This window comes from Phocoena phocoena, chromosome 19, assembly GCF_963924675.1.
Source record: "Phocoena phocoena chromosome 19, mPhoPho1.1, whole genome shotgun sequence".
NCBI classification, from domain to species: domain Eukaryota; kingdom Metazoa; phylum Chordata; class Mammalia; order Artiodactyla; family Phocoenidae; genus Phocoena; species Phocoena phocoena.
This window is the reverse complement of record NC_089237.1, coordinates 57,186,827-57,328,689: the sequence shown is the minus strand read 5'-3', so window position 1 is coordinate 57,328,689 and position 141,863 is coordinate 57,186,827. Positions and strand designations below refer to the sequence as shown.

Sequence of the window (141,863 nt, the reverse complement as noted above, 5' to 3'; positions counted from 1 at the left end):
TTGAGCCGCTGCTGCAGATTGACCGGGACTCGGGCAATCCTCGGCCTCTGGTCAACGCCCAGTGCACAGATGAGTACTACCGAGGCCACAGTGCCCTGCACATCGCCATCGAGAAGAGGAGCCTGCCATGTGTGAAGCTCCTGGTGGAGAATGGGGCTGACGTGCATGCCCGGGCCTGTGGCCAGTTCTTCCAGAAGAAAAGCCAAGAGACCTGCTTCTACTTCGGTGAGGAGCCTTCTTGGATAAATTGAGCTGCAGAGGGGGTAAGGCCTTGCCCAAGGTCACAGGGTTAATGTGACCCTTAAACCCAGATCTGTCTGACCCTGAGGCTCATGCTTCTAATAGCTAGGCCACCTGCAAAAGCAGTTTGTCTTAAGAGGTGTTTTATCCTTGTCTGGCCAAGGAAGCTCACCACACATGAGCTCAGACCAGGGCAGGGGAACGGGGGCGTAGAACTGGTGTGTGAGGAGACTAGACCAGCTGGGGTCTGAAGAAAGGGGTGCCTGGGCCCCGGCAGAGCAAAGAGAAAGAGGCGGGGGGCGGGAACACTGGTTGGCAGGCTCCCGTTCTGCTCCCTTAGATGGTGAAGAGCTTTGGGCCCCTCTCCCTTGGGTCAGAGCTGGACAGAGCCACCTTGACTGGGGCTCCTAGGAGGATGCGGGGCCCGGGGACTTCTCCGCTCACTGCACTGGCCTGGGTGGGCCCGGGACCCCAACGCTGTGCGCATCCTCTCCTGTGGGCGCCTGACCCACCTCAAGGAGGTCCAGGGAGGGTGAGAAGCAGGCGGGTGGATGCTGGGAGGCCCGAGGCCCAAGCTGTCCCCTCGGCCCCCAGGCGAGATGCCCCTCTCCCTGGCCGCGTGCACCAAGCAGTGGGACGTGGTGACCTACCTCCTGGAGAACCCGCACCAGCCCGCCAGCCTGCAGGCCGCCGACTCGCTGGGCAACACGGCCCTGCACGCCTTGGTGATGATCGCAGACGACTCGGCCGAGAACACGGAGATGGTGACCCGCATGTACGATGGGCTGCTCCAGGCGGGGGCCCGCCTCTGCCCCACGGTGCAGCTGGAGGACATCCCCAACCTGCAGGGCCTCACGCCCCTGAAGCTGGCCGCCAAGGAGGGCAAGATTGAGGTGAGTGGCCAGCCCCCCTTTCCAGGAAGCAGCAGGACTCAACCCGGGATTTCTGCAGAAAGAGCCTGGGGTGGTGTCTAGCTCAGAACAGTTTCAGCATGCACCTCTCCTGTGTGTGTGTTCACTGATAAATTATATATGAGCTACAGAATGAACGTATTACATTTTAAAACAGGGATTTTATTTTATTTATTTATTTTCTTTTGGTTGCACAGCTTACAGGATCTTAGCTCCCTGATCAGGGATTCAACCCAGGCCATGGCAGTGAAAGCACCAAGTCCTAAACACTGGACCATCAGGGAACTCCCAGGGATTTTTTAAGTCACTTGGGTTTCTTGATTAGGAGACAGTCTTGTCATGTTCTTAGCTCTCAGGTTTTCTTCGTATTGATGGCTAAGTGTTCTTGATAACGAACGTATCATCATTTTGTTTACTATAACAGTTGCAAATTTTTCTCCCAGTTCAACATTAAAAAAATTTTTGTGGCATTTTTTGCGACACAGAATTTTTACATTTTTATGTATCCAAGTGTTATCTTTTCTTTGGTTTTGCTATTGCTTAATTCCTTCTACAAGGTTTTAAAACTTTGTGTTTGTGCATGTATATGTGTGCATGTGTGTATATTCCATATCCATATTTGCTTCCAGACTTTTCTTTTGCAGTTTGATTTTTAATGCCGAAAACTTTGATTTAGCTGAAAGTTATAGGTTACTCTTATGAAGAGTAAGCACGAGGGACTTCCCTAGCGTTCCGATGGTTAGGACTCTTTGCTTTCATTGCCGAGGGCCCGGGTTCGATCCCTGGTTGGGGAACTAAGAGCCGCTCGGCAAAAAAGAGAAAAAAAGCATGATCCAGCTTCACTTTTTTCCCAAACGACTTTCCTGTTGTCTGATCCTTATTATTAGGGGAGCTTACAACCCACACAGCCGACACAGGGCCCAATGCTTAGAACACAGGTATTTTTAAAGGTTAAGATAAAAATAAACATAAGCGGAAGTTTTATGTTTTTTTCCTGCCCTCCGAGGTCCCTGGGGTGTGGGTACCTCTCTTTGCCGTCTAGAGGCATGGCTGTGTGGCCTATGGAAGCCGCTCCCCCATCTGGGAAGCCTCCCCACCATTCCTCATTTGTAAGACCAAATTGCTTCTGGAGCTGTCCGGGTTAGGGGTGGCTTCTAGTCTGTTGAAAGCTCTAGACTCTGGCCACAAACGTGCGCACACGTGTGTAACTGGTAGCCTCTGATCTCATGGGGCCTTAAGGACCCTTGGATTGGGGGTCCCTCGGCCATATGAGTGTCCAGGAAAGAGGCATTGGGGCAGGAGTGCGGAAGGAAGAGGCGGGCTGGCAAAGGCGGGTGGGTGGGAGTGTCTACATGGTGGCTGAGTGTGCGTGGACCTGTGTAAGAGTTCATATGCGCAAGGACCCGTGGGTGCAGGGCATGTTCGCGTGTCTGGGTGGTGGGCAGCTCTGTGCACGCCAAGCTCACGTGCCTGCCCTGTAGATTCTCAGACACATCCTGCAGCGGGAGTTCCTGGGGCCGTGCCAGTCCCTTTCCCGCAAGTTCACGGAGTGGTCCTACGGGCCTGTGCGGGTGTCGCTGTATGACCTGGCCTCTGTGGACAGCTGGGAGGAGAACTCAGTGCTGGAGATCATCGCCTTTCATTGCCAAAGCCCGGTGAGCCTGCTTCATCCCGGGGGCGTGGGTGTGCGTAGGGGGCCTGGCAGAGCTCCCTGCAAGGTCCACAGTTCGGGGCTGCCTGCAGGGCCGCCCCTGCCCTTTAACCGAGCAGTTGGGGTGTGGCTGCACGTGCGAACCCGGCCGCTGGGCACACGCTTGCTCCACACGGGCCGGTCCCACCCGACACAGGGGTCACACCGGGGTCCCGGTGGCTACCACTGGGGGCCTCTCTGTGGACCAGCACCTGCTCTGGACTTGTCACTCCACAGCCACGAGGGTGGGGTGGCGGCCGGCGGGGAGGGGTCGCTCGGGGCTCCGCACCCTCTCCGCTCTCCCCTGGTGCCTCCACACGTACTTGCTGAATGCACCTCTGGCTCTCGCCTTCCCGTCCCAGCACCGGCACCGAATGGTGGTTTTGGAGCCACTGAACAAACTGCTGCAGGCGAAGTGGAATCTGCTCATCCCCAGGTTCCTCTTCAACTTCCTGTGTTACTTGACCTACGTGTCCATCTTCACCGCTGTCACCTACCACCAGCCTGCCCTGGACAAGGCAAGGCAGGGAGGGGCACATCCTGGGGAGGCCTCCTGGAAACAATCCTGGCAGAAGGTAGCGCAGGGATTACAACCCCGTCCTGCAAATGCTGACCGGGGGCCAGACCGCTTGGCGGCCTGCCCACGGCGCTTACGCAGCCGGTCATGATATGGAAGTAACAACACAGTAGTAACAACGATAGTACTACTTACCGAGCGTGCAACACATGTGAGAAAGTATTCAGGTGACTGACGACGTGTGTTAACGTATTTAATTAATTTCACAACAACCCTCTGAGAGGCTGAACTCTTATCATCGCCAGTTTACAGTTGAGGGCAGGAAGGCACAGAGAGTTTAAGGAACTTACCCAGGGTCACACAGGCTGTGAGTGGTGGAGTTGGGATCTGAACCCAGGGAGTCTGGCTCCAGAGCCCATGTTTGCTCTGCTGCTCGGGGGGCCTCCCCACAGCTCTCACGAGGAATGGGCCCCCAGCCTCGCTCTCAGCGGGGAGCTGCTGGGGGGGACCCCAGGCCCGACCCGAGTGTGTCTTCGTGCAGGACTTCCTCCCGCTGGAAGGAACTGCTGGGAACTCCGTGCTGCTGCTGGGCCACATCCTGATGCTGCTCGTGGGGGCCAACATCCTCATGGGCCAGGTGAGGGTTCCTCCCATCCCCCACCCCGAAGCAGCCTGAGAGTGAGTTCACGACAGTCCCTCCATGTACGGGAAGCTGAATCCCACACCTGGTCCCATCCTGGCCAGCCTCAGGGCAGCTGAGGGCCGAGGGTTCTGGCCTTGCCTTTTGGGCTGGGTACCCTCCCTGCTGTGCTTTCTGGGGTGCCCACGGGGCAGCAGATATCTCCTATGACTCCTTGGCAGTGCCGGCTCTGCTCCCCCGGGAATGGAGCTGGAAGCCCCTGACCCCAGGTCCCTGGCTCATTCCTCACTTGGGGAGCAGAGAAGGGTGGCGGCAGGGGGAACTCAGCCCGGTGCCTCCAGCACGGCCTCTTCAGGGCAAGATGCTGCCAGCTTGCAGGAGACAGGCTGGGCCGTGGCACTGAGACTCTTTGAGTGAGTCTTTGAGGGTGGGCAGGACTTAGGCACCGAGGCCAGGTTGGCTGGAGCAGCCAGTGGTCCCTGTGAGGCCGGGGCGGGGGAGGGAAAGGAGCCTCTTTCACCACGCGGAGTGTGAGCCCTCCACCTGGACCCACAGGGAGACAGCAGGCCCCTGGCATTGTCTGGGTGTCTGCACTTTTTGGAAACAGGGTCCAAACTTTCTCAGCTACCAGCAGGACTCATGAGCACCCCCAAAATTCAAAGCTGCTGCCCGAGCCCCTGAGGTGGTCCTGGCGAGACTTTTACAAGCAGGCCGGCCGGCGGCCCTGAGGGCAGCGGGGCTGCTTGTGGCCTGGAGAGCAGGTGTCACGGCCTGTCCTCCTCCTTCCCCTGCAGCTGTGGTACTTCTGGAGGCGCCGTCTGTTCATCTGGATCTCGTTCATGGACAGCTACTTTGAAATCCTCTTGTACGTGTGGCCTCACACCTCCCCTGTCTCCTGCCTGGGAGAGGGCACCAGGTGGGCTTTGGGGGTGAGGAACCTGGGCCAGGGAGCTCCAGGAGGCTGGGAGCAGCTCACAGGCCAGACCCCGGAGTCGGGCGGCTGTCCGGTCCGGGCCCTGAGCATGGTAGTCACATCGACCGAGCCCTCGCTCTGCACCAGTGGAGCCTGAAGTCTTTACACGCGTGCCTCTCTGAATCCTCGCCGACACTCTCCAAGCCGGGCGTTATTACTGTTACCCCCGTTGTACGGGGGAGGGAACTGAGGCCCACGGGGGTTGAATGCCTTGCCCGAGGTGGAGGTCAGGATGCTTGGATCCAGTCCCAGACAGAGGCGGAACTTCTCATCTCTGAGACCGCGGAGGCAGCGGCAGCGGGGGTCAGTGCTGGCCACAGGAGGCCCGCGAGCTGACCCCGCCCTGCCTCCACGCAGCCTGGTCCAGGCGCTGCTCACCGTGCTGTCCCAGGTGCTGTGCTTCCTGGCCATCGAGTGGTACCTGCCCCTGCTCGTGTGCTCCCTGGCGCTGGGCTGGGTGAACTTGCTGTACTACACGCGCGGCCTGCAGCACACGGGCATCTACAGTGTCATGATCCAGAAGGTGAGAGGCAGGGGTGGCCCCGTGCAGCCAGACCGGGCAGGCACCCGGGGGGGCTCCTCGTGGGCCCGGCAGGCAGGTGCCTCCCCCAAGCTGAACTCCCCACCGTCTCGTGCCTTCTAGGTCATCCTGCGGGACCTGCTCCGCTTCCTCCTGGTCTACTTGGTTTTCCTTTTCGGCTTCGCTGTAGGTAAAGGCCCCCCGTCCCCCACCCACTCCTTGCGCCCCCTCGAGGCTGCCTGCTGGTCTCCCCAGGCTGAGGACCCCCTGCCTCTCTCCTCAGCACTGGTGAGCCTTAGCCGGGAGGCCCGGGACCCCGGGGCCCCTGCGGGCTCCAACACCACAGAGGTGGCGGGAAAGGGGGACGCGGAGGGCAGCACGGCCCCGTACGAGGGCGTCCTGGACGCCTCCTTGGAGCTGTTCAAGTTCACCATCGGCATGGGCGAGCTGGCCGTCCAGGCCCAGCTGCGCTTCCGTGGGGTGGCGCTGCTGCTGCTTCTGACCCACGTGCTGCTCACCTACGTCCTGCTGCTCAACATGCTCGTCGCCCTCATGAGCGAGACCGTCAGCAGCGTCGCCAGCGACAGCTGGAGCATCTGGAAGCTGCAGGTGCCCGGCGAGGTGCCCCGTCCCCTCCAGCGTTCCGGGCCCGGCAGGAGTGCGCAGAACCCACTGAGCTGGGCCCCCAAGTGGGTCCGGCCCTCACAGGGCCTCCCTCGGCCACTCCTTCCTGCTCAGGGCTGACGTGAGGCTGCAGTAAGGCCTGAGGGCGGTGCCTGGCACCCAGTAGGTGCTCAGCGTGTTAGCCACTGTCATCATTAAGTGCTTTCTGAGAGACTAGTGCAGGGCTAGGCACAGTTCTAGGCTCTAAAGACCCGGCGGAGAACGAGACGGAGACCCCGCCCTCATATAGCCCCCTTCGTCGCTTGTTCCGTGGGACAGGCTTGGTGGACGAGGCAGGCGGGATGTGCGATCCTGGGGCTGGCCCAGGCTGCAGGAGCTTTGGGAGCAGGGGCTCGGGTAGCTGGGAGCTCATGTGGCACCTGCCTGCCGTGGAAGCAAGAGCTGCTTCTTGACTGGGGAGGGTCGGGGGTGGGCCTAGGCAGTTGGTGCAGGGAGAACCTCGCCCGGGGGGCTGGACTGTGTGACCAATTCACCATTGACCTTGGGCAAGCCCCTCACCTGCAAAGTTCTGTGCCCGCCCCCCGCCCCCAGCTCGCTTGTGTGATAGCAGCAGGCACATGTGACGTTCCATACCTGGTGGAATTCTAGAACCTGTAACGTTGCAATTGCAAGGAACTGTAGGGCGCTCGTCACATGCCGACTTCCCAGCAACCACCCAAGGCATATTGGCCTCAGTCTGTAAGTGGGAAAGAGACTCAGAGGGATGCAGGGCCTGACACCACATAGGTAATCAAACCTCGGGGCTGGATTCAAATCTATGCACTTAGCAGATGCAGAGTTCTACTGTAAAGTGCTGGCCACTCTGTCTGATGTATCCTTTGTCCCCAGAAAGCCATCTCTGTCCTGGAGATGGAGAACGGCTACTGGTGGTGCAGGAGGAAGAAGCAGCGGGCAGGGGTGAAACTGACAGTTGGCACCAGGCCGGACGGTCGCCCCGACGAGCGCTGGTGCTTCAGGTGAGTGGAGAGCCTGGGGGGCGGCCTGGGGACCTTGCTGAAAACCAGGCGACAGCAGCTAGGAGTCAGGTCTGGTGGGAAAGGCAGGGCCTCGGAGCGCCAGGGGACTCTGCCCTGGACAGGCGAGGTCAGCGATGCTGGATCTCATAGGCCCGGCCTCCACTGCCTGCTCTTCCTGTCTGGTCACCTTCCTGTCCCACTGACTGAAACTGGAGGTCCCTCCCAGTGGTCCCTGACCGACTCCTTCTGGCCTGAAATGGGGCACAGTTAGGAGGCCAAGAAGCCAGAGGCATGCTCGGGTTAGAGCATGCTAAACTTGCCCTGGCTGGTCTGCTCTGCTCTCCCAATGCCCCCGTCCTGACCACGGAGGCTACAGACCCTTCCACGGAGAGCAGAAGCTCCCATGGGGGCGGGAACCTGGTGACAAGTGCTCGGCCAGCAACACACTTTCCTGAGGTAGCAGCCAAGCAAGGGTGGAGGGTCTTAGCCACGTAGAGTAGCCGTGAAAGGGCCCCAGAACCTGGGAACACACAGATCCAGCTGATCTAAACTCCTCCCTGGATGCTGGGGGCAACCCAGGTCGCCTTGAACAGCCAGAGGGGACAGATGCCTGTTCCCCTCCCAAATCCCGCCGTGGGCGCCTGGCCGGGGCGGCAGTCGGAGCGCCGAGAGGACGGGGGTCTCGGGGGCTGCTGGGTGGCCCAGTGTCCTGCGGAGAGAAGCCCCGTCGTCCTCACAGCCCTGGTGTGCACCCCTCGGGGGCCCCTCTCCTGGGGCAGAGCACGCTGCCGCCTCGGCCTCCTGAAGCCTCACAGCTGCCCTGTGGCCCGCAGGGTAGAGGAGGTGAACTGGGCTGCGTGGGAGCAGACGCTACCCACGTTGCGTGAGGAGCCCTCAGGGCCAGGCGGCCCTGGTGAGTAGCTGTGGAGTGTGTGTGCGCGCGTGTGTGTGCGTGTGTGTGTAAAGGTTTGCCCCTTAAAGCGGCGCTTCCCCCTCCTCCCCCCCCCCCCCCCCCCCCCCGTCGCCTGGGAAACCGGCTCTTGGGCACCCTCCCCTCCCTCCTCCGCCGGGCCTGGGCAGAGCGGCCAGCAGGGGGACAAGTTAGGGAGGCCCCCCAATCCCGTGGCTCCGCCCCGACAGGCCAGCCTCGCTGCCGCCACACCGCTGAGAGGCCACTTCATCCGCCTTTGTCCTCGTCAGGCCCGCGTCCCCTCCATTCTAGGGTGGCGCTGGCCCCCGCCCCCCCCGACTCCTTCGTACCCCTCCACGGCCGGCAGGCGCCCACCTCAAGGCTTCGTCCCCCCTCCTGTCCTTTCTCGTGCTCTTTCCCATCCCTCCACTTGCCGTGGCCACCCGAGACCCTGTACGTGGAGTCTCCTCCGGCCGCCCGGGCTCCTGGGTCCCTGACCGCGGCCCTCGCGAAGCGACAGCTTTCCTGCGCACCTGTCTCTGTGTCGCCCTTCCTCCGAGTCCTGCCGTCCCATCCCTGCAAGACTCGGAAAGCCCCGTTGTCCCTCATCTTGCCCCAAGCCGCCCCAACTCCTTGCACCACCCGCCCGCCCGCGCCGCCTCCAGCTTCACACCCCCAACAGGAACAGCCTTGGGCTGCCCTGCCGGTGCCTTGTAGTCGGCCCCACCCTCCTGGCCCAGGCGGGGGGCCTTGCGGGTCTCTCCCCCTCCCTCTCCCCCTCCCCTTGGTGCTGAGTGTCCTGGGGCCTCCGGTGGCTGCGGTCCCGCCGCCGGCCCCTCTGCCCTGCGCCTCACCTCTCCCACGTCTGCACCACGCGGGGGCTGCTCAGCTGGCACCCAGACCCCAGACAAGGCTTTAGGTCCAGGCTCGTCCTACTCCAATCCCTCGTACGTAGACGAAAACTACACACAGCCGCACCACACACCGCCTCCCACTCCCTGGCAGGCCGCACCCCTCCCCCCGGGGTCAAGGTCCAGAGCCGTTGTCCAGCCCCGCTCCCCGCACCTCCCTCCGTGTGCCGGCCGGTCCCTCCACAGTGCTCACGTCCCTTCCTTTCCTGGGCTCTTGTCTCTGTAAGTGCTCTTCCATCCTCCGGGCGTCCCTTCTCCACCTTCCCCACCGGTGGCGGTGGTGGTGGTGGGGTCTCCTCTCTCCTCCTGACGCTCGCCTCCCTCTGGCTCCTCAGCACATCATCGGCTGTTCTGGTTTCTAACACAAAGGCCTGTCACCTGCAGGGACTTTCAGCTCCTGGGAGGAGGTCCCTAACTGGCACCTGGCAGGGGTTCAAGAGATGCTTGCAGAAGCAGGGAGGCAGGAGAGGGACTGCTGGGGACCCCGAGGCTGCTGTCCCCTGGCATGATGTGGTTTCATGGCTGTGGCTCCCTCCTGTTGCCCTGGTGCCTGCGTCCTGGGGACACTCCCTTCATCCCATTCACAGGCGCCCTGAAGAACCCAGCCCTGGCCTCCCATTCCAGCCAGGACAGTGCCGTGGAGGAAGACCATGTGCCCCTCCAGCTCCTTGAGTCCCACTGATGCAGCAGGGGGCCGGGAGGACAGAGCACGGAATGTTTCCAGCCCCACCTACTGGCTCTGGGACCTCAAGGGACTTTGGTGGCAAAAATAAATAAGTAATTTCTTGTGGCTAACTCTCCTGGAAACATTAGTTGAGTAAAGGTACTGGGCCCCAGGACTTCCCTGCTGGCGCAGTGGTTAATAATCCGCCTGCCAATGCAGGGGACACGGGTTCGAGCCCTGGTCCGGGAAGACCCCACATGCCGTGGAGCAACTAAGACCGTGCGCCACAACAGTCTCTAGAGCCCACGTGCCGCAACTATTGAAGCCCGCGTGCCTAGAGCCCGTGCTCTGCAACAAGAGAAGCTCACCGCAGTGAGAAGTCCACGCACCGCAACGAAGAGTAGCCCCCGCTCAATGCAACTAGAGAAAAGCCCGCGCACTGTAACAAAGACCAACGCAGCCAAAAATAAAATTAAAAAGAATAAAAAAAATAAAAAGGTACTGGGCCCCTGAGTTGGTCGCCGTCTGCATGTCTCTGTGAGCTCACGTCTGTGTCTGGGGCCGGACTGCTCCCGCCCTCTCCTGGGCAGAAGGACTCTCACCTACCGCCCCCCACCTGCCCTCTTCGGGGTGCAGGCAGCTAGCCGAGGGGCTGTGCCTGCTGTCACCGCAGACGCGAGGTGGTGGACACCAGCAAGCACAGCCGCCTGTCCTTCCTCTCCCACAGCCTCCAGACGCCCCTTAAAGCCACCCCAGGACGTCTCTCAAAGCCTTTGCGCTCCTGGGCTTACTTAGTTCAGGCCGTGGATTATTGCCTCCTCTCCCCGCTGGCTTCCTGCGCAGTTCCCACCCTTCCAAGCCAGAGGGACCTTCCTGAGACACAAGGGCAACAAGTTACCCCCCAACCCCCGTCTCTGAAGGCTTGAGAGACTCCCGGCGCCCACGGGGGCCCTAGCTGGCACCAACTAGGTTTTGCAGACGCCTCCTGCTTTCCTTGGCACCTGCAGTATATCCTTCGCGCAGGATGGTGGACCTCGTGTGTGTCTGACTCCTAGGCTTGGCTCTCCCTAGAAGCCTCCCCTCCTTCCATTAAAATGCTACGCTTATTTGTAAAACCAGCTCAAAAACCCATGTCTCACTACCGCTTTTCCAGTTTTCACCCTTAGGGTAATGTGTGTTCGTAAGACGCGCGTGCACGGGTTGAATGTTTTTTAAGTGGCAAGAGCCGAGCCTGTTCCCACGCTGGGACGGAGGGAGGTTTCGCCGCTGGTGAGACGAGGCACAGCTGGAGGAGTCCCGAGGGAGAGGGGACGGAGGAAGGAGACTGAGGAGAGGGATCGGAGTGTAGGGGGCTGTAGAGGTTCGTGCAGGGAGAGCAGACGGCACCGCCCCCCAGGGCCAGAAGCAGCTACGGTGTGTGCACACTTGCTGCGCGCCCAGGATCTGCAGGGTTTCAAGGGCGTGATCGCACGTGATGCGCAGAACCACCGTCTGTGGCCTCCGTCGCTCCACCTTCCAGAGGAGCAACCGGAAGCTCGCGACGGCGGACTCTTCGCTCGGGACGACCCGGCGGAGGGGCGGAGGGGCGGAGGGGCGGAGGGGCGGAGGGGCGGAGGGGCGGAGGGGCGGAGGGGCGGAGGGGCGGAGGGGCGGAGGGGCGGCGGAGCGGCGGGAAAGTCTCCAAACGGCTGGCGCGCACTGGGCCTGCGCACGCGCGCTGGGGCTCGCTGCGCCCCTGTGACCCAGAATTCCACGGCCTCGGAAGAGACCATGGGCTCTGCAGAAGGGGGGAGTCCGGGGGCGGCGCCTGCACCATTAAACGGGCTGGAAGTTCCGTTGTCTTTTGCCATAATCCTCCTCCCTTCTGTGAAGGGTGGAATGTTCCGACTGCTTAAGAGGCTGGGACGGCTGTTGTGGGGCCTTTCCACCGTAGGTGTCGGGCGGTTGCTGGGGGGTTCGTCTGGGCCAGTCCGCGGGCAGTAAGGGCGAGGGAGCCAGAGCTTTTCTTTTTCTTTTTCTTTTTTTTTTTTTTCTTTCGGTACGCGGGCCTCTCACCGCTGTGGCCTCCCGTTGCGGAGCACAGGCTTCGGACGCACAGGCTCAGCGGCCATGGCTCACGGGCCCAGCCGCTCCGCGGCATGTGGGATCCTCCCGGGCCGGGGCACGAACCCGCGTCCCCTGCATCGGCAGGCGGACTGTCAACCACTGCGCCACCAGGGAAGCCCCAGAGCTTTTCTAATTTTTCGAACGATGTCCTCGGGCAGCCTAACTGGAGGGCGGCTGGCGGCTGCGTCCACGCGGGCCTCAGGGCGGGCGCTGTGGCCTTGTGTCCGAGTTTGGGGGCCGAGGCCCGAGGACCGCGTGTGTCTTCGTCCGGCTGGGCAGCCGCCGTCTCGGGACCGCTGACCCCGGGCTCGCCGCTGGGAGTGAGCACTTCCCGAGAGAACTAGGTAAGCGGGGCTGCCTGCACCGTAGGGCGCGGAACGACGTTCGTAGTGGGGCCGCAAGGGAGGTTTGCTCGGCTATCCTGATGATTCCGTAGCAAGTGCCGTCAGACGGGAGGACTGACGATTTCTACGCCCATCCGACCGCAGTCGCTGACACCTGATCCTTTACGTTACTGTAGCTGCCCGAGTCTGCCCTAAATGCACGCCCTAATGTTTGTTTCAGAGGGTAGACACCCGCTTTTGGAGACGGGAGCGGCGTCCCTACCCGAGGTTAAGAGCCAGTCTGGGTAAGGATTAATACGTATTGTAACTTAGCCGTGTCGGTCTTGCAACTTTAAATGCACTGAGAACTGCCTGGTGTTTTATCCCTGTTGTCGCTTTCATGCATTTGACGTAATTATGCGCTGCCTCGTTGCATAACTGCAACGGTTAGGAGGTTGCAGCCCCTAGTTATGTCTAAATCGCATCCGTATTCAGAAACGGATGCCAGAAGGCGGTTTTAGCCGAAGCCCAGGTCTCTGGGGCGGTACTGTGGTGAGGTGCTTGGCTGCTCTGATGAAATCACTAATAGGAAGTGCCGTCAGAAGCGATAACTGACGAAACCAGTTCCTGGCTGACTGCAGTCACGCGTCCTCACCAGTAGCTGGTGCTCAGGAGTAAGCTGGTCTGGACTGTGACCCATAATCTGTCTTCACCCAGGTTGCAAGTGAGTGAAGGGTGGCCAGCGCGTGATCACCGTATGGGAGCCCGAGCATTGGCCTGCTCCGAGGTAAGCTAGCTTTGGGCTCTGGAGAAGTTCGTGGTTGAGGAGGCCTAGCTGTTGATTCATGTGAAGTTGCTACTGGACCAGATATTGGCAGTGTCGTCCGGCTGACCTAATACTTTGTGTCGGTGCAGCCCTTGAGCATTATTGAGAAAACATCTGAGAACGATTTTGGTTGTGATGTCTGGACCGGACTGCAGAGTGAGCCCAGGAGTTCCTTTTGATGTCATGGCCGTATAGTCCTGAGCAAACTGCTTATCTGCTCTGAGATGCTCTGAAAATGGAGGCCTTAGGTCGTGTTGCAGTAACGTGACTGAACGAACGGAGGTTAAGACAATGGGAACTGCCTCCAGTTGCTTTTGGGATCTGCTCTCTGTCCGTGGCTGCCTCATTCACCCCGCCAGGTTTGGAGCACTGAAGAGCGGGGTCGGCGCAGCAGAGCTCTAAAGCGGGCTGCGGCGGCAGCAGTACCCCAGCCCAAGGAGAGGTAAGATCTGGTCTACACGAGGACCACCCCCACGGTAGAATGGATAAGCAGCTAGTTTTGTTGAAATGGATTTGCAGAAAAGGATATCAAGTGATGAAATCCCCTAAAAAAGCTGGAATTACCGGCAGATTGCGTGGTGGTGAACCTACGGTTTTCTGAAGATATCTTTTAGGCTGTGAATGACTGTTCTTGGAGTATAAAGTAAGATTAACTGATACTTAATTTCCTCGCAGGCTGTGCTGCGGCAGGGGCAGAATTTGAAGAGTCCAAAGGACCAGGGGCGGCCATCAGCTTGGGCCCTGAAAACCTGGGCCTCCCATGTTTGGTGTGGAAACACCTTGTGCTCAGTATCAGAGGGACATTCTTACCAATGAGCCAAGAAATGGATTTTCTGGGACCCCATCGACTGGCACTTCTGGTGTCACTAAATTCTTGAGTTTTCTTGTATCCCTTAACCAAAAGGAGCTTTTGTACTTTTAAATATTGTATAAGTGTGTTCTTGGGTAAGAGCCTGAGGTTTTTGAACTGGAAACCTCCTGAAATTTGTATCTCCATGCAGTTAACCATAAACAATGTAATAAAAGTACGGTCTTTGCTATTGGTTCTTACAAATGTGTATTTGAAGAAAAAGTCCGGTTTGATCACTGCTGACAAATATTTTAGCGGTCCAGGTACTAGTACTTGTCACCTTCCCTTAAGGTAGGTCTAAGCTGTTCTCCCCTCTTGAGACTTGGGGCAAAAATCCCAAAGCAGTTTAAGGCATCTGTAACACGTGAGTCCAGTCCCTGCCCCTCTGGGCTCTGTCTGCCCTTTTGCATAGCCTCCCTGTAGCTCCTGAAGCCCTACCCCACACCTGCCCAGACAGCAGCAGGCAAGGTCCCACTGTCTGGCTCTTCACCCACCCCCAACTTGCCACCTTCCAGTGTGAAGGTCTTGGCTACCCCTCCTGGCTTGAGGCTGGAGGCATGTCAGGCTGTGCTTCCCTAGCCCTCTGCTGTTTGCCTGAGGGGCTCTTGTCTGGTTCACCAACACTGGGCACCAGAATGATTTTCTCTAGCTCAAGAATGATTGGTTCCCAGTCTCCCTGGACTTGCTAATTGTGCCTGAAAGGGATGACTTTTTAACCCGTAGGCCTTGGGTAAGGGGAAGGTAGGGTGAAAACCTTGGCTTTCTCCCCTTGGGAACCTCCGGTTTATTTTTTTCCCCTTCTCCCAGTTGTCTTGCTTGGAGGCACCTCATCTTTGTAGTCCTGGGTTTTCGGGAATGTGCTCAAAGTAGCAAGGATTACTTTGGGGACTCCATGGGGAGGGATTTTATGGGAAAAGGGTCCTTTTGAAAGGAAGCAAGGCTCACTCTGGCCTGTACCCTAGGAACACCGACGCATGTGGAGTTCCACTAGGTGGAGATGCTGTGCGGTTTCTGAGTGGCATGCACTGTCTGCCCCAGACTTCTAGGATGTCCTAAATATTGGAGGGTATGGGGGGTGGCTGGTCCCGTGGCTAGGCCTCTGGGGTCACAGGCTGAAGGGTGAGCCTTGTAAATGGAGGCTGAGGCCGGGAAGTTGGTCCCAAGGAGCCTGGGCGCCACAAGGAAGAGGCAGACACCCCTCAGTCCAGATGGGGATGAGGCTCCTGGGGTCTCCAGCAGCCAGTCCCCTACCCCAACCATCAGCCAGGAGCTAGAGATTTCGACCTACCTTGATCAGGGGCACATCCAGCATCTGGATATCTGTAATTCAGGACTGGAAAATCCAGGCTTAGATGCAGAGCCCCCACTACACCTCCTTTTCTGGGGGAGAAAGCTCTGACCGCTCACATTAACTCAAGCCTCCAGCATCCCCAGCCCCTACACGGCACCCACAAGTTGGGAAGCTGAGGGTTGGTTCCTCTTGAGCCAGGGATGACTGCTCAGGAGCCAAAAGGCAGATGTGGATTGACGAGGGGGTGATGGAGAGGACCAGAGAGGAATTACAGTCCTTTCCTAGATGCTACCATCTGGCTTCCTGGGTCGGGGGGAGGTGCTGCCAGGCCCATTCCGGATGGTGGCCCGCTACCCCGCTGGGAACGCCCGCCCTGCCTCAGCCATCCTACCCCAGCAGGACTCCCTGGAGAGGCCCCCACCTCCCTGTCACGTCTGAGATGCACCTGTAGTCTCCCTGGCCTCCTGGTCCCCTCCAGGGTCCTCCTGGCCCACAGTCTCGTCCCGGGCCTCGTCCCCACTGCCCGGGCCCTCGCCCAGCTCCAGGATGGTGGGCAGGTGGCCCTGCTTGGGGGAGCGCTTGCGCAGGCTGAGCAGGAAGGGCTGGGGCAGTGAGAAGATGTCCACGTTGTTGCCCAGGTCGATCCACGTGACGCTGGGGAACTTACTGGGGTCCTTCAGGGCGTCAGTGAGGTCGCGCAGCAGGGCCCGCGTCAGCCGGTTGCCGTTGAGGGCCAGCGTGGTCAGCCGGGGCAGCGTGCTGAGTGCTGGCAGTAGCTGCAGGACCATGTCGTCCGTGAGGCCCGTGAAGCCCAGCTCCACGCTATCCACCTGCTCCCCGCAGCGCTGCAGGTAGCCGGTCACCCGCTCCAGGTCACGGGGGGTCAGCGGGATGCCAGACAGGTCCACTGTGTTGTCCGGAGGGCTCCCGGCCAGGACTGCCTTGAGGCTGAAGGGGAGACGAGACAGCAGGGTTCAAGCGGGTGGGGCAGGCTTTTCTCCGGAGGCAGCCTCCGCTCAGCCCTCTGCCCGCGGGGCAGAGACCAGGGGCCCCGGTCCCCTTGCACTGCCCACATCTCAGCCTGGCTGCCCGGCGGGCAGAGCCTGGGGGATCACAGGGCAAGGCCCAAATGTTTTCTGCAGTGACTAAGGGGACATTCTGGGGCCAACGCCGGGGTCTGCACTGGACTCCTTCCTTCCTGCTTTTTTTTTTTTTTTTTAATTTATTTTTTATTTTGGCTGCACCGGGTCTTAGTTGCGGCACGCAGGATCTTTAGTTGCGGCAGGCGGGCTTCGTCCCTCACGCGACCTTTAGTTAGTTCCTTAACCTCTGCGCCTCTGTTCTTTGCCTGAGAAATGAAGCCAACTGGGTACCACAGGGTTGTCATGTGAAACAATAAACGCAGTCAGAACAGCGCCCTGTGCAGGAGGGCGGCGAACGGCCGAGCTCCCTGCTCCCCCACGAGTGCCACAGATCTCGGAAGCCCCTCCTTCAAGACCATCTTCCCCACCAGACAGAGGGTCCTTGGGGGGGCCCTCGGGACGGCAGGCGGGGGAGGGCCAGGGGCCCCGAGCCTGGTGTGGGCTGCTGTCCACCCCTTTCCACTCCCTACCGCCCGCCACCCCTTGCTCTTCTTTCTCACCCGCTCCCTTGCTCGGGGGCCCAGATCTCCCAGCTTCCAGACACCCCAGGCGAGCCCCGAGGCTCCAACCCTGGGAAGGACAGGGAGTTGGAGGGGGCGCAGCACCTGTTACCATCAGCAGCCCTGGGATCACAGCTTGGGCTTCCCTGTCGGCCTCTTAGGAGAAAAAACAGGCCAAGGGAAGAGATCGGTAAGAGTCCCAGCGGAGGGAACACAAGTGCAAAGGCCCTGAGGCTGGTAGAGCTCAGCGTGTCTGAAACAGCAGGAAGGCCAGTGTGTGGGCGGGGGCGGGCAGGGGACCATCACTTGGGCCTGAGTGGGTTTCAGTCAGCGGGACGGGGGGGCGTCCGAGCAGAGTAAGGCTCCTGAACGAAGAATGGACTGAGCGCCCTGTGTGCCAGGGAGACAGGAGGCCCCTGGGTCCCAGCAGAGCGTACCCTCCTGCATTTCCCTCCTCCAGAACTAGCGCACAAACAGAACTGCCCTGTCCCCGCATTTGGTCCCTGCCCTCAGCCCACCCGGCGCCCCCTTTGGTGACTTCCTCCACAGGGGCCCAGAGCTCTTCTGCTCAGCGAGGGGGCTGGCCTTCCCCTGCTGTCTGTGGGGCCTGGAGGAGCCTGCGCGCCAGCAGGGCCCTGCCAGAGCCTCGGGACCCCGGCCGCTCCACTCCGTGATTTGCAAGCGGTTCCCCTCTGCTGCTTTCTGCGGTGCTGTTCTGGCGCCCAGGTCCTGTGTCCCAGTGTCCCCTCTGCCCCCAGGGTGCAGGGGGCCACACGAGCCCTGAGGGTCCTCACTGCTGTACGCCAGGGACAAGGCCGGGGTCTGGGTCCCCCTGGGAGACATCAGGAGGGCTGGGGGGAGGGAGGTGGTGGGGCGAGTGCCCGCATTCAGCGCACCAGGATCAGAAACCCCTCTTGTCCCCCTCCCCCAGCGTCAGAACGGGCGCGCACCCCCAGATCCCACCACACACAGCGGGGCCCGGCCGCCAGCATCTCCCAGGGCTCCTGCCCACCTGGAATGCCCACCCTGCCTGCCACTTTCCCCCGGCCCCCAGCCCTTCACTTCACCTTCTCCAAGCAGCTCTTGCCCTCCCCCCACGGCCCTGGGACGGAGTGCTGTTCCTCCAGCGCCCGGCCCAGCACAGCTGGCTTTGAGCTGCCCTTGTAGGAGGCGGCTGGGCGGCGGCGGCGGAGACCCGCCTCGGGTGACCGCGACTCACCAGGCCTGTGGCTTCCTCTTCACCAGCCCGCGATGGCGCCTCCACTGGGAATGGGGGCTGAGGTGGTAGGTCAGCTGCCGGCACAGCTTCTCCATGGCGCCCAGCGCGTCGCCCTCCTGCAGAGGAAGCCACAGGTCCCTGAGTCGATGGAGCAGGCAGGGAGCCCAGGCCCCCACCTCCAGCTTCCTGCCTCTGCGGGACTAGCATGGACCCCAGGCCGAGCTGGGGAGGCCTGCTGTGCGGGCCCAAGGTGGCCGCCCTGAGCAGGGAGCAGGGGTTGCAAACTCATCTGCACGATGGTTTTAGTTTTGTGAATTCGTTGCTATCATTGAAACACCTGAGATTTCTAGAGACGTCTGGATTCCAGGTGATCTGACAGTTGACCCCTCAGCCAGGGTCGCCACGGTCCCTGCTGCTCCCCGATGCCCAGGGTCACCTTATCATGCCCACTCGCTCGCCTGACAGATACCCGCTGGGTCCCTGCTAGGTGCCGGGCACTTGCTCTAGAAGCTGGGGACTCAACCACAAGCAAACGTCCTTGCTCGCGTATTCCACACAGCAAAGGGGACGGTGAACTACTTTACCACGTCTCTTCTGCCCACGTCAACGGTGGGGAAATAAAAGAAGGAGGCGCCAGTTCATTCATCTCCGTTACCTGTCTGGCCCATCAGCATTTGACCTTGAGACCCTGGGTGTTACGGCCTGAATTGTGTCCCTCCGCCAAGTTCTTAAATTGAAGTCCTAATCCCCAGTACCTCAGAATGTGGCTGTATTCGGAAATTGGGCCTCTAAAGAGTAATTAAGGTAAAATGAGATCACTGCGGTGGGCCCTAATCCTATACGACTGGTGTCCTCATGAGACGAGATCAGGACACAGACATGTACAGAGGGGAGACCATGTGAGCACACAGGGAGAAGACGGCCATCTACACGCCAAGGAGAGACGCCTCGGAAGAAACCAACCCTGCTGACGCCTTGATCTCGGACTTCCAGCCTCCGGAACTGTGAGGAAATACATTTCTGTTGTTTAAGTGGTATTTTTGTCATGGCAGCCCCAGCAAACAAATACGCTGGGTTAAAGGATGCAGCAGAGAGATTTCAGAGGCTCCAACTCTGTCTCAAGGGGAGTCGATTCAACGAAGAGTCCCCGAGGCCTGGGAGACTGAGTGGCCCAGAGCGTGTGCTCCCACCAGATGGTCCAGTGCCAAGGGCCAAGGCCAGGAAGTACCAGGCACGGATGCAAACCCACTTGCAGACAGCAACGCGACGTGGTGAGGTCAACCGTGAGCCTGGGGCCAGTGCCCAGCAGGGTGCCTGGTACAGAGTGGCTGCTCAGTAAAGGCTGGCTTGATTATTACCGTTATCATCATCACGCTGTTAGTGCTGTCCGCCCCCCCACCATCTGCTGTTTGGCCCTCCAAGGTTTCAGGTTACCTGTGGTCAACCTCGGTCTGAAAATATTACGCGGAAACTTCCAGAAATAAACTCAGAAGTTTACAATTGTGCGTCATTCTGGGCAGCGCGAGGAAGGTGCCTGCCGTCCCACTCCTTCCCGCCTGGGACATAAATCATCCCTTTGTATAGTGCATCATCGCTGCGTATGTTGCCTGCCCTTTAGTGCAGGAAAAACAGTGTTTTTAGGGTTTGGTGCTCTCTGCGGTTTCAGGCATCCCATGAAGGTCTTGGAACGTATCCCAAGGATCACGGTGCTGGCCGGGGTGAAGGCCAACTTTGGAGGCCAAAGGGGGAAGGGGAGGGGTTGGCACATCTCGAGCTGAGGGTCTGCACCCAGGACCCCTGCATGCTGGAATCACCCAGAGCTTTAGACAACACTGCTGCCTGGGCCACCCCGCAGCGATGGGTGGGCAGCTCGGGCACGGGGACTTTTAAAAGCTCCACCGGTGATTCCCCTGTGCTGCCAGGTGGCCACACTTGAAAGACAAGAAGGACCAGCGGGTGGGGTGTGGTGGTCTGCCCGGCATCACCCCTGCGACCACGCGGGACAGAACGTGGTCAGTCTCCCACAGCACCCGTGCCAAAGCCGAAGAATGAGCTCCTGGCCCTAAACCTAACCTTCCGCAGGGCTTCCAAAATCGGGGGCCACGTACTCTCCCTCCGCCCTCCAGGCCCGGAAGGAAGAAACAGGAAAAGAGGCGGCAAAAGCAGCCGCCGCAGTGCGCCGACACTGCCACCAGGGGGCAGCCGCGCGCAGGGCGAGGCCCCCAACCTGAGCCTGTTTCCTCATCTACTAAACAGGGACAGAAGATGTGGTCACTTAACAGCGGATCTGAGACCGAACGTGAGCTAATGTCCTCGGAAGTGAGAGCCCCTCCGCTTGTCTGGACTAAAGAAACACAGCTAACCTTTACCGAGTTATATTACCTACTATACGCTGGGCACTAACTCACAGCCATCCCATGAAACAGGGGCCCCTACAATCCCGCTTGACAAATGCGGGAACCGAGGCACCAAGAAGTGGAGGGGCCACTCGACGTGTAGGATGGCGTCAGGATCCAAACCCCGCAGCCGCTCTGAGGCTGGGCTCTGCTCTGCCCTTGAGGGATGAATCCTTTGCGAAGGTTGGTTCAAGTAGCTTCTATCGTTTGCAAACCAGAAAAGCCTCAAGCAAGCCCACCTACGTTTTCCCAACCCCATCACTTTCGGAAGCCCCCTCCAGGCCTCCTCCTGCAGGAAGAGGACTAAGCAGGATTCGCCCAGCGTGGAGGACGAGGAAGGAAGGGGAGGAAGGAGGCGAAGAAGGAGGATGCTGGCCCCTCTCCTCTTATTCGGAAAGCTGCGGGGCCCAGCAGCGCTTTTGTGGAACCACAACCCACTCCCAAGCCACAGCTGACTGGTCCAGAGGCAGACCCTGGGGGAGTCCCGACTTGGGACAAGACTCCTCGGGGGTTGAACACTGACAAGTCAACTCAGGAGCCCTGGGCAGCCATGAGGTGTGGGTACGGGGGGGTGGGGAGTGAGGCTGGGTGGAGCAGAGGGAGGGGGGCAGGTGTCTGTGCTGTTTGGGGTTCTAGTGCCTCTTTCAAGCTTGGCTGCCACCGGGAAGGATAAGTCCTCTTCCTGGCTCGAGGCAGGCCGCGGAGGCTTCTGTTTCTTGCAACAGAGGAGGCTGCAAGGCAGGCTGCGGAATCTGCGGCTTTCCCTCCCACCGGTGGAGAAGGAAGGAGGGGGAGGGGCTGTGGCGCAAGTCGGGTACACTGGGCACTGGCCCAGCGCCGCTGACCGCGGGCCTCGGAGAAGACCCTGCCTGAGGGACTCACTGACCCATTGGGAGAGAGGCCCACGGCAGACCTGCAGGCCCCTCCGGGCCGGGTCGCCGTGTCCCTCCGACTCCCCTGCCGTCTTCAACCCCCCACCCCAAGAAGTGTAGCAAGCACAGCCCCGACCGCTCTGCACCCAAGGCTTCCTCACTCAGTCATCAGACATGACTGCCCTGTCTACTGCACCCTGGACGCTGCTCCAGATCCGGAGACTGTGCTGGGTTGTTTGTTCACTCCCCACCCCGCTCTCTGTGCTGGGAAGGCTGAGCTCTTACAGACGGCACCACCCGGCCCTCCTGCTCCTGGCTGTCAGTACGACTCAGCTAACGGGAGGGAGGTCAGAGGGCAGGAGAGAAAGGCCCAGGATTAACTCTTCTCACTCTCGCCCTGCTTTAGCCAGCCTCCAAGTCGGCCCCCACGGATGCTGGCCTCCTGGCAGGGTACAGCCTCCTTCCACACTGCGTTAGGGCTGATTGGGTGATCAAGACGCTACGGCAGCAGGGACAGTATGCGATGTCTGAGGCTGGCTCATAGAAGACACTGTGCTTCTCCCTTGCTCTCGGGGATCACCCCCTCTGGGGCGAGCCAGCTGCCCTGATGTGAGGAAGCTCAAGCAGTCCTGTGGACCGGTCACGGGGCTCGGAGCTAAGGCTTCCCACCAGCAGCCATGCTACCCTGCCAGTCCCCGTCCAGCCACCAGGACTCGCAGCCTGGGCCAATGTCCTGAGCCCCTAACTAGAACCCCCCGCCTGTGCTGCTCCTGAATTCCTGACCTGCAGAGATGGATCAATGGTGAATGTCTGTTGTTTTAAGCCACCATGCTTTGGGGTGACTTGCTATGCAGCAATAGAAAATACAATAAAATATAAAAGAAGAAAAAAAACACAAGGTGGCTCTGGGAGAGCTCCTCAACAAATCACTGAGCATACACCCTCATTTTAGTGTCTGCTGGTGGGAAGCCTGACAGTGGGCATGATGGAACAGACGTGCTGGGTGGGAAGGAAGGAGTCCCTAAAACTTCCCGCGACATGATCCGCGCTGATAGGGGGATTTGTTCTGGGTGATTTAGGGACACCCAGGCGGAAATGTCCAGGACCGGGGAGCCTTTTGAGTCTAAAGCCAGGCTGCAGATACAGACTTGGGATTCATCAATACGCAGTCAGGGGCGGGATGGGGTTTTGCTTCTTCCCCCTTCTGCGGGCAGGCACAGACCCAGCCCTTTCTAGGGTCTCGGCCCACACCCTGCTGGGGTACAGGAGGGGGTTTCTGGTAGGCTGAGAAAATAGACAGGATTCATTTGAGGTGGTCATCTTAGCAGTGGGAAGGATTATGAGTCTTGTGGATGCTTCACCAGGAGTTGGACCAGAAAGGGCTACTTTCTTCGTCCCCTCTCACAGCTAAGGGAGACCCCGCCCCCCCCTTTTGTCTACAACCTCCCGGCACACACTTGGGCTGATCTGAAATTCTCAGATGAAAGAGGTCCGAGCAGCAAGGCCTGGCTAGCCCGGAGCCAGCTCACATGGGTGTGTGTGTGTGTGTGTGTGTGTGTGTGTGTGCAGAGGCCGCCCCCATCATCAGCTTGGGGACCTCAGAGCCAGGATCTCCCTCCCATGCCTCAACCCCAGCTGGGAGAGTCCTTCCAGAGGGCCTCACCTGCCACGTGGCCTTGGGTACGGGGAGGGGACTGGCCAGGCCCTAGGCCTCCAGCGGGGTGGACCCCACTCTGGCTGCCTCTGGAAATCTGGCGATCAGCCTGTTGATTTCCAAGACTCTGAGTCCACAGGGGCTGGGCCTGAGGCCGTGACATTCTTGCTTCTGTGTCCCACAACTGACCTGCTAAGTCTGAGCACCCTGCCTGGCACGTGGTCAGTGCCCACAGACTGGTTACACCTCGGCTCCTGGGCATGAGGCTCTCGGCCGTGCCGGGCACACGCCCACGCTTCCTGTAAATCATCTCACTGAGCTCTCGAAACAGCTTTATAGGGGAGGGCATGGCTATGTCCACGTTCGGGTTGAGGAAAACGAAGTTCAGCTAATTAAGTGACCTAGAAGGTTACACCTGTGCGATGGACGGCATGTTTGTCCCCCCTCCGCCCCCAGTTCATATGCTGAACCCCAATCCCAACGTGATGGTGTCTGGAGGGAGGGCCTTTGGGAGGTGATCAGGATTGGATGAGGCCACGAGGGTTATCGGAAGAGACCAGAGAGCTAGCTCACCTCCTTTCTGCCACGTAAGGCCACAAGGAGAAGGTGGCCGCCTGCAAACCACAGAGAGCGTCCTCACCAGAACCCGACCAGGCCGGCACCCTGATCTCAGCCCTCCCGCCTCCAGAACTGTGAGAGATAAGTGTCTGTTGTTTATTAGCCACCCAGTCAATGGTAATTTGATGTAGGAGCCTGAGCAAAACCACCTATGAATGGCCCTCCAGCCCTCCCCAGTGGAGGGGACAGATGGCAGTGCAGGACCCCTTGGCCTCAGCCCGCAGCCCCTTAGCCCTGTCCTGTTTCCTGGGGTCAACATGGGCAGTTGGCCACCTGCAGACCTGCCTGCGTGGAGGGAGGGGAGCACTGGAACTGCCCCCAAACAGGACCCTCCTCCCCAGCCCAGCCCAGGTCTTGTGAGCCCCACGGAGCACTGACGGCCCAGAGATCCAGTACCTGACCGCTGGCCTGCCCTGCCCAGCAGTGGGGCCCAAACGCTGGGGTTCTCACCTGGGCCGTAACCTTTCTCAGATCGCTTCATCACCTGTATTTCGTCTTCCTCAACTCTAAGATGGGCATAAAAAACAGTCCTCTCCTATTGAGCTGCTCTGAGTGCCCTGTCATCTGTCACTCCTCTCACCTGTGGGCAACTAAATCCATGCTCTGGAAAGGGCAGGGGTCTGGCACCCACAAGGCCTCCTATGGCCTGGTCTCAGCTCCCCAGGAGAGCCAGGAATACCCTGAATGAGAAGCAGGCAGTTCCAGCTGCAGCCGGTCCCCTGTGGCTCCTGCACCAGCTCCTCGACCCCAGGCCTTGGGGCTCCCAGTCTGCCGACACTAATTACCTGTCACACGTCTGAGCCCAGCACCCCTGCCTCTTGCTGTATCCCTCCACCAACCCACCCCACACCTGCCCCGACGGGCTCCCAGCCCTCCATGGCCAGCCCCCCACCTTGAAGTCTTGACACCAGGCAGTCCAGAGAGAAGCCAGAGAGAAGGCCCTAGACAAAGCACCAGATGGAGGTGCCACCCCAGAGCAAGGTTCCAGCCCCTGGGCGCCCGGGCCAGGTGCGGCGTGGGCTTGGGAACCGCCTGTCGCCCTGATCCTAGGTCCTGCTGTGAAGTGGAGGCCGCCCCAGGCACTCCTCCATCCTGCTCTGGCTTCCTGCCCCTTCCTTCCTGCTGCAAGGAAGTGCATCTCTTGGAAGCTGCTGGAAATTGAGGGATGGGAGGGAAGAAACCAAAACAGAGAGAAAAGCCCAAGTGTGGAGCTGCCCTGCCCTGGCCCTCCTGTCCCTGCCTGGGTCCCAGCCTGGACTGTGGAGCCAGCAGGAAGAGGGGCAGATCCCCCAGACCCAGAGGGGCTGGGCAGCGCCCACAGAGCCTGGAGAGCCTCAGAGCCAGGCAGGAAGGGGACAGGAGTGAAGTGGGTGGGTGTAAAATGACACTTGGCCTCAGAGAGGAGGACAAGTGGGCGTGGTGGGGACTGCAGCAAACAGAGCGGCATGTAGGGCCACAGCTACATTTGCTTACACAGCGCCTTTGTGCAAAGAAGACAAAGCCCCTCTCCAGGTGGACACAGTCTTGCACCCGTGCCCCCGGCTGGTGGGCAGAGAGAGGGCTGGACCAAGCTGTCACCTGTCTCCCCGACCCCTGCCACCTCTGTGTACACATCTTTGTGCAGGGTACAGCCTACACGACCATACCTGTTGGCTCTGGCCCCAGGTAACAGGGGTGGCTACTCAGCTCCAGGCCTGTAGAAATGAAGAGCTTCCCATTTTTCAAGGGCAGCTAATATGGGGATTGTGTGAAATACTCTGAGGTTTACAATGAATCCAGATTTACTGCAGCCCGTGGGCCAAACGAGGCCAGCGCTGATGGTCCCATCTGAGGACCACCCCACCCTAGGTCCCCTGGGCCCCCTCCGCCGTGGATGCTGGGCCTCAGGGCAGGGTGACCAGCCCCCCTCGGGCACCGGGCTGCTCCGCCCAGGAAGCTCCCCCCTTACACCCTGGAGCTTGCTGGCTCAGACCACGGCCACCCTACCGGCTTGGGACAGTGGATGTAGCGTGCCAGGCTGATGATGAGGTCGTGTGTGATGGGGTCCACCAGGTTCCTGAAGCTGGCGTAGCGGTACAGGACGTCGTCCAGCGAGGTTGACTCCATGCCTAGGTCCTGCAAGAGGGAAGGATGCCCAGAGGTCAGCGAGGCCCACCTTACCCTGGAGCCCCGCCCAACATGCCCAGAGTACCCCCTGGCCAGGGAGGAGACCCCTCCAAAGAGGTTTCCCATCCCACATGGAAGCATTTACAGAAATTCCCCCGGAGGCCAGACAAGTCCCTGCAGAGACGGCCCTCCCCAGATAGCCCCCCAGCCTTTGCCTCTCCAGTTCCCCCGAGGATGAAGCCAAGGGCTGTGGGCCACAGCGCTGGTGGCAGCTTCTGCACGAAATTTGGAAACGGCGTGATAGTAAAACTCCCGTGCTTTGTGACAGGACCACGTATTGATATTTATTTGCTTTCTTTTTGCTTCTGGGGTCATTTTTACTGCTCCTTCTGTGAAGGACCCCGCCTTGGTGTTCCTTTGCCTTGGGAGGCTGGGTCTCTGAGTTGTGGGGTTAAAAGGAGAAGCTGCCAGGCACCCAGAAGAAGACCCCACCAGCCCTCCCCCTAAGAAAGGGTGTCAAGTGCAGTCCTCGTAACAGGAGGGGCGGGAGCACAGAGGCAAGGGGTACGGGGTGGGCGGGGGCCATGGCAGAAACCTCTGGGGCAGAGGTTCCCCAAGCCTGGGGAGGGGCAAGGGCTGGGAGCATCTGCAGAGACCCCTGTCCACCAGCAAGAGACCCCACGGGCTTGGCCAAGAGCAGTGACCGGTCTGGGTCCTAATCCCCGGGGCCTCACTCCAAATGTTCTGGACTGTACAAGACCCGAAGATCCTTGTCCAACCCCAGGAAAGGGGCAGGCCCCCCAGACACGGCTAAGCTTGAATTTCCCACCAGCCAAGCTGGCGGGGGCTTGAAACAGAGTTAATTGCTTTAGAGAGGTAAAGAAAGATGGTTTTCTACCCCAGGGTGTTGTACTACACTTTGTGCCCTCTGTCTGTGGAAGAGCTTGGGTATGGCTTCTGACTCTTCTCAAACCCCCTCTCCAGTTTCTGTTGTCCTTGGCGGGAGCTGTGGTTCCCTCCTAGCTTGGGGCCTTGCACAGAGCAGAAAGGAACGAGGACATTCCCATCTGAGGACCACCCCACCCTAGGTCCCCTGGGCCCCCAAGCCATATGTGGAGCTGCCCCATCACCGCCTAGAGAAGGAAGGCTCCCAGCCTGGGTTGCCATGGTCCAGCAACCTGCGGACAGGAATGTGTGGGTGACAGGTGAGTCCCAGCTGGGGTTTGCTCCCTTGTCATTTCTGTGAGTTATCCTGAACTTTTCTAAATACCTTCCCCATGTGATTCTTAGAAATTCCCTGAAAGCAAGTAGGCTGGGTTTCATTATTCCCAATTTACAGATGAAGAAGCTAAGGCTCAGAGCAGCTGACTTTGTTTTTAACTAACCGTCAGAATTTCAGGAATGGAATGTACGACTGGTGACTATAGTTAGCACAGCTGTGTGGTATATTTGAGAGTTGTGAGGAGAGTAGATTCTAAAAATTCTCATCACAAGGAAGAAAACATGTTTTCAAACTATATGAGGTGATGAATGTTAACTAAACTTATTGTGGTAATTATTTTGCAATATTTGTAAGTAATTATGCTGTACACCTTAAGCCTAGTGCCAAGTCAATTATATCAGTAACACAGAAAGAAAAAGAAATTGCATGTAATAAAGATGTTAAAAAAAAAAAAGAATTTCAGGAATGGTAGGGGTGGGCTTCCACGTGGGCCTAGGGCCTGTCTTGGGAGGATCTGCCTTGTCTACCCGTGGGGTGAGCTGGGCAGCAAGCAGGCTGGAGGGCGGGGATGCTGCCCTGTGGTTTGGCCGCTGACATTTCTAAGAGCAAAGAGAGAAAGGGCTTTGCTGGGGTATCTGGAGGGGCCGTGCTCTCTGTCCCATGGGGAACCTCGTGAGTCCAGGTCCTAGCGGGGTCCCCCCCCCCCCCCCCCGCCTCAATGGTTCCGGGACCTCTGCCTCCACCTCCCTGTTGGAAGAAATGGGTCTCGAGTGCCATCGAGGACACAAGGGGCCAGCCTTGGGCTGTTTCTGTTCCGCAGGAATGAGCCTCAGAGGCAGCGGCCGTGCCCGGCGCCAGGTTCTCTGGCTGCGGAGATAATTGACACGGTCTGGCGTGGACGCGGTGAGGGAGGCGCCGGATCAGGGTGCGGACAGGTCCAATCCTGCCGTGAACCTGTCCCCACCCTGCTTGTCCGGCCCCTCAGCCTCTCGGGAGGCATCCGGGGCACGCTACCTGTGTCACTGCGTCTCAGCCTCCTCGTATGTAAAATGGGGACGGTGACCCCGCGTCACAGGTGGGCGAGGGACATAAACCTAGTAACACAGGGTAACGCCTCCGCAGGGAAGAGAATCACCAGCTGAGCGCCCATCCCCCTTCGGTGCCCCCCCCCCCCCGCCCGCCACGTACAGAGGTTCTTAGCCTCTTTTTGGATACCAGGCCCATTTGAGAACGTGACAAAAGCCACGACCTCTCTCTCTCTAGAAAAGCCCGGGAGTCGGGGCAGGACAGGGAGCCTGGCGCACAGACCACCCCGGCCTCACGGTCAGCAGGGCGTGCCGGGGCCGCGGGGACGCCAATTGTCACCAAACAAAGTGCAGACTCCGGCGCCGCCCTCTGTGTGGTAGGAGAGGCTGGGAATACAGGAAGCGGAATTCAGGCTGTCAATACGTGGACGAGAGACCTCCTCCCCCTTGGGGTCCGTTTCCCCATCTGTGAAATGGGCAAACGGACCACACTCGTAGTTACTGAGCTGTGTCCCAAGACCTTGGGGCTGATGATGACAGGAGAGAGGCCCAAGGCTTTGGGCCCAGCTCTCCACAGAACAGCTCTCTGGCTGCCCTTCAGGGTTTTTGTTTGTTTGTTTCTGTTTTTTAAAGTAGTTCTGTTGTCAGAGAAGTTTGAAACCCTGGGACTGGATGGCTGCTTGGGTTTCTTGGGTTCCTACCAGCCCTGCCCCGTCTTCCCACTCCCCTCCTTCCCAGGCCAGTAGAGGCCATCCCATCCTGGAAGGACCAAGAAAACCCTAGCTGCTAACCCAGGACGCTGGGGCAGGTGTGGGAAGATGTAAACTGTCCTTCCCCAGCCCCCCAACCCCCTGCCACATGCCGCCCTGCATGTCCCCACCCTCCCTGTCAGTCTGGGCGCCCAGCCTGCTGACAGTGGGTCCCTCTCTCCATGCTGCTGCTGTTGTCTGGGGTCATGGAATTGTGGCTGGGGAGGGGGCAGAGGGTAGGAGGGGGCAGAGGGTGGGAGGAAGGGAGGGGGTCGGGAGGGGGTCTCTCCTGGAAGGCAGATGTGGCTCTGCTCCCGTGCTCTGGGTAAGTTACGTGTGAGTCATGGCCACCGCCCGCCCTGTGAATTCCAGCTGGGGTGGGGCTCCTGGAGGTCCCAGGGCTCCGGGTTACAAGAAGCTGCAACAGGGAGACCCAGATGGGGGGCCTGACAGACGCTGCTGCACTTTTATCTACCCTTTATTCCTTTACTTCGACCCCACCTAGGCCCCCGGAATGCTTGTGCGGCTTTCAGACACCTCACATGTCCTGAGTGCCTCGGGCCACGTCTGGCGTCCTTGGTGTCCTCTCCGTGTCACCCACCAAGCCACCCACATTGTCACCCACACTGGGGACAAATGTGTCATGAATGCACTGACAGTGCTGCCGACCCTGCCCACCAGGGACCTCAGTGTTCCGCTCGGCCCAGTGTTCTGGCTGCCTGTCAGGGTGGGGGAGTGAGGGGGGTGGAAGAACCAAATCCAAGTGCGGCTCCTCCAGGCTGCCCCGGGCAACTGCTTTGGCCTTGGAGGGGCTGGCCTGCCTTGCAAATACCAGGCACTGAGGAGACTCCTAGATTCCTCATCGCGAATCTAAATGGTACTATCTCTGGGACCTGTGCGTGTGGTCCGTCCCCGGTCAGAAAACCTGGGAACACCAGCCCGAGTCACTGCTTTGGGCAGCTTGGCACGGACAGTGTCGCTGGCCTGCGACCAAGAGGGTGAACGGCAAGCACGTGTCACCTCGAAGAAGTGGGGCTCCCGTGTTACTGAAGCCTGAAGAACCAGGTTTGGGGACTCACTCCAGTGGGAAGAGTGAGGGGTACGGCTTTCCAAAAAGCGAGCAGAGATTCACAGTATTTCTCAAAAGTGTGAAGGGGGTCCTCAAGACCCTTCCAGGCCTCTGTGAGGGCCTCTTTTCCAGTGACACAGCAGCACAATGCTACATTTTCTTTGTAGACTTCAACCAGAACAACCTACTGCAAGACACCGAATGCAGAAGCAGTGCGTGTGAGAATCCAGCTGTCTTCTACTAAGCCAGCCACACACAAAAGGGAGTCACACAACTATGAGACAATGTCGCTCTTCTCACTATAGTTTTTCTTTTGGAAAATATAGTTATTTTCACAAACATTTCTTTCACGTTGCAAGCTTATTAACTTTAAATGAATGGATAAATAAATCTTTAAAGTATTTTTGTTTTGATTTCTTATACAGCAGATAGCATTTATAAGATATGACCCACAGAGAGAAAACCTCTTTGAGGTCCTCCATAATTTAGAGTATAAAGGTTCCTCAAAAAATTAAAAACAGAACTACCATACAATCCAGCAATCCCACTTCTGGGTAGATATCCAAAGGAAATGAAAACGTACTATTAAAGAGATATCTCCACTCCCATGTTCACTGCAGCGTTATTCACAACAGCCAAGACACGGCGACAACCTAAGTGCCCCTCAACCTAAGACTGGATATAGCAGTTGTGGTCTATATACACAATGGAATACTATTCAGCTGTGAGAAAGAAAGAAACCCTGCCATTTGCGACAATGTGGACAGACCTTGAGGACATTATGCTCAGTGAGGTAAGTCAGAGAAAGACAAATACTGCATGGTTTCACTTACATGTGGAACCTAAGAACTGAACTCTGAAAAACAGAGTGGATTGGGGCTGGGGGGTAGGGGAATGGGAGACGGTGTTTAAGGTACATACTTGCAACTAGAAGAAAAATAAGTCCTGGAGACTAATACACAGTACAACTATGAAAGACAACAAAATTACTGTTACCAACGCTAGAAGAAGTGATATTTATGGGACAAGACAGGGGTGTTGGCTAACACAACAATGACAACCACATTGCAATATAAATGTATCAAGTCAATACACGGTAGGCCTTAAACAATGTTATAGGTCAATTATATCTCAATTTAAAAGAGTTAAAAAAGTATAAAGAGGGCTCTTGGACTTCCCTGGTGGTCCAGTGGTTAAGACTCTGCGCTTCCACTCTAGGGAGCGTGGGTTTGATCCCTGGTTGGGGAAGTTCCGCAGGCCCGCGCAGCATGGCCAGAAACAAACACAAAAACAATTAAATTAGAAAAAATAAAGGGGGCTCTTGATACCCTGCACTGGAGAACCGCAGCGCTAGAAGCATGGGGTGCCCTGGGAGAAAGGGGCTAAGCTGAACCAGGCTAGGAGCCAGGGAGCCCCTGGGGAGGGTGCAGCTTCCCTGCTATGCTCTCTCCCGTCACTCCGACCCTCAGCGAGGCTCCCTGTTGATGCGGGTGTGGTTTTGGTGGTGGAGCGGGATGGGGGCGTCTGGGAGAGGAAGCTCAGCCCATGCCCACAGCTCGTGTCTGGTGTCTGGGAGCAGAAGCGATATCAATCTCAGGGGCTGGCCCCGAACTAGTGAGCTGGCACCGTGGGGACCCCGGGCAGCTTCAGAGGGGGCACCCAGGACCTCGGCAGCGCTTGGGGTGGAGGGTCAGCGGGGAATTTTGACACTTGCCTGACCGCCAGCCTCTCCTCTTCTTGGCCTTTATGGATATAATCAGAGATTTTAGATCCAGGTCACTGCTCTTATTGTTTTAATTTGTGGGTTTTTTTTTTTTTTATTGTTAAAGGCACTCTATCGATGATAAAATTTGGCCATTTGCATTCAGTTTGAACACAGATTTGCACGTCTTTGGGACTGTGATAGCGTTCAGGGCCACCGCTCAGCCCTTCCCTGGAGCTGCTCCCATACCTGCACCTCATGCCGTCGCTGCCGGAGAACGTCATCCAGAATGAATACACGGGTGGTTATTTTCAGGTAGGCTCTAGCCTACCTGAAAAATCCTTTATGTTAACGTCGCACCTGAAGGCAACCTGGCTAGAGAGAAACTAACCTTCAAAATGCGGTAGCCCCCTGGTACTCAGCATGGCAGGCGACTCTGAGGCAGCCTGGGTTTTGTGTCTTGAGCTGCTTTTTCTGCCCATACGTCCATGGGATTGTCTTTGCCAATAACCTCTAGCTGCCTCTCCTGGATGGTCTCAGCACACGGTCCCCTTCCCAGGAACATCAGTTCAACATACAGCATAGCCCGAAAAGCAGCTGATGTCTTTACAACAATCTCACCACGTCACCAAAAGGGCACCCTCATGACAGCCCACCAAAACTCCTAACATCCCTTCCTTGTGTCTCCCCCAAGACCCCACCTGTCCCTCAGCGGCTCATCTCAACCCTGCAAACCCTCTGAGCACCCAGCCCTTCCCTTCCTAATACAAATCAAATCAACTTCTCTGGCTCATCCAGTTCTTAGCTCAAGCCACCGCCAGCCCCACTCTAACCAGAAGATGCCAGTGTTGATGAGGATGGACACACAGCTGGAGCTCCTGTGCATTGCTGGTAGGAATGTGAAGTGGTGCAGCCACCGTGGAGAACACCACGGCGATCCCTCAAAAAATTACAAACAGAGTTACCGTACGACCCAGCGACTCCACTTCTGGGTACGTATGCCAAAGAACTGAAAGCAGATCCTTCTACACCTATGTTCATAGCAGCATTATTCACAATGGTCAAAAGGTGGAAACGACCCAAGTGTCCATCAGCTTCTACAGACACATGGATAAACAAAGTGTGGTATGTGTCTACAATGGAATAAGAAGGAATGAGATCTGACATATGCTACACTGTGGACGATCCTTGAGGACATTACGCTGAGAGAAATCAGTCACAAAAGGATGATTCCACGCATATGAGGTACCCAGAGAAGTCAACTTCATAGACACAGAGTAGAACGGCGGGTGCCAGGGGCTTTCGGGGAGAGAGGCTGGGGAGTTGTTTCTGGGGGACAGAGTTTCAGTTTTGCAAGATGAAAAGAGTTCTGAGGATGACGGTGGTGACGGTTGCAAAACAATGTGAATGTGCTTAACGATACTCAAGTGTAGAAATGGTTAATTTAAGATGGTAAATTGTATGTGATGTGCATTTTGCAACAATTTAAATTTTAAAAAAAGGTCCTGCCACTTAGGCAGGCAAAAACAGACACCTTCCTGAGATACGAGGGAGCACATGTTTCTGGCCATTGCTTTTCTGCCTGCCACACCTGGTTATTACAATTTTTTACCACCGTGTGTCTAGTTGTGGGTGTTTTCTTTGAATTTACCTTCAGCGTTGGGGTCATTCCATCTACAAACATGGACCTTTTTATAGCCTGTCTCATCAGGAGGGCGGATGTCGGCTCTGAGCGCCTTCTGAGCTGACCTCTTCTCGTGTTCATCCCGTAACACATGCCCGCGGACTGGCCGGGTTTGCCTTCTGCCACTGACCTCACGTCTGGCACCGTCAACCCCACTCCCACTGCTTCCAGTCAGGACTGTGTGTTGGCCAGCATTTCGAGTCCTTGCAATTCTTATTTCGCTCATCGATCTCCCTTTTCATCTCACCCTCTGTCTTTTTTCTCTTTTTTGCCTCTTTTCGTGGCATTTTGTTCCTTTCCCACGATGTTCATTTCCCCCGGATCCTGCCGTAGATCATTCCAGAGTCAGGGTCCAGCCTCCACAGTATTTCTCCGACGCACAGGGTTATTTTCCCCACTTGCTCACCCCTGAAGGAGGGGTGATCTAGTGAGACCCCCATCCACCATCTGTCTAGTGTGATGCTGTGATTTATAATAAGAAATATATATTTGGTCTTTGTTCTCTTTCTGGCACAGAGCTCCTAAAACCTGCGGAATTTCCTAACTGATGAGAGAGACAAAGGTGTCTTTTGTTATGAGATGACTTTTTTTTTTTTTTTTTTTGCGGTACGCGGGCCTCTCACTGTTGCGGCCTCTCCTGTTGCGGAGCACAGGCTCCGGACGCGCAGGCTCAGCGGCCATGGCTCACAGGCCCAGCCGCTCCGCGGCATGTGGGATCTTCCCAGACCGGGGCACGAACCCATGTACCCTGCATCGGCAGGCAGACTCTCAACCACTGCGCCACCAGGGAAACCCAGAGATGACTTTTTTAATGACTTTATTTTTGTTAATGAAGTGACTTTTGGAAGGCCCCTTGGTCACCTGAGGATGGGGCCAGGGGAACCAACCATGTCATTAGAGGTTGGAACTTTCAGTCCCGTCCCTATCTCAGGGAGGGGAGAGGGGATGAAGAGAATCAGTCACCAATGGCGAACGAGGTAATCAGTCGAGCCTATGTGATGAAATCTCCAGAAACTCTCCAAAGTGCGGGGTTCGGAGAGCTTCTGGGTCAGTGAGCACGGGGAGGTGTGGAGAGTGGACACCTGGAGGGCTGGAAGCTCCGTGTCCTTCTCCACACCTGGCCCTGTGCCTCTCTCCCATCTGGCTGTTCCTGAGTTACATCTTTTTTTTTTTTTTTAATTTATTAATTGTTGGCTGTGTTGGGTCTTGGTTGCTGTGCGCGGGCTTTTCTCTAGTTGCGGCGAGCGGGGGCTACTCTTCGTTGTGGTGCACGGGCTTCTCATTGTGGTGGCTTCTCTTGTTGCAGAGCACAGGCTCTAGGCTCACACGGGCTTCAGTAGTTGCAGCACACAGGCTTCAGTAGTTGCGGCACGTGGGCTCAGTAGTTGTGGCGCACGGGCTTAGCTGCTCCGCGGCCTGTGGGATCTTCCTGGGGCCCAAACCCGTGTCCCCTGCATTGGCAGGTGGATTCTTAACCACTGCGCCACGAGGGAAGTCCCGAGTTACATCGTTTTATAATAAACTAGTGAGTAAAATGTTTTCCTGAGTTCTGTGAGCCACTCAAATTAATCCAACCCAAGGAGAGGGTCGTGAGAACCTCCAACCTATAGTTGATTGGTCAGAAGCACGGGTAACAACCTGGACTTGTGATTAGAGTCTGAAGTAGGGGGCTGCCTTGTGGGATCCCCTTTACCTGCGGGATCGGACACCACCTCTGGGTAGAGAGCATCAGAATCGAGTTGAACTGTAGGACACCCAGCTCGTGTCGAGTAACTGCCTGTTGGTGTGAAAACCACACCCGTACGTTGGAATTTTAACCAGAATCTTGACCTTGTCCCACGGCTGCCTCCCTGGATAAGAGCTGAGTCCACCTCTCAGGTTCTGGTTTGTAAGGAGCCCAGCCTGGGGACCACACCCCGGACACTGAGCTAATGTGACTCTGACCTTGGGAAGGGACATCTTTGCCCACCTCCACAGCCTGGGCCGCCAAAACTCCAAAGATGGGGTCTGTGGAAACCCACAGTGGTGTCCACATCCCAGGACTTCCCCATCCCTGGCTGAGCCCACGGGCCACGCTGGACTGCCAGCGGCCACCGCTCCCGGGTTTCCCTCTCTCCCGCCTGCCTGGTGGAGGTAGCGTCTGAGGGTGGCTTTCTCCAAATACACGCAGAGATGCCTGGGGGGGTGCGGCGAGGGCAGCGCTCAACAGTGCTGCTTCTGCCCCCGAATCACTGCTCGCGTGGGAAAGGGGCAGCTGCCTGACGACTCCCTCCGACTGGGGAGAAGGGGGCTTCCCCTTCCTCTGGGCGGTCTCAGCTTCCGGGGGGAGCCGGGGCAGCTCCATCTGTCTCAGAGCTGGAAGGGGTTCCTCCCAGGCCGCCCACCTTTCTTGGCTTTCAGGAATTTTCAACTGCTTTTGGTGTGTCTCCGCAGGTATTTTAGGCGGAAGCCACTCAGCAGGCTGCCACGCACTCGCTATTTTAAACCACGAGCACCCTCTTGCCTTTTAAGTTCCAGGTTTTGGGCCTGTTCCCAGGAGGAAGGCCCTGCGGGAGATGCGCTTGTGTCTGTCTCTCTCCTCCAGGCATGAAGCTACGGCTCCTGCGGCCGAGCCCGGGGAAGGAGCAGGCGGCTGGCTCCGCATATTAACCAGAAAAGGTAGACAGCTGCATTGAAGCCACCGGAGCCCGCGTGCGCGGGGCGATAACGAGGCAGTGATCGCACGCGGTCCTCCTCTGGAACATCAGAGGCCACTCTTCCGGGGGAGGGACACAGTCTGCAGTACTGGGCCTGCCTGGGCCACCGGCCTCCGTGTCCCCTCCCCCCCGACATTCTGGCTGCCTCGGGGATTCCCAGGGGAGGGACGGGAACTGTCAGGTGCTGTCAGGGAGATGCAGCCCCAGGAAGCCGCCAAGGGGAGAAGCCAGAGGAGCTCCGTGTGAATGAAGACCACGGCCTCTAAGGAAGGTGGGCAGAGTCCCGCCGGGGATGGGCGGGGTGGACGGGACACCTGGGGCAAGGTACACACCACGTCTGAGAAACGGAAACGGATGTGCCGGGCTAAATGGCAGCGCCCCAAAGACAACTCCACATCCCTAGTCCCCAGAACGTGTGAATTTATCTCATTTGGAAAAAGGGTCTTTGCAGAAGGATCTCAAGATGAGATCATCCTGGGTTACCCAGTTGGGCACTAAATCCAACGCCAGGTGTCCTTACAAGAGACAGACACAGAGAAGAAGGGGATGGGAAATGGATGCAGCCAGGGCCACCAGCCGCTGAAGCGAAGAAGAGTGAACTCTCCCGACAGCCTCTCAAGGGACGGTGGCCTGCCCACACCTTGATTTGAGCCTTCTGGTCTCCAGAGCCGTGAGAGAAGAAGTTTCTGTCGTTCGAAGCCACCGTCTGTGACGGCAGCCCTAGGAAACTAATACAGCGGATGGAAACAGCGGTGGCATTTTCCCCAGGGGACGCACCAAGGCGAAAAGGTTAGGGCAAGTGGCCGGGGACCCCTTTCCTCCACTGGCCTGTGCTGACCTCAACCAGGAGCACAGCTGTGGGCAACTGGGACCGTTATCGGCAGAAACCTCCTTGCTGCTTCCACCAGCCCTGGGTCCTCTCTGGATGCATGTACCCCCGACACACTCTCCTTTGCTGTCTGCTCCCAGAGGTGGGACTGGGCTAGTCAGAGATGCTCCCTGTAGGGAATTTCCTGGCGCTCCAGTGGCTAGGACTCCGTGCTTTCACTCCCAAGGGCCCGGGGTTCAATCCCGGGACAGGGTTAACTAAGATCCCGCAAGCCGGGTGGCACAGCCAAAAAAAAAGAAATGCTCCCTATAGAACCACATCCCCTAAGACGGCTTCCAGCCCAATGTAAGAAAGAACATTTAAAAACAAGTGGTAAAGGGAATCCTGACACGCACTCCAACAGGATGAACCGGGAGGACATGATTTTAAATGAAATAAGGCAGTCACAGAAGGACACATACTGTACGATTCCACTCGTATGAGGTCCCTAGAGGAGTCCAATCCATAGAGACAGAAGGTAGGATGGAGGTTGCCAGGGGCTGGGGAGAAGGGGATGGGGAATTAGTGTTTAATGGGGACAGAGTTTCAGTTTGGGAAAATGAAGAGCTCTGTAGATGGATGGTTGCACAACACTGTAGATGTGCTTAATGCCACTGAACTGTGCACGTAAAAGTGGTTAAAATGGGGCTTCCCTGGTGGCGCAGTGGTTGGGAGTCCGCCTGCCGATGCAGGGGACGCGGGTTCGTGCCCCGGTCCGGGAGGGTCCCGCGTGCCGCGGGGCGGCTGGGCCCGTGGGCCGTGGCCGCTGGGCCTGTGCGTCCGGAGCCTGTGCTCCGCGGCGGGAGAGGCCGCGGCAGTGAGAGGCCCGCGTTACCACGCGTACCACAAAAAAAAAAAAAAAAAAAAAAAAAGTGGTTAAAATGATAAGTTTTATGTTATCTACCCTTTACCACAATTAAAAGAAAATCAAGTAGTGAGTTCACAGACACTGGAACTATGTAAGCAGTGGGGAGAGATCCCTTAGTGCTGCTGTAGCAGGAGTTCTGTACCAGGAGGGACGGTGGCTGCTAAGGACTCTTTCTTCGGGCCCCCTGGGATGCGTCATTAGCGTGGCCTTGGATGCACGATCCCGGAGCCAAGGGCGTGGGGTGTTCACCATCCAAGAGGACACCGCTAAACAGCTGAAGAGGTGGGGCCCTGAGGGCAGGAGGAACAGGGGAGGACGGATGAAAGGAACAGCAGCAGACAGAATCCAGCCCAGCGGTGAAGCCGCCCGGACAGGGGAGTTGGAGGGGGCGCAGTTCGGGGTATTGAGGACAGAAGGTCGCCCTTGGGCTCACCCGCTTGCCTCTTAACCCCGAAGGTGTTGAATTACACCGGCAGACACTGGAGTAATGCAGCTCAGATGCACCCAGAAATTCATAAATCTGGCGCTTCACACACTTGTAACACTTTAGAGAATCACCTAACAGATGAGGCCTGCAATTCCGATTTGAAAGGGGTAAGTGAGTAACTGACTTTAGGCTTATGATTTTAAGCAGGACGCTGAAGGAGGATCTGGCCGAGTTTGTGACAGTTTCGAAATGTTTAACAGAATTTAATATTCACCGTATTTATAAGCTTATTGCATTTTAAGAACTGTTCAGGAGCTTGGGAAAGTCCCGCTTTTTAGGACGGCTATTTATAAACTTAAGAAAACTGGATATATTAAATTTGCAAAATCACTAAGATATTGAAAGAAACGTAACAAAGTTATAAGCCCTCTACCCTTAAATGTGATTATTTAAATCTACTAGATTCATAAACAGAATGGCATTTGTAGCTTAGACTTAAAATCTTAGGGAAACAGTAGGCTTTAACATTTTTTAGTTCAGTATGTTGAATCGTAATTGAGAAAATCTAGCACCCATGAGTACTGCGTGTGTCTGTATATATGTGCGTGTATGTGCGTGTGTGGTGTGTGTGCATAAACACGCCCCAAGGACACCATAAACCTCCCAGGGACACGACAATGAGGCCGAGGTCCGGGTGGGCAGCTGTCCTTGTGTGTGTGTGTCCAGTGTAGCCCATCCCCGGGGACGGAGGCCAGAGGTGCGCGCGTGTGCGCGCCACACACACACACACATTCTCTCTCTCTCTCTCTCTGTCTCTCTCTCTCTCAGACTTTAGAAACACCAAACAGCAAAGCAAACTTGAAGAAGTCATAAAAGCTACCGCCACGTTGGCTTCTCCCTGAAAGAAACCCGCTGGCATTGGCCTGCCTGCTGGCAAGGCTGCTCCCGCCGGCTCCAGGGTGGGCGCTGCCCCTCGGGCCGCCGGCCGCCGCTGCCCTGCCCACTTGCCTGTCCGGCTGAGGGGCGAGGCCGGTTCTCTCGTCCCACCGCAGGGCCGCCGTCCCCCAGGGGCGGCTGGGGGCCCTCCACGACCACGGGCCCTGCAGGGTTTGAAGGCGGGCACCCTGGCAGGCGACCCTCCTTAACTGTGACAAGTGCCTGGTGGGTCTGCTCTCCCCGCCAGCACGCAGCGTGCCGGCTTCACGGCTGCACGTTATTTGTGTTTTAACTTTGAGGTCTTTAAAAACGACACTCTCTGCACAAAGCAGGCCTCTGGAAACAGATGTTTGACCATTGCCAAGTGTAATGCAATTAAAATCCAAGAAACAGCAGTAGCAACAAATAAATAAAAGGCTGCCTTCTCTTCAGAAAAACATAAAATCAGCCGGGAGGCACAGCAGGCCTGAAGAGGGTTTGCTCCGCCCCCTGTGGTCACAGGTCCACCCAGGCTCTGCTCAGGGCGGGGCAGGAGCCTCCCAGGCTCCAGGCCTGAGGTAGCCCCTAGGTCACTGTGTGGCCCCAGGCACGTGCCCCCCACCCCTGCGCCCTGCTCCCGTCCGATATTTCAGCCACCGCTTTAAGACTGAAATGCTGGGAGCATTCGCGCTACTTCCCAAACTTATGTTCCAGCCTCCCGCTCCCCAGAGCACCTTGTGGGCTTCTGATTCTGCAGAAAGGCTGGGGCCAGCAGGTCCCTGAGGTCCACCCGCTCCTACATTCCACAGATTCTCAGCACTCTGTCATCCACCCCGCACCCTCCTGATCTGTGCTTGGGAGACAATCCTTTGTTGATGGCTTCCGGTGAATGCATTTAAGCCCATTTGTCTTTCCATGTGGTTACTGTTGTCCATTTTAAATAAAAGGTTTGGTTCATTGTGGAAGGAAATGCAGAAGAAGAAGGGGTGGAGGAATGACTTCAAGGCTCCTCTGGCTCCCTGACAACCTGCTTTCCAAGCAGGAGAGGCTGCATGAGACAGCCCACTTCTCAGAGTGAGAAGTCGAGGACCGGAGGGTTGCGATCCAGTGGCAGTGCAGGGGGGCCGCGGGGGCCTCCGGAAGTTCCTTACCCGCCTCCCCCAGACATCAGCCCTTGGAAGACAAGTGTTAACAGTCAGCGTTCTCCAGAGGAACAGAACTGATAAGAGGGGTGAGAGAGAGAGAGAGAGAGAGAGAGAGAGAGAGAGAGAGAGAGAGAGGTGTGAGGAATAGTGACTGTGGGAGCTGGCAGGTCTGAAGGCAGGCAGCCTGGGGCAGAATTCCTCCACCTTTTCTCTCAAGGGACTTCAACTGATCGCCTGAGGCCAACCCACACTACACAAGGTCACCCGCTTTACACAAGGTTGACTGATTTCACGTTAATCTCTTCTGAAAAATATCTTTGCGGCAATATCTAGACTCACATTTGACCAAAAGCTGGGTACCATGGCCTCGCCGAGATGGCACATAAAATCAACCCCCCCCCCCGCCCCCACAAACTAGGGGTCTTTACCACTTTAAATCTCTAGGTCAGAGGCAAGGCCCGGGCACAGCCTCCGAGAATAGATGAGTCACACAGGACAGGGAGTCCAGCTCGAATGCAGCTCACACCCAAGTGCAGGGGTAAGAGGTCCCCCAGGCCCACGGCCGCGGCGAGGCCCTGCCTGCCTGCGCTCCAGCTCAGCTGATTTCCCCAAGACCTTTTCTCTGGGCAGCGGGGGGTGGGGCAGGAGTGGACCCAGGGAAGGAGCCCTGGCCAGGTGGACTCTTCCCCACCTTAAGGCCCTGCTCCTCCTCGGGGCCTCACTGCCCCACAAGTGGAAGAACCATGGGCCACAACCAGCAGCAACAAGAAAGAATCAGTGAGCCTCAAAGGCTGCAAAGGGCAGTGTCCTTGGGGAGGGAGGGCCTTTGCCTGGTCTCTGGGAGGTCACCGAGTTTGTCCACAGCTTCTGGGGACCCTGGGAGGGCCGGGGTGGAGGTGGAAGTGGGTGAAGTGAAAGGGCCAAAGTGACAGGCCCGTGGAGGCCCAGAGCCTCCTGCCCGGGTCCCAGGTCTCCCTCCCGGTCCCAGGGCCCCTGGGTTCTGCCCACAGGATTTCCTTGGTGGCATCTCCCCACCAAAGCCTGGCCCAGGAGCAACACACCGGCTCTCACGTCCCCAGCCAGCTGCCTCTGCTCCTTTGGGTTTCCTGGCCAGCTCCTGCCAGCTTTCCAAAACTGCTTCTCCAGTTCCATCCTGCTGCCCCCTCTCCTATTCCAGGCCTGCTCCCCCAACTTCCTGAGCCTCTGGCCCCCTCACAGTGCCCACTTCTGGGCCCTCGCGTGTGGACCAGCCTCCCACTGAGATGTGTCACACCGAAAACATCTCTATTATTCTCCCCCTGCTTGACTGGGCCGATTCTCAACCAGCAGGTGATTTCTGGAGAGATGGGAATTCTCAGAACAGGTAACTTGGAAACTTGTGTCTGAGCTTCCATCTCCGAGAACCTCCCCCCTCCCGATGGTCCCTGGGCTGGTAGCTGTTTGGAAACCCCGAAACTCCGCAACTGCAGAAGAAAATAGAAAACGTAGATCGGCCGATGAGAATGATAAGAAGTTCAGAAGACTGGCTCGTACTAGGAAAAACTAAACTGAGGGGAGTTATTTCATCTGGAGACGTGGAGGTTATTTACAGGGGGTGCAAGCATCCAGACCTAATTTCCCCCAGAATCAGCGGAGGCGGGGACGCAAACAGTCTGGGAAGCTGGAGAGGGATTCCTGGTCCCCAGGACATGGGCGAGGGGCTGGAGTCCTTGGGAGCCCAGCAAGGAAGGACTCTCTGATCTACCTGTGTCCCCCCTGATGCTTCCCCCTGAGCCTGACTCCAGACTCACTGATGTTTTTTGCATCTGTCCAACGCCCTTGGAGAGGCAGGAGTGTTGATCTGGAACCTTCTAGAAGAAGATGCCGGATGGTTTCAGCTCCCTGATTCAGGAGGGAGAGGGCAAACGTTCAGCTCAGAGGCAGAAATCACGTGCTGGCTGACACTGCACTGTTCCCTGCCGCAGGCGACGTGGGGAGGCCATGCCCGAGGAGGCAAGTGGGAGAAGGGGTGAGCCTCCCGACTGGCTTCAGCTGATAAAGACTGAACTTCTGCGCACCTTCACCAAGGATGCTAAGTACAGCTGTGCAGGATGCACACTGCACAAGGGTGTCTGGGTGGGGCTGAACTCACCAAGCCTTGACTTCGTCTCTGCCAACCAGAGAGGTGTCTTCTTCTACTTCTCACAAAGGCACTGTATGGGCCAGGAGCTGCCTTACATCTCACTGAAGGACTGAGGTGATGAGGCACCACTGGGCCACCTGGACTCACTCACTGAATGGCCTTCACGCCCCCAGAGTCCTTGGTTGCTGGGAGCAGGGGCGTGGCCACGCTCCACTGTGCGGGGACCACCCTCTCCTCGGGCTGTGCTCCACTCTCCACCTCCTCCAACTTCATCTGGGCCTCCACTGCCACATCATCCCACTTTAACAAACCAACCACTGTAAAAGTACCACTCGGAGAACGTGCTGGGGGACAGGGGGCCAAGGGGCCAAGGGCCTGGGAAGGGGGTGTGGACAGGAGAGGCACAGGCCTGAGCACCAGGACCGCTGGGAGGGGCCAGGCAGGGCAGGTGAGACAAAGCCCCAACTAGGAAGTGGGGGGCTGGCGCCCTGCAGCTCCCAGCCCAGCTCCTGGTCCATTTGGGAGCCCCGAGGGAGGAAGGGTTTGTGCCGGTGTGCAGAGGTCAGCCCCAGGGGTCTGCTCCCCTCCAGAAGACCCTCCCCGTGTCCCAACTCTTGTACAAGGTGGGGACAAGGGAGTGACATCAGTGCACGACTGTGAATCCGGCTCACGTGGGAATGAACGGGTCCATCCCTGAATCCACGGGAGCCTGGTGGAACCTGCGTGGTGGCAGGGAACTCAGTGGTCATCTCAGCCACACAGCCCTTCACTTTGTTGGTGGGGAAACTGAGGCCAGAGAAGGGAAGGGGCTGGCAAGTTAGAGCCTGAGCCGGGACCAGAGCCGAGGTCCCCCCAGTTCCCAGTGAAGGCGCCCACCAGAGCGGAGCCCTTTCTCGGAGCCCCGCTAAGCACCTGCACCAGCACCGGCCTGCTGGATCCTCACAACCCCTCCATGAGGCGGGGACAACTACTACTGTCTCTCCTGCCTCCCGGGGCCTAGACCACCGCCTGGGAGAGCGGGCACTGGACGGCGGGACACGTGAAACGCCCTCAGGTCTTACTTTTGCTCACCTGCATTTTCTTGTTTCCGTGCAATGACGATGCGCTGCTTTCATAATATTAAAAAAGAAAACCCACCATTTTTTGCTTTAAGCAATATTCTGCTGACCTCACGAGACTATTTAAGGAGCAAAATAAACAGGAGAAAATGCTTTATGGGCTGGGAAGCAGCACGCAGGCGGGAGGGGTGTCTCCAGCACCTGACCTCCCGCCCAAGGCACCGGCACCGACCAGACCAGACAACCAACCCCCCCGCCCCCCGCCGCTGACTCCCTCCAGTTCTCACGGTCCCCATGGCTGCCTTCCTGCCATGGAGGCTGGGGCGTGGCGGCTGCAGAGGGAAGCTGAACAAGATCGGGCCAAATAACAGAGACGAAAAGTCTGCTTCTCGCCCAGGGAGAGGGAGAGACACAGAGAAGGCCCAGGAGGCGGGCAGGAGAGAGGCAGACAGAGGCCGGGAGGCGGAGGCCAGAGCAGGCAGGGGCAGCCCTGGAGATGGGCACAGACCTCAGGTCCAACGTGAGGCCACCCTGCAGGCAAACACTGACATCCTCCACTCTCGCCCGACTCTGCGTCTATCCTGGTTAAGATGAAGTTAGAAACATCAAAATGCCACATCCCTTGAGCAGCAGCCTTCGGCAGAACTCCATATGGCTGCAGCAGCCAGGAGTTTGAGCTAATAAAAGTTAAAAAAAAAAAAACGGCTGGGAAATGTTCCCAGAGAGCCACGTGGGCTCTGCTCGGGCCAGTGGGTGGGGTGGGGAGGAAAGCAGGCACCGTGAGGCCCGGCCCCGCCCTGCTCGGCCCGTCAAGGTCACTGCTGTCATCAGAACAGCGGACTCTCCCAGTGACAGTGACGGGGCCCGCCGGGCTTACACCACGGCTCCCACCCCCAGTTCCTCCTGAGGAGAGTGGATGCGACACAGCCGGAGGGCCAGGGCATGCAGCACAGGGTGGGGGGGTCACCCTTGTCACAGGCCGCCCACGGTGCCGCTCCTGGCGGGAAAGTGACGGGGGCAGATGGCTGGCCGAGACCCCCACTTGGGGTGGGGATCTCCCCGGATGTTGACCCCACCCCTTGGGCACCCCGATGGGGAGACACCCTCATCACCTGGATAACCCTTTTGCAGGTGGCTCCCGCCTGCAGGCGTGTGTGGGCTGTGTGGGCGGACTGGCGCAGCCGCTGGAACCCTGAGGACGGGGGAGGCTGACAGTACCAACAATGCCTCCGGTTACTGGCAGGATGACTCGAGAGGTCTGAGCCAGACCCTGCTGGCTCCTGAGCGAGGACACTGTGGGGGGGTGGGGCGGCGGGGGGGTGGGGGGAAGCGTCCCTGAGGAGAAGCTTAAAATCCTCTCAAGGATTTCCTGTGCCCGGTATACGATCTGTGGCCTCTGCCAGCAAAGTGCACTTGGAAATGAAATGACTCTGGCGAAGGGGAGGGTGCACCGATGCACCAAGGCGGCGTTAGGCAAGGTGGGCGGGTGGGGGTCCGCGGTGGAGCCCAGGCTGTTTGTGGGCATCTCTGAGGGGACGGGCATTAGCTCTAGCAGAGGGCCCCCTCCGCACCAGACATGAAGCCAGGATAGCTGGCCCAGCCCCGGCCCTGCCGTCTCCCCCCCACACCCCCACCCCCGGCCATACTGAGGTGGCCGTGTCCTGGCCTTGGAAACCAGTAGAGCAGGCCCTGGCCTGGGATTCCTCCTGCTTCTGCAGCCCTGGAAATGCCCAGCCCGGGCAGAGAGCAGCAGCGTTTAAAAAGGCAGGTTTCTCTTTGCGGATGGAACAGACGTGATTCAGCACAAGCAGTGAGTGAGGAACGTGGAGGCCGGGCTCCAGTCAGGCGCCACTCTCTCCCGCCACCTCAGCGGAGGCCCTGCACTGCACCTGCCGAGCGGGATCCCCACGGAGCCCTCGGAGGCCGGGCACCATGCCACTCCCCGCCCCAAGAACACCACTGCCTGGCGGGCTGCCAGGCCACAGCCAATCCCTGTGGACACGGCTCCCAGGAATCCAACCAAATGACAGCAAACTCGCCAGATCTCACGACCATACCAGCCGGCCGGGCCAATAAGCCCCTGGACGCACAGCCCAGATCCAAGGACATGCCGTGACAGTGCATCCCCAGCACACGACTCACTGGAGATTGCAGCCGCTGGCGTTCAACACAAAGGCGGCGGCGGGGTCTCCACCCTCAGGAAGCATGTGACATAGCTTGACAAACAAAATGGACAGTGGAGAAAACTACGTCTGTATGGACGATTAAATCCACACAGCCTAACCGGCAACCGGATCTCAGAGTCGTGGGCTGACGTGGCTCAGAAGGGTGGCCTTGGAAAGGTAAGGAGCATTCCACGGAAATGAGGAAGTGCATCCCAGGTGGAGAAGAACGAGATCGAGGCTGAGGGCGGGGAACTCCCTGCTCGTTGTCTGGTGGCCTTCCAAGCTGCTCGCCTAAGCAATCCTCTTGGGGGGTTGTCGGAGGAAAAAGCACCCAACCTCCAGGTTCCCAAGGGCCCTCCGCGCGCTCGTCCCTTAGCCAGCCTCCTGGGGCAGCCAGACATCCTCGGTTGCTGAGGGCTCCTTTCTGCACTGCTGGTGAGGCTCATGTTTCCAGGGGCCACAGCGCCGGGCGAAGCCTGGCACAGCTCTGCTCGGTGGGGCTGCGCCACACGGAGTGGCCATAAGCCAACCCCACCAGACCCTCTTTATGGGAAAGCAGGGAGGAGGCAGCCACCTCAGCCTGGGGTGTCCCGGGGAAACTGAGCCCTTCCTCTGGTGCTCCAGGAAGCTGGCTGATGGCCCAGTCTGGGATGTGGGGACTCAGAGAAACCACTGCTCTGAAGAGATGACACCCCACCTCCCTTGTAGCCCGGCACTTGCCCTCTCTCCATGACTAAAGGTTACTTCTTCCCCAGGGCTCCTTGAAGATGGCAAGTGTGAGCCTAAGACTTAGGAAGCGACATCTGCGGAAGGGTGAGGCCTGCAGGAACGGGGCCGGGGGAGGGGAGAGGAGCGGCCTCTTCTATCCACAGCTGACTTCTTTCATCCCCACGCCGCCCCACACTGCTTCTGAACTTGCAGTGAGCTTTTGACCCGGACTGAGCCCTGGTCAGGTAGACAGAATCTGAAACATCCTGGGCCCGGCCGGAGAAAGGGTACGAGACCCTGCCCGCAGCCCACCCAGACCCCAAGCAGATTCTCCTTCTTCTTATCATCGTGGCCGGGAGAACGAGTCTCGATTTGCAGAACCAAGGCAATTTCACACGCTTTGTAGCTTCTGCTCTGCTCAGTACCTCAGACACCCTCTGGGAAACAAGGAAACACCACACAGAGGTTATCAGCTGGGTCCAAGGTCAAAGCAGACTGAGGACCGGAAGGAAGGCAAGCTGCCGGAGCTGACCCTTGGCCCCAGGCTCTTACTGAGACGACACGGCTCCTAAAGGGAAGGGGGCGGCTCTCTGCTCCTTGCAGGCAGCAGGCAGCTTCCTGGCATCCTGCCTGCACCCCCAGCGCAGCTCCGTAACATTAAGGAGGCCTCCTGATTCCTCTCTGGCAAGGGGCAGGCACGGACAGGCTGGAGAGTCTCCCATCAGGGAAACCACCCCCCAAATCTCAGGTTGGAAAGAATCCTAGATTCAGAAACGGCAGCGGCAGCCAACCATCCTTCAGCCCACCGTGAATTGCCACACGTGGTCCCGGGGTCTCTAGTCCCACATCCTGAGCCTGTAGCAAGTCACGTGGTCGGGGGAGGGGAGGTCCCAGATGGGGGCATATCCTGAACTTGGGGTCTGCGAACCCTCCGAAATACTTGCAAGATTGTGAATGTTGCTGCACTCGTCTGGGAAGAGCGTCTAGAACTCTTTCAGGGCCACAAAAAGCTCACGGACTCAAGGGGGTGAAGAACCACAGGGACTGAGGACCTCCAGCCTCCTCCCCGCCTCGGACTCTGGGCAGCCACACACGTTGTCAAACACAGGAGCAAGTGCGGACGCCGTGGCTGTCGGGCTGCCACCATCTCTGCCTGTTTCTCTTCATCAACGCCACCCTGCGCCTTGTGGGGCTGGGATAGCATCCCAGCAGGACCAGCCCCTGAGCTCTGCACACCCAGCCTCTGCCCACCGTTACTGACGAGGCCTTGCTGGTCCCCCCCCCCCGCTGAGGCCCCGGTGTTTGCACCTCTCTCAGTGACTTCTCATTCCCTTTCTGAACATCACCACCTCCAGCCTAGAGGAGGAAACTGGAAAGGAAAATACGATTTAGGAGAAAGCCACTTCAGCGCACAGCACAGATGCAGCTCTACGTTCCTCCAAACAGCCTCAGGGTCCTAAGAAACCACCTCTTGGTTTCTCACAGACATTTGGACACCCGGGGCTCCCCTCTCACACCGCCCAGGGCCCACCGCCACTTCCTGGAGGGGCCCTGATCTGCAAGTTCTAGGCAACACAGCTCTCCACGCGCCTTGGGCAAGCCCGTCACTGGCTCCAGAGAGGCCCACAGACCTTACCCAGAGGTCAGGAAAGCCCAGCACATGGCTGGAACTGGAGGGCAAGTTATGCTGCTGCTTTCACAGAAAAGGGTGAGGCTGGCTAACCTCTGCCCTCCATCAGCCCTCGCAGTCCTGCCACTGAGAAGGGTGTCAGGACACCAACAAGACACTATCTCTCCGGAAATGCTCTCTGTCTCAGGGACCCTGTGGGGGTCACAGGGATGCATCTACTCTCTGAAACGAGCTTCCCCAGGATGTGGAATCACACTCAGCCTCGAGGGTCTGCCTCACCCCGCAGGCCCCAGCGGACTGACTGGCGGCACTGTGCTCTTCTACCCTCCCGGAAGGGCTTGTCTGGACCTCCACCGTCAGCCCCTCCACGGTCCTGAATCCTCCGAAGCACCCACCCCGGTGCGAGGGAACAGCACATGATCAGAAAAACCTTCTCACTGTCTGGTGTGCAAATGGATATGATGGTCTGGAAAATCCATTATGCCGTTTGAAAGCAAAACAGTTTCCACAGGGGCCATACACTGGTTTCCAGTTTTTGAAAGACAAAGAAACACACACCAAGAAAGTTATGTGGTGTGGAATGTCATCTTTCTTTGATGACTGGGCTCAGAGAAGGCACCTGGGGATCCAGTGGCATCTCAGGCAGCCTTCCGGACGCTGTTTGGGAAAGTGGAGGCCAGAGCAGAAGCCGCTGCTTCCCTCTCCCTGTACAGCACACACCTTGGGAACATACACTCCAGGGTAACCCACACCACATATAAAGGGGATTGGGGGTCTGCTGCAGACTCCAGAAGGGATGTGGGTCTGATTCGATTTTGGAAGCTCCTCCCGGGAAGGTTCTCCTACAGCCTCTCTCATCAGTGATGGAAGAACTTCAGAAAGGCCACCCGAGAGGCCCCCTCCCCCATACCCTCCGGACTCCACCACTAACGGGGTCAATCTAGCAAGAATACGGGCTTGGACTCAGCTACCCTCACAAAGCCCCGCCAAGACAACCTCCGGGGATGCAGGAGGTGCACCCTCCTGCCCCTCTGCGACTCCACAAAATCCACGGAGCAGGCCGCCCCCTCCCTCAAAAGAAAGTGAGGAAGGAAAAAAGCCAAAGAGAGGTGGGGGACAGCGTCAGCCCCAAGGCAGCCCCAAAGCAGAAGAGACCAGCCAGATGTGCAAGGACGGTCCCTAACCAGCGGGGCAGGGACGGGAACAGGCTGAGGGCAGAGTGCAGGCAGCCTCCTGAAGTCCCTGCAGATAAACAGTCACGTAGGAACCCAATCCAGCCCCCCCCCCGCCCCCCTCCACTGCTCCGCGGGGGCCCCCGGCTGAGCGCCTGCCAAAGTTAGTCACAGGAGAGAAAACCTTGTCGCCCACCCGAACCGCCATCCGGGACGCCTCTTCTCCAGGAGGCCTCCCGGGTGGGCAAAGCCCCTGGGGACTGGCATCTATCTCACCAGCCCCAGGGCTGCGCCCTTGGACGCCCCCTGGGGAAGCTGACGACTGCGCATTCCTTGAGGACCCTTGACGGGGGTGACTGCCGGCGGGTAGAGGGGAAGAAAAGCGCCTCGGCCCAGGCAGGCATCCCCTCCCACGAACCGTCCCCGGGACCAGCCTCCTCCTTCAGTCCTTGCCTGCGGAGGACTGAAGCGGGGACATTATTCCAACAGGTCCCCCTCAGCCGGGCCTCACCGGGCCAGCCTTCCTCCGCCCTGTCCTGAGGCCTCGAATTCAGGGGCAGCGTCGAGGCACCTGCGGCCAGACCGGGCTCCATCCCCGCGAGCAGGGGCCCGGGCGGTGCCCCTCGGCGCTCCGGGGCCTCTGCGGGAAGGGGCGGGGCGCCCCCGCGCCCCCTCCCGGCGCTCACCTGGCGCAGGTGCTGCAGCAGCGTCCCCGCCTCCTCCCGCCGGCCCTGGCGCACCATCCGCAGCAGCTCCTGGACCATGCCGACGCGCCGGTGGTAGGGGGGCAGCCCCGAGCCGGCGCCCGCGCGCCCCGCCTTGTCCCCGGCGCGCAGCAGCAGCGACGCCCAGAAGTCGGGCCGCTCGCGGCGGGGGCCGGGCGCCGCGCCGGGGCTGGCTCTCTCCGCCAGGCTGCCCTTGGTCTGCCGGGTGCCCATGCCGCCGCCGCCGCCGCCCGCGCTCTCCGCGGCGGGCCGCGACGCCGCGTCCCCGCCGCCGCCACCGCCCGCCCCTCTGCCGCCCGGCGCGCGCGCCTCCCCGGCGGCAACTTTCGGGGAACTGTTGCGCGCGGGCGGGCGGGGGCGGCGGCGGCGTCCGCGCTCCTCCTCCGCGCTCCCCGGGCGCGCTCCCCCGGCGTTCGCCGCCCGCCCGCCGGCCCCGCCCCGGCCTGGCCGCCCCGCCCCCGGCTCCGCCGCCGCGCGCCTCCCAGGCCTCGCGTGCCCCCCTCCTCCCCTCCCCGCTCCTCCGCTCCTGCTGGGCCGCCCGGCGCCCCCTCCGCGTGGTCCCCGTGCCGCGCCCCCTGCCGACTGCCGCGCTGCGCCTCCCGGGCGGTGGCGCGGGGCGAAGGGGGCGGCCGGGGGCTTCCCTCCCGGCCGGCACCACTCTTCCCAGATGCTTCCACGACCGCGCGCGGATGAGGCCCATGGGAGGGGAGGGGAGGGGAGGGGAGGGGAGGGGAGGGGGTCCGTGCGCTCGGCGACGTGGGGAAGGTTTGGAGCATGGAAGCTGTGGGGTGGGGGGGCGGGTCTGAGCCCCGGAGTCGGGTTTCTCAAAGCGGGCGCCGCTGAGCATCAGAGCCCATGTCGTCCGAGGGCTGGTTGAGAACGCAGACTCCCGGGCCTCGCCCCAGACCCGCCCGATGAGAGTTTCCGCGGCGGGGCCTGGCGAGCTGCATTTTTAGCCAGCCTCTTGGCTGATTCTGACGGACACTCCTTTGAGACTCGGCCAGTGGCGGCGGGCGGTGGTGCATGAACCAGAAACCAGGTGCAAGGCTGCGTGTTGTGTGCGTGTTCTTTTAGGGAGAGCCCATTCCTGGCATCAGTCAGTGTCAAAGGGTTTGGACCATCCAGGTGCAAAGAACAGCTGTCTTCTATTGCTCTCGCTCTCACACCTCTGGAGAAGGGGCCTGGGGGTAACCCCCGTGCGAAAAAGCAGAAGCATGCCTGCAAGCAGCCCCACGGCACGTTCCTACCGTCCCCTCCCTTCCTGGCTCCACGCCAGACCAGCCCTCTCCCCCTTGGTGCGGCAGATCCCCCGGGGTCAGACGGTGCTAGGAAAGCTGACCACAGCCCTGCCAGAGAGAAGGCTCAGGCACCTGGGGATCTCCTCTTTCGCGACCCGGACCACCCTGGTCTCAGGGTCAAGGCTGCGGGAGGAGCAGCAGTTGTGTCCTTGCCTCTGACCCAGGCCCCGGGTGCTGCTCTGGGGGAAAGGACAGCGTGGGATGTAGGGCAGGAGAGTCGGATCCCGAATCAGAGAGAGCTGAAGTCCACTGTGTCCTGAGCCCGGAGCGTCAGGCAAGTCCTCAGCTCCCTCCTGTGCCGCGTGGGAGGAGAACCCTGTGCCCTGAGCTGGAAGGGTAAGAGGAGGGGTACAGAGACTCCAAGCAGGGTGCACGTGCCCCACAGAGGACTCGCCTCCTCCCACTCTGTGAGTGAACGCTGGGTCAGCCCCCAGTACCTGGAGGGCGGCCTGTGTGTCCCCCAGCTGGCTTCCTCTGCCCTCTGGACGCCCCACTCGCAAGGGCCCACCTCTGCCTGCAGAGAACGCTCAGTCTTCCTGAAGGCTGGCTTCGCAGGGCTGGGCGACACCTTCCAAATTCACCTGCACCCTTTGTGTGTAGAACACACCTGTTGGCATCTCCAGAGAACCCCGGCCAGGAAGCACTTCAGTGCTCTCATCTCTAACCTGCAGGACCACGAGACAAAGTGGCCTCCAGGAAACGTGCTGACCAGGCCCCTCCCTAGGGATGCTGGGCTCCACTCCCCTGGCAGGTTGGCCGGCGGGAGGGCGTGTGGCTGGAGCAATGCCATCTCAGTGGAAGAGGGCCCAGGCCATCCCCGCTGGGATCTGAGTGCCACCCCCTTCCTCTCCTCCAGAGACCTGGTTCCGTCCTTCTCCTTGCTCTTAATTTCACCCCCAATTTTCCCTCTTTTCTGGCTTGTTCTCCTCAGTATGTAATCTGCTCAAATCTCTTCCATCTATTTAGAAAGGAAACTTGTATTTGCTCCCACCCCTCCAGTTGCCAAGGCCCCATCTCTCTCTTCTCAGCCAAGTTCCTTAGAGATACCTTGTATGTACGTCCATTCATTCCTCACCCACTCCACTTTGGCTTCTGGCCGCACCACATCACTGAAATGTCTCTTGCCAGTGACCTAGTTGCTAAACTCAGTGACTACTTTCAGTCTTCATCTTCCTTGACTTTTATGCATCATCTGATCCTGTTGCCTACTCTGTTTTGATGGAAACTGCACTCCCTTGGCCTGTAAGGAACTGCTCTCCTCCAGGCTTCTTTCTTGACGTCCTCTGGGAGCTCCCTTTCTTAGCCGTATCCTTCACTCATTGCTGCTACCCCGGGTGCGGCCCCAGACCTCTTCCTAGGCAATATTTTTTTCTTTAATTAATTAATTTTGGGTTGCATTGGGCCTTCGTTGCTGCACGCAGGCTTCTCTCTAGTTGCAGCGAGCGGGGGCTACTCTTCATTGCAGTGCACGGGCTTCTCATTGTGGTGGCTTCTCTTGTTGCGGAGCACGGGCTCTAGGTGCGTGGGCTTCAGTAGTTGTGGCACGTGGGCTTCAGTAGTTGTGGCTCGCGGGCTTAGTTGCTCTGCGGCATGTGGCATCTTCCCAGACCAGGGCTCAAACCTGTGTCCCCTGCATTAGCAGGCGGATTCTTAACCACTGCGCCACCAGGGAAGCCCCAGGCAATGTTATTTATACTCATGGCTTCATCTGACATGCACACACTGATGACTCTAAGTCTCTCTCTCCAAGTCACAAGCTGCTAAGTTAACCTGTCACTGAATCTTGGCTGCTGGCAGAAGACATGACGCTGGGTCAGAGACGCAGGACTTTCTATTCAGGCACCCACAGCACCTAGCGTGAGCATCAGCATATGTGCATCAGTTCCCCTGGCCTCTGAGTCCTGCAGGAGCAGTGTGCTGGGCCCAGAGGGATTCTGTGCACGCAGCGGGTTTGCACCACCGAGGGTGGAGGACACCCAGCTTGGGAATCTACTGCTTATACAGGAAGCCGGTAAGCAAGCCAGGAGGAAACAAACACAGCGCTGAGAAGTGGTCCAGATGCAAAGTGGCCAGGTCCTGCCTTCTTGGCACACGTGGCGAGATGTGAAGGAGTGAGAGAGGCCCGTGGAGGATCCTCTCTTCCACCAGTGGGTACTTCAGACTCCACAAACGAGCACATCTCCTTCCCAACCTGACTGCCCTGCAACCTGCCCACCCTGGGCTCTGTTTCCTGTGAGTAGCGGCAGCCAGAAACCCTGGAGCCACTGTGCACTCAGGTCTCTGAGCACCTGTGTCTGGTCCCCGAGTCCAGGTGATGGCGCCCAGGGTGGCAGCTCTCGTCTGTGTGTGTTCACCCCGTGCTCCGTCCAGTACAGCGCTCTCTCATCCTTTCAACAGCTGTGAGCTCGGTCTCACTATTGTCCTGACTTCACAGCTGAGGAAATGGACTCTGAGAGGTTAGTAATGGGCGGGGTGGGGATTCACACTCAGGTCTGCCTACCCTGAAAGCCTAGCTGTGAATACGACTTGATATCATGGATCCTACTGGATACACATTACACGGTACAGCCTCGGCCTTGTGGACGACCTGTCGTTTTCCCCCCAACCATTGCGTCACAGTAGCCTTCTTTCTAACTTGTCTCCCCACCACCAGTCTTGCCCCTTCTAGTGCGTCTTCCATGGAGCAGCAGGCGCCATCATTCTAAAAGGGGAAACACGGTCACAGTCACACAGGCACACAGACACACACAACCTCTCCCCCTTCAGTGACTTCTATGCCTTTCGGTCCAAACTACTCAGCATGCATTGCTGTTCTCCAGGTGCTACACTGTCATCACCCTGTGTTACTTACACCCGTCCCAAGATGCTGTTCCTTTTTTTTTTTTTTTTGGCCATGCCGCACGGCTTGCAGGATCTCAGTTCCCTGACCAGGGATTGAACCCAGGCCACGGCAGTGACAGCTCGGAATCCTAACCACTAGGCCATCCGGGAACTCCCAAGATGCCATCTCCTGTGCCTTTGCACACACTGCATATGTTCCTGGGATGTCGTCCTTCACCTCCTTAACAGATGCCTCGTCCTTCCTCAGGTCTCGGTTTAGGTATCACCTCCCTCAGGAAGCCTTCCCTGAATGCCTCCCAGGCCTGCCTCCGTGTGACTACAGTACCCGTGAACACGACTGCGTATCTTGTTTCTACCGTTCGTTGGCACGTGCTGCTAATCTTCGGCCTGGAGCATCCTTCTTCATCCCTTCATTGGCCAATCCCTCTTCTTCCCTTGCCTCCCACCAGTCGGATAGGTGTCCATCTCGTGTTTCTCCAAGTCTGACTGCCTGTGCCGATACTGCCGTCGTGGCTGGTGACCTCATCAGGGAGGAGCTCAGCAAACGTTTGCTGAACGAAAATCCCGTGGGGCCCCCCCGACTCCCCATGCACAGCAGGCGCTCAGGAACCAGAGCACTGATATGCCGGTGGGGTGTGTTGACATAGACGACCTTCAGGAAATCCATTTGCAGGCAACTGAGAAGCAAACGGGACAAGAAAGTTGAGAGCGCTAATGTAGCTTGTTCTTTCAAGAAACTTGCTTGTGCATATGGGCTGGTGACCAGAGGGACACGGGGCAGAGAGGCTGCTGCTGTTCCTTGTTGGCGGCTTGTTACAAGGGAGATGGATCATTTACTTAGAGGGAATTTATCCTTTCGGTCATTCTCTTCTAAGCAGGTAATTTTTGTAACATGAGAAGCACTGGCCTTTTCTCACCATCAAACCTGCAATTACGGAATTCTCGTCATGGTCTTTCTTTGAACACTCACTGCAGTTTCTTCTCCTGTGGTAAGAATTTGAAGTATAAGATGCCTAGTGAAAATTAAAGCTCTTTCAGATTATATAAATGCTTAAGTAGAAACATCTAATGTATGGATCAAACACTAAATATTTTTATCCACGATTCAAGCTCTTATTGCTGCAATACATTTTATTACTTTTTTAATTTTACTTTTTAACATCTTTATTGGAGTATAATTGCTTTACCATGTGGTGTTAGTTTCTGCTGTACAACAAAGTGAATAAGCTATACGTATAAATATATCCCCATATCCCCTCCCTCTTGCGTCTCCCTCCCACCCTCCCTATCCCATCCTTCTAGCTGGTCACAAAGCACCGAGCTGATCTCCCTGTGCTACGCGGCTGCTTCCCACTAGCTATCTGTTTTACATCTGGTAGTGTATATATGTCCGTGCCACTCTCTCACTTCATCCCAGCTTACCCTTCCCCCTCCCTGTGTCCTCAAGTCCATTCTCTACGTCTGTGTCTTTATTCATATCCTGCCCCTGGGTTCTTCAGAATCATTTTCTTTTTTTTTTAGATTCCATATATATGTGTTAGTATATGGTATTTGTTTTTCTTTCTGACATACTTCACTCTGTATGACAGACTCTAGATCCATCCACCTCACTACAAATAACTCAATTTCGTTTCTTTTTATGGCTGAGTAATATTCCATTGTATATATGTGCCACATCTTCTTTATCCATTCATCTGTTGATGGACACTCAGGTTGCTTCCATGTCCTGGCTATTGTAAATAGAACTGCAATGAACATTGTGGTACATGACTCTTTTTGAATTATGGTTTTCTCAGGGTATATGCCCAGTAGTGGGACTGCTGGATCATATGGTAATTCTATTTTTAGTTTTTTTTTTTTTGCGGTACGCGGGCCTCTCACTGTTGTGGCCTCTCCCGTTGCAGAGCACAGGCTCCGGACGCGCAGGCTCAGCGGCCATGGCTCACGGGCCCAGCCGCTCCGCGGCATGTGGGATCTTCCCGGACCGGGGCACGAACCCGTGTCCCCTGCCTCGGCAGGTGGACTCTCAACCACTGCACCACCAGGGAAGCCCTCCATTTTAGTTTTTTAAGGAACCTCCATACTGTTCTCCATAGTGGCTGTATCAATTTACATTCCCACCAACAGTGCAAGAGGGTTCCCTTTTCTCCACACCCTCTCCAGCATTTATTGTTTGTAGATTTTTTGATGATGACCATTCTGACCGGTGTGAGGTGATACCTCATTGTAGTTTTGATTTGCTGCAATACATTTTACACTGATAATATTGAACCCTTTTCTTAATAATCATGCAAAAATGTTTTGATAGCCCTTTTTTTTTTTTTTTTTTAAACATTTATTTATTTATTTTTGGCTGTGTTGGGTCTTCATTGCTGTGCACGGGCTTTCTCTAGTTGTGGAGAGTGGGAGCTACTCTTCATTGCAGTGCACGGGCTTCTCATTGCGGTAGCTTCTCTTGTTGCGGAGCACAGGCTCTAGGCGCACAGGCTTCAGTAGTTGTGGCTCAAGGGCTCTAGAGCACAGGCTCAGTAGTTGTGGCACACAGGCATGTGGGATCTTCCCAGACCAGGGATCGAACCCATGTCCCCTGCATTGGCAGGCAGATTCTTAACCACTGCCCTACCAGGGAAGTCCCTGATAGCCCTTTTTACAGCAGAAGAAACCAATGTTTAGAAAAAAGTAAAGAGTTTGGCCAATGCTTCCTGGAGAGCTGGAATTCAAAACCAGGTCTGCGCTGCTTGAGAGAATATAAATGCTCAATGTAATTAAAAATGTTTTGTTTGAAAATGTTATGTTGGTGCCGCTCATCTCTGAACGTGGCGAGAGGACTTAGCGGGAGGAGCTCAGGAGAGGAAGGCTCCTGCCCAGGTGCTGGGAGTGGTAGGTGCTGGGAGGTGGTCCAGAACATCACTGGAGCGATGAGCTTCAGACAAGCCTCAGAGAGACTCCAGCACAGATTCGGGAAAGGAGGAAGAAAGACACAAATAAGTTTGCTGATGGAAGAGAAACTAGGGGAGGCCAGGAAGGCAGGGCAGGGGCTTGGGAAGGGAGGTGCAATGGGACCTCCACTGAGGGGAGAGGCAGCTGCCAGGCAGCTGGAGGGGAGGGCAGGCAGGACGGGCACGTGCAGAACCTTCTGTAGGCGGGAGACAGGAAACAGTGTTAGCGTTAGGGGACCACACTTCGAGAAGAGCCGGAAGAGCTGGGTGTGGGCAAGAAGTGACAAGAGCTTTTGCTCATTAAGGTCGCCAAGGGGCCAGTTCTGGGCTCAGAGGAATTCCAGGCGTCCCTGAAGAACTGGCCCTGAGCGAACACTAAAGACACACGCGCACACACGCACAGGCACGCGCGATGCAGAGGCCCCGTCTCTTAGTCCATTTTCTTCTCGAAGGAAGACCCCTTCGCCCTTGCAGGGTGCTCCCCCCTCCCCCCCCCGCCTACTTCTCTCCCAGCAGCTACTCCCACACGTGGTCCCTTCTTCAGGGCGCCTGAATGCTGCCCTGTGCTGGGGATGAATGTGAGCCCCTGAGTTTGTCCCAAAGTGCAAGCAGATCACCTGTGACGCCCCAAACATGGGACCAGCTCTCATCAGGAAGCTCGAAGCCCCAGGACAGCTGGCCCAGGCCTTTGCCGGAGAGGATTTAGAGAAGTGGCCTGGGCGGGGAGAAGGGCTGGCAAGGGCAGGAGAACGAGCGAGCAGCCAGGGCTGCACAAGTTCCAAGGCTCCCCTTGCAGATGGAGCTCCAGAAGGACCGTCCTGGGATCGACCCACCCAGTGCCACTGAGAAGTACACACAAGGCTGACGGCACGATTTCCGTCTAACTTCCCAAATTGTTTCTTCGTTGCTCCATGCGTGACTTGCTTTAATTTGGTTATTTAGTTAGTTATGTAACAAGTGCCCATGAACTCACCATCCAAAACAAAACAAGCCAAGCCAGACCTATGACAACAACCGACATTTCATCGTAGGGTTCCCTGTATCCCATCACCCTGACCCCCTGCCTTTCTCTTTATATTATTTAACATTTCTCTCTATAATGGAAACATCAAACACATCCAAAGCTAGGGAGACTAGTGAATCCACATGTCCTTGTCCAGATTTTAACTTTTCAGATCATGCCCAGCTCTTGTTTTACCCATTTTCTCTGTTCCCACATTCTTTAGGTCATTGTATTGTATTTATGCGATCCTAAAGCGTATCTATTTTTAGTTTGGTTGTTTTGTATCAAATAAATATATATATGTAATTTATATATATATCAATATATATATAATGATATATCAAAGTATATCTTGCTCTGTGTCATTTTTTTCAGAGCTACTATTTTCACTTAGTGTTGTGTTGGGAAGAATCATGCCAGCTGCCACCTGTCACTGCAGTTTGTCCGTTTGGTTGGTGTATCATGGTACACTGTATGAACGTACCTTGGTTTATTTCTCCACCCCCCGCTGATGGCCATTCAAGTTGTCTCCAGCCTTTTGCTACTGGGAAGAGCGCTCTTATGATTATTCTTTGGCGTTCTTGCCGTACCCCTGGAAGAGCTCTAGAAGTGGAAAGGTTTGCCTTTAGGATTAACAGGGGGTTGTTTCCCACCAAAGTACCGCCCCACCCCCAAGACTGTACGAGACCCCTCCCCCATCCACGGCCTCTTCTCCTCCCTAATGTTGGTTATTGACAGGCTTATTTATTTTTTCCGATTACTCTGCCAATTAAAGTATTCGGCTGGCCAAAAAGTTCGTTCGGGGTTTTCCGTAACATCTTATGGAAACACCTGGACGAACTTTTTGGCTAACCCAGTGGAGCGTCATTGGGGCCTTAATTTGCATTTCCTCGATAACTGGTGTCTTAGCTTAGGCTGCCAAACAAAACACCACAGACTAGGGTTTGGCCTTGCTAGGGACTTGTCGCCCCCTCCTTCCTTCCTGTTTCCCGCTTTGGAAATGGGACTGTCCGTTCTAAGCCCCCCGGTCCGCCGGGGATGCTGGCTAGCCCTTCACCTGCTTACTGGCTCATGCGTCTCCTTTCCTGTTAAATGCCTGTTCACCTCTTTTGTCCATTTTCAACTGGGCTGTCGAATTTGTTTTCTACTGCCGCTATAACACATCCCCACAAACTTGGTGGCTCAAAAGAATATAACTTTATTAAGTTACAGTTCTGGAGCCAGAAGTGTGACATGGGTGTTGCTGGGTAAAATCAAGGCGCTGGCAGAGCGCACTCCTCCTGCAGGCTCTAGGGGAGAATCTGCTCCTGCCCCTTCCCAGTGCCTAGCAGCACCCGCGTGGCTTCCTCACGCTCCCCGTCAGCAATCACATCACTCTGACCTCTGATTCTGTTGTCACAACTCTGCTCTCTCTGACCCTCCTGCCTCCCTTGTACAAGGACCTGGAGATGACAATGCCCCCCGCCCAGAAGTGCCAGCACCATCTCCCATCTCAAGATCCCTGACCCTCCTGCCTCCCTTGTACAAGGACCTGGAGATGATGACACTGCCCCCCGCCCAGAAGTGCCAGCACCATCTCCCATCTCAAGATCCCTGACCCTCCTGCCTCCCTTGTACAAGGACCTGGAGATGACACTGCCCCCCGCCCAGAAGTTCCAGCACCATCTCCCATCTCAAGATCCCTCGCTTAATCATATCAGCAAAGTCCCCTTTGCCACGGAAGCCAACATATTCAGTGGTTCTGGGGATTAGGGCGTGGACATCGCTGAGGACCACTGTTCTGCCCGTCACACTTGCGCTCTCACCTTCTTCATGGTCGCTGTGAGCAGAGCCCCGAACAGGATGGAGCAGCAGAGGCCAGTCCCACATGGAGGCACCTGCTCCCACCCTCTCCACCGGGCCCCTGCAGGTGTTTGGGGAGAGTGCAAAGCCCCGCCACCGCAGACCCTCTGAGCCATGGGACGGTCCATGTTCCCAGGTGCCAGGAGACATACCTGCCTCATGTGTCCTGACAGTGTTTCACTTCTTCCCGACATGTTATATTACTCAAAGCGCTTTCCCATCCACACTCTCCCTTGGCTCTGACGCTGTCACAGGCTGAGTGCAATGGGGGGACTGTGCTGGAAGCTTCCCATCTCAGCGCTGAGACTAGCATATCCCATGCTCCTAACCCCCAACCTGGGGGTCTTCCTAGGATGCTGGGCTTCAGGGGAGAGACCCAGGTGACTTGTGAGGGGGCCTGGTTCTAGCCTCCCCTATCAACTGCCACATGGTGAGAGCTGTAGGGTCATGGGGCAGGGCTTAGAATCACATAGGATTGGTCTAAGTCCCTGCTCAACCACTTACAGCTGTGTGACCTTGTGCAGGTGGTTTAACCTCTCTGGGCCTTGGTGCCTCTTCTATAAAAGGTGAATATTGACTGTACCTGCATTTCAAGGTTATTATGAGGATAAAATGAGATCGTGTGTGTTACTGGCTTACATAATCCATGACATATACTACACTTCATGAATGGCAGATAGCAAGTTTAATAGATGACTACAAAAACAAACAACCTGATTTAAAAATGGGCAAAGGACTTGAATAGACATGTCTCCAAAGAAGATGCATGAATGGGCAATGAAAAGATGCTCGACATCACCAGTCATTAGGGAAATGCAGATCAAAGCCACAATGAGACACCACCTTATGCCCATTAGGATAGCTACTATCAAAAACAAAAACAAAAACCAGGAAGTTTCAGGGAGGATGTGGAGAAACTGGAACCTCTGTGCACTATTGGTGGGAATGTAAAATGGCACAGCCAACACGATGGGAAAAAGTATGGTGGTTCCTCAAAAAATTGAACATAGAACTACCATATGATCCAGGATTCCACATCCAGGTATATACCCAAAAGAATTAAAAGCAGGGACTTGAACAGATATTTATACACCCATGTCCATAGCAGCATTATTCATAATAGTTGAAAGGTGGAAGCAACCCAGGTGTCCACTGATGGATGAATGGCTAAACAAACTGTGGTCTATACATACAATGCAATACTATTCAGCCTTAAACAAGAAGGAGATTTTAACAAAACAGAAGCAGAGTCATAGAAACAGAGAACAAACAAGTGGTTGCCAGAGGGGAGGGGGAGGAGGGAGGAGAGGTATAGGTGAGGGAGATTAAGAGGTACAAAGTTTCAGTTGCAAAATAAATGAGTCAAGGGTATGAAATGTACAGTGTGGGGAAAAGAGTCAATAATTACACAATGTCTGTATCGTGACAGATGGTAAGCAGACTTATGTGGTGATCATTTTTAAATGTATAGAAATATCTGATCACTATGTTGTGAAACAGGAACTAACACAGTGTTGCAGGTCAATTAGACCTCACAAACAAACAAACTCATAGAAAAAGAGATCAGAGTCGTGGTTACCAGAGGCAGGGGGAGGGGGGGAAGGGGAATTGGATGAAAGCTGTCACAGGTACAAACTTCCCGTTGTAAGATAAAGAAACGCTAGGGATGTCAGGCACAGCATGATCAAGGTAACTAACCCTGCTGTTAGACGGGAAAGTTGTTCAGAGTAAACCCTAAGAGCGCTCATCACAGGAAAACTTGTTTCTGTGTCTTTAATTTTGTATCTCTATGAGATGACGGATGTTCACTAAACTTACTGTGACAATCATTTCATGATGTGTGCGAGTCAAATCATTATGCTGTCCACCTTAAACTTACACGGCGCTGTATGTCGATTATATCTCAATAAAGCTGGAAGAAAACAAAGAAGGAAACTCTGATCCATGCTAAAACATGGATGGACCTTGAGGACATTGGGCTGAGTGAAATAAGCCAGACACGAAAAGACTACATGATTCCACACACCTCAGGTCCCTAGAGTCGGCCACTTCATAGAGACAGAAAGCAGAAGGGTAGTTTCCAGGGGCCGGGAAGGAGAGGGATGGGAGAATTAGCGAGTAATGGATACAGAGTTTTCAGTTCTGCAAGAAGAAAAAGTTTTACAGATGGATGCACCATAACCTACTTAAAATGCCACTGAACTTTATACTTAAAACTGGCCAAGATGGTAAATTTTAAGTTCTGTGAATTTTATCACAATTTAAACAAAACTAGACAGACACAGGAGTTTTGTCACATTCAGGACAGTGCGTGCCTTAAGACTGTTCTGGAACCCAGGGGTTTACACAGTCCAGAACATGGTGTAAGCACCACAGCCCCTCAGCAGCTGGTGTGGCCTGCATGGCCCCTCTGGATATGGGAGGGCACCGAGGAGTCTTCACCTCTCACCCTCGGTCAAGCTTGCACGCTGGGGCTGCGTCCAGGGCCCCCGGTGTAGAGCGCTCCATGTAAGGGCACCGATGGGACTCCACCTCTTGCAGAACTTCCTTCCAAAACAGAGCCGTCAGGGCTCCCCTGGTGGCGCAGCGGTTGAGAATCCACCCGCGAATTCAGGGGACACGGGTTCGAGCCCTGGTCCGGGAAGATCCCACGTGCCGCGGAGCAACTAAGCTCGTGCGCCACAACTACTGAGCCTGCGCTCTAGAGCCCGTGAGCCACAAATGCTAAGCCCACGAGCCACAAGCACTGAGCCCACGAGCCACAACCACTGAAGCCCCTGCACCTACAGCCTGGGCTCCGCAACAAGAGAAGCCACTGCAATGAGAAGCCCACGCACCGCAACCAAGAGCAGCCCCTGCTCGCCGCAACTACAGAAAGCCCGAGCGCAGCAACGAAGACCCAATGCAGCCAAAATAAATAAATAAATTTCTAAAAACAAAGCAAAACAAAAAAGAGCTGTCCCTTCCAAGGACTTGAATAGACATTTCTCCAAAGAAGACACATAAATGACCAGAGGTGTGTGTAAAGATGCTCAACATCACTAATCCTCAGAGAAATACAAATCAAAGCCATGGGATATCACCTCAACCTGTTAGAATGGTTGGAATGGCCAAAAAGCCCAGAAAATGGCAAGTGCTGTCAAGGGTGTGGAGACTTTGGAGCCCTCGTGCACTGTTGGTGGGGATGTGAAATGGTGCAGCCACTATGGAGAACAAACAGTATGGAGGTCCCTCAAAAAACTAAAAATAGGGGCTTCCCTTGTGGCGCAGTGGTTGAGAGTCCGCCTGTCGATGCAGGGGACGAGGGTTCGTGCCCCGGTCCGGGAAGATCCCACATGCCGCGGAGCGGCTGGGCCCGTGAGCCATGGCCGCTGAGTCTGCGGGAAAAAAAAAAAAACCAACAACTGAAAATAGAGCTACCATATGACCCAGCAATTGCCCTTCCGGGTATTTACCCAAAAGAATCGAAAACAGGCTCTCAAAGAGAGATTTGCGCTCTCATGTTCAGACCATCATTATTCACAACAGCCAGGAGGCGGAAACAACCTAAACGTCTGTTAATGGCTGGATGGATAAAGTGAATGAAACCTATACATGCAGGAGAAGATTATGCAGCCTTAAAAAAGGAAGAAATCCTGTCATGTGCTTCAGCATGAATGAATCCTGAGGACATTCTGCTGAGTGAAATAAGCCAGCTACACAAAGCCAAATCCTCTATGATTCTATGTATATGAGGTGCCTAGAGGGGTCACACGCATAGAGACGCGAGGTAGAGCAGTGGCTGCCGGGGGAGGGGAGAGGGGGAAGTGAGCAGTTGCTGTTTAATGAATACTAGTTTCAGCCCTGCAAGATAGAATGTGCAAGGGATTTGCTGTACAACGTGTGTGTAATAACAGCACTGTCCCATACACTTACACATTTGTTAAGCGGGCACATTTCATGGTGTTTTTTTTTTTAACCACAAATATTAATAATAAAATAAAGCACTGTCCCTTCCCAGTCTTAGCGCAGCCATGCCCTCCCATGGGTCCCACCACTCCACTCACCCCATCTAGAACCACCTTCCCTCCCCGCCCCCATCTGTGGAAACTGAAGCTTAACTCATTATCTGCTTCTCCTTGGGAACCAAGTCCTGCGTGGAAGCTTCCATCAGGTGCCCCCGACATTCAAAGAAACTGTAAACTGCTCTCCCTGCCCCCCTCCCCCAAGGAGAGCCTAGACTGGCCCTTCTCACAGGAGAAGGAAATTGCCTTTTCCTTCTTCCGAGTTGCCTCTAGTTTGTGGTTTACTTATGCGATCAATGTTTGAGTGTGTGCCGTGTGCTAAGCGCTGTGGTGGGCTGTGGAGACATGACAGTAAACAAGAAGGACAGCACCTTGCCTCAGGGAGTTTACTTCTCAGCAAACACACAAGGTAAACTTCAGAAGGTGTCAAATGATGCCATGAAAATAAACAGAGGGATACGACAGAGTCATGGAGGTGCCCTGAGGAGGTCCTTCTGAGGAGAGCACGTTTGCCTTGAGACTCAATGTGAGAAGAATGGAGCCGGGAGGGATAGCATTCCAGGCAGAGGAAACAGTTTGTGCGAAGGCCCTGGGGCAGAAAAGACCTTGGCACATCCGAGGAACACAGGAGGCTGGTGGGGGCCGGGGGAGAGTGGACTGGAGGGAGGCAGAGACGTAGCTGGAACGGGTGTGTGCAGGGCTGCCTGGAGCAAGTAGGCTCGGGAAACCATTAGCTAGTAACGTGCAATTAGCTCCACAAAGGACAGCGCCTAAGGACATCCTTGGGTTCTCCCGGGTCTGTAAACTACCACCTGCATGACTCTAGGTCCCGGCTTCCCGACCTTGGGCATGCATTTGAGCCACCTGGAGGGGGCTTGTGACGACGCACAGGTGGGCCTCATGCCAGAGCGTCTGATTCAGGAGAGCTGAGTGGGGCCCAGACTTGCGTGTTTACGAAGTTCCCGGTGATGCCGATGCTGCCAGTCCTTGGACCGCTTTAAGAATCACGCTCTAAGCAAGTTACTGATTCTGAGTCTTTTCTTCACCTGTGAAATTGCCCTTCTTTCCTGGTTGATGTTACCATCAAATGAGATAAAGCCCTTCGTAAAGAATAAAAAAGACACACAGGGGGAACGATCAACTTGACGTTTAATAATCACTGCACCCGTGTGTGTTTCTCACAACCTACAAGGAATGTGCGCACGTTAACGCTGCAGCGGGTGCCTTAGGAGCGGCGGCTGTTTTACTGCATCGACCGCAAGTCTGGCTGACTCCCGCAGTACATGCGTGCTTGAGCCCAGCGGTGCCGCAGGGGACGGACGCCTGCCTGGCCCCGCCCCGGGGGAGCCTGGGATTCGCGCTCCTGCTGTTCACTCCACAGACACAGGCTGGATGACCCCCAGCGTCTGTGGTTTTTGTTACCCCTCATCTCCCCCCACGCCTCCCCAAGAAAAAGTCGTCCCGTGAGTCACCTGGAGGCCCGGGAGGAGGCCACGGCTGCTCGGCCGGCAGCTGGCCACTGAGGGGCAGGAGGGGTGGTGATGCCTCCTTGGGCTTTGAAGAGAAACTCCGTAGCTTCACAGACTCCCGGAACCTCGGCCTCTGGAACGTGTGCATATGATGTACATTTGGGGTGTACAGTTTTTATTTGTATTCACTCACAGGGTCAGCAAATATTTGTTGAACATCGGCTAGGAAGCAGGCTCTGAGGATACAGCCGTGACAAAATAAAGTGCCCCTTTCGTGGAGTTTATGTGTGTGTGACATTCACCCAGGGACCATACTGAAAGCCTACGATGTGTGGCGAAGTTTATAGTCTGGCAGGGAAGACAGACTTGTAATCACATAAATGAAGTAAAGTGTAATAGGGCTTGTGATGGAGATAAAACACAGGGCTGGGGACAGTGAGTGATGGAGGAGGGAGAGGGCCCTTAGGAGGCGTCCCGATAAACTGGTTATTAAAGGCAGTGGCATTTCCGAGGTTGTCTAAGGGGAGGCCTTCTGCAAAGAGGAAGCAGCGTGCTGTAGCTAGGCACACGGGGCGCCTGCAAGAGGCTCCACAGAGTTGGAGTATCGGGTGCCAGGGCTGGAGGGGAGGCTGGAAAGGGCGGCAGGGGTCTGGGGCTTAATCCTGCCTTCAGGGTATCAAAGTGCTGAAGAGCTGGGGTCAGAGAGTGAACTGTGACAGGGCTGTGCTGTGTTTATTCTGGAGGACACGTGTGGAGAGAGCCAGTAGGAGGGCAGGACTGGAGGTGAGCAGAGGAGGCTGCACTAGCAGATGGGAACAGGATGCCGGCTGGACCAGAGGCAGGAGACGCGGGCTCAGAGAGAGACGCTGAGCACGCAGGATGGACAGGCTTTGCGTACAAGTTGGATGAGGGACAGGCAAATGCCGAGGGAAAGAGAAGCATCTAGAGGAGTGAGAGTGTGGGCAGAAAATGACTTCTGTCCCACACACGTGGAGTCTGAGATGCATGTTGGGAGAGCGCAGGACCTAACGAGACGTGTGAGGTCGAGAAGCACCACACCCAGAAGTAACTGAACCCAAGTGAGTATCAAGGTCAGGCTGAGGACGCGGACGGGCAGACCGGCGGGCGCTGCGTCATCTAACATGCTGGAGGGGACGGGGCTGAGCCCCTGAAAAGAACTTGGAGGTGAGGTCAGAGGAAGACAGCAAAGGAGGAAGAAACAGGGTTTTGGACCACTGCTTAGAAGCCAAGGGTGAAGAAAGTCCCAGAAAGAGCCATCAGTGGTGGCAAATGCTGCAGACAGGTCCCCACAAGGACTTGGCAATTTGGGTTCAAGAGAGTGAACGGAGCCCCTGCCAAGAAATAAATATTTATGGAACGAATGGGAAAGACTTGGGAGGTGAGACTCTGAACACCATCTCCAAAGGGCGATCACTGTCTCATGGGTTCACGCCCTTCTCATTTTGACTCTTCTGTTTGTACCAGAAATCCCCTTCTTCCCAGTGATCAGTGAAAGAAATAAAAGGGGGTTACAAAGGAGTGGGAAGTTACACTCGAAATTAGGAGAAAACACACGTTCAGTTCTCAGAGACTGGAAGGAACTTCTACAAGGGGTGATGCAAACAAGAGCAGATTCCAAGAAGCGCCTGCAGACATTTAGGTCATCACACACAGAGGACAAGTGCAATGGCCCTCAGCAAAGCCCCACATGCCCGAGCTTCGGCAGAAGCAATGCTCTCTTGCACACATCACGCCAGGGCCATGCTAGGCACCAGGCTCGGTGAGGACACTGCAGGGACCAAGACAGACAAGATCCCAGCCCTCAGGGGTCTTGCATTCTAGTACGAGGGATGGACAATAAACAAGTAAACAGATAAACCAAGTAATCACAGAGTGCTATAAATGCTATGGATGAAATAAACTAGGATGAGCCAGTAGGAACAGGAGAGCGTTACTTGAAACAGATGGTACTCAGTTTACCTTGCTGAAAATTTTCCAACTTTTAGTCACATAGCAGACTTCACGTGCCATCGTATTTTATGACTGATCACACCTTGCACAGTTAGAATTTCCTCCTGTCCCATTTCAGACAGCACTCACCGGCAGTGGTAGGAGCTGGGGTGGAGGCCGTGGGGAAAACAATCCTGTGATGTGCTCCCCGAGGCTACAGCCCGATCCCCTGGCTCAGAGCAACAGGACCAGGGAGAAGATGGGTCGCTGGGCAGGTGGGCGCATCTCCACTGGGTACAGTGTGCGCACGCTCACTGCCGATGTGGGGACAGGCTGCTCCTCCCAGAGCACACCCCTCTCCAGCCGCAGCAGGAACGTTCAACCCAAGTCCTTCCTGGAGCTTTTCAAAATGAGGATATGAGCTCAAGGATGAAGGTGACTTTTCCCTCCTGTGTGAAGCAGCTAGAGCGCAGAAATCCAGAACAGGGCCAACACCCCCAGAACAGTGGAGGCGAGAGGTGGAGGAGGGGAGCCCCGCTGCTCCAGCCGTCTCTGCGGCAGGTCCACCCTGCTGCTTTCACTGTGGTTTGGTTTCCTCAGCCTCCTCCTTTTGTTGCCTAAGTTGGTCCCCGTTGAAATTCTGTCATCGGCAACTCAAGTGCCCTAATCCTTATGATGCAGTCGAGGTCACACAGAGCTGGGATCGTATCACAATGTATTCTGGAGTCGAGGTTATGCTGAGCAAAGCAGGGCCCCTGGCAGTGGGCTTTGACAGATAGGGGAGGGGGCCCCATGCTAACCCCAGGGCAAAGATTCCCGCCATGGTTGCCTTACTCACAGGTCTCAGCTTCCTAAGGCTCCGAGGGCCAAAATGGGCTTTTGGGGGAATGTCCGTTTTTGGCTGGGATGAGCTAAGCTGCTGTGACAAACAGACCCGAAGATGCTTATTGGCTCAAACACAACAGAAGTTTATCTCTCATTCACATGCCAGTCTGCAGCCTGTGCTTTTAGCTGATGGTGGCTGTGTCCCATGGGATGACTCAGGGATCCAGGATCCAACATGTGGTGCTACCACAGCCTAGCTGTCATCTACATATTGCCAGCAGTAGGGGGACAGACATCACTTCAGGTCACATTCTATTGGTGAGAACCGGTCACACGACCACACTGAACTGCAAAGGAGGCTGGGAAATGTAGTCAGCCTCGCACCTTGCTATAACCCCCATTGCTACAAAGGGAGAAGATTTTGTTGGGCAGAAAAGTTTGAGAGGACTAAATGGAGGCACTCAGGTGTTCTGAATCTTCACACTCTTGATGTTTGAACTGGACAGTTCTTTGAGGGTGGGAGGGAGGCTGCCCTGTGCATTGTAGGATGTTTAGCAGCATCCCTGGCCTCTACTCACCTGATGCTTGTAGCATCCCTCCCCCAACTTCCCCGCAGTCCCAGTCCTGACATCAAAAATGCCTCCAGGCATTGCCAAAGCCCCAGGAGCACAGTCACCACTGATTGAGAATCACTGCTCTAGACACTGAGAGCAATGTCAGAATCTTTGTCAACCAGGGAGGAAAGGCAGTGAAATTACCTCCTCTCACTTTGTCACCCGGGAGTCTCACGGCGTGGCTGCTGGTCTGTGCTCACGAGGCTGACAGACAGAGTAGCTGAGGTGCCGACTTGAAGTTTCACAGAGGAGTGAACGATATGAACCCCAGCTCCCGAGTGCGTGAAGAGAACGATGTTAGGAGATTCTGCAGATGCCCGTCACAGCCAGGGCAGCGTGCAAAGAAATGCTCTAAGTCCTTTCACTCAATACAAAACCCAAAATGGCACTGGCTTGTTTGCACAAAACAGGCTTTCTGAATTATTTGGTGCTGATTCCCTGAAATTTCTGTAAGAAATAAGATTTTTTGGATACCTTCTCTAACAGGAGGCCAATATTTGTAAGCCCCTGGTGAGTTCTTGCTCTGGATGGACATGGCGAACTAGGGCGGACCCCTAAGAACATATTTGTTTGCAGAAAATGGGCTGTCCCGGAATATCAGTGAGAATTCCTTGCAGCCTGGTGGAAACCGGAAGTACGGCCACCCAGCAAGGCATGAGGATGTCAATAGTACGCTTTATCTCCTAGAAACCCAACAGTGCTGTTCTGACTTCACAGGAAACAGTTTTCAGGCTACAGCTGATGGGGATTCCTTCACATTCCATGGAGAACTTTGGGACACGCTTCAGGCTTCGGGCTGTAGTCCCCAACAACAGCCTAGGTTTGTGTGTAGCTGCCAGTACAAACGTATTAGTTTCCTGATTCACTGGGAATATGCAAGGCTCTTGACTGTTAAATAAAACTGGTTACATAGTCTTTTTTTTTTTTTTTTTTTTTTTTTGCGGTACGCGGGCCTCTCACTGTTGTGGCCTCTCCCGTTGCGGAGCATAGGCTCCGGACGCGCAGGCTCAGCGGCCATGGCTCATGGGCCCAGCCGCTCCGCGGCATGTGGGATCTTCCCGGACCGGGGCACGAACCCGGTCCCCTGCATCGGCAGGCGGACTCTCAACCACTGCGCCACCAGGGAAGCCCCCACTGCGCCACCAGGGAAGCCCTACATAGTCTTTTATTTGAAATGAATACAAGGTCATAATCAATAAAGCTCACTCTGAAACACTGCTGAGAAAAACGAACAGAGACGTTTTCTCTGCCGCTGGAGTTGCACAGAGGAGCCGGTTCACGTCAGGCTGGGGTTTGTGTGCAGTAGCCAAGCACTCCTTCAGATGATGAGCAGTGTGGGTCTGAAGCCTCACAGACCCACGCGGATCACTCTCTCTGAGTAGGCTTGAAAACACTGGGCTCTTCTGGCTTTTTACCAGATGCTGTTTAGTCTGCAAATAACGATGAAAAACAGGCTAACCAATCTGGTGCTGCTGAGGGATGGTTCTCACGAGCCCAGCGCCCCCTGGGCTCTGGCCCTTGCCTCCTTCTCGAGCCTCCTCATGGCTACCAATGCAGCAGGACATGCCAGGCCCTGCACCGCCCAGATTTCTCTTCCCGGCAAACTCCAGAGCTCGATGACCACTTTGCCGGGTTTCGGGATTCAGGTCACGTGTTACACTTTCCAGAAAGGCTTCCTGACTTCCGTTGGTCTCTCAAGAAGAGCTGGCCAGTCACTGCCCAGTGCCCCTCGTGCCGTCGGCAGGCCTTTATCACCCAGGGCACTTTATAGCACTTTACTCCCCACACTGTGTGGATGCCTCACCCCTGTTCGACCACGATCTCTGAGGGCAGAGCCTGTGTCTTACCCCTCTTGGGAGCAGCAGTCCTAACACAGGATCTGGAGAAGGTTTGTTCAGTAAGAATGATCGAACAAAGCACTGAACAGTAATTACGCAGCAAGTGCAGAGGCTGTCACGTGGCTCTTCTTGTTTTAAAAATTGTGGTAAGAGCCGCATGTGCAGAGGCCCGAGGCCTGGTGTCTTTCCGGCACAGTGAGAGACGAGGGAGGGGCAGGAAACGAGCCCATCTCAATAATTAGTGCGACAAGGAAAACCTGATGCCACCTCTCCAGATTGTCCCAAGCCAATTACTTGCCCAGCTGTATTGTGGATCGACCTCTCCAGCCTTGCACAAACCAAGATTTGCCTAACAATGGCTCGTCCAAGTTCAAATACAGCCGGGCTTCTGGAAGCTTTTTGCAAAAGCCAAGCACACAGTCATCATTTCAGGGGCTGGCGTCAGTGCTGAGAGTGGGGTTCCGACTTTCAGAGGAGCGGAAGGTTATTGGAGCTCAGGACCTGGCCATGCCTCAGGCCTTTGCCTGAAGCCCGTCCCAGGTGTGGGAGTCCTACCAGTACTGGCGGGAAGCGGTGCAGAGCAAGGGGCCCGACGCCAGGCACCTGGCCATCGCCAAGCGTGAGGCGCGGCTGGACCGGCGGGCCGATGGGCTGTGGTCATCACCCGGAACACCGATGAGCTGCACCACAAAGCTGGCACCAAGAACCTTCTGGAAATCCACGGTAGCTTATTTAAAACTCGATGTACCTCTTGTGGAGTTGTGGCCGAGAATTACAAGAGTCCAATTTGTCCAGTTTTATCAGGAAAAGGGGCTCCAGAACCTAAAGCCCAAGACGCCAGAATCCCAGTGTTGAAACTTCGCTGGTGTGAAGAGGCAGGCTGTGTGGGCCTGCTGCGACCTCACGTGGGTGGTTTGGACAAAACCTGGACCCTGCCATCCCGAAGGAGGCTGACAGGGAGCTGGCCCTCTGTGACTTGTGTCTGGCGGTGGGAACGTCCTCTGTGGTCTACCCTGCCGCCATGTTTGCCCCCCACGTGTCTGCCCGGGGAGTAGAAGTGGCCGAATTTAACATGGGAACCACCCCCGTCATGAACAGGTTCACGTTTCACTTCCAGGGGCCTTGTGGGACGACTTTCCTGAAGCCCTCGCTCCTCGTGAAACTGAAACTGTTTCTTTTTTTTTTTTTTTGCGGTACGCAGGCCTCTCACTGTTGTGGCCTCTCCCGTTGCGGAGCACAGGCTCCGGACGCGCAGGCTCAGCGGCCGTGGCTCACGGGCCCAGCTGCTCCGCGGCATGTGGGATCTTCCCGGACCGGGGCACGAACCCGTGTCCCCTGCATCGGCAGGCGGACTCCCAACCACTGCGCCACCAGGGAAGCCCCTGAAACGGTTTCTTAATTGCCCTGAGGAAGGAAGAAATCACAGCACATCTAAACACCAGGCCACCAACAGGAGAAACAGTCTTGTGGATGGTGAGCTGAATACTGAAAGGTCTGAAAATATCATCTGGAATCCAAACTGCTGATAAGTGATGGGGACTTAGTAGCAACAGTAGTAAACATGTTTAGAAGGAGAAGTCACAGAATTTCTCAAGTCAATTCATGTTATTTGGTTTGAACCTAAACATAAGATTCCTCTGATGTGTTTGGTTGGTTACTGGGAGGGAAACAACTTTGTAATTAGATTGTCTAAGAAAAAGTAATTATCCTGATTGTATTTTTTGCTCTTTGGGCAAAGATGGAAGTAGAGGGGTAAAACCCTGGTATCTGTGATTTCTGCGCAAGGGTTGGTGGAAAATAAAATCCCTTTCTACAGCAAAAAAAAAAAAAATTGTGGTAAGATACACATAACATAAAATTTACCATCTGCACCATTTTAAAGTGTACAGTCCACAAGTGTTAAGTACATTCACGGTGTTGTGCAACCAACTATCACGCACGCCCAGAACTTTCTATCTTCCCAAACTGAAAGTCCCCCAGCCCCTGGCACCCACCCTTCTACTTTCTGTCTCTATGAATTTGACAGATCCACATTTGAGGGACCTCATATAAGTGGAATCATACACTATTTGTCCTTTCGTGTCTGGCTTATTTCACATTATGTGTCCTCAAGATTCATCCGTGTTGCAGCATATGTCAAAATTTCCTTCCTTTGTAAGACTGGATAATATTGCATTTTGTGGACAGACCAGATGTTGTTTATTTACTCGTCTATCGATGGACACCTGGGTTGGTTCCACCTCTTGGCTACTGTGAATATTGCTGCTATAAACGTGGAAGTCCGAGTCCCTGCTTTTAGTTCTTTAGAGTATATACCCAGATTGCTGGATTATATGGTGATTCTGTGTTTACTAATTTTTGGAGGAACATACATGCGATCCCAGGTTAGCACTTTACACTCATTATTTCATTTAGCGCTCATGGTAGCTCTGGGAGGGAAGACAACTATTACTCCTTTCTCAACAACGAGGGAATGAAGGCAGAGAGCGTTAACTTGCCAATTTCATAGTCAACCAGTGGCAGAGCTGGGACTGAGGCTCACAAATTCCAAAACCCATGCTTTCGAGCCCTGTGTCATATTTGCTTTCTTCCAGAAGTGTGGGGGGCTCCCTCACTCTGATGGGCGAAGGACCTGCCTTGGGTTGAGGGAAAGGACCTTCCTAAATAAGAGGCATCCTGCTTGTAGGTGGGCACCGAGGTTAGATGTGTCCAGCTTTACCCCAGTCCTTCACAGGCTTGGATACTCTGTTATGAGGCTGTAACATGTCCTCTGGTGTTATACATCCTAGGATGAGACCGGCTAATGAGCTCATACTCAAGTGTGGTAATTACAAATTCACTGATTCAACTCTCAAAAACAACCTGGTTGTTGTGTATTCCTCTTAAGTGATGACTTACTATGGATAAGAGGTCACTTAAATCTGGAACAGATCTCTCAGATTTTGTAATCCAACCTCTCTTTTAGTGGTTCAGGCATGAAAGAGAGAGTTGGTTCATAATTTACTAAGTCATTCAGAAATAATCTACCTGTAATGAACTTTCCCCATCTGTCTCATCAAAGCTGATTATTTGGTACGCTGTGGCCAGCTCATACCCATATACATCACTGCATCAACAGACACAAAAGTTCCCTTGCTTAGTAGCCACTGGACATAAAGACTTGGGGCAGAGAAGAAAGGCCAGGGATAAGACGGAGAGTTCATGCTTTGATGTACCTTCTCTGTTCCAAACATACAGCAGTGACAGATAAAATACTGAAATAGAAAACCTAGATATGTATACCTAGATAAACTCAAGGATAAGATGAGTATTTGAAGATAGAAAAGATCCAGCAGAAAAGAGATAAGTACTCCCTTTGCAGAAATGCAAAACAGAGCAGACGGCAGCCTGGGGTGTGCTGTGCTCTGACCCGGAAGTCAGCAGAACTGATGGGGAGTTTGATCCTATGGGATAAAGAGAACTAAAAATTTTCCACACAAGGCTCACTGCTGGAAGTGAGAGGCAGAGTAGGTCATGAAAGGAAGTTGGGAAAAAATAAACAACTATTGCTGATTGCCACCTGGGGAGATGGCACTTCCTAGACTGTGAGACTGGAGAGGTAGGGACACAGAGATAAGCCTCACAACCAAGCCTCCAGTTGGTACACTTCCTGATTCTGCATGACTCTGAAACCACCGTGGGACAGGGGAGGCCTAAAATGTCATTGTAGGACTATGGCTTAGCCAGGGGTCAGGTGTAAGCAACCATAAAACCACTAGGCAGGGCAGAGCAGCTAAGCCGGTGCACCACAACTACTGAGCCTGCATTCTAGAGCCTGCGAGCCACAACTACTGAGCCTGCATGCTGCAACTACTGAAGCATGCATGCCTAGAGCCCGTGCTCCACAACAAGAGAAGCCACTGCAGTGAGAAGCCCGCGCACCGCAACGAAGAGTAGCCCCTGCTCGCTGCAACTAGAGAAAGCCTGTGCGCAGCAATGAAGACCCAACACAGTCAAAAATGAATGAATTTATTATTTAAATAAATTTAATTTATTTATAAATTAATAATTTATTAATAATAAATTATTTAATTTATTATTATTTAAATAATTTTTTATTAAAAAACCCCACTAGGCAGGGAAGTATGAGCCCAGGATAAGAGAGAGAGAGAAAAAAAAAGCTTTCCAAGAAAATTAAAAATTGGAATGTGAATCCACTCCAAATTCACACTTTGGAACAGACTGATAAAGACTTCAAAGTAAGTAAATGTGGCACGCTCGGAGAGATACAAAAAGGGATAACTTCCATTTTAAAAAAGAACAAGAAAAATTCTTAAAAAGCAATCAGAAATAAAAAAGCAACAGGTGATGTTAAAAAGAAACAAATTGAAATCTTCAAATCTTGGAAAGACAGTCACTGGAATTTTTAAAAATTACTCTACATATGGGATAAGCTTGATACCGGACAGACTCAAAGAGAAAATCAGTGAATGGAAAGAGAGACAAACTAAAAATAAAGCACAAGGAGATCAGTTGCATCTATTTTGGGGGGAAAAATCGACAGCCTGCGCACACGATCCGCTTGTCACCGTCCCCGTGGACGACTCCCTCCTCAGATCACTTTCTCCTCTGCTAGGCAATTGGTATTGGGGTCAGCATTCCTGCTCAATTCCTAGGAAAGCCTCTCAGGGCTCAGGACCACCACCATCTCCCAGAATAGCCCCCTCGGATTCAGGCCACAGCTTCCTCAGGAAGTACACATACGTAATGAGGGGTCCACTCGGGCCATCTCTGCCGACCTCTGTCTCGGTCTGAGCTTAACCCACTTCTAGCTGTTTTCACGTCCACATGTTATGGGGCCGCATTAGTCCTTCCCTAATCTTGCAGCTTCAGCAGTGCAACTAGAGCCGCCCAGGATATTTCCAAAATTCGTCTTGGTGAGAGAAAAACCTCCAAATGCACGTGTGAAAACTCTGGTAACTTCTAGTTCCTTCCCTCTCTTGGTTTCTCCCTCTTACAGCAGGAGCATTCCGTGGATTCTGGATCCCTCCTGGCGTCACAGCTCACAGCTGGGAGCAGGCGTGAGTGCGGGAATGAACCACGTCATGGACACTCTACGTAACATACGTAGAAGCTGAGTGCGCGGTAGCAATGGATAGTCAAAAAGGTCTTAGAACCACTTCTCTAAAGGTTCCCGGCCGTGTATGATTCATTCATTGACAAAATGCCCTCCTGTCTTGGTCTCCTCTTGTGTTTCTCTTCTGATGGCCTGACATGCAACACATGATTGTACACAGTGGAATCTAAGTCCTGAGGGAAACAGGGGCTCCATGCACCTGCGGGCCAGTGGTTACGGCCGCCTTCAGGTGATGGCCCCTGCATTAAGGTGAGTGGTGTTTGCAGACTGGGTAGTTCTCCATTTTCCATGTTTCTCAGCCGATTCCCAAACTGTATTCAATAACTTTAATTTACTTTCCTCCTCTTTGTTTTTGCTCCTATTCTGAAATGAGTGCTTCCTGAGGCCATAAGATATTAAGTCTATAACAGGGGTCTCCAACCTTTTTGGCACCAGGGACCGGTTTTGTGGAAGACAATCTTCCCACAGACTTGGGGGATGGTTCAGGCAGTAGTGGGAGCGATGGGGAGCAATGGGGAGCGGCAGATGAAGTTTCGCTCAATTGCCCGCCACTCACCTCCTGCTGTGTGGCCCAGTTCCTAAGAGGCCATAGACTGGTACTGGTCCATAGCTAGGGGGTTGGGGACCCCTGGTCTGTAAGACAGAATAACCTCTCAGGTTTACTATATTACAGAAGTCTAATTCTGTTCAAGTGTTGGCCACCCAAAGGTTTAGCTGCTAGTTGACTAGGTTCTTTTTTTTTTTTTAATTATTATTATTAGTTTATTTATTCTTGGCTGCATTGGGTCTCCGTTGCTGCGTGTGGTCTTTCCCTAGTTGTTGCGAGCGGGGGCTACTCTTCATTGTGGTGCGCGGGCTTCTCATTGTGGCGGCTTCTCTTGCTGCAGAGCACGGACTCTAGGCGCGCGGTCTCCAGTAGTTGTGGCTCGTGGGCTCTAGAGCGCAGGCTCAGTAGTTGTGGTGCATGGGCTTAGCGGCTCCGTGGCATGTGGGATCTTCCCGGACTGGGGCTCGAACCCGTATCCCCTGCATTGACAGGCGGATTCTTAACCACTGCGCCACCAGGGAAGCCCTAGGCCATTTTATATAAGGAACTTGAGCAACCGAGAGTTTTGGTATTCTGGAAGAAATCCCCAGCAGATACTGAGGGACACTTCTCTGAGTTCTCTGAGCCATCCTAGCAAATCGATCAAACCCAAGGAGGGAGTTGTTGGAACCTGCCATCTATAGCAGTTGGTCAGAGCACAGATGATAACCTGGACTTGTGATTGGCATCTGAAGTGTGTGTGTGCTTGTGGGGGCAGTCTTATGGGACTGAGCCCTTAATCTGTGGGATCGGACACTACCTCTAGGAATAGTATTGGAATTGAGTTAAAGTGCAGGACACGCAGCTGGTGTTGTGGAGAACTGCTTGATGTTGGGAAAAAACTCCACCAGAAAACATTTGGTGACCAGTAGTGAAGTGTTTTGTGTGACTCACAGAAAAGACAGACGAAGTAGCGAAAAACTGGGTTTTTCCTTGACAGTTACATATGCGCGATTGATTAAATCATTGGGCATTTGTGATTAAGTCAATCTCCAGTCCTCTCCCCTCCCCAGAGGTCCCCTCCAGTTGAAATTCCAACCCTTGAATCACATGGTTGGTTCCCCTGGCAACCAGCCCCCCATCCTTAGGGGCTTTCCAAAATTCACCCCATTCATATAAACTTAGGTGCTGCTATGAATAACAAAAGATACTCTTTTCCTGCTTATGACTCACAGAACCCGAATAACGACGCTATTTCTTTTATTACTTAGGAAATTACGACGGTGTCAGGAGCTCTAACCAGGAGCTTAGGATGAAGCCCCACATATGTATTTCTTACTATGGTCCAATTTCACAGTAAAAATTGTAGTTAAACTTGTATGGTTGCATCTGGTCAACAGCCCAGCCAGAGCAACATCATCGCCGCTGCCACAGGGCCCCTGTGTTCGGAGCCATCCCTGCAGCATTGTAAGCTGCTCTGTTTGGGGCTGACTTTCCCGCTGGAGGTGATACTGAAACTGAGCAGGACCCTTTGGGGCCCTAAAGGGTACAAAAGCCCTCCGTGTCCCCCGTTTCTTGTTCGTAGGGAAAGACTTTAGTCTCCTAGGTCTTCCCTGAGTTTCAAAGAGCGCAAGCAGTTACCAGTTAGGGAAGTGAGGGAACACAGAAACAAAGGAAAAGCAGTTAAGCAAGAAAAGTACAGTAAGTCCCCTATGCACGAACCTTCAAGTTGCAAACTTTCAAAGATGTGAACATGCCCCTGTATGCCAGCTGTTGTACTGTGCTCCTGTACTTTACAAGGTGCTGTCCTGCAAGATTAAAAGCGCTTATTTTTGTGTTTGTTTCTTATGTATTATTTGTGTGAAAAGTATTATAAACCTATTACAGTACAGTATGATATAGCCGATTGTGTTAGCTGGGTACCCAGGCTACATTTGTTGGATTTATGAACAAACTGGCTTATGAACAAATTGGACTTATGAATGTGCTCTCAGAATGGAACTTGTTCGTATGTAGGGGATTTCCTGTAATGACAATAGGTCAATGGTAAAACAGAGTCCTAGTTCCTCCCAAGGGATATACATAACAATCTGATGCATACCTCAGAGTATTCTGCAGGAACTAAGATCATCCCCCCACCCCCAGGTTGGTGCAGACCACCAGCTCGTAGACCCCAGACTGGCTGGAATCAGAAGGTTGATGATTAAGATTCCTGAAACACCACCCTGTTATCTCACCTCTAACAAACTAGAAGAAAGTCACCCAGCAGCCTTCTCCCAAATGTTGCCTTTAAAAACCCTTAAAAAAAAAATAAATAAATAAAAACCCTTCCCTGAAGCAGCCGCATAGCACAGGGAGATCAGCTCGGTGCTTTCTGACCACCTGGAGGGGTGGGATAGGGAGGGTGGGAGGGAGGGAGACGCAAGAGGGAAGAGATATGGGAACATATGTATACGTATAACTGATTCACTTTGTTATAAAGCAGAAACTAACACACCATTGTAAAGCAGTTATACTCCAATAAAGATGTAAAAAAAGAAAAAACCCTTCCCTGATAGCCGCCTGGGAGTTTGGGTCTTTTGAGCACGAGCCACCCAGACTCCTTGCTTGGTGTCCTGCAACTAAACACTGGACCTTCCTTCACCAAAACCCGGTGCCAACCACCAAACGTAAGGTAGATAGCTAGTGGGAAGCAGCTGCATAGCACAGGGATATCAGCTCGGTGCTTTGTGACCGCCTGGAGGGGTGGGATAGGGAGAGTGGGAGGGAGAGACGCAAGAGGGAAGAGATATGGGAACATATGTATAACTGATTCACTTTGTTATAAAGCACAAACTAACACACCATTGTAAAGCAATTATACCCCAATAAAGATGTTAAAAAAACAACAACAAAAAAAACAAAAGTCCTGGAAATACCGGCTAAACTCTACATACCTTATTTGGCTGCCTCACAAATGCAAAGTTTAATTAAAAAAAACAAAAAAAAACCAAACCCGGTGCCAGCAAGTTGGCTTCGCTGTGCGGTGGGCGAGCAGACCCAAGTCCATTCAGTAACAACACTCTCAAACCCTGGAAATGAGGTAAAATTAATTTCTAAATCAATAATAAAATGAACTATATTCCCTACTGTCTTTTACAATTTAGCAGCAGCATTAGAGCTGTGGGATTTTAATCCACTCAGCGTAAAAGACTTGAGCAAAGCTGCTCCTTTGAACACCACTGACTTTTATTTGCTTTTTACTTTTTTTTTTTGCGGTACGCGGGCCTCTCACTGTTGTGGCCTCTCCCGTTGTGGAGCAACAGGCTCCGGACGCGCAGGCTCAGCGGCCACGGCTCACGGGCACAGCCGCTCCACGACATGTGGGATCTTCCCGGACCGGGGCACGAACCCGCGTCCCCTGCATCGGCAGGCGGACTCTCAACCACTGCGCCACCAGGGAAGCCCGCTTTTTACTTTTTAAAGTTGTCAGAGACATTTTCCCAGAATGCCCTGTGCTTAACTTGCTGAAAAGATTTCTACAGACTTAAAGGTACACTTTTCTCTTAGATGAGGAGTGATTGGTGAAACGGCGATTCCACTCTAATTCTCCAGGATATAACCAATTTCACAATACAAAAAAGTACATTTTAAACATTCTCTTCACTTTCTTACAAGCTTAAGATCTCTTATATGTGGAAGACGGCCAATATCTACCTTCACTGCACATAAATATGTCCTAGACTCTCCATTTCTCTTATCCTCATGAGAAAAATACATAGAGGACAGGACAGCATGATTAGAAGGCTTAACCAGATTTCAATTATTTGCTTTATTTTCCTTTAAATCTCACAGCACCCAGGAGACAGCTTCATGCTCACTGTGTTTTCGTTTCCTGCAAACCTGCTGGCCACCCACCTCCAGCCTCTTTACTGAAGACTTCTGCCCACAAACTCCCTCTCCACCCCAAGTCTTAGCTTCCTGCTCAGCGCGGTCAGTGTCCACAGGATGACTGACCCCCACCCAGACACGCTGCTGTTGGAATATCTCCTCGCCACCCACATAAGGCCTCACGCTGAGGCTTCACCCCACAGACCCCGCCACCACCAGGAACCTGCTCCCTCTGGAATATCCATCTCAGAGCCCCATTCTCTCCCCCCACGGTAGTCAGCTCGCAAGAACCTGTGATGCTCAGACCCTTGAACCTCTGGGAGCGCTCCATCCACGACACCGCCTGGCAAGTTGGTCACGACACATACTTCCTTGCAATGCCCCCAACTTCCTCACAAAAGCCTTATTTAACCATAAAACCCACATTTTAGATGAGCTCAGGTGGGCTCCTTCTCCAGGCCTACATTCAAATGACTGCTTGTTTCAAAGAAAGATTACACAGTTGTGTGAAGTTTGCCTCACTTTAAATGCACGATCGAAAGACTCAAACCAGCGCGCCTGGAAATGCTGCCATTTCCCTGTAGTTGGCATCCTGCCCACTCTCACGTTCTCTGCTTCCAAGATTCACCTTTTCACATAATAATAGCTCCTGCACGGCTTCTGGTCCGATGTACAAGGTTGCAACAGACCAGCGCGCCCACGACAGCGCACAGAAAGGTGTTATAAACTTTAAGAACGACATTTTTAAGGACACACAGGTGAGACAGGGATGCAAAGAAGTCCAGAGGAATTAGATTCCGAAGAGCCAGGAGCCCTTCCCAGCTGGGCAGTGACTGGTCCTCCTCCCCGGGGACATCCTCAAAGGATCGGGCTTGCTGGGGTGGGTGGAGGGTCTCTGCTCGCTTGAGGAGATGTCCGTGGAGGGCTGTTTCTTTAAAAGTATTTGTAAAGTATCTGGTTGGCATGTTGGGCTGAAATCTGTAGGAACTATCACTGCAGAGCTAATTCTACCTTTGCTGAGTGCGAGCCGTGGTGCTGGTGGTGTGGGGGCTGGAGCCTGGCATGACACGGGTTGACAAGGAAGATGAGAGGGAGCTGGGGTCAGTGCGGTCACACTGCGGGGAACATCGGTCACCCGTGGACACCTGCCTTCAGTCCTGCTGCCAACAGCGTGCTGCCGGGAAGCTGTTGCCCAGCAGTAAAGACTGACTTCACGCTTCTGACCGGACTCTCCTTTGAGTCACAGGCTGCCTGTCCTGCAGCCCCTAGAAGGAGGTTCTCTGGAAGGTTCTTTTCAACATTTTGAGTCAGCGGGGAGCAGCAATGGTCTAAGACCCCAGGTCACTCCTTTCCTCTTTTTTTTTTTTTTTTTTTTTTTACTCCTTTTCTCTTAATTGCAGCCAATATCCTGCTTAGAAGTTCGTCACAATCCTTAACGGAAAAACTCCTTCACCTGACCCCACTCGTCTTTGGTGAGAAGGTGAGGGAAGAAGTTTTCGCATACTCAGGTGTGGGGAAGTTATTCCGGTTATACACGAGTTAACTCGAACTTCATGTTAACTAGAACAGCCTGCGTGTGGCCTATGACACGCATCGTACGTCTGCTTTAACCATTAAAGAAAAGGGCTCACTGACCAGAAGTAAACGACGTCCCTGTTAACAATAAAGATGAGATGCCTCCCTCCCTGGGACCCCTTCAATGAAAACACTGCCCTCCCAGGCGCCAAGGCCATACTGTCCCGCTGCGTCCGTGCTGGTCTTTTTGGAAACACTAAAGGACCGTATCCCTGACTGGTCTGACCTCTGTTCTGACAAGATTTAAAACCGCGCTGAAAACCCTGCCTCTCCAGAGCAGATCCGCAGAGCTACTGAGAGGCCGTCTCCTGGGCCACAGTCCTCAGTGTGCCTCAGATAAAACTCTTTCCCATTCCTATCATAGATTGTTCATTGTCGACAAGGGGATGCTTCTACCACCCTCCAGGCTTCGTGCCACCCGCAAAGCCCATGAACAATTCCCGGCGATAAACATAGAATCTGGGTAATAAAACAACATCTAACCTTTCTTCTCCTCTGTGCTGAGGCCAGTCTCTCTTGCTCACAGCGGGCCGCGGACACGGGGCTCGCACCCGGCCCTTCAGCCTAGAGCTGCCGGTGGGAAACGGGTGCACCTGCACCTCAACTCGGGGCCGCGTGCAGACGCGCAGCGCACGACACTCAGTCCAAGATGGCGGCGGCGGGCCGTGTGCAGAGACGCTGCGCCCGACACTGCCATCTGCAGCCAGAGCCGCGCAGGCCCGTGAGAACCCCGCCCCCTCCCCACCCTCGAGACCCTATAAAGCGGCTCCACCAGGGCCTGTTCGGCTTGTCGGGAGAGCTTGTCCTCTCCAGCTTCTGACCGGAGAATAAAGCCTTCCTTTGCTTCTCATCCCAGCCTGGTCTCCTATTGGCTCGAATGACACCGGGCAGGAGAACCCTTGTTGGGACCCGACTTCGGAGGGTTGGTGACAACTGGACAATCCTGCAGCCTTAAGTTCTCTTGTCTTGGGCCTCACTAGTCTCCCCCCAATTTTAAGAGGAGTCAAATTGGCTGCCAGCCTGGAATCAGTGGGAAGAGAGAGCCTACTTCAAATGTTTCATTTCTTAACAACAAAATAAGAAATCAGACAAATCGGGCAGGTTAAGAATGGACAAGACAGAGTGAACACTGGTGTTGGTTATGTACTTCAGCACTTCACTTTATTTTTTAATAGGATTGAGACTTTTAATTAAAAGAATGCAAAGGGAATATAACTTTAAAAGATTTTGTGGGGGGGGGGCGGTGCTTCACTGGTGGCGCAGTGGCTAGGAATCCGCCTGCCAACGCAGGGGACACGGGTTCAAGCCCTGGTCCAGGAAGCTCCCACATGCAGCGGAAAAACTAACCCTGTGCGCCACAACTACTGAAGCTTGCGCGCCTAGAGCCCCTGCTCTGCAACAAGAGAAGCCACCGCAATGAGAAGCCTAGCCGCTCGCCGAGAAAGCCTGCGGGCAGCAACGAAGACCCAACGCAGCCAAAAATAAATTAATTACTTTAAAAAAACCTGCTTAAAAAAAAAGTACACTGAAATGTTCACAAGCAAAATAATATGATGCTGAGATCTGGTTCCAGATAAGGGGCGGTGAGTGTTGGTGGTGGACTGTAGACCGGAAGCGAGACTGGCTGACTGCCCAAGCAGGTGGACAGGTACGTGAGGTTCACCTCTGGAGACAAGAGCGGCTGCTGCACTCTTGGAGGGAGGCGATGGGAGCGGCTAGAAGGGGCTGTTTGAATATCCGCACCAACAATCTCCTCCGTCCCTGAGGGCAGAGCTCAGGGGGCACCTCGGAGGAGGTGTCGGGGTGTGCGGCCAGGCCGCCCCAAGGATGCCCCCGCTCCCTCCAGCCCTCCCTGCCTGGCCGCAGCGCGCCAGCAGTTGCTCTCGCACGGCGCGGGGGGATAGGTGGCGACGGGCAGAGCCACGACTACAGGCGGTGCGCCCGCGCAGGGAGGTGCCGCCCACATTTCCCAGGAACGCCCGCGCGCCTGGCCCCGCCCAGCAACCGAGAATTCTCTGCAAGCCGGAAGCTGGGCGTTTGCAGCGGGTGTTGGGACGGATGGGCTGTGGTCCCGGGAGGGCGGCTCTGGTCCGAACCCCTCCCTGTAGAGGGTGAGCGCGGTCTCTGGCCGTTCTCTCCCCTCAGCCTGACGGCGGGCCGTCCGGAGCGGGCGAGGGTCCCTCGTCTCTGGGTGGACTTACCCCGCTCGGGGCGTGCGGAAGGTGGGCATCGAAGCCCCTCCGGCTTACTGAAAATTTCTCAGTCAGAGTGGGAGGAGGGCGCAGTGCCGAGGAGCCACCTCCCCGTTTGTGTACTGAGTGAACGGCTGAATAACTAGAGGAGAGGGTGACCAGTTCACCCACGTCTCCTTCCGCAAGACGGGAAAGCGAGTCCGTGACCCCGGCCGCTCCGGGAAGGGAGGACCTCTGACGACCCGCGGACCTCCGCTCGGATGGGGACGGGGCTCCTGGGCGCCAGGCAGGGAGTGGTCGGCAGGGGCGGCATGGCTCGGGCGCGGGTCTCGGCAGCCCTGGCCTCTCGCTTCGTGGGCAGCCGGCCGCCCCTCCCGTGTTAGCCCGGACTGCCGGCTGCGCGCGTCTGTACCCCTTCGCTTCCGTGCTCCAGGGCTCTCGCCCTCCTCTGCACACCCCGAGTGCTCTCGCCCTCCTCTGCACACCCCGAGTGTTGCTCCTTTTGCTAATTCGTCTGGTGTTCGCTTAGCCGGTAGACCTCAGCCTGCACCCTGTTGTGCAGACGCAAGAGTCGGCTGATTTGTTCTGTGAAGAGTCAGAAGGTAAATAGTTCAGGTCTCTTGATGGTCCACGACTTTGTCTTTGCAACAGGAAAGCAGCCATAGACAATATTTAGAGGAATAAGTGTGGCTGTGTTCCAGTAAAACTATTTATTGACGCTGAAATTTGAATTTCATGTGTCAAGAGATATTCTACTTTTTTTCAACCATTTAAGTTTCATGTAATGTATTACACTCTAGTGTAAAGCAAAAGCATGATGCTCAAAAATGAGACCAAGTAGTCCAGGTGTAGTTTTAAATCAGTGTACAGTGTAGTGAGATCATTACTTTTCAACTTCTGGGTGTAGGTCTGATTTAGTATGACCTAAGATTTTTCTTCAGGAAAAGGCCTCTACTCCGTAGGCTTGGAACAGACAACTTCATTTTGCTTCCTCTCTCCTTACCTGTAGGCAAGAACGACCCCCCCTTCTCAGTGGAAGGGCATTCTTGGGAGAGACAGTAAGGCCACGGCCCTGAGTATCCCTACATGTTTGTGCTGGTATCTTTACCTGGGCCATTTCTCAGGCTTGTGTTTACAGCGAGCAGCATGTCCCAGGACAGAGCATGCTTGCTTGCCGTTCACTATAAAAGGAGTGATTTCCCCAAATGTTGCTTTCCTGTGATGCAGTCCCGCCATCTAGGCCCACCGGTACCCTCTTGTGATTGGGGTGGGGATGAGGGAAAGCAAGGGTAATCGGCTCAGATATGAAGTCTGGCTACTGCTCTTGCCACGAGTGACAAAGTTCTTTGTCTTTGACCCAGGAGTCGCACGTCTTGTGCCAGCACCCATGAAAATAACAGGCTAGTTTATTATCTTGGAAGTCAAGCAAAATCCCAGACCCTTTGCAGTTCTGGATGGACATGTAAAATGATTCTTTTTTCTGAGGAAACAATCTTGATTATTGTGCAGAGGTTCCTGCAGAGATGCACTCATCAAACATTTATTGAGGGCCTACTTCCTGCCATGTGCCTGGCGCTGTGCTTGGTGTAGGAGATACAGAAGTGAATATGCCAATCTCTCCTCCTGGGAGCAGCGACAGCCGTCCATGGCTTCTCTCTGCCTCACACCCCAGTCCAAGTCACCAGCAAGTCCTGTATTCTACCTGCAAAACACACCACGTGCTGGGTCACTTCTCAGCACCTCTACCGCGACCACGAGTTCTCCTCTGAATCACCTGTAAACACACCTTCCTAATTGGTTTCGCTGCTTCTGCCCTCGCTCCACTTTGGAACATTAGGATCACCTGGGCAGTGAAACACTGAGGTCCAGGTCCCATCCCAAATGAAGTTAATCAGCTGCTCAGGTCATTCTAACGTTCAGCTAAGAGTGAGAGCCACTGCTGTGGACGGTGAGATACGGAGGGCTTTTCAGCAAATGGTGACACAGTCACATGCACTCCTCAACCTGCACAGCTGCATGTGGTGGTCCTGGTTAGATGTCTTTACTTTGGCAAATGTGGCAGATACAGTGAGAGGTGCAAGGTCTGGGGTAGGGTGAACACTTACCTGGCTACAAAATAAACAAGAGCTGATGAAAGGCCTGAAATGAGGTAGTGGCTGTTGGGATAGAGAAGAATGAACCGGAACACGGAGGGGTAAAGCCCAAATCCGATGGTCCAGGTGGTCATTGACCACGTGGTTGCCGAACGGGGAAAAGATCTGGGTGGGAGACCAGAATGGGAAGGGGGAGGGGAGTGCATCGTTTTTTGGGCTCTTCTCATATAAAGATTTGAATTTAAAAAACACGGGGAAAAAAAAAAAAAACGGGGAGAAAAAAAACTTTCAATGCTCTAATCTCATCAAAATACGTAATTAGATACATACTTTCTGTGTTCTCAGTTTTCACTTAACTATATATATATATATATATATATTTTTTTTTTCACTTAACAATATTTTACAGGAAGAACTCAACTAAGGGCTGGAGCCATGGGTTCCAACCCTTGTTCTGTCACACTGTGTACGTGACCTCAGGTCAGCATCCTGGGCTTCACTTTCCCCGTCTACACAGCAGACTCAATGCTGCTGACAGGCTTACACACACATGCATACATATCACCGCAGTGCACATGCTTGCCACGTTCAATGGTTATAGTGTTCTGAGGTGGGATAATTATAGTGAACTAGAGTGCCACGAGGAAAGTAACGGAAATAGAGGGCTGGAAGTACATTTACACGCACATGCAAATGAATTCATACCGGCCGGAAGATAGAGCGTCGAGTGAAAACTAATGGCTTTAAGTTTTAAAGACCAAATAAAAGTTTAGCAAGAAAAACTAGTACTTTGCATGAAATAGACTCTCAGAATTCAAATTTAGATCAGAAACCTGCCTTAAGGAAATGTGATGGGAAAGGAGTGTGATTAACTTATCAACACAGTAAATCATCAAGTTCATAGTTAAAACACAACATAGTTGGTGTCCTTACTTCGTTGCTCTTAACTGCCCTCTACTTAACCCACTTGCCAGGTTGACTGACATGCTCCCGTCCTCTGGAAATGCGCCACTGACGGCCTTGGCAAAAGACCTCGTGGTTAAGTTTGCTGCTTTCCTAGTAAGCGTTAACACTTGTGTTCTCTCCAGTTTAGTTTGCTCAACAAGACTTGTTTGCTCCCAGAGTCCTTCGTCTGGGAGGTAATTATGTCTCCCATTACATAGATATTATGTAACTGATGAAACTGAGGGCAGAGTTGACTTTATGCACACTCAATGGTTGGAAGGGCTCAGCCCACTTGCTAAGCACGCCCAGTAGCAGTGAGCCTGCCCACTGCCCAGATCTGGCTTCTGAATTTCTGCCTATTAAAAAGAGCCAGGGATTCCTGGAGAAATAGCTCATGTCATACCTGGGGCATTTAAAGTGCAAGGTGAACCTGAGATGGCTTTGTCAAAAGGCCATTAAGTGCCCAGGGCTTCCCTGGTGGCACGGTGGTTAAGAGTCCGCCTGCCAATGCAGGGAACACGAGTTCAAGCCCCGGTCCGGGAAGATCCCACAGGCCGCGGAGCAACTAAGCCCGTGCGCCACAACTACTGAGCCTGTGCTCTAGAGCCTGCGCGCCTAGAGCCTGTGCTCTGCAACAAGAGAAGCCACCACTATAAGTCCGTGCATCGCAACGAAGAGTAGCCCCTTCGTCGCAACTAGAGAAAGCCCGCGCACAGCAACGAAGACCCAATGCAGCCAAAAATAAATAAATAAATACATTTACCAAAAAAAAAAAAAGGCCATTAAATGCCCAGAGATTGGAGGCGTAATGTCAAAAGACAAAAGGGCTACTTGAAGGGTTCTAACTGGCCAAATCTGGGATAATTAGAGCATCAGAAACAATGATCATAATTGTTTGTGACACACTGAATCATTCGTCATCACTGCCAGTGACTCCTGCCTCTGAAAACTGGTAATTTAAGGAAAGACTTGAGCATGACCCTACGTGCATTCCCAGCCGATGAAGGAAAGCTCTTCCTTAAAGAATGCCAGTCAGTAAATGTAAAAAGGATGATAGAAAATTGCCATTTTGCAGGGGGAATTCCCTGATGGTTCAGTGGTTAAGACTCCTCGCTTCCACTGCAGGGAGCACGGGTTCGATCCCTGGTCGGGAACTAAGAGTCCGCACGCCACATCGCGCAACCAAAACAAAGAAAATCACCATTTTGCAAATCTTGACGAAATGATTGATTCCGGCAAGGATCATCATCATTGGATCCCAAAACCACCAGATACAAGGCTGTTGGTAAACGGGCTATCCATGCACTGCTGGTGTCAGTGCACAGGTTATCTATTAACTGCAACAGTAAAAACATACCTTACGTTGGGAAGATGTGGTGATCAAATTCTGCATCACAGATAGTGAGTCAACCAGATATTAATGAGACTTTTGTTGTGATGCAATATGAAATACATCTGTGAGGTGTTAATGTCAAAAATTTGTAACCTGAATACACCAAGCCTTTGGCCCTAATTGCAAATTTACAGAAACTACAGGAACAAGAAAAACAAACCACATGTAAACAATCAGGTACCTCCTGAAAGTCAGACATTCTACAACTGATCTGCTCTATTTAAAGAAAAAAAAAAGTCCTGGAAAAAAATCAAAGGTGGGAAGCTGTTCCAGGTAGATGGAACAGACAATCATGTGTAAGGCTCGCGATGAGACTGGATCAATAGGGAAAATGGAAACATGGGCTGAGCACTAGATATTAGTGCTGTTCATTTTTTGAGGTACATAATGTTACTGTGGTTGTTTTTATGAGATGCATGCTTAGTGTTTAGAGGTGAAATGTCTGTAAGTTACTTTCCAATTGTTCAGTAAAAAATATGGCAAAATGTTAATTTTTAAATCTAGGTGGATATACAATTTTATTATTATTTAACTTTTCTGTATATTTGCACATTTTCATAATAAAAAGTTGGAAATAAGACTGCCTGTTAAAAAAAACCTTCAGGGCTTCCCTGGTGGTGCAGTGGTTGAGGGTCCACCTGCCAAGGCAGGGGACACGGTCTTGTGCCCCGGTCCGGGAGGATCCCACATGCCGCGGAGCGGCTGGGCCCGTGAGCCATGGCCGCTGGGCCTGTGCGTCCGGAGCCTGTGCTCTGCAGCGGGAGAGGCCACAACAGTGAGAGGCCCACGTACCGCAAAACAACAACAAACAAACAAACAAAACAACAAAACTTCAAAGCGTGGATCAGACAACTGTAAAAGTGGGAAAAACACAAAGATCTCGGATTCTCCACTATTATTATTATTGTTATTTTATAAGAGCGTCAATTGCCTCAGTGTTTCAGTGGAAGACCTTATAAATGCATTATTTACATAAAACACACAAAGGTAGGAAATACAAATCAATGCAAAGAAAGGCGCTATGGACTATAACATTCCACACATTCATTCCAGGAGAAAACAACGTTGTGTAAGTTATGAAGTGCTATTATAAAAATTGCATCTTAAATACAATGGTTATTTTTTAACATGATAACTATGGCATAAGCATAATTTGAGTATTATGCAACCTGGAGAAAATCTGCACTTTGTGAAGGATGATTCCGTGACATCAAGGTTAACTATTAGGAGGACAAGGGGAAAGCAACTTCTTGAAGAAAACACTCAACAAGAAAGACTTGAAGATGCTGGTACCCCAGGTCCTTAGCCACTGCCCCCCCACCCCCCCGCCCCTGGCCAACCAGGTTTCTCCAACGTCCAAATGAAGCTGCATGGTCAACACATGCTTAAATTGGTATTTATGACACCAGAATTTATATCAGGTTTTCCTCACCTAGCTCAGGAAAACCTCCTCTGCAAAGATGTCCTGTGATTTTTCAGGAATATCCCCATTGTTAAGATGTGGGGATTCTCATTCTTCATTTTTAAGTAGTTCCTGTCACTAACTAATGACCAATATTTGTTAAATATTTCTTTGCATGTATGCACCAAAAAGTATTTAAAATTTTGCCAATTTCACTCCATATCAGTTACTTCTACCTTATTACTCAAGTCTAACTTGACTACTTATTTATTCATTAATTCAACCAACATAACTTGACCACCTACCATATGCAAGGCACTGAAGAAAGAAACAAGAATAAGAGGAAAGGTCAGCTCTCAGGACATGGTCTTAAATTCTGAGCGCAATGCTGTGGATAGTAAATAGTATTTTCACCCGTTTCTATTTGCGTTTCTACCAGTTTTCCTTTTATGCTGTTTGGGACCCCACAAACCCAGTTATTATTGTTGAATGATTACTGTATCAATGATAGTTTCTGCGTCAATTCTTTTTCCAATGAAACTTTTTTTCCCTGTTATTTTAAGAGTAATCCCTATTTTACTTACACATACAAGGAGTACCAATTTCAATTATCCTTTTGAAATCAGTCATTTCAGTTTCTTCTTATAAACAGGCTGAATTTTGCTTTTTAATTCAAGTAGTCATTCATTTTCTTAGGTAAACCAAGTCCAGCAACACTTCAGTTATAACAGTTGCCTCTGTATTATCTTTCCTCACCCTTACGTCTTCAATTTTTTCCCCCAACCCACTTTCTGCACTGAACTCAAACCTATTTTCCACTACTTGTTTTTTCCTCATACTATTTAAATAGCTGCTTTCATTACTTCCTTAAGATAATGGGGCTGCATCTGGCAACCCATTTTAGCAGGTTTCTTAGGTTCATTCCAGGACGTACTGGTTAACATCATGTCCTTGACTTTATCTTTCATTACTTTAGAAAGCTTTCTATTGCTTAAACCAGCTGTGGTTTTTGGCATTTAAGCCCTGGAAGAATCCAGTTAGGAAGTTTGGGCCCTGAGCACAGCAGGCACTCAAGAAACGTGTTTCAAAGGAAGAAACAGACTTTCTACAGTTAAGTCACAGGGGAACTTTAAGGTATGAATTTTGGAGTCAGGTGGAAAAAAAAAAAGTATTCTTGGGCTTCCCTGGTGGTGCAGTGGTTGAGAGTCCCTCTGCCGATGCAGGGGACACGGGTTCATGCCCCGGGCCAGGAAGATCCCACATGCCGCGGAGCGGCTGGGCCTGTGAGCCATGGCCGCTGAGCCTGTGCGTCCGGAGCCTGTGCTCCGCAACGGGAGAGGCCACAGCAGTGAGAGGCCCGCGTACCACACACACACAAAAAAGTATTATTTTTTTCCTTCTGGATGACAGTTGTCAAAAGCTAGTGAAACTAAGTCTAATATGTCTTAAATATTAAGCTTGAGGGTTTAATCTTTGCCTGTAAATTTGTACACGTCTAAGGATTATAGACACATTAGCTTCTCCTAACAGATCATCTTTTATTAAGCTTCTCTTTCTTTAATGTTTCAGTATTTAAAGCGTAATTAAACTGTGGTCACATAGAAATTGTTAAGATACTTTCAACTTTGTTTTTTTTTTTTTTTTTTTTTGCAAACCTACTGGCTCCACATGGCAGTTATGGCATAATAGGAAAAGGGAAATAAAAAGGGGGAAGGGACCTTTACATATTTAAGGCTTCAAAGCTGAGAAGAACTAAAGGCCTGAAAGCAGCTTTTTTTCTGTTACCCCAGGATTACTCTCTGGTGTGAAAGCTCTACTGGATGGAAGCTTTCCCAAGTTACATTCGTAAGGCCTCCTTAAGAAGTACTTGAAACATGGTAAGAGTTGATGAGTTACAGGATTTTGAGTACTCTTACTTTCCTAGGGTTTATTTCTGGAATGAATTAAACTGGTATCAAAGGTTAAGAAGTGAATGTTTCCTTCTTAAATTTCACAGTACATTTAAATAGGTTATATCCACATCACTAATTCTGATACTTCTGCTGAATGATAATCTAACCCATATTGCACTTCTCTTGAATAATGTTTCTAACACAGAATACAAAATAGAATTTTAAATGGTTAAGTTTTAAAACCTAAATGAAGTCTCCCATATGCATTAATTACGATGTTTGGCACCTGTATGAACACGCTGATGCTGAATGAGGTTTGTACTCTGGGTGAAGGTTTTACCACATATACGGCATGCATAGGGCTTCTCTCCTGTGTGAATTCTCTGGTGCTGAATAAGGCATGTTCTCTGGCTAAAATCTTTGTCACATTCGTTACACTTATAGGGTCTTTCTCCAGTATGAGTTCTCTGATGCTGATTAAGTGATGATGAATAAATAAACGCTTTCCCACATTCATTGCATTTATAGGGTTTCTCTCCGGTATGGATCCTTTGATGCTGAGTAAGATTTGCACCCTGTCTATATGCTTTCCCACATATATTGCATTTAAAGGGTTTTTCTCCATTGTGAATCCTCTGGTGCTGAGTAAGGTGTACACTCTGGCTGAAGGCTTTCCCACACACACTGCACTTATAGGGTTTCTCTCCGGTATGTGTTCTGTGATGTTGGGTAAGGTTTGCACTCTGGCTGAAGGCTTTCCCACATATATTGCATATATAGGATTTCTCTCCCGTATGAGTGGTCTGATGCTGAATAAGAGTGGAGGAGTGAGCAAAGGCTTTTCCACATTCGTTGCATTTATAACACTTCTCTCCAGAATGAATCCTCTGATGTCGGATAAGGTAAGTGCTCTGACTGAACACTTTCCAACACTCATTGCATTTATATGGTTTCTTTCCTGTGTGTATCTTTTGATGCTGAAGGAGGTGTGTGCTCTGGCTGAACGTTTTCCCACACTCGTTGCATATGTAAGGTTTTTCTCCAGTATGAACTCTCTGGTGATTAATCAGCGATGAACTGTGGCTGAAGGTTTTGCCACACTCCAAGCACTTGTAGGGTTTCTCTCCCGTGTGTGTCCTCTGGTGGATAGTGAGGTGTGCGCGCTGGCTGAAGTCTTTCCCACAGTCGTCGCACTTGTAGGGTTTCTCTCCCGTGTGGATCCGCTGGTGGATGGTGAGGTGTGCGCGTTGGCTGAAGGCTTTCCCGCACTGGTGGCATTCGTAGGGCTTCTCTCCAGTGTGCATCCTCTGATGTGCAATGAGGGATGAGACGTGTCTAAACTCTTTCCCACATTCTTCACATTCATAAGACTTCTCTTTGGCATGGCTACTTTGGTGTTTGATGAGGGATGGGTACTTTCTGAACTTCTTCCCACACACATTACACTTATAAGGCTTCTCTCCGGGATATATCTTCCTGTGTACAATACCATAAGAGACGTGACCGAAGGTGGCCTTGCTTTCGTCGTACACAGAAGTTTTATCATCTGATTGGGTATCAAACTGTATCATTAGGTTTGAATGCTTTTCAAAATTACTTCTATATATATCATATTTATAGTCTTCTGCACGATCATCTTCTTCTGAAAGGACTGACTTCAAACTGAAATCTCTCTCATTGGTGGGAATTCTCCTGAAGGCCTCTGTTGCTTGCCCCTCCAATCTGTCATCATAGTCATAGGGTTCTTCCAGCTTGATGGTCTTGGTTCCATCCTTTGTGAGTTTAGAAACATTTTCCACTGGAGTACACTCTTGGGCTTCTGTTTCCCATTCTGAAATTTAAAAAGTACATAAAAAGTCTTCCTCTATTTGGAGAAAGGAAACTGCCAAAGCAGAAACAAAATAATGAACATAAATAAAATGCCTAAAAAGACTATGGCTCTGACAACCTCATAACATGGTCCTTAATGCTTGGGAAAGGAGAATAAAAGGGCAGAAAACAGGAGTAAATTGTTGAAGAAGGAGAGGCTCCTCCCTACTCAACACAGGTGTGGAGTTAATAGAATAGGTTAGGTCAGGCGACAGAGCTAAGAAGTAAAAACAGATGATAAACTGTGGGACAATCTGGGATGAATTTTGTTACACAAACATTTATAATCATATAAGCTGTAATTTACATAATGGGTCATAAAGCAAGCTGACTGTCACCACTCCTCCTTCCAATCTACCCTGCACACTGTACGTAATATTCTGGAGGCAGTTTCATGGTGTGTGTTCCGTGTTTTAATACGTCTAGTAACTCTTACAGCCTGAAGCCATGGTTCTCAGGGGTACAATCCCCAGACCAGTGGCGTGAGCATCACTGTCACCTGAAATATGTCAAGTGACTGGGCCCCTCCCAGACATACTGAGTCAGAAAACGGGGGTGAGGCTGAGCCCTCCAAAAGGTTTGAATCACACTGAAGTTTCAGGATCAGCGGCTTAAAGGACAAAAGTTAAAGAAAGAAAAGTTAAAATACCTCCACTCAGTACTGAGACCCCAAATAATCTAGCCTTTTCTACTGTACTCCCTCCTCTATCACAACTCATATTCAGCTTAAAGTTCAAAGTTATCCACATAACTTAGAACTATATCCTTATAATCTTCTAAAGGTGCCACTAATTCCAGACTCCAGCCTTCTCTTATGACACCTTCTCCACCTACTGAAAAAGATGCTTATGGCCCAGCTCATGTTTCTCTCCTTCTTAGAATCCTAAAGTACAGATTAGGTTGCATCATATGAAACTGCCTTTTTTGTAGGTCAACCTGGCTGAATATCAGCAGTTTCATATGGTCCAACCTAATAAAATATTGGGCCCATGGCAGAACTTGGCTTTATATTATTATTTCACAGTTTTGTGTGTTTCTTGTATTTCCAACTCAGATGCAAACTCTGGAAATGACTTATGCTTCTTTTACATTTCCTTCAGAAAAGCACACATTTTTAACCCAGTTTACTGGTAATTCAGAAATTAAGATCATTAAGCAGGGCTTAAACATGTGTATATAACTAACTGGAAAGGACCGATTAGAAGTGTTAACTATCAAACAGTGGTGCAATATTTCTAGCAGAAGAGCTCAGTGTTGACCAGGTAATGAAGCAACAGTTTTAGTGCAGATCTGGTTTGGGCTGAACCTGAAAGAATGGCTGGGTCCTGTATGATGTAAAGACCATAAAGTTCTGAGACAGGAACGGCCATCGAAAGCCAACACTACTGCTCAATTTGTGAATCATCAAAGTTTCCATTCCCTCAGGTATGACTGATGAGATGCCCTAACCAAAGGTTCAGCTTATACGTCTCTGACCTGATAAGAAAGTGAAATCCTCAAAGCCAAAAATCAAGTGAGAGCAGGAAGACCAGAAGTTAGCAAAAGTTGAAGCTGGCTTCCTGAGACACTCCTCCATCCTGCTGACGACCTTCAGCTTCCCCTTGAGGGTGCAAGGGGCTCGGGGGCCAGAAGACAAAGCCTGCAGCCAACCTGGGGCAGCTGGCAGGAGTCTGCACACTCTGTGCTACACCCTGTATAAGGACAGGCTAGAAAAACAAACAAAACCCAAACACCTCACTTCTACAGAAGGAAAAGAGGACCTTGCCTTTCTCAGTTTTGTGCTCTTTGGTGGGAGCAAAATCTCCCCCCAAAATACATAATCATAAACTGCCCCTCTTGTGGGTTTACAGCCTTAATTCAACCTGAATCACCAAAAAAACCTCAAGTGGTCCCAGATGGGCAGCACCTCCCAGAAGATGGTCCTGACTCCAGCAAAGGCCTAGCTCCATCTTGCCATGGGTTTTCTCAGTGTTGAGAGTGTGCTGAACTCTCTCCCTAAAGAATTCACTGTATATTTTGGGTCATTCTGCCAACTAAAGCAAACAGGCCATAAATTATGAGAAGAACTAGCTTTTCAAGTAGTAGGACCCTCAAAACACCAGATGACCAGATAAAGTTAGCTTTTTAAAAAAGTTAAACAATTCACTCTAAAGTAGAGATTATATTGTCATTATTGTTTACTTTGCTGTTAATGCTAGATTCCAGCATCAATACTGGTAGACATACTAGAAGGCAGTGGCTGAAATTAAAAAAAAAAACAGGGCTTCCCTGGTGGCGCAGTGGTTGAGAATCTGCCTGCCGATGCAGGGGACACGGGTTCGAGCCCTGGTCTGGGAAGGTCCCACACGCCGCGGAGCAACTAGGCCCGTGAGCCACAACTACTGAGCCTGCGCGTCTGGAGCCTGTGCTCCTCAACAAGAGAGGCCGCGACAGTGAGAGGCCCGCGCACCGCGATGAAGAGTGGCCCCCACTCGCCGCAATTGGAGAAAGCCCTCGCACAGAAACGAAGACCCAACACAGCCAAAAATAAATAAATAAATTTATAAAAAAAAAAAACAAAAAAAAAAACAAAAGGGGGCTTCCCTGGTGGCGCAGTGGTTGAGAGTTTGCCTGCCGTTGCAGGGGACACGGGTTTGTGCCCCGGTCCGGGAAGACCCCACATGCCACGGAGCGGCTGGGCCCGTGAGCCATGGCCGCTGAGCCTGCGTGTTCGGTGCCTGTGCTCCGCAACGGGAGAGGCCACAATAGCGAGAGGCCCGCGTACCGCAAAAAAAAACAAAACAAAAAAAAAAACAAAAAAAGGGAATAGGAAAGCAAAATGCAAAAGAGTACAGTGTATTTCTTTTGTATACAAAAGGAGAGATAAGACTATATTTATGATTTATCTCTTCAAAAAGAAAGATAGGAAGGATAAACGAGAGATAAGTGGGCCCTGTAACCTACAGGAAGTGGACGGGAACAGGGCAGAAGGGATGGGAGTGTACACCTTTCTATAGTTTTGACTTTTTTTTTTTCTTTTTTATAGTTTTGACTTTTGAACTGCGTTAATGTTTTTACATACTCAAAAATGTAAAATAAAATAAAAAAGAAACAAGAAAATACTAAACTTGAACACAAATGTAATCAAACAAGTTTAACTGTGCATCAAACTGTTAAGATAACCAGAAAGGAAGAATTCAAGTTAACTTTGAAACCAGTATCCTCTATATCTTTAGTGGAATATATTCTAAGGACATGAAGGAATTTTGAACGTTACCTGAGCAGTCTGTTATCTGAGAGATAATGATATACTTCTGAAACCATTTTTGTGTGATTATATGACAGAGCAAATGAGCAGATATACTGATATTGGGAACCAGATGACTCATTCTGTGGGAAAGGAAGTAGAAAACAGATATGGGGAGGTACAAGATAGACTGCCCTTGTGGTGCTAGATTTGAATTCAAGTCACCAGTATGAACTCAGGATTCAAAAAACCTACAAACATGGCTTCTCTGGTGGCACAGTGGTTGGGAGTCTGCCTGCCGATGCAGGGGACACAGGTTCGTGCCCCGGTCCAGGAAGGTCCCACATGCCACGGAGCGGCTGGGCCCATGAGCCATGGCCGCTGAGCCTGCGCATCCGGAGCCTGTGCTCCGCAATGGGAGAGGCCACAACAGTGAGAGGCCCGCGTACCACAGGAAGAAAAACAAAAAAAACAAAAAAAAACGCCCTACAAACACACACACACACACACACACACACACACACACACACACACACACACTTCACAGCTCTATCTACTGAACAGATCTAGAAGCAATGGTACCCAGAGTAGTGAGCGCACTCACTACCCAGATCCTGGCCTCTCATCACTAATCCCCACTAAGATGAACCACTGTTCCTTAGAGAAATTCCAGGTCTAAGGTAGGCATGAAGTGAGCCCACAGACCATTTTCTGCCAGAAAGCAAGGAAATGCTCAAAGACTAATGGGGACGTCTCAAAAGGACTTGATCTGAAAGGCTCCCATTGCTGAAATTTGGGACAACTGAGCAACAAAAACAAATACCGCCCCACCACTGGAATTAATGGACTAACAATACATTGAATTTTTAAAAATTCCACTAATAGTGACATATACACATAAAAACGGGGTGGGAGGTATAGGTATTCCTTACAGATTAATCATTTAGAAGAGATGGTGGAATTAGAAAATCACCATTTTGCAACCAGCAATGTAATAAAGCAAGGATCCACAGCGGATGCTAAGAACCTTCACTGGAAGGTCATCAGGGAATAGAACAGTCACGTGACCTCTAGGTGTCGAGCCACAGGTGACAACACAGATGCAGGAACCAGGTGAATGGCAAACAGGTGGGGACTTCTGTCTGCATAGATCTGGCTTTATATATTTTTACAATTTCTGATCTTGCAAACATGTTATCTTTTTCAATAATTAGAACATAAAAAAGAAAGGAATGAGGAGAGTGGAGGCAGGGGGCTACAGGGTTTTGTCAATAAACAGAATAAAAGAAACTCAAAAAGAAGTTGAGAAGGTTTGAAATTTAAGATTTTAGGGGACATTCATGCATGCTTGAAGATAGAGGGAGGGAACACACGGAAAGCCCCAGACAAAACTCTAACGGAGGGAACCCAGGGGTCATGGAGAAGCACAAAATAAGAGGGGGGTTGGGGGTGGGTTGGCAGCGTGTAAAAATGACACCTGGAAAATCTCTTCCGAAGACGGCCTCTGTAAGGAAGCAACGCCAAGCAGCCCAGTGTTCTCAACAGGCTGGGATGTCTTTGTGCCAAGTGACTTGGCCACATGCGAAAACACATCTCATCATACTTAGGACAGTACAGGCTCTTAAGCACAAAGAATCTCATTGGCTGATGGTTCTCTCACCTGGACTAGGGCCTTCTAAAATTTCTTTTATCACCATCCATGGTTCTTCCAATATGGGAATCACGGTTGGTCTGTACACTGTAAGTCCTGTTCAGGAGGAACAGAGTGAGTTTTACCCTGGAGATAAACAGTTGTTTAAGTTTTACTACCTGACTTCTTACCCATGAGGACAGATCTCTACAGGAAAAGAATGGTTCACGGACATGACCTCATGAATGAGGTCACTGTCCTTTTCGGAGCTGGGACAAAAATTTCCTGCACGCTGGAGGATGCACGCCTAGAGATCACGGGGAAGGAGGCGCTGGGCAGGGCGCGGCGTCGGGTGGTGGCCCTGGGAGGCTGTGCGTCGTACCTTCTGATGACCTTTCACTTAGAAACCTTTCATTTGGGAAAAGGGAGCAGAACTTTGCCATTTCTGTGCTTGAACGGACAAGCACGCTCACCTCTAGGCCCGACCATTTTTAACAGCTGAGGGGAGAAAGACTCGGGTGTGTATGCAGGGAGGAGGGCCGGGCGCGGACGACGCTCACCCAGAGAAACCATGTTCCAGTAGTTCTGCAGCGTCACCGTCTTGTACAGTTCCTTCTGCACAGGACGCATGAGCTCCCAGTCCTCCCGGGTGATGTCCACGGCCACATCTGTGAATGTCATGGATTCCTGAAACATCAAACGTGACTTAACTTTGTTCAGGAACTAGTAGGAAGGGGACAGCGACAGCACAGGTGTGTGTGTGGTGGGGGAAACCAGAGTCTTGAGCGCTGGTAGGACCCTAAAAATTACCTAGTCAATACCTTTACCCAATGTATGGATAAGCAGACCTGAATGGCCTGAGGGGAAGTCTGAAAACAAAGTAGAATACATCAGTTTCAGTGCATGCGTTGGTGGCTCCATCTTAAAGAATAAAAGGATTTAAACATTGATAACACAGAGAGAATGGTTTGACTTTCAAGCATTGCCTAACAAATAAATTAAATGTGTTACAGTTTGACATTTTAAGATATTTTCTGTGCTCTATGATGGAATGCAGAGCCCTTCCTCCTTCCCTCCTATCTATCTATCTGTCTCTCTATCTCTCTATGTATCTACTTTTGGCTGCGCTGGGTCTTAGTTGTGGCATGCAGATCTTTCCTTGCAGTGCGTGGGCTCTTCGTTGTGGCGTGCGGGCTTCTCTCTAGTTGTGGCACACAGATTCAGTAGTTGCGACATGTGGACTCTCTGGTTGTGGTGTTTGGGCTCCAGAGCGCGTAGGCTCTGTAGTTGCAGTATGTGGGCTTAGCTGCCCCACAGCATGTGGGATCTTAGTTCCCCAACCAGGGATGGAAACCGCATCCCCTGCATTGGAAGGCAGATTCTTATCCACTGGACCACCAGGGAAGTCCCCCTTCTTCCTTTCTAAAATAAAACTGGTACCAATAACCACACTGAACTACTGTACCTGTAGATACATTTCACAGTCTGGTAAAGTTAGCATCCCTCTGCTCTTCCTTCCTTTGCTTACTCCCACATGTTTTTCAAATAAACTCTGTAAGTTTCTTTAAAAAACTGTACTGGGATTTTTCAAATCACATGTAAGTGATTAATTTAGGGAGAGCTGGCAGTCTTACAGTATTCAAGGCTTCTTTCATGTCTACAGAATAACACAGGACTGCAAAGCTTATACTACGCTTAGTCGTAGTTATTTTAAATGTGGGGGTAATACTGGCAATGGAACCTTTTATTTCATTTTAGCATCTATCTGATTTTTATGTATATTTAAGAAAGTGATAAATTTTTGTATGCCATTTTCTGTCATGGTCACTTTACTCAAATTCTCTATTATTGTTTCTAACAGTTTTTCCCTTGATTTTCTTAGGTTTTTTGGTAAACATTCATATTATCTACAAATAATAATTTACTCTGGTTACCAATTTCAGACCATGTATATTTTACAGTGTATTTTACAGTAAACCTTTCTCTTAAGATGGCCTGAGCTGCTCTTCCTTAAAATAACACAGACTCGTAATAAACAGTAACATCAAACAATACATGGCCTTTAATTACTTGTTAACAAAGAAAAATAATAACTATTGTTTAATCTTCCTGTGATCTTCTTGATCACTTACTGTAATCCAGGCTAACAGGTCTCATAATATTTAATTGTCACAATCTAAGAGGAATATTCATTAGAGCTTAGTAACTCAGGTTATGAGTGGTTAAGTGTCTTGCCCCAAATCACAGGTTCAGTGGCAGAACCAGGAAGCAAATCTAGATCCATGTGGCTGTGGAGGTGAATCCCTTAACCTCTATGCACTACCACTGCTTTAAAGTAAAAAAGTGAGGAAAGGGATATCACGGGAAGCAATGGATCCCATTTCCTATACAAGGCATTCACCTACCTTAACAGGCCACGGTGACTTAAGGAGAAAACCTGAGGCTTAGGTCCTTCATAGGACCTCTGGGGTCACAGAAGGTAGAGGGCCAGGTTAGAAAATGTCCTCACACACTAGGAAGGCATTTTAAAATCACAGAAGAAACTGACACTCACTTTGGTCACGAAGTCATTGAGCCACCCTGCCTGGAAAGCTTGTCTTCCTTTGGGGTCTTCCTCTGGGGTCTCCTGGGAAAGGGTGGAGCTCTGAGGAACAGCTAGCGAAGAGAAAGAGACCGTGGTGGAGATCAGCCCTGTTTGAATAGCCTAGGAAACTCTTCACCAATAGAAGCCTACATTTTCTTAAAGCGAGGAATCAGAAGGAAACCGAAAACAAAGCCCCTGCTTCACAGAACCAGAGAGAAGGGGCAATGACTTATCCTGAAACTTGTCCTGTTTTTGAGCAGGCTTCAAAAACGAAGTCTGCTCTGGGATGCTTCAGAATATGTACCAAATTCACAGTTTTCTACTAAACCCTTGCGTGATAGAGATTTTGTGAGCTGTCTTTTTACTTAGTAAAGAAATATTCTCTGGACACTTCTCTACATATTTGGAAGTATGTTACCATAAAACCCAATTCACAAAGCAAATGATTTATTGGCAGAATGGTTCAAACCTCTGCAGGGAAACTTCCTGAGGGCGCACATAGGGGTAATTTGGTTGTGTCTGGCCACTGTTTATGATACGTCCTCTGGGTTTACAGAACGTGTGTTGGGTTCCGAGCAGTTGGAAGAGGAATGCCAGGTGGGACGGGGCTCAGTGAAGCCTGTTCTCGCTCACTTCCTGGCCTCCGTTTTCCTAATCACCTCAAAGGGCTGCTCTCTGACGTGATGGCTGTCTTCTCGGACCACCCAGGACTCCTCCTCTCTCTGCCCTTACAAGTCTTACCTTCTTCCTCTAGAATCTGAGTCAAATCCTCCACCAGAGTCACCACTTCCTCGCTGCTCTTCGGGTACTGGGACTTCACCCAAGTCCTAACCTCCCCAGGCAGGATGCTCAGGAATTGCTCCAGGACCAGCAGCTCCAGGATTTGTTCCTTTGAGTGAATCTCGGGTCTCAGCCACTTAAGGCAGAGCTCTCGGAGCTGATTCAATGCCTTTCGAGGACCAGCCAGGTCTGGGTATGGAAAATTCCTAAAATTCTGCCGACAGGTCTCAGTGTCACGCAGGAGTCTTGAGGCGAGGGTTTCCTTCTCAGTACTGCGGGGTCCACTCTGAGCCTTGTCCGGCTTCCACATTAGAAGGACTTGGGCACGTGACGAACTGGTCGTCCTCTTGCTCGGGGAGAACATGGCTACACACAGGAGAGTCAACCTGGCAACAGCCTTTATTTCTCCAGGAGTGAGCCGAATGCTTGAAGTCGCATGCTAGAACCACAAAGGCATTTACCAAGGGCTGCTGCGGCCAGGGGCAGGACAGAGGCAAGGTAGAGTTAGCAGTCTTCCTTACAAACTCTGAGCCCAGAACTTGTAGGGGTGGCTAAGAGACTCTGAAACACAAGAACAGACACAAGGTCAAGTATTCCTGGTGGTCTCTGCCACACGCACAAACAGTAATAGGCAGGCGACCCACAGTGTACAAATAAACACTGAGAGTCTACCGTACTCTACCTCCCTGATATCCTTAAGACTTGCAAAATAGATGCAACCTGCCCTGGGCACGCGTTGGGACTGCCATAAAAGGGTGGTGATAGAAGCAAAGCAAAAAGACAGATCAAACTTCTAACTTGTTGAAACAAACATTTTTTACAGAAAAACAAAAGCTTCAGTATTATAGTCACTGATGTTACAGAACCTGTAATGACTGAAGTGCCTCTAAAAAAACAGTAAATCTGTTATTTAGAAAAAACTGGGAGGAGAACTTCTCCTTAAAGAGCTCAAGGTTCCCAAGGGAACGGTCAGGGAAAAAGGGCGAGCCGTTTACCCGCTCTGCGTATCAATGCCAGACTGTTCCAGCCCTGCACTACCAGAGGGCTGGGCACGGGAAAGAAGCAGACTGGTGTAACCTGAAGCCCGTGAAGAGTTTCTACAGGACACAATTCCTAAGGAATACATTTGAAACCAGGATTCCCGCAGAAAACCTCACTGCAGGCCTGACCTGGAGGAGAACCGACACCACTTGTCCACGGGCTCCAGCTCTGAGCCCCCTCAACCCGTCGTATCCCCCAAAGCCGGCTGCGCATCAGGCCTACAGGGCAGAGGCACTCCTCGCCTCCCCACCCCGCGAGGTCCCCCTAACTCCGCAGTCTGAGGCTCGCGGGCCGCTGCGCGGGGACTGCCCTGCAGCCCCTGCCCCGCAGCCCCGACCCCGCAGGCCGCCCGCATCCTGACCTGTGGCCGGACCGGGGACGCGCAGCCGAGCGGCCCGAGAAGCCCCTGGCAACAATGGCGGCGGGCGCGGCGCCTGCGTGGCGGGCTCGGTCCCGCGCTGCGGAGGGGCCTCGGCCCCGCCGCGTCCGTCCCGTAGAGAACGGCGCCTCGGCTGGAGCCGCCGGTGCAGCCGGTCCTGGGAAGCCCGGCCCGGAACCCACCGCGCCCCGACTCCACTCTGACCTCGCCTCGGCGCCACCGCGCATGTGCGCAGGAAGGACGCCGCGCACCCTCGGAGCCAATCGGAAGCCGCGCCCGGCCCTCCCTGCCGGAGCTGCGGACCCTGGACCCGTCTCCATGGCAACCTCCTCCGCCCATTGCTGGGACTTGCTTGTTAGCCGCAGAGGTTCTGAGGGAACTTTAAAGTTTGCCGGAGCAGAGTCAGGTCTGGTAGACGACTGGGAGGGAGGTCGGGGAGCTACAGCACCTGGGGGAAGGGAATGCGGATTGGGCGGGGGGCGGTTGGAGCCCCGCGCTAATCAACCAGAGAAAACCTGGTGGCAGAGTTCACGGAGGAAGGATGGACAGGGAAGATGTGGGTCTTAAGGCAGAAAGACCCGAAGTGCTTGTTTGGGCTTTACTGCTCATAACCATTCACCCGTAAAGGCTCCGAGTCCCTCCGCAGGAATCTGATTCTGAGACTCTCAGATCGGAAAAAAAAACAACATACAGCGTCGTGTTGTTTATGAAAGACTCACAGCCTACATAAAATGCTTGAAAATAAAAGGATAGAAAAACATTCAGGGGGTCCCATTATCTAATGCTGTGTTGGCAAACCAACATTAGATAATGTTGGTAAAACTCTTTAATGGAGTTGAAGAACAAGCATTTTATTATGCTTCCTCCTGTGGGTCAGGAGTCTGGAAGGGGAACAGTGGGTGTGGCTTTTCTCTGCTCCACTGTGTCTGGAACCTCAGTTGAGATGATTTGATGGCAGGGAGGGTCCACTTCCAAGATGTCTTCTTTACTCACATGCCTCCTCTTCTGGCTGAGATGGCTCAAAGATGAGCTCAGCCTGGATATGACCAGAGTGCCTATATGTGGCCTTTTCGGCATGAAGGACTCAGCCGGCAGCTGAGATGGCTGCTCTGGGCTTCAAGAGCAGGTGTTCTAGTGAACAAGAGAGAAGCTCCAAAGCTGACTATGATATAACCTCGGAAGTCACAAAGCATCACTTCCATTGTACTCTTGGTCAAAGCAGTCACAAGTCTGTGCAGAATCAAGTGGGGTCTGATGTAGACCCCATCTCATGATGGAGTGTCAGAGAGTCTTAATATTAACCACACCAGGCAAATTTGGACAACAAGAAAGTTGGGTAGTTTGATGATCTTTGATGTGTCAACTTGGCAAGGCTAAGTCTCCCACTGTTTAATCAAACCCTAACCTAGGTGGTGGTGTAAAGGTATTTTTTAGGTGTGTCTAAAGCCCATAAACTCAGATGAATTAAGTAAAGGAGATTATCTGAAATAAGTTGGGTGGGTCTGAATGAATCAGTTGAAAGGCCTTCAAAGCAGAATTGAGGCTTCCTAGATGAAGAAGAAACTCTGGACCAAAGCTTCTAGCCTGCCCTTCCTGACAGACTGCCCTACAGATTTTGAACTTGCCTAGTCAGCCTCCACAATCGAGTAAGCCAATTCCTTGCAAAAATAAAAAATAAATAAAATAAAAACCTCCTAGTATGTATGACCTACTGGTTCTGCTTCTCTGGCTGAACCCTGACTGATGCAAGTCATAAGCCTAATGTCTGACAAAATAGAATCTTAAAAAATCATTAGGAAAAGATAAGCATGACATCTACTTATAAAAGTTATAAAACTTGATAGAGAAGATATATCCATCATAAATATATATCTGTAAAAATAATGCCTCAAAAGATACCAAACAATAACTGATATAACTGCAGAGAGAAATCAACAACTGAACCTGGAAACTTTAGTACACCTGATAGGGCACATTGTAATGGGCTGCCAGGGTCCCCCTTCAGGGCTGGGGCGCCCATTCCTCCAGCTGCCAGTGTGGGAATACCTCCCTGGGAATTGTCCTGGCTGAAGGGAGCTGCCCCTCTCAGGTCACACGTCCTCCCCAGGGGCACTCCACTTCCAGTGGTGCTCGCTGCAGGGGTTCAAAGACCTTGCCCCCTTGCCTCAACTTGCAGTCTCTCTAAAGGGCCATCCTAGTTTGAATTCCCTGTAGAATCAAATGAGGCCTCTGTTGCAATTGTACAGCAGTTCAACTTTTTTCCTCCGCCCACTCTTCCCTCCAGGTATCACTTTTTAATAGGTATTTTTCTAGAGAACGCTATCCAATAACACCTCTGCACACGATTTCCATCTCAGAATCTGCTTCCATGGAATCTTACCCTATGACAAATGGTACCAGCCGTGATCCTAGGAAGGCAGACTCTAAGATGGGATTTGGGTGAGAGATCACTCGTCGGCTTGCCGTCAATGAGGACCCTATCACTTGTGATTGATGGACTACTGATAGCACATGTCAGGCTATAGTGGCACAATCATTAAAACTGTCCCTGGTGTTGAACCAGGATGGGATATTGATGGGAGGGAACCACTAGTGGGTGCTGCATCTTAGATCTTTAGGAGTTTGGGGGAGGTCGCAATTTTCCAGACTGTGGAATTGAGTGGCTATTACTGGGAGCCATCGACAAGGACAGGTGGAGGGTGGTTAATCACCAAGTAAAGGGAAAGTGTGAACATCAGAGGGCTTCTTGAAGCCTGATGGCAAAAATGTAAGAGTAGCATAACTGCAGATAAGTTGAATTCTCAATCCCAGAAAGTTTACTATGTCAAGGTCAGGACCTTGTGTGGAAAGGAGGAAACCCTGAGACTTGGGCTGGGGACATTCAGGTTGATGTGGGCAAACACCTTTAAACACCAGTCCTTCTGGGCCTGCAAATGTGACCCACGCCTCCCAGTCTTGTTTGAAGATGATGTAGACAAGGCCTCTACTTTGTGATAAAACCGGTGCGGTCTACTCTGTCCTCCCCTCCTGATAACTAGACCAATAACTAGGGTCCAGTCACTACAAAAGTCGACCAGGGAAATGCTGGGTTTGATAAGGGAGGAAGATTCAGTTGCTGTGGGCCTGGCCAATCTGTGTCTGTAGGAACCCGGAGAGTACGGGTCTGGATCCCGAGGATGCTGGACCACGGAGTGTAGAACACATAACTGAGTGCTGGAGAGTTTATTGGAAAGGAGCACACTTCTGTGATAAGTGTTTACACGCTCTGCTGAGGATGCCAGGAGGTGGTGCGAACACACTGCAAGAAGGGCTTTTGGTGGCTTGGAGAAATAGATGGCTCTTTGCTGAGCAGAGATGCCAGAATTGGTAGGCTCAGAGAAGTGGGCAATCCAGAGCAGGCAGAGGGTGTAGGGCTGGAAAATGTACAAGCTCTGCTTCTTTGGAAGGCCAGGAAGACGCTCCGTTGAGATACAGAATGTGCTGGTAGGAGGGTTCACCAGCATCACTGAGAAGCTCTGTGGGGCCGACGGTAGGGGTTCATTGCAGAACTCTGCTTACTGAACCTCAGAGACAAGTCGTCCTCAGTGAGCAGTAAGGCCAGAGTGGAAGGGGGGTGGGAGAGTGGAGGGAGTGCTTTACCTTCTGAGAGCGATGAGGACAACAAGGCGTCTCGACAGGGTGGTGCTCAGTGTATACAAGCCAGTGGGATAAAGGCTTGGTTGATCCGGAGGTTGAGGTTAACCTTTACTTTTACTGACCAAGACAGAGGAAAACCGCAATATAATCAAATTAGAATGGAAAGTGGAGACATTGCTGAGGACTTTACATAAATGAAAAGTATTATAAGAGAGTGCGATGAACAATGTACGCCCACAAATTTAGGTAATTTAGATGAAACTGAAAATTCAATTCCAGTGATTCAGCAGGCGGCCGGCCTCTGTGCGCTGCCCCCCTCTGGCCACAAGAGGGCGCGCGAACCCCGCCCTTTCTGACCCTCCTGGAGCGCATGCGTGTTCCGGCCGCGGATGGGGCGTCTGGTCCACCAGGAGGAAAAAGCTTAGAATGCGCTTCCGGGCTTCTTATGCAGAAGCTTTCGTTTTTCTAGAATTCCCCTGTGTATTTCGTTCTTTACTTTCTCATGGTACCAGGACCTATTTTACAATAATAGCGCTCATTGAGGCGTTTGAACGTCGTACTCATAACGTGAGGGAGTTTTGTGGGGTTTTTTTTGTTTTGTTTTTGTTTTTTTTGCGGTACGCGGGCCTCTCACTGTTGTGGCCTCTCCCGTTGCGGAGCACAGGCTCCGGACGCGCAGGCTCCGCGGCCATGGCTCACGGGCCCAGCCGCTCTGCGGCATGTGGGATCTTCCCGGACCGGGCCACGATCCCGTGTCTCCTGCATCGGCAGGCGGACTCTCAACCACTGCGCCACCAGGGAAGCCCATGTGAGGGAGTATTTTATAAAATTCAGAGAAAGAAACGCAGACGGGGGTGAAGGAACGGATAGAATCTTGGTCCCTTCGAGCCCAATATGAGCTGGAAGTGGGAGGGGAAACAAGCGCTCCCCTGGACGTGCTTTTATACATTTTTTAATGTTTCCCTTTCCCTGTAACGTTAAACTACTTGAAAACATTGAAAAATTGGAAAGTAGGGGTGTTAAACATCCTGTCTAGTTTATACCAAAGGAAAACTTATATGTCTACTCTCCTGGCTTTACTGGAAGCAAGGTCATCAATAACATTTAAAAAATATGCTTCTTACCTTATCTCATTTTCACTTGATATAATTGACATGTTTGGCAATTTCTCACGACCCAGTGACAATCTTAAATAATTGTTCATTAATTTCAGTTTTCTCTCTTGAAGGACCCCATCGTGACTGTTTATCCCCAAAGACTAATTAAGAAACTTTTCTTCATTATTCTGGGTAGACAGCCCACTTCGTAAAACATCTGTGTTAGACTTTTCAAATAAAGGAAAAAGAACCTTTCAAACAGTTTATTGAAAGCCGGGAGGCACACTTACTCAAGTCCCTTCATAAAGAGTAACCCTGAGTTGTGCGCTCGGTGGTCCCCGCAGATCTGTCTCTTGCTTCAACAGTGTTTGGATGGAACAGACACAGGGACGCCCCTTGCTCCAGCTTCCGACCACCCCCCAACATTTTTTCCAGTCGCAATCTTCAGAATCAGCCACTCAAGCTATCCTTGGCCACTGGGACCAACCAACACCATATTTGAGCTTAACTCCTTATTACCGAATCAACCACGAGCTCCCAGATTTGTCAGAATTATTCCATCGAGATAGAAGCCACTGTCAACCGCCTGGTCAACCTGCATCTGCGGGCCTCCTACACCTACCTCTCTCTGGGCTTCTATTTCGACCGCAATGAGGTGCCTCTGGAGGGCATAGGCCACTTTTTCTGCGAATTGGCCAAGGAGAAGTGCGAGGGCATAGAGCGTGTCTTGAAAATGCAAAACCAGTGCAGCTGCCTCGCCCTCTTCCAGGATGCAGAAGCCATCTCGAGATGAGTGGGGTAAAATCCAGGATGCTATGGAAGCCACCATTCTCATGGAGAACCCAAACCAGGCCCTTTTGGATCTACATGCCCTGGGTCCCACCCGCGCAGATCTCCACCTCTGTGACTTCCTGGAGAGCCACTTCCTAGGTGAGCAGGTGAAACTCGTCAAGAAGGTGGGCGACCACCTGACTAACCTCCACAGGCTGGCTGGTCCCCAGGCTGGGCTAAGCCAGTATCTCTTCCAAAGGCTCAGACTCAAGCAGCATTAGGAGGCTCTGGAGCCCAGCGGCCTTTGAGGAGCTCCTCTCTCTGCAGCCACTGGGCAGCTTGGTAACTGCCCTGGAGCCCTCTCCCAAGTCTTGGACCAAAGGGAAACAGTAAAGCTTTTTGCAGCAAAAAAAAAAAAAAAATAGAGTAACCCTGAGCCCAGCAGGTTGTGCGTGGGGCTGTTTTCACTGTTAGGACGGGGGCACTCTCCACAGCTCCCAGGGGACAGGCCCAAAGAGCCAGTCTGGTGTCTGGTCACCACTGTGAGACAATTTTCTCTGTAGTAAATCCTTGGGCTTGTTTCCAGCATAACAATGATGCTCACTGGACCAGAGAGCAATTCTTGTGGATTTTTCCCAGGAAAGAAAGTGGTGCTCTTCACAAAGTCTCCCAGCCTCTTGAAGGGTGGGGAGGTGTCTTTCTGGATTTAGTTTGTTAATCCAGCATTTCTCTTGTAGCCTTGTCATCTAAAAAATTATTTCCAGTTCTCCTGAATATAGACAGAATGACTTGAATAAAAATTACAAAACAAAGCCCTTTACTAGATACTAAACAAGTTAGCCTTAAAATTTTCAAACACCCTGAAAAAAAATGTCAAAATCCCATACCTGTGTTTCAGGTGGGCAGTCTCCCTGTTAGTCTCAACGATGTCTTTCTGCAACATGGTTCTGAGCTGTGGAAGGAAAATACATCCACATCTGTCCTGGTTGACTCCGCATAAAAGGAAAGACAAAATCTTATCCAGCTGCCACGATGTTTCTTCTCAAGTGTAGTGATCACAAGAAGACAACACATCAAAGAATATATGATCAGAGATTCCAAGGGCCATTGTCTGCATTTGGGAGTGAAGAATTCTGCAAAGCAGATTGAATGCTACCCGGTGTCAGAATGAGCGTTTCTCGTCTGTCTTCACCTATGAGCTCCTACTGCTTTCATCAGCTAAATCACAATATTGAATACAATTCTAGATATTCTGCCCATGTTCCCATTACCCTAATGACTAAACCCTAAGAGTAAGACTCTCATAAACCAAGGAAAATGAAACAAAACCTGAGGGAGTTACTACTGTATGTTAATTTTATTTAAATTTTATGATTATTCAGAGCTATTATATTGCGGAGGAATGATGGCCAAGCATGTAACTAAAATTGCTGTTTAAAAATTTGCCAAATGATTTGTCAATTATACCTCAGTGAAGCTAGGGGGAAAAACACACAAAAAAATTAAATTTAAAAACGTTGTTCAATGTACCATCAATGTGTTCTATGTTAGGGTGTAAAAAAATCATATATTTTAAATAACCATCTGGAAATGGATGAAGATCAGGTGTTTTTCCACAAAGGACGTGCCCCCTTGTATACCCCTATGCGTCCTGAACATGGTCCCCATAGATGAGGTGAAGACTTCAATTAGCTTTCAGCCCGTTTAATGCTAGTGTCAGCCTCCCTTACTTAGGACTCCTGAAGTGCCTCTTCCCATCCCAGCTGGTCTGCTGGATAAAGAAAGCTGCAGGCTGCATGGGTCTGGCTACACCCATCAGCAGTCAGTAGATACTCTATCTTACCAAACATCTTGGGATGCTTCAACAGTCCTGAGGCCTGCGAAGCACCGCCGTGTACACCAGGCGGAGCCTCCAACTGGAGAGCCACTAGCAGTAGTTGGAGCTGGGCAAGGCCCCCCCGCGAAACTCCAGGGCTGCCAGGACAGGACCCTTGCCCAGGTTCCTGAGGGCCAGGTGCAGGATCCCTGGGATGCCCTCTCAAACTCCTTTCCCTTGAACATGACCTGGTCTACCTCTCTTACCTGGTTCCACACTGATCCCTTACACTGCTTAAGGAGGTGGGAGGTCCTGGGCTGTGGAGCTGGTGAGTCCAGTGGAGCCTGGGTAGTGGCCACCAGAGCCCACCTGGCTGCTCATTCTGGGTTCGCATCGGCCCTTCTTTTCTGAACTGGCCGCTGCCCCTTCTTCGTGCTCCCCAACATCACTGCTATCAGATTTTGCAAAGCTTCCAGGGCAACCTTGCCATCTACTCCCCCAAGGATGCCCTTCATTAGGGATGCCTGCCTGCATCTCCCTGCCTGGGCTTGGGGACAAGGGGTGTGAATGTCCACGCAGCTGGGAGTCACCCAGACTAGATGTGGAGGTGTCTTTACTGCATGGAATGTGCCTGTGAGGAATTTAGGGATTTTCTTGAGGCCTGTGGAAAGGGTTGTGTCCCTAGAAAGTGGGAGGAGCTCCCGTGGGGCCAGCCCCCTATTCACAACTCACAGGAAAGGCCTGAGCCGGTGGTGAAAACGTCCAGGGTGCATGCCTTCCTACCTGTTCTGGGGAATTGGACTGGGATTTCCTCCCGTTCTCACCTGCGAGTCTCTGCCAAGCCACCGGCCCTCTCCAGGCCTCCTTAGGGAAGACTGGACCTCCTGCGGAGATGCTGATGGTTCAAAGGCCTGGTGGTACATGGTCGGAAGCTCTGAGGCCGTGGATTATTGAGCCCGCGTGGCCGGGTCTGGAGGGCGGGCCGCGGGGACAAGGAGGCTGCTGCAGGCTGAGGCTCTGAGGCAGGAGACAGATGGGCTCCAGGCTAGACATTTACAACTGGTCTCCTGTTCACACCTCCTGGGGTGAGAAGAAGATGGGCTCCATCAGGACATTCATTACCAGCCCCCTGCTTACATTTCCTGAAGCAAGAGACACACGGACTCCAGAACTACATATTTATGACCAGACTCCTGTCTATATTTCGAGATCTGCACCTCGATATAAAAACCAGTAAGAGAAATAGGGTAAATAACCAGACAGTGGACATTTTTATGGCAGGGACGGAGTGGGACTGAACCCTGTTAAAAGATCAAGAGGTCATACATTTCCCATCCTTGGGGCAAGGGAAACATTGCACATGCGCAGAAAGGCTCCTTGGGGGTCAAAAAGGAAGGGGCACCACCCCATAATAGGTGATGCTAAGGCCGTCCCATATGTCTCTGGGCTGTAATCCTTCTTGAAAAAAAGTTGCACACGCATGTTGGGGAGGGTCTTAGGGCAGGGCAGGTGTGGAAAAAGAAACCAGATAATTGGCCAGAGGTAAAGAGACCCGGAAGACCTGCCCTATGTAAGTGACTTACCCGCCTGTTCACTGCGTTCCTCCTCATTGGGGGGATGCCCACACCCTTTCTCTCCGGCGTGCATCTCTGCCTTGCTTCTGTCTTAACTAAACAAATCATTTCTCTGTGAGCTCTCCCACTTGTTGTTGTGCTATGTCTCTAATAATAAACTTTGTACCTGTTTTTACAGTTTTGCCTCCGTGAGAAATGCGTTTTTCACGGGGGGCAAGAGCCAGGGGGTGTGCTGGCTGGGATTCCTGGTTTCCATCCAGGCTCCCCAGGTTCAATTCCTGGGCCGGGAATTAAGATCTCCCTTCATGCCACCACTCACTGTTACGTCTCCGAGATCATCTCCACTTCCTTCAAGGGCGGAGAGAACCGAGGTGCTTCAGCACCGAGGTCTGGACAGCGCCCTCTGTCCTGGCAGGAGGCGCCCTAAGAGAACGTGTCCACACCCCCTCGACCAGAGCTCGAGTCTGGAGGCAGGGGAAGGGAGCCGGCCCTGGCGTGCTGACCGCACAGGGACAGGTGGGAGACAGTTGGAGGCGGTGGACAAGTTAGGACCCTGGGACAGCCGACCCAGAGCAGTGTGGCTGGCGGGACCCCTGGGCAACCCCAATCTTATGCAGATGAGAAGGCTGTCCCCACACCCACCCCCATCCTTCCCTTCCATTGCTTAAGTGCCACAAATGTTAAAATGGGGGTTTCTGCTAAGAATCTAAGACAGCAGATATCAGATACCTGAAGTGAGCTGTGAGGCAGGCCACCAGGCAGAATTGGAAAAAAAAAAAAAAGTAGTGGCTGAGAAACTGTTAGGGGATTGTTAAGCCCCTCACCTATACTGAGAGTATCAAAGGGCTCCTAGAAAGAGTTGAAGAGGATTTCTAAACGTTTGGAAACAGCTTCACAGAGGAAAGATGGTGGGGAGGTTGCTTGTCCCATAGTTCAAACCTAGTGAGAGGTTTTAACAGGCCACCTGGACAGCTTGATATGTGTCCCCCTGGGGTTTGGGGACTCAGTGGCCTGATGGATATCTTTGCTTAAGAAACCTAAGGGGCAAGAGCTGGCCAGACTAGCTGTTCACGGTGAGTTGGAAGAGGTGTCTGCACACTTTTTAAAGCACAAATTTGGGGACAAAAGATGCATGAATTCTTCCCATGGTCTAGACATTATTCATGTGCATGGGGTGGGGGCTTGAGGGGAGGTCCTCTTAGCTGCTATCCACAGGGATGCCTGGAGGGCTGATCACATCCCCTAGAAGAGAGTCCTAAATGTTGCCCCAATAGACAGCAACCAGCTGAAATAGTATTCTCACCAGGGCTAAGTGAAATTCAGAAGGATCCTCAGCACTGAGGGAGTCTCTCAAAATTCCACCAAAGTCCCAGAGAGTAGGACGCTTGCTGACGACACTACTGACCTACTGACGTGGAGACGTTCCCTGCACCCTTGTTTATCCTTCCTCCCCTGCTCTGACTCAGAAGGGGTCAGAGACACCCGTTAGCAAGCTGTGGATGGAAACCAGAAGTGCAAGACCAGGAGGGAAGGGACCCCAACTTTAACTCATGTTCAGAGACTTGACTATTACATAGGATGCTTGTCATATTCACAGCCTGGGGGAGTGTTTCTTATCACAAGGGACCAGAAAAGTCATGGAATTGCCCCTCACTCTCTTCACCCGTTTTTGCTCCCTCATCCATGAGAAGGAGAACTAGAGACTGAATATCTTTGCTAAACTGGCACCTACTGTCCCTGTGCCTTCAAGACAGTCCAGTGGGGTAGAGTGTGCTACCATCTGGATATCAGGCATCATGGCATTGTGGGAAGTGGGTGATGCTCATGTGACTGGCTAGAGCCTCAGGGGTGGGGAGTTAACTACTATCTTTTTTCTTTTTTCTTTGTTAAATAAAATCTCCCCTCCCCTCTGTTCCCTGTTCTTTGTGCCACACCATGAGGCATTCTGGATCTTAGTTCCGCGACCAGGGATCAAAACTGTGTCCCTTGCAGTGGAAGCGTGGAGTCTTAACCAGTGGACCACAAAGGAAGTCTCTAACTACTATTTTTTTTTTCTTGGCCATGATCTGTTTCCCCTTCCTTTTTTTCTTAAGTGGATCAAAATTAAATAATTCAAGCCCTGCCTTCAAAATGAAAAATTTTTAGTATTGTTTAGCAAAAACAATAAAACCCAAATTGTTTTAACCATCAAAACAAAAACAAAAACAAAAGAGAGAAACTGAATATCTTTTTAAGGGATGATAGGAAACAAAGTCATTGTATGATCTCAGCTCACCGTGTACATGTTCAGAACACCCTCTGAAACAAACAGCAGGTCCCATTTGCTTCCAATCCAAATTCCTTGGAGACCATGCAGTTGGCTCAGCCTCTGTAGGAGAGCATCTCTCTGGCCAGGGGCAGTATCCCAGGGCCTATCTGGCTTGAGGTAAGGAAGCACCTTCAATGGGAGAGACAATGGGCCAAAATAATTTATCAAATACTGTATCTGTGGCAAGGCTGTGCTGTCTTTAAGTTTTACCTTCCTTTTAAAATAAAGCAATACAGCCAGCTTCGTGTGAAGCAGGAATGTACAACTAGATTAACAGAACAGAATAATCTCTAGGAAATTTTAAAATTTAAAAATATCTGATGCATTGGTGCAGGTGGAATAAACCTTTGAAATTAAGTCTAAGGCAATTTTTCTTTTTCTTCCTCTTCATCCCTACTTTTTCTGTCTAAGAAGTGATACTTTACCCACAAAAAATACCCTTGCCCCGGTTTTTCTAAAACTGTATGCTGTCTTTGTTTTCTCAATGTGGAGGGACAAGTGCTTATTCGTCTGAAATAAATGAGCTGAGGGTGAAAACTGATGACTGAAAATCTGCTCCTTATAATAAAGATGAGATTGTATGGTAATATATTATCTGACAATTTTACAACCTTTTACAATTTGACTTATGAATATATGAAAAGAGAATATTATCAATTCACATAAGAAACTTTAAGGACACCATTAAAACTTTAAAATTAATAAGGTTTGCTTAGAACAAATTCTTAGGCTAGAATATCTACAAAATAGATTGAATGTAAAATTCTTGAAAGAAAAAGAATCTCAGGGATTTCAGAGTATTTGTTGGGCATTAAATTAAAATGTTACTCTTAGGAGATTTACGTGAATAGAAATGTGTTGTTTTCTACCTTAGCTAAAGAGGCAAGATCCACTTAAGACATTTAAGTTGAAATTCACACTGAAATGTGGGATCTCTAGGGTTAAGTACTGCTTTCACTGGCTCACAGTAGCAAGGGAACCTCACAGGAGAGGAGAAAATGTCACTGCAACAAAGCCCTAGGGGACACCTTCCTGAGCATTGGGAACGGGGTGGGCGCTGTGCCCCAGCCTGTCCTCCAGCCAGTGGATCTGAGAAGGCATCTGACCCACACCAGTGAACAGAGAGCAGGGCCAAGCGTTAGCACAGCCCCATCTGTTGCTTCACACTGAGTCTGAACAGATTTTAAAGGATCAGCAAGAGTAATTTCACAGTATGAGTAAGAGAGAAAAGCAAATTGTTGTTTTTTTGGTTTTGTCTTTTTAATTCTGCAGAACTAGAAAAAGAGAGTAGTTCCTGAGAGAAGAAAAGCATACCACTGAAAATGATGGGAAGTTTCAGGATTTTTTATTTTATTTTCTTCAGAGAAACAGTAAGAGGCTTCCTCCAAGATGTGGCTTCTTTGAAATGAGGTGTGAAAAGCCTTATGGGGCAACTGACTGAGTTTAAAAGAGAGGAGAATAAGACAGGGGACACCCTGGAAGCTGAAATGACAATATGGTAGGATCACAGGGATCTCTTAAGTTGCAGAATATGGAATTCCAGACGGTGGACACGTCTGAGAAGACCGCCCAAAGGGCAGAGAAAATATGAAAACAGAAAACGTTTTGAGAGAAGATTATAGATGCAGAGGATAGAGAAGCATGATTACCCTTCCATTTGGTGGTAATTATCCACCATATGGAAGGGTGAATGCATTCCTGGAAAAAGTCTGGAGCAAAAGGAACAGAAGCAATATTGAAAAATATACTTGAAAACTTTTCTAAACTGGCTGAAAAGTATTCTTTCCTAATTATTTTAATTTCCTCTGGTCCTGTTCTTTGTAGCTTTAAGGATGTGAGCAATGCGATTTAATGTAAGCTTTTTGATCATAGGTTAGACAATCTCACAGGTTAAAAATAATTTATTGAATTTTAATTTGCGTTTCTCTTTTTATGAAAGAGGTTACTTTCATATGTTTAAAAATAATTTACATTTCATTTTCCAATAACTGTTTCATCCTGTCTTCTACTGTGCTGTTGGTCTCTCTTTTAAAGTGGCTTTTTGAGTGACAAGGAGAAGTGGCATTGGCCGGTTGGCGTCGCGCCTCCAGGAGCTTCCCAAATCACCTCCGTCAGATATGAAAATGATGAAACAGAAATTCTAAGGCTCGTCCTCTGAACCTCGGTGCGGAGGAATAGGGAGCACGGAGGCCCGAATAGAGCCGTGGGATGAAATCCTAAGCGGCCCAAAGTCCCCAGTTAGTTTGGTGGGAAAAGGGGTAGCTGTGACCCCGACGTGACTTGAACACGCAACCTTCTGATCTGGAGTCAGACGCGCTACCATTGCGCCACGAGGTCACAGGGGCTGCTTTACTTTTGATCCTTTAAGGCTCTTTCTTCCCGCGCATCCAGGTCACTTCACCATATAAATCTTTCGCTTTCCGAGCGAATTTCAGGTCAAACTGAAAAGGAGCGAGAGGCGGGCGGAGGGCGCGGCTGTGCGAGCCCCGGAATCCCCGCCCCAACCCGGCTACGTCGGGTCCGGGCGGGGAAGCGCCTGCAAAACCCGAACCCGGGCCGGCGAAGGCGGGTGAGGGTGCGTGCAGGACCGAGTTCCCGTCCCCGGCATGGTTAAAGGGCGAAACCAAACCAGGACTCTGCGGGCACACCTGGGAGGTGACTTCGGAACTTAGCAGAAAAATAGATGCTCATGTATCCACCCCTCCCCCCACCGCCGGCTCTCCCGCCCCCTTATAAAACTCAGTTTTGAACATTCGAACATTATAGAAGAGTGTAAGAAAAATTAAAATCAATAATCCCACCACCCGCTGTAAAGCATTTTGATGTATTTCTTTCCAGATTTCCTTCCTCCCAGGTATACACAAGTGTCCATCCGCGTTTGTTAAAGCTTCTTTGCTGTAAAGTACAGCAGCTGCAGAAAAAGGCACAAAACTAAGATATTTAATGGAAGGATCAAAAACCCTTGGCACCACCAGACCTGCCACCCCCGCAGAGCCTAACATCTGCCTTCTGCCTCCACCTGCTGCCAACCCCGACGTCTACGGAAAGAACGTCTTTGCTTTTGTTTACAGTTTTATCACTCAAATATGCATCAGTAAACACTGGAGTGGAGTTCCGACGTATATGTCACTTTTAATCCATCCCTTTCCCCTCACATCCTCCCCCGGCCCCAACGAAACGATGTTCTCAGCACCGGTTTCAGGTAGTTCGCGTTGTCAGTGGGTCTTGTTACTGAGGATGCTAACTTAAATCATTTAGTTAACACGCTTTCTGCCGTGGTCCTCCACTGTATGCTACTATTTCCCCTTGGTAATTAATAAATATTTGGGGGTAAACGCTTTCAGGCTATGCAAATATCCTGTTTCTCTTTAACCTTGCACCCACTAATTTTAGCATCCATCTTGACTGCAACAACTATGACTGCAGTGTTTGCCTCAGGGTCATTTTCTTTTTTGCCTTTTCCATCTACATTTATCAACATAATCCTTCTATGAGAAAGAACTGGTTCTTCTCTTCCATTTACTTATGTATTACATATTCAATTACTTCTTTGCATCAATACAGATTCATGGATATTTTTTAATTTTATAGGTTTAACCCATAGAACATCATTTAAAAAATATTGTTTCTGAAATTTTCCCAGCTTTGGCTATTACAAACTCCTTCAGGTTGGCTCATGTGTCCTTTTGATATCTACCATCCTGTTTTTAGCACTTCCTTAGTTTCTGGCACAAGATGTTCCAGGCTTATCTTGTAGTTTCCCTGCAGCAACTCTGGAATCAACTATTTCTCCAAGGAGCTCTGTTTCCTGTTTTTGGAGAAAGGTGTTTAGAAATTAAGATCTGGTTGTTAGATGTGATCATTACAATGGGCTGTCATTTCCCTTTTCATTATTTGTAGCTTCTCTGACACTGAGAAACGTAGCTCTCATTAGCTATAATATATGCACTTATATATGTATACATATATGTATGTGCATATATGTGTGTTTCAGAATTACTAACCCATACACCTGTAAAAAAAGATTTACTAAGAGGATTACCTTATATGTGTACAGGGATTTTTGTTTTTTTTTGTTTTTTTTTCTGTAGCTTTACAGGCAAACTACTGTTTTGCAAAGTTATTTAGGTTAGTTCTTCTCTTCTCCAAGCCTTCACTTTTGGTTATATTATTTACTTGTAGTACAGTTAGTCTGTTATTTTTATTCATTTATTTGTTTTTATTTTTGGCTGTATTGGGTCTTCTGTTGCACGGGCTTTCTCTAGTTGTGGTGAGTGGGGGCTACTCTTTGCTTGCGGTGCGCGGGCTTCTGTTGTGGCTTCTCTCGTTGCGGAGCACGGGCTCTAGGCTTGCGGGCTTAGTAGTTGTGTCTCCCGGGCTCTAAAGCTCAGGCTCAGTAGTTGTGGTGCACGGGCTTAGTTGCTCCGCAGCATGGGGGATCTTCCTGGGCCAGGGCTTGAACCCATGTCCCCTGCATTGGCAGGCGGATTCTTAACGACTGCGCTGCTAGGGAAGCCCCTGTTGTTACTTTTATATTCCATTTCAGGTTCATGATTAGTTTTCATTATTTTCCTTAAACTTATGCATTTGTAAAATATTACCATAGTTCTAAGTACCAGTGCTGTATAAAAGGGTATACTAAAAACTGTGTCACTCCCTTGTCATCTCTATTACTCAGACTCATTGCCCCCTTCTTTCCACCGCTTCCCAACTACCCCATCGGTAACTAATCTTTTCAGTTTCTGGTTGATCCTTCCTGCATTCTTTTGCACAAATGAGCAGGTATGTTTATTTTATTACATCTTCTTCTTTCTTAGATAAAGGATAGCGCACTATAATTACTATTTTGCACTTTGCCGTTTTACCTCCGCAGTTTATCCTGGAAATCACTCCATGTCAGCTCATTGAGATCTTTCTCTATTTTTTTTTTTTTTTTACAGCTACACAGTACTTCCTGGTGTGGATGTAAGCATAGCTTATTCAACCACTTTCCTGTAGTTTTTGCATAATATTTCCAAGGTTCATCCATGTTGCAGCATGTATCAATACTTTATTCTTTTTATTGCCCAATAATATTCCATCATATGGATATATCAGATTTTATCAACTTGGTAGGATGAAAATCTACCAAAAAAACAAGTGGAGGTTTTTTTCACATCAAGTAGGAATCAGATTCTCCCCCTTCACAGGTTTTGCTGTTTTTCTTGATTGTTGAAGGCTGTAGTAGTCCATCTGTTTAGTGACTTTCCCAAATTATTTTTGCAAAGGCTGTGTTCCTTGTTGTTTGTGGTTACTGAAGTGTCTCTGTTTCTTGGTTCGTTTTTAGCTAGTTATTTGACAGAGATTTCCTTGAATCCCAGGTACTTTATTAAAAACAACAACAATAACATAACAACAACCCCACCTCCCTTTTTTTTTTCAGATTGGCTCTGTGCTGGCACTCCTTTAACATGTAGCCAGGCTTGCACTAAGCCTAGGGAGAGCCTGAGGTGAAATCTCAGCGTCTTCTCAGATCTGTTCTGAGTGTGCGTCTTTCAGCATGCATGAGGCTTTCTAAACTCCCCCATATAGATAGTACTTTGGAATGCCCTAACTTCCCAAAGAAACTCCCCAGCTTTTGCTCCTGGGACTTCGGTGGTCCAGGGATGGTGTGGGGCAACAGCAAGTAAAAATGCCACAAAGTTTTCCTACTGCTTTGAATTCATCTCTTTCTTGATTCAATGTTCACTTGGTTGCTGCAAACCTTTGACTATTTTCCAGAGTCTCTGACAAATTTGGTTCTGGCAGTTCTGCTTGTGTTTTTGGTGTTTCTGTGAGAGGATGAGAACTTGGAGCTTCCCACTCTGCCATTTTGCTGATGTCACCCATCTGCCTTTAAATAATTTTTTCTCTGCCTATAGAATACTGGCTTGACAATTTTTTTATTCTTTTACATTTTAAAGATATTATTTCTTTGTTATTTCTTCTACCTTCCTTAGTTTTTAGTTGACAATATAATGTGTCTTTTTATTTTCAGCAAATCACTATGTGCCAAGCATAATGACCTTTCTATTAACCCTTCGGGGGATGGCTGAACTTGTTGAATTTGTGAGTTGACATCCTTCAATAAATTTGGAAAGTTCTCAATGTTACTTTTGCAAATATTGCATCTGCCCATCCTCTCTCTCCTGTCTTTCTTGGACAGCAATTACATGTAAGTAAGCTCCTTTCTTATACTTTTTTGCTCCTTATTTCTCTCTGTTATTCAGTTTAGCTACTTTCTTCTTGTTTTCAAGTTTAGTATGTTCTGTTTTCTGCTGTGCAAAGTCTGCTGCTAAAGTCATCCAATGAATTTCAAATATTTTATTTTGCAGTTCTAAAATTTCCACTTGATTTTTGGCTTATTTTAATGCTGTTTTGAAATACTCTATCCCACGTTTTTAACAAATCTGTTGTCACCCTCTTTCCTTCTACCTTTTTAAACATATGAATTATAGCAATTTTGACTGCTCACTCCAAGTCTGGATCATTTCTGGATTTGTTTTATTGACTGTTCTCTCTCTTTTTATTATGGCTCACCTATTTCCCACTTCCGTGCATGTTTTTTATCTTATTTACTTTTTTGGCTTTGTTGGGTCTTTGTTGCTGCGTGTGGGCTTTCTCTAGTTGCGGTGAGCAGGGGTTACTCTTCATTGCAGTGCACAGGCTTCTCATTGTCGTGGCTTCTCTTGTTGCGGAGTATGGGCTCTAGGCACGTGGGCTTCAGTAGTTGAGGTGCACAGGCTCAGTAGTTGTGGCTTGCAGGCTCTAGAGCACAGGCTCAGTAGTTGTGGCACATGGGCTTCGCTGCTCCATGGCATGGGGGTTCTTCCTGGACTAGGGATCAAATCCAAGTCCCCTGCATTGGCAGGCAGATTCTTAACCACTGTGCCACCAGGGAAGTCCCAGCCTTTTGTGTATGTTGATTTAACTTTTTATTTTGATTTTTTCTGGGCAATGTGGATGATAAATATAAATTTTAGAAGCTCTGGCCTGATTACAGTACCTTCCTTCTCTTCTGCCTTGTAAAGCCATGAGCATTGTTCCCACAGAAAAGCCACTGTGAGGGAGACAACAGCTTTTCCCTCAGGAAACACGAGTCCAGACTCTGCCCAGGAGTTTCCTACCAAAGGAAAAGAGCAGTGATGCTGTCACACCAATCCTCTTCTCACATTTTTGGGTATACCTGGGTTTCCTGGTGTATCTACTGCCTGGGGATGTGGAACATCAGGGTTTTCTATGCCGATAATGTCACCTTAAGTGACAGTGTGGTGCTGTGCTCACATGAAGGATTTGGAGAAATTTCTGGTGCAGATGGGACAGCAGGAGTTGAAAGTTTTCTCTCAAAGATTTGGATCCCGCTCTCCTCAGTTATTTTGCTATTCTCAAAAAGCTCATTTCCTTCTTCTAGTGATTTTACCTGGAAAGAATGAGGCTCCTTTTGCAGTTTGTATGAGATGCAAAAATTCTCAAACTTAACGAAGGCAATGTCAAAATAGCAATTATTAAAAAGGATGTGATTGCCCAATGTTGGCAAAGATGTCAGGGCAGCAAGCACCCTCATATACATCTGGTGAGAGTCCAGAGCTTTTGGAAGGCATTTGGCACGTGTATTAAAAGGTCTTTTCAATAATGTGTACTTTGCCCCAGAAATTCCATTTTTATGACCCCATGGAAAACAATTAAGGATGTTTGCAATGATTTTCCTGTAGGGTTATCAAAATTCTGTTTATAATAGTAAAGAATTAGAAGCCGTTTTAGCTGCTCTGTTCCATAAGCAGAGTCTAGATTTTTGAAATACGAGAGGCAGGAGGGAAACTATCCCAGGTTGGGTTCCACTCTGAGTGGACGTTTGCATGGAGGCTTTTGGGATCACAAGAGAAGGAAGCAGGACTGGGTAGAGAGAGAAGAGGGCTGCTATGCAGTCTCAGTAAAGGCATCAGCTGACCCCACGAAGAACTCCAAATTCACAACTGTCCCAAAGTTAAGTGGAAGGGCCAGGTCTTTGCTCCTATGTCAACCAGTCATTGGATGTGGGCTGTCCCAGGAACGGGTCTGCTTCGGGGCAAGGCGACTCTCTCAAGCTGAGGACTGCCTGCCAGCAGCACTTCTAGCGGCCGGAGAATAAACCTTCAGTTCTGAAAGGGGGGATGGGGTGGCCCACAATTTCATCACCTGGATTCACTTCTTCATATGAGTTTTGGGAGAAGCAACACCAGGATTCCGGTGGGCCCGTTTTCCTGGAAGAAACTTACAAGGAGGATGAACTACAGCCTCCTCGCCTGCTGCTGCTGGTCTTAGGACTGCAAATTATATTCACTGTTGCCCTCCTCAACCTCAGCTAACACCTGCACTGGTCTTGGTGGCTTTCCCGGTGGCCAGACCCAGACACTTATCCCTGAGGCCCTGGTCACTGTGTGCTTCTCAGGCTAAGACTGCTGTTTTCATTACTTACTACCAAAATGGGTGAGACAGTGCCAAGAGGTATTCTAATATTATGGGGAATTAGCTGGGTGCCAAACATACGTCTCTCTTCTCCCACTGTAATAACAGCCCCACCTCCTAGTGATCAGGATCAAATATCCCTGTCACAGTGGTGACTCCTCTTGTTGCTGGCTGGTCCCCTGACAGCAGCTGTAGTTTGTATCTCAAAAGGACTACTGACGTGTTTCCTGAATGAATTGTTCTGCCTTGGGAATCAAGCCTCTAAACCTGCAGTGCCCAGGCCTGCAGGGAAGAGCAGCACATATTGAGTCACGGGGAGTGAGGTAAGCACGCCTCTCCTGCTTCTACTCCTGGGTTCCCAGTCTATACGTTCCAACTACCAGGAACACAACCATATAAAGGTAGTTGATTTGAGGCATAAACGGCACCCTGAGGATGGTGCCCCATCCCTGTAAATTATTGCCTCCACCCTGGCACTTACAGTGTGCCTTTAACAGGCCATTCCATCTCCAACATCTATCAGCCTGGCAGCTTCTGGGGATGTGGTATGTGATATGACCAGTGGACCCCGTGAGAGCATGCACACTCCTCTATTTCCTCTGCTATGCAGTAGGGTCCTTGCTTTGATGTGGTATCAGATGGATGAATCAAACATTCTATAAATCCCCAGATAGTGAGTGGCTTTGTCTGAGGTCTGCCAAGCAGGAAAGGCAAGCGAATACCTAGAGTGTGGGTTGATTCAGTTGTATGAATTGCCGTTGCTTCCAGAATAGAAGGGGTCCAGTGGAGCCAACTCGCCGCCAAGCGTCTGACTGGTCTCCTAGTGGGACGGTAACCATACTGGGGACTTAGCACTGAAGAGCGTGTTGCTGGAAGGCGGACAGCAGTTGCAGCAGGTAATTAAGCCTTGGGAAGGGGCAGCCTGTGATGCTGGGCAAATGCCACCACGGCCGCTCCATTCGTGCTTGTGTTGTCAGCACTGAGTGACTAAACAGGAGCTGACAGACGTCAACTGAGATCTTTGACAGAAATGAAGTGTAAGAGGTGAGCTTACATTTACCTGGTGTTTCCTCTGTTTATGGATTCCAGGCAGAAACTGTCAGAGTTTAGGGGTGCCGCTGGGAGATAAGGGATGATATCCTAGAGGAGATAGCTCTACAACCTGCATAAAATTTCCCCTCAAACCTTTAGCTGACTTCTAAGCTGTGAATGGTGAAAATAAAAGAAACCCTGTAAAAAGCAGCACTTGAGAGGTTAAATGGATGCGCAGGTTTCAGCAGCTGTCTAGTACTGGAAAGACAGAGATTACAGTTCAAGATCAAGCCCTAGCAAGTTAGAGGGGCTTGGTAAACGCCTTGGAGTTTCCACTGAGATTCCAGTAGAACCATGCTGGACAAAACTGAAACAGACAAAAGGACAAAACTGAAACAGACCAGCTTTAACTCAACCTAATGTCAATCACAAATGGGGTCAGGGTGCTCCACTAGTACTCTGTCTGCTAAAATAAAACTTTGTTTTATTTAGCTTTTTATTTTATATTGGAGTATAGATGATTAACAGTGTTGTGATAGTTGCAGATGTACAAAAAAGTGATTCAGTTATACATATACATGTATCTGTTCTTTTTCAAATTCTTTTCCCATTTAGGTTGTTACATAATACTGAGCAGAGTTCCCTGTGCTATACAGTAGGTCCTTGTTGGTTATCCATTTTAAATAGAGCCGTGTGTACGTGTCAATCCCAAACTCCCTAACTATCCCTTCCACCACCCTTCCTCCCTGTTAACCATAAGTTCATTCTCTAAGTCTGTGAGTCTGTTTCTGTTTTGTAAATAAGTTCATTTAAAAAAAAACTTTTAATTTTATATTGGAGTATAGTTGATTAACAGTGTTGTGATAGTGCTAAATAAATCTTGATCCTCTTTAGAGGAAGACAAACCAAGGATCTCCAGGATTTTTTCACCTATAATGTCTGGCATCAAATGAGGTATCAGAAAGCATTCTAAAAAAATCAGCTGACCAGATAGCAAGAAAAGTAGACAAAGGAACAGACCAAAAAGTGATTCAGCTACTGTAGTTAACTGTCCAGGACTTTAAAATAAACATTATTAATATATTCAAGAGAAAAGAATGGAGAATTTCAGCAGATACCTAGAATCCATATAAGGACATGACAAAAATTCCAGAAATAAAAAATCTGACTAAAATTAAGAATTCAAAATGGGTTTAATAACAGATTGAAAACAGAATAGGCATTAGTTAATGGGAGGGCAATTCAGTAGAAAGTGTCTAGTCTGATGCACAGAGAGAAAAAAGAGATGGGAAATACAGAAAACCTAAAGAGAGACCTGGACCATGGTGAAAGGTCTAACCTACAGGTAACTAGAATCCTAGAATAAGGGAGAGAGGAAATGGGGCAGAGGTAATATTTAAAGAAATAGTGGCTGAGAGTTTCCCCACACTGATGAAAGATATCACAGCACAGTCTCAAGAAGCTCCACATGCTCAAAATATGCTTTAAAAACAAACAAAAAACCTCTCCACCTAGGCACATCACATTAAAACTTACAAAAACCAAGGGCAAAGATAAAATCTTAAAAGTAGCTGGAGAAAAAATAAAACAAGAGCAGAACACAGTTGATTTTTTAATAGAAACTTTGGAAGCCAGAAGCTGAGGTTTTATTTTAGGTGAGGAAAGAAAAAAACAGCAACAACAATGAAAAACAAATGCCAGACTAGAACACTTATCCCAGTGAAAATATCCTTCCTAAATGAACGCAAAGTAAAGATATTTCAGACAAAAGCTGAGATAAGCTACTGGAATGCTATGATAAATGCCCAAAGGAATTAGCCAGGCAAAGGGAACATGATCCAGTTGGAACAAGGAATGTCAGGAAAGAATGAAGAACATGGGAATAGGTAAATATGTAAGTACAAATAAACACTGCTGAAAACAGTAATAGTAATAAAATCCTTTGGAGTTTAAAACATGTAGAAATAAAATATATGACAACAATTGAACAAAAGGCAAAAAGTAAATGGAATTAAAACATTAGTTTTTTTCATTGCTTTGAAATATTAATTTCAAGAGTGCTCCAAGAAAAAAGAACCAAAAAAAAAAAAAAAAAAAGAGTGCTCCAATGGAGAGCCAAACAAATTTTAAGGGCAATGATTTTCGGACATTTCAGTATCAGGACAACATTACAATTTAAAAAATTATTGAGGAAACCAAAGACCTTTTATTTATGTAGGTTACAGCTATTGATGTTTACTGTATTTGAAATTAAAATTGGAAAACATTTTAATGTTTATTAGTTTATTAAAAATAATACTATTGGGCTTCCCTGGTGGCGCAGTGGTTGAGAGTCCGCCTGCTGATGCAGGGGACACGGGTTCGTGCCCCGGTCCGGGAAGATCCCACATGCAGCGGAGCGGCTGGGCCCGTGAGCCATGGCCGCTGAGCCTGCGCGTCCGGAGGCTGTGCTCCGCAACGGGAGAGGCCACAACAGTGAGAGGCCCGCGTACCGCAAAAAAAAAAAAAAAAAAATAATAATAACACTATTAAACTACTATATGATATTGGAAAACATTTTTAATAGAAACAAATCTTCAAAACAAAAAAATTAGTGCAAAGAGTGGTACTGTTTTAAATTTTTGCAAATCTCTTTAACGTCTCACTGAATTAGTTTGCTAGGGCTGCCATAAAAAAATGCCACAGACTAGGTGGCTTAAACAACAGGAATTTATTTACTCACAGTTCTGGAGGGCAGAAGTCCAAGATCAAGGTGTCTGCAAAGTTGATTTCTCCTGAGGCCCCTCTCCTTGGCTTGCTGGTAGCCACCCTCTTGCTGCCTCTTCACATGGTTGCCCCTTCGTGTGTATGCATCGCTGGTGACTCTCTGTACATCCAAATTTCTCTTCTCATAACGACACCAGTCAAGAGTTATTAGGAGTCACCCTAACAGCCACATTTTAACTTATCACCTCTTTAAAGGCCCTATCTCCTAAAACAGTCACATTCTCAGGCACTGGAAGTTAGGGTCTCAACATATGAATTTGAGGGGGGACGTAATTCAGTTGATAATAATGGCTCAATAGAAGATAGCTGAATTCTGAGATCTTCTTTTGCATTAAATATTTTGCAATATCACATGCCATGCAGCTTCTGAAAAACAGCAATCTATACTCATGAGAAAAATGAGAATGAAAAAGGTAATGTCTTAGAATTATTATGAAAATAGTTCTGCTGCTCCAGAGTAACACCAAAATAATAAATGAATGTATAATTAAACTGAATAGAGTAGAAAAATGAGAAAATGAAACATATTTGAGTATTCCGAAGAAAAGCAAGAAAGGAGAAACAAAAGAAGAAACAGGCAAAACAAATAGAGAGACTTACACCCAAATATATTAGTAATTACATTAAATGAAAATGGATTACACTCACCAATTAAAACACAAAGATTATCAGACTAGATAAAAATAAGACCCAAAATATATGCTACTTAAAGGAGATACACTTTAAATGTAAGGACACAGGTTAAGTTAAAAGTAAAAGAATAGGAAAAAGACATATAGCATGTGTATTTGTTTTCTACTGCTACATAACACATTTATGGAAACAACGGCTTAAAACAACAACTATTTATTAGCCCACAGCTCTGTGGGTCAGAAGTCCAAGCATGGCATGGCTGGGTTCTCTACTCAGGTCTCAAAGGCTGAAATCAAGGAGTCAACGGGTCAATTCTTGTCTGAAGGCTGAGGAAACAGCAACTCCAAGTGAAGTCAACTGGTTAGCAAAATTCAGTTCCTTGAAGTTGCAGGACTGAGGCTCCTGTTTCCCTGCTGGCTGTCAGTCACAAACTGCTCTCAGTCCCTAAAGGGTGCCTACACGCCTTGTCACACAGCCCCTCTATCTTCAAAACCAGCAATGAAGAATGTCACTCACACTGAGTCCCCCTTATACACCAAATCTCTCTCACCAGGACGAGCCCCACACTTTTTAAGGTCTCAACTGATTGGGTCTGGCCCACTGAGGGTAACTGCACTATTTTCAGTCAACTGATTTGGGACCTTAATTATATTGGTGAAATCCCTTCACAAAAGCACCTAGATTAGTGTTTGACTGAATAACTGGGAACTGCTTGTATACCAGGGGCTGGGAATCTGGGAACCAATTTAGAATTCTGCCTACCACACCATGCAGACACTAACAAAAATAAAATTGTCTTGGCTATATTAATATCAGAAAAAGTATAATTTATGGCACAAAACATTACTAGAGTTAGAGGATGCTTGATATAGATAAAAGGGGCAACTCAACAAGAAGATATAACAATCCTAAATTTATATGCACTGAATATTTATATGCACTTGAATATATATATTCAAGATGTAGAAAGCAAACATTAATAGAAAAAAAAGATAAATCCACAATCATAGTTGGAGATTTGAAGACACCATTCTTAGTAGCTTATAGTTCAAGCAGAAAAATAAATCAGTACAAATACAGAAGATTTGAAGAATGCTATTAACCAACTTGGTCTAATTAATATTTATAGAACATTACATCTAACTGCAGAAATTTCAAGTGATAAGTCTTATTTCCATGCTATTTTCATGTGAACATGGAGCACTTACCAAAATAGACCATTGGCTGAGCCACAGAGTAAGTATCAACAAATTTCAAATGACTGAAATAATACAGTGTGTTCTTTGACCACAGTGGAAATTAGCTAGAATTCCATAATATATAAATAGAAAATCCACAAATTCATTAAAAGTAAGCAACATGCTTATAAATAACCCCAGGGTCAAGGTAGAAATAACAAAGAAGTTTAGAAAATATTTTTAACTGAATGATAATAAAAATACAACATATCAAAATCTGTGGTCAGAAAGATTAACTCAAAATGGATCACAGGCCTATATATAAAATCTAAAACCATACAACTTCTAGAAAAAAACATGGGAGAAGAAACTCCAGAACCTTAGGGAAAGTGAAGATTTCTTGGAGAGGACCCAAAAAGCATGACCCATAGAAAGGAAATGTTAAACTGATATCCTTCAAAATAAAAACATCTGCTCTTCAAAACACACCACTAAGAAAAGTTAAAAGGGAAGCCATATTCTGGGAGAAAATATTTACAAAACATATCTGACAAAGGACTTGTATCTAGACTATATAATCATTATCATCATCTAATTTAAATGGGCAAAAAACTTAAACAGATACTTCACAAAGGAGAGATATAAATAGCCATTAAACACATAAAAAATGTTCACCATTAATCATCAGAGAAATGCAAACTAAAACCACCATGAAGTACTAGTACACACATTAGAAAAGCTAAAATTAAACACTGACTTATATACCTGAAACTAATACAATATTGTAAATCAACTATACTTTAATAAAATTAAAAAAAATTAAAGACTGACAATACCATGAGTTAGCAAGGCTAGGAGTAACTAGAGCACTCATACATTGTTGGTGGGTTGCAAAATGGTACTTTGGAAGACAACTTGGCAGTTTCTTATAAAATATTACATACATTTGCCATATAACCCAGCAACTCCGAACCTAGGTACTTATATAATAGAAGTGAAAATATGTCTACACAGAGCTTATACGTGAATGTTCACAGCTGGTTTATTCATAATAGCTCTAAAGTGGAAACAATACAAATGTCCATCAATGGCTGAATGAACTGTAGTATATTAACACTATGGGAATGAAATACCAACCACATAACATGAATGAACCTCCAAATTCATGAGTGAAGAAGGTAGAAAGAAAACAGTATATACTATATGATTCCATTTATATGAAACTCTAGAAAAGACAATTCTAATACATAGCGATAGAAAGCAGATTAATGGCTTCTTGGAATCAGAGGTGGGGACAATTTTGGGGTGATGAAAAATGTTCTATACCTTGATTTTGGTGATGGTTATACAGGTGTGTAAATTTGCCAAAACTCATCAAAATATAAAGTTAAATCTGGTACAACTTATTATGTGTAAATTATGTCCCAATAAAGTTGATTAAAAAACCCTCTACTTGATGAAGCTAAATAGGAACTTATAGAAAAATTTAGACTTAAATATTTGCAAAAAAGAAAGGTTGAATATCAATTATCTAAGATTTCATTTCAAGAAGCTAGAAAAAGAACAATTAATCAAATTCAAATAAAGTAGATAGAAGAAAATAAAAGAGCATGAGTCAATGAAAAAGAAATTAGCTATATATTAGTTAAGAGGTGGCTTTTGAAAAGATTAATAAAGTGTTAAACCCCTACAGAGCCTAACACAGAAAACAAAAAGAGAGTACACAAATTACCAATACCAAGACTGAAAAGGGAATATCACTTTAGATCCTACAGAGATTAAAAATATAACAAGCAGGCATTATCAATTACTTAAAGCCAATAATTAGATATTTTAATGAAATGATATAGACAAATTAGAAATAAAACTTAGCAAAATTGACACGAGATAGAATATCTCAATAGTCTTATGCCTATCAAAGTAACTGAATCTATAATTTAAAACTTTCCTACAAAGAAAATTCCAGGCTCATTGGGCTTTACTGTTCATTTTTACAGAAAAGATTTATGGAAAAAAATAATACCAACTGAAATAACAACAAACTCTTCCAGAGGGGGGAAAAAGTAATTACCAATTCATTTTACAAGCCCAGCATTATCCCAGACACTAAATCCTGACAAGGCTACTAAAAAAAAGGAAACATACAAGACAATCTGGACATAGACATAAAATCCGATATAAAATTTTGAAAATCTAATTGAACAATATTTTTAAAAGGTAATATATAATGACCAAATAGAATCTATTCCAGGCATACAAGGTTGCCTTAACATTCAGAAATCAATCCATACAGATGAATTTTGAGAACATTTTGCTAAGTGAAACAAGTTAGTCACAAAAGAATAAATATTTACATAAGGTACCTAAAGTGGTCAAATTCACAGAGACAGACTGAAGACAGAAAGTAGAATGATAGTCTCCAGGGGCTAAGAGAAGCGGGTAATGTGGAGTTATTGTTTAATGAATATTGAGTTTCAGCTTAGAAAAATGAAGAGTTTTGGATGGTGATGATGGCTACAACAACATGAATGTACTTAATATCACTGAATTGTACACTTAAAAATGGTTCAGATGGGGCTTCCCTGGTGGCGCAGTGGTTGAGAGTCCACCTGCCGATGCAGGGGACACGGATTCGTGCCCCGGTCCGGGAAGATCCCACATGCTGCAGAGCGGCTGGGCCCGTGAGCCATGGCCACTGAGCCTGCGCGTCTGGAGCCTGTGCTCTGCAACGGGAGATGCTGCAACAGTGAGAGGCCCGCGTACCGCAAAAAAAAAAAAAAAAAAAAAAAAAAAAAAAAAAAGGTTCAGATGGTAAATTTTATGTTATGTGTATTTTACCACAATTTTTAAAATAAAAAAATCAATCCGCATAATTCAACCACATTAACAGGATGAGAAAAACCAAACGGTCATCTCAATAGCTACAAACTACGTATCTGATGAAATTCAATACCTGTCCATGATAAGAAATCTCAGCAAACTAGGATTTGAGGAGAATTCTCTTAATCTGATAGAGATTATCTACAAATTTATACCTCATATCATTTTTAATGGAATGTTTAGGATTTTCCTTTAAATTCTGGGAAAAAGGCAAGGATGCCTACAATCTTTACTTTTGAAGGTCCTAGCCAGTGCAATAAAGCAAGAAAAAAATGGCATAAATGTTGGAAAGGGTGAGGTAAGAAAGACTTTACTTTATCACAGGTGACATATTGTGTATGTAGAAAGTCCAAAAGAATGAACAAACTATTATAATTAACAAGTGAATTTTAGGAAGGTCACTGGATATAAGGTCAGTTTAAAAAAAATCTAGGCTGGGCGGGAAGATGGCGGAAGAGTAAGACGTGGAGATCGCCTTCCTCCTCACGGATACACCAGAAATACATATACACGTGGAACAACTCCTACCGAACACCTACTGAAGGCTGGCAGAAGACCTCAGAGCTCCCAAAAGGCAAGAAACTCCCCACGTACCTGGGTAGGGCAAAAGAAAAAAGAAAAAACAGAGACAAAAGAATAAGGACGGCACCTGCACCAGTGGGAGGGAGCTGTAAAGGAGGAAAAGTTTCCACACACTAGGAAGCCCCTCCGCGGGCGGAGACTGCGGGAGGCGGAGGGGGGAGCTTCGGGACCGCGGAGTGGAGCACAGCGACGGGTGCGGAGGGCAAAGCGGGGGGATTCCTGCACAGACGATCGGTGCCGACCGGCACTCACCAACCCGAGAGGCTTGTCTGCTTACCCGCCGGGGCGGGCGGGGCTGCGAGCTGAGGCTCGGGTTTCGGTTTTGGACGGAGCGCGGGGAGAGGACTGGGGTTGGCGGCTTGAGCATAGCCTGGAGGGGTTGGTGCGCCACGACTAGCCGGGAGGGAGTTCGGGGAAAAGCCTGCACCGGCCGAAGAGGCAAGAGACTTTTTCTTCCCTCTTTGTTTCCTGGTGCGCTAGGAGAGGGGTTTAAGAGCGCTGCTTAAAGGAACTCCAGAGAAGGGCGCGAGCCGCGGCTAAAAAGCGCAAACCCCAGAGACGGGCGCGAGCCGCGGCTGAGGGCGCGAGCCCCCGAGAAGGGCGCGAGCCGCGGCGGGAAGCGCGAGCCCCCGAGACGGGCGCGAGCTGCGGCGGGAAGCGCGAGCCCCAGAGACGGGCGCGAGCCGCGGCTGAAACTGCGGAGCCCAGAGACGGGCGGGAGACGCTGGGGCTGCTGCTGCCGCCACCAGGGGGGCTGTGTGCGAGCACAGGTCACTCTCCGCGCCCCTCTTCCGCGGAGCCTGTGCAGGCCGCCACTGCCGGGTTCCCGGGATCTGGGGACAGCTTCCCGCACGGCGGGTCTAAGGCTGGTGCAGCGTCACGCCGGCCTCTGCCGCAGCGTCACGCCGCCTCTGCCGCCGCAGGCCCGCCCCGCACGCAGTGCCCCGCCTTCCCCCATCCCCCAACCCCCGGCCTGAGTGAGCCGGAGCTCCCGAATCAGCGGCTCCTTTAACCCCGTCCTGTCTGAGCAAAAAAAACAGACGCCCTCCAGCGATCAGCGCGCAGGGGCAGGGCCGGGTACAAAGCTGAGCTCCTGTGAGCTGTGAGAGCAGGGAGGAGAGGGGGAGGTCTCTCCCGGCAGCCGCGGAGGCGGCGGATTGAAGCTCCACAATCAACTTGATGTGCCCTGCATTGTGGAATACCTGAATAGACAGGGAGTGAGCCCAAATTGAAGAGGGGGAATTTAGGAGCGAGATCGGTGATTTTTTTCCCTTTTCCTCTTTTTGTGAATGTGGGCATGTATGCTTCTGTGTGAGATTTTGTCTGTATACTCTTGTTTCCACCATTTGTCCTAGGGCTCTATCCGTCCATGGGTTTTTTTTTTTTTAAAAAAAAAAAAATTTTTTTTTAATAATTAATTTTAATTGTAATAACTTTATTGAACTTTACCTTCGTTCTTTCTTTCTTTCTTTCCTTCCTTCCTTCCCTCCTTTAGACAACTAATCACCCCAAATTGAGGAGGTGGTCTCTGGGAGCAGGATTTATGATTTTTCCCCCTTTGCCTCTCTTTGTGAACGTGTAGGTGTATGCTTCTGTGTAAGATTTTCTCTGTATAGCTTTGCTCCCAATAGTTGTCCTAGGGCTCTATCCTTCCATGGTTTTTTAAAAAAAAAAAAAAATTTTTTTCTTTCTTAATAATTAATTTTAATTGCAATAACTTTATTGTACTTTACCTTCGTTCTTTCTTTCTTTCTTTCCTTCCTTCCTTCCCTCCTTTAGACAGCAAATCACCCCAGGTTGAGGAGGTGGTCTCTGGGAGCAGGATTTAGGATTTTTCCCCCTTTGCCTCTCTTTGTGAACGTGTATGTGTATGCTTCTGTGTAAGATTTTCTCTGTATAGCTTTGCTTCCAACATTTGTCCTAGGGCTCTATCCGTCCATGGTTTTTTTTTTAAAAAAAAAAAAAAAAAATTTTTTTTTCTTTCTTAATAATTAATTTTAATTGCAATAACTTTATTGTACTTTACCTTCGTTCTTTCTTTCTTTCTTTCCTTCCTTCCTTCCCTCCTTTAGACAGCAAATCACCCCAGGTTGAGGAGGTGGTCTCTGGGAGCAGGATTTAGGATTTTTCCCCCTTTGCCTCTCTTTGTGAACGTGTATGTGTATGCTTCTGTGTAAGATTTTCTCTGTATAGCTTTGCTTCCAACATTTGTCCTAGGGCTCTATCCGTCCATGTTTTTTTTTTTTTAAAAAAAAAAAAAAATTTTTTTTCTTAATAATTAATTTTAATTGTAATAACTTTATTGTACTTTACCTTCGTTCTTTCTTTCTTTCCTTCCTTCCTTCCCTCCTTTAGACAGCGAATCACCCCAGGTTGAGGAGGTGGTCTCTGGGAGCAGGATTTATGATTTTTCCCACTTTGCCTCTCTTTGTGAACACGTATGTGTATGCTTCTGTGTAAGATTTTCTCTGTATAGCTTTGTTTCCAGCATTTGTCCTAGGGTTCTATCTGTTCTTTTTTTTTTTTTTTTTTTTTTTTTTTTTCTTTTTCTTTTTCTTTTTTTTTGTTGTTCTAAATATTTTTTAGTACAATAACTATATTATACTTTATTTTATTTTTACTGTATCTTCTTTCTTTCTGTCTTTTTTCCTTCTTTCCTTCCTTCCTTCCTCCCTTCCTCCCTCCCTCCCTCCTTTCTTTCCTTCTTTGCTTCTTTCTTCCTTCCTTCCTTTCCTCCTTTCCTCCTTTCCTTCTTTCTTTCCTCAAACTTCTACTAATTCTCTCTACATTTTCTCCTTCTTTCCCTCCTACCTTCCTTCCTTCCTCCCTCCCTCCCTCCTTTCTTTCCTTCTTTGCTTCTTTCTTCCTTCCTTCCTTTCCTCCTTTCCTTCTCTCTTTCCTCAAACTTCTACTAATTCTCTCTACATTTTCTCCTTCTTTCCCTCCTTCTTTCCTTCCTTCCTCCCTCCCTCCCTCCCTCCTTTCTTTCCTTCTTTGCTTCTTTCTTCCTTCCTTCCTTTCCTCCTTTCCCTCTTTCTTTCCTCAAACTTCTAATAATTCTCTCTACATTTTCCCCTTCTTTCCCTCCTTCCTTCCTTCCTTCCTCCCTCCCTCCCTCCTTTCTTTCCTTCTTTGCTTCTTTCTTCCTTCCTTCCTTTCCTCCTTTCCTTCTTTCTTTCCTCATACTTCTAATAATTCTCTCTACTTTTCCTCCCTTTTATTCTGAGCCGTGTGGATGAAAGGCTCTTGGTGCTCCAGCCCAGGAGGCAGGGCTCTGCCTCTGAGGTAGGAGAGCCAACTTCAGGAAACTGATCAACAAGAGACCTCCCAGCTCCACATAATATTAAACGGTGGACATCTCCCAGAGACCTCCATCTTAACACCAGCACCCAGCTTCACTCAACGACCAGCAAGCCACAGTGCTGGACAACCTATGCCAAACAACTAGCAAAACAGGAACACAACCCCACCCATTAGCAGAGAGGCTGCCTAAAATCATAACAAGGCCACAGACACCCCAAAACACACCACCAGACGTGAATCTGCCCACTAGAGAGACAAGACCGAGCCTCATCCAGCACAACACAGGCACTAGTCCCCTCCACCAGGAAGCCTACACAACCCGCTGAAACAACCTTAGCCACTGGAGACAGACATCAAAAACAACGGGAACTACGAGCGTGCAGCCTGCAAAAAGGAGACCCCAAACACAGTAAGATAAGCAAAATGAGAAGACAGAAAAACACACAGCAGATGAAGGAGCAAGATAAAAACCCACCAGACCTAACAAATGAAGAGGAAATAGGCAATCTACCTGAAAAAGAATTCAGAATAATGATAGTAAGGATGATCCGAAATCTTGGAAGTAGAATAGACAAAATGCAAGAAACAGTTAACAAGGACCTAGAAGACATAAAGATGAAACAAGCAACGATGAACAACGCAATAAATGAAATTAAAAGTACTCTAGATAGGATCAATAGCAGAATAACTGAGGCAGAAGAACGGATAAGTGACCTGGAAGATAAAGTAGTGGAAATAACTACTGCAGAGCAGAATAAAGAAAAAAGAATGAAAAGAACTGAGGACAGTCTCAGAGAGCTCTGGGACAACATTAAACGCACCAACATTCGAATTATAGGGGTTCCAGAAGAAGAAGAAAAAAAGAAAGGGACTGAGAAAATATTTGAAGAGATTATAGTTGAAAACTTCCCTAATATGGGAAAGGAAATAGTTAATCAAGTCCAGGAAGCACAGAGAGTCCCATACAGGATAAATACAAGGAGAAATACGCCAAGACACATATTAATCAAACTATCAAAAATTAAATACAAAGAAAGCATATTAAAAGCAGCAAGGGAAAAACAACAAATAACACACAAGGGAATCCCCATAAGGTTAACAGCTGATCTCTCAGCAGAAACCCTACAAGCCAGAAGGGAGTGGCAGGACATACTGAAAGTGATGAAGGAGAAAAACCTGCAACCAAGACTACTCTACCCAGCAAGGATCTCATTCAGATTTGATGGAGAAATTAAAACCTTTACAGACAAGCAAAAGCTGAGAGAGTTCAGCACCACCAAACCAGCTTTACAACAAATGCTAAAGGAACTCCTCTAGATAAGAAATGCAAAAGAAGGAAACGACCTATAATAACGAACCCAAAACAATATAGAAAATGGGAATAGGAACATACATATCGATAATTACCTTAAATGTAAATGGACTAAATGCTCCCACCAAAAGACACAGATTGGCTGAATGGATACAAAAACAAGACCCTTATATATGCTGTCTACAAGAGACCCACCTCAGACCTAGAGACACATACAGACTGAAAGTAAGGGGATGGAAAAAGATATTCCATGCAAATGGAAACCAAAAGAAAGCTGGAGTAGCAATTCTCATATCAGACAAAATAGACTTTAAAATAAGGACTATTAAAAGGGATAAAGAAGGACACTACATAATGATCAAGGGATCGATCCAAGAAGAAGATATAACAATTGTAAATATTTATGCACCCAACATAGGAGCACCTCAATACGTAAGGCAAATACTAACAGCCATAAAAGGGGAAATAGACAGTAACACATTCATAGTAGGGGACTTTAACACCCCACTTTCACCCATGGACAGATCATCCAAAATGAAAATAAATAAGGAAACACAAGCTTTAAATGATACATTAAACAAGATGGACTTAATTGATATTTATAGGACACTCCATCCAAAAACAACAGATTACACATTTTTCTCAAGTGCTCATGGAACATTCTCCAGGATAGATCATATCTTGGGTCACAAATCAAGCCTTGGTAAATTTAAGAAAATTGAAATTGTATCAAGTATCTTTTCTGACCACAACGCCATGAGACTAGATATCAATTACAGGAAAAGATCTGTAAAATATACAAGCACATGGAGGCTAAACAATACACTACTTAATAATGAAGTGATCACTGAAGAAATTAAAGAGGAAATAAAAAAATACCTAGAAACAAATGACAATGGAGACACAACGACCCAAAACCTATGGGATGCAGCAAAAGCAGTTCTAAGGGGGAAGTTTATAGCAATACAAGCCCACCTTAAGAAGCAGGAAACATCTCGAATAAACAACCTAACCTTGCACCTCAAGCAATTAGAGAAAGAAGAACAAAAAAGCCCCAAAGCTAGCAGAAGGAAAGAAATCATAAAAATCAGATCAGAAATAAATGAAAAAGAAATGAAGGAAACGATAGCAAAGATCAATAAAACTAAAAGCTGGTTCTTTGAGAAGATAAACAAAATAGATAAACCACTAGCTAGACTCATCAAGAAAAAAAGGGAGAAGACTCAAATCAATAGAATTAGAAATGAGAAAGGAGAAATAACAACTGACACTGCAGAAATAAAAAAAATCATGAGAGATTACTACAAGCAACTCTATGCCAATAAAATGGACAATCTGGAAGAAATGGACAAATTCTTAGAAATGCACAACCTGCCAAGACTGAATCAGGAAGAAATAGAAAATATGAACAGACCAATCACAAGCACTGAAATTGAAAGTGTGATTAAAAATCTTCCAACAAACAAAAGCCCAGGACCAGATGGCTTCACAGGTGAATTCTATCAAACGTTTAGAGAAGAGCTAACACCTATCCTTCTCGAACTCTTCCAAAATATAGCAGAGGGAGGAACACTCCCAAATTCCTTCTACGAGGCCACCATCACCTTGATACCAAAACCAGACAAGGATGTCACAAAGAAAGAAAACTACAGGCCAATATCACTGATGAACATAGATGCAAAAATCCTCAACAAAATACTAGCAAACAGAATCCAACAGCACATTAAAAGGATCATACACCATGATCAAGTGGGGTTTATTCCAGGAATGCAAGGATTCTTCAATATACGCAAATCTATCAATGTGATAAACCATATTAACAAATTGAAGGAGAAAAACCATATGATCATCTCAATAGATGCAGAGAAAGCTTTTGACAAAATTCAACACCCATTTATGATAAAAACCCTCCAGAAAGTGGGCATAGAGGGAACTTTCCTCAACATAATAAAGGCCATATATGACAAGCCCACAGCAAACATCATCCTCAATGGTGAAAAACTGAAAGCATTTCCACTAAGATCAGGAACAAGACAAGGTTGCCCACTCTCACCACTCTTATTCAACATAGTTTTGGAAGTTTTAGCCACAGCAATCAGAGAAGAAAAGGAAATAAAAGGAATCCACATCGGAAAAGAAGAAGTAAAGCTGTCACTGTTTGCAGATGACATGATACTATACATAGAGAATCCTAAAGATGCTACCAGAAAACTACTAGAGCTAATCAATGAATTTGGTAAAGTAGCAGGATACAAAATTAATGCACAGAAATCTCTGGCATTCCTATATACTAATGATGAAAAATCTGAAAGTGAAATCAAGAAAACACTCCCATTTACCATTGCAACAAAACGAATAAAATATCTAGGAATAAACCTACCTAAGGATACGAAAGACCTGTATGCAGAAAATTATAAGACACTGATGAAAGAAATTAAAGATGATACAAATAGATGGAGAGATATACCATGTTCTTGGATGGGAAGAATCAACATTGTGAAAATGACTCTACTACCCAAAGCAATCTACAGATTCAATGCAATCCCTATTAAACTACCACTGGCATTTTTCACAGAACTAGAACAAAAAATTTCGCAATTTGTATGGAAACACAAAAGACCCCGAATAGCCAAAGCAATTTTGAGAACGAAAAAAGGAGCTGGAGGAATCAGGCTCCCTGACTTCAGACTATACTACAAAGCAACAGTAATCAAGACAGTATGGTACTGGCACAAAAACAGAAAGATAGATCAGTGGAACAGGATAGAAAGCCCAGAGATAAACCCATGCACATATGGACACCTTATCTTTGATAAAGGAGGCAGGAATGTGCAGTGGAGAAAGGACAGCCTCTTCAATAAATGGTGCTGGGAAAACTGGACAGGTACATGTAAAAGTATGAGATTAGATCACTCCCTAACACCATACACAAAAATAAGCTCAAAATGGATTAAAGACCTAAATGTAAGGCCAGAAACTATCAAACTCTTAGAGGAAAACATAGGAAGAACACTCTATGACATAAATCACAGCAAGATCCTTTCTGACCCACCTCCTAGAGTAATGGAAATAAAAACAAAAATAAACAAATGGGACCTAATGAAACTTCAAAGCTTTTGCACAGCAAAGGAAACCATAATCAAGACCAAAAGACAACCCTCAGAATGGGAGAAAACATTTGCAAATGAAGCAACTGACAAAGGATTAATCTCCAAAATTTACAAGCAGCTCATGCAGCTCAATAACAAAAAAACAAACAACCCCATCCAAAAATGGGCAGAAGACCTAAACAGACATTTCTCCAAAGAAGATATACAGAATGCCAACAAACACATGAAAGAATGCTCAACATCATTAATCATTAGAGAAATGCAAATCAAAACTACAATGAGATATCATCTCACACCAGTCAGAATGGCCATCATCAAAAAATCTAGAAACAATAAATGCTGGAGAGGGTGTGGAGAAAAGGGGACACTCTTGCACTGCTGGTGGGAATGTGAATTGGTTCAGCCGCTATGGAGAACAGTATGGAGGTTCCTTAAAAAACTACAAATAGAACTACCATATGACCCAGCAATCCCACTACTGGGCATATACCCTGAGAAAACCAAAATTCAAAAGGAGTCATGTACCAAAATGTTCATTGCAGCTCTATTTACAATAGCCCGGAGATGGAAAGAACCTAAGCGCCCATCATCGGACGAATGGATAAAGAAGATGTGGCACATATACACAATGGAATATTACTCAGCCTTAAAAAGAAATGAAATTGAGATATTTGTAATGAGATGGATAGACCTAGAGTCTGTCATACAGAGTGAAGTAAGTCAGAAAGACAAAGACAGATACCGTATGCTAACACATATATATGGAATTTGAGGGGAAAAAATGTCATGAAGAACCTAGGGATAAGACAGGAATGGAGGCGCAGACCTACTGGAGAGCGGACTTGGGGATATGGGGAGGGGGAAGGGTGAGTTTTGACAGGGCGAGAGAGAGTCATGGACATATACACACTAACAAACGTGGTGGGGTGGATAGCTGGGGGGAAGCAGCCGCAAGGCACAGGGATATTAGCTCGGGGCTTTGGGACAGCCTGGAGGGGTGGGAGGGGGAGAGTGGGAGGGAGGGAGATGCAGGAGGGAAGACACATGGGAGCACATGTATATGTATAGCTGATTCACTTTGTTATAAATCAGAAACTAACACACCATTGTAAAGCAATTATACCCCAATAAAGATGTTAAAAAAAAAAAAATAAATAAAAAAAAAAAAAAAAAAAAAAAAAAAATCTATTATACATATCATTACTTATTACATATTATATATTTAATATATTATATATAGTTATGTATTATATATATTAGCAAGTCAGAAAATGAAATTAAGATAATAACCTTTATAGAATCACCAAAACATCAAATATATAATAACCTTACAAAATATTCAAAATTTTATTGAAAAAATACAAAAATTACTAAAATTAAAAGATGTGTATAAATGAAAAGGTATGGCCTGCTCATAAATTGGATGTCTCAATATTGTTAAGGTACCCATTCTTCCAAAATTAATCTATATATGTGATGTAATATCCATTGAAATCCCTACTTTTTATGGTGGAGTAACTGAAAAAATAATCATTCTAAAATGCATATGAAAATGCCAAGAACATAGAATTACAGTGACAATTTTGAATAAGAAGAACAAAATTAGAAGACATATACCACCAGATGCCAAGGTTTACTATCAACCTGTTTTCACTAAAAATATTTGGTATTCAACAGAACAATGAGTCAGAATAGATAATCTAGAAATAGACTCCCTCACATAATCTGACCATCTGACTTATCACAAGGGTACCCAAGGGGGAGGGGAAAAGATGGTCTTTTCAACAAATGATGTTGAATAAATTGTGTATTTGCATGGAAAATATTAAATTGACCTCTACTCCACACCATATAAAAATATCAGATGGATTGTAGCCTAAAACTGAAAAGTAAAACAGTAGCTATGCAGAAGTAAATGTAGGAAAATATCCTATGACTTTGGGTTAGGAAAATATTTCTTAAACTAGGCACAAAAAAGCAGTAATCATAAAAGAAAAGATTGTTGAATTATTCATCAAAGTTAAAGACTTCTGTCCATCAAAAGACAACATTTAGAGAGTGAAAAGGCAAGATGCTGATGAGTAGATATTTGTAATACAAATATCTAAAAAATACCTTGTACCCAGAATATATAAAGAATCCTACAAATAAACAGAGTTATCAATAAAAATGGGCAAAAGTCTTGAACAGGCACTTCTCAAAAGAGGATATTCCAAAAGCCAATAAACACCTAAAAGGGGACTCAACATCAGTAGAGAGTAAGGAAATGATATTAAACCTATAGTGAGATACCACTACACACTGGAACCAGGCTTTGGCACCTTAGCAGTTCATGGAAACTGCCCTAGTAAAGGTGCCCTGTATCATCTCCATCCCCTAACCTGATGGACACCTTTCAGTTCTTATGTCACTTGAACCTGCTGACCTTACTCCTCTTCTACCTTCTAAGGCAGGGAAGGGTGACGGGGTTTAGGTGTGGTGAGGGTTTGAAGGTAGATACGAGCAGCCAAAAAAGTTGACATCAAGTCATGTAGGCTGTTTGACAATAGAGTTTCTCAAGGATAGTATTTCAAGGTCAGACCCTTAAACTTTCCAATCAGAAAGTGGTACATTTTGTCCAAAGTAGACACATCTCCTGGTAATAGTTAATAAATTTCACTATTATAATTCAATCAGAAATAGTCATTTCAACCACAATGTCAAATTATTCATTTTAAAATGGGAGACAGCTCACATCAGTCACCCAATATCCCCTTCCCAATATTAAAGACTTATCCTAGCATTGTGGGAGAAGTAT

At 50.3% G+C, this 141,863-nt stretch overlaps 3 protein-coding genes, 4 non-coding genes and 2 pseudogenes across 7 annotated transcripts in view; 6 read left to right on the top strand and 3 right to left on the bottom strand.

The window, feature by feature from the left end:
• The window catches only part of TRPV2 (transient receptor potential cation channel subfamily V member 2), a 13,779-nt gene extending 4,145 nt beyond the window's left edge, over nt 1-9,634 (top strand). Inside the window, exons 3-14 of the mRNA XM_065896695.1 lie at nt 1-225; nt 835-1,133; nt 2,633-2,806; nt 3,204-3,359; nt 3,900-3,995; nt 4,793-4,863; nt 5,329-5,494; nt 5,615-5,681; nt 5,775-6,100; nt 7,004-7,131; nt 7,965-8,044; nt 9,540-9,634. The exon at nt 1-225 is cut by the window's left edge and continues 69 nt beyond it. Coding sequence (XP_065752767.1) covers nt 1-225; nt 835-1,133; nt 2,633-2,806; nt 3,204-3,359; nt 3,900-3,995; nt 4,793-4,863; nt 5,329-5,494; nt 5,615-5,681; nt 5,775-6,100; nt 7,004-7,131; nt 7,965-8,044; nt 9,540-9,634 — 1,883 coding nt within the window. The remainder of the gene's footprint in view (nt 226-834; nt 1,134-2,632; nt 2,807-3,203; nt 3,360-3,899; nt 3,996-4,792; nt 4,864-5,328; nt 5,495-5,614; nt 5,682-5,774; nt 6,101-7,003; nt 7,132-7,964; nt 8,045-9,539) is intronic.
• Nucleotides 9,635-12,139: 2,505 nt separating this feature from the next.
• Nucleotides 12,140-12,206, top strand: LOC136139578 (small nucleolar RNA SNORD49). Its single transcript, XR_010657099.1, has one exon. It is a non-coding gene; the product is annotated as a small nucleolar RNA SNORD49 (small nucleolar RNA).
• A 405-nt stretch (nt 12,207-12,611) lies between these two features.
• On the top strand, nt 12,612-12,682 carry LOC136139577 (small nucleolar RNA SNORD49). The gene has a single exon (XR_010657098.1). It is a non-coding gene; the product is annotated as a small nucleolar RNA SNORD49 (small nucleolar RNA).
• A 719-nt stretch (nt 12,683-13,401) lies between these two features.
• On the top strand, nt 13,402-13,474 carry LOC136139598 (small nucleolar RNA SNORD65). The gene has a single exon (XR_010657118.1). It is a non-coding gene; the product is annotated as a small nucleolar RNA SNORD65 (small nucleolar RNA).
• A 2,222-nt stretch (nt 13,475-15,696) lies between these two features.
• Nucleotides 15,697-49,682, bottom strand: LRRC75A (leucine rich repeat containing 75A). The gene is given in 3 exon segments (XM_065897856.1): nt 15,697-15,960; nt 25,400-25,528; nt 49,431-49,682. Coding segments are annotated over 3 exon segments (645 nt in total).
• A 20,670-nt stretch (nt 49,683-70,352) lies between these two features.
• On the top strand, nt 70,353-84,036 carry LOC136139187 (NAD-dependent protein deacylase sirtuin-5, mitochondrial pseudogene; annotated as a pseudogene).
• A 7,326-nt stretch (nt 84,037-91,362) lies between these two features.
• ZNF287 (zinc finger protein 287) lies at nt 91,363-101,549 on the bottom strand. Its single transcript, XM_065897874.1, has 5 exons — nt 101,147-101,549; nt 100,376-100,476; nt 98,382-98,508; nt 97,852-97,938; nt 91,363-92,927 (listed from the first exon to the last, which is right to left on the bottom strand). Exons 1-5 carry the CDS (start codon nt 101,547-101,549, stop codon nt 91,363-91,365), a joined length of 2,283 nt encoding a protein of 760 aa, XP_065753946.1.
• Nucleotides 101,550-102,641: 1,092 nt separating this feature from the next.
• On the top strand, nt 102,642-108,390 carry LOC136139186 (ferritin light chain pseudogene; annotated as a pseudogene).
• A 7,682-nt stretch (nt 108,391-116,072) lies between these two features.
• On the bottom strand, nt 116,073-116,144 carry TRNAW-CCA (transfer RNA tryptophan (anticodon CCA)). Its single transcript has one exon. It is a non-coding gene; the product is annotated as a tRNA-Trp (tRNA).
• Nucleotides 116,145-141,863: the final 25,719 nt, after the last annotated feature.

Bases quoted from the DNA above. Each gene is read 5' to 3' on its own strand.
- ZNF287 (XM_065897874.1), bottom strand. From the start codon at position 101,549: ATGTTCTCCCCGAGCAAGAGGACGACCAGTTCGTCACGTGCCCAAGTC. The intron at 98,509-100,375 runs GTGAGTGTCAGT...TTGATGTTTCAG, and splicing joins TCAATGACTTCGTGACCAAA to GAATCCATGACATTCACAGA. The intron at 97,939-98,381 runs GTGAGCGTCGTC...CCTCCTGAACAG, and splicing joins CTGGAACATGGTTTCTCTGG to GACTTACAGTGTACAGACCA.